Below are 106,336 nucleotides of genomic sequence, written 5' to 3'. Positions count from 1 at the left end.
CCCCCTCCTCCCCTTGGCCAGACTCAGACTCAGATCACACATCATCAATACATAGCCCCTTTCACACTGCCGAATAACCCGCGTTTAATTCGCGAATTTAGCGTGTCCGCTGTTGCGTTCACACTGCCGACCCGGGCTGCCGCATCAACTCGACTCACCTTTCGACCCGCGTCGGACCCTAGTCTTTTTGCCGAGCCGAGTTTGATGTGAACGCAATCGACGCGGGTCGGACGTGGGCGTGACGTGAGGAGTTTAAAAGACAGAATGGACAGCTGATTCATAACAACAGCGACAGGTGAGGACAAGTTTTACTCTGTTTTAGCCTACATCAAGTTCGAGACATTTTTTAATATGGCCAACTGGGAAGACAAGGAAGTCCGCAAGCTCCTCAGCCCCCGAGCAGAGGACGTTATTTACCGCCACATGTCGGGGACGGTGAAAGATGGACCTCTGCTGGAAGGGCTGGCGAGAAAGATGGGAGAGCGCGGTTTCCCACGCAGCAAGACGCACTGTAAAGTAACATCTCCATGAACTGCATATACAATTGCAAAAACGAGTTCTCAAGGTGTCCCGCCATCGTTTGTTTGAAAAATTTGATGCAGACAGGTGTATTTAACCCTACCTCCGACGCATGGCTTGTGCCTACGTCAGTACACGCCCAGCATTTTATGTGTTTCGTGTGACGCTCTGCCACTAGGCAACGCCCCCTGAACTCGGCTTCAGGCGACACGGGTCACCCTGACACGCCAAGCGTTCACATTGCTCGACGCGGGTCGAAGGTGCAATTTGGACCCACTAAGGTAGCGGGTCGCAGTGTGAAAGGGGCTCATAGCCCCTTTCACACTGCCGAATAACCCGCGTTTAATTCGCGAATTTAGCGTGTCCGCTGTTGTGTTCACACTGCCGACCCGGGCTGCCGCATCAACTCGACTCGCCTTTCGACCCGCGTCGGACCCTAGTCTTTTTGCCGAGCCGAGTTTGATGTGAACGCAATCGACGCGGGTCGGACATGGGCTTGACGTGGGCGTGACGTGAGGAGTTTAAAAGACAGAATGGACAGCTGATTCAGAACAACAGCGACAGGTGAGGACAGGTTTCCCTCTGTTTTAGCCTACATCAAGTTCGAGACATTTTTTAATATGGCCAACTGGGGAGACAAGGAGGTCCGCGAGCTCCTCAGCCTCCGAGCAGAGGACGTTATTTACCGCCACATGTCGGGGACGGTGAAGGATGGACCTCTGCTGGAAGGGCTGGCGAGAAAGATGGGAGAGCGCGGTTTCCCACGCAGCAAGATGCACCGTAAAGTAACATCTCCATGAACTGCATATACAATTGCAAAAACAAGTTCTCAAGGTGTCCCGCCATCGTTTGTTTGAAAATTTTGATGCAGACAGGTGTATTTAACTGTACCTCCGACGCAGGGCTTGTGCCTTCGTCATTGTACACGCCCAGCATTTTATGTGTTTCGTGTGACGCTCTGCCACTAGGCAACTCCCCCTGAACTCGGCTTCAGGCGACACGGGTCACCAACACGCCAAGCGTTCACATTGCTCGACGCGGGTCGAAGGTGCAATTTGGACCCGCTAAGGTAGCGGGTCGCAGTGTGAAAGGGGCTTGTTTCGGCCACAGTTGTTTTTCGGCGCTCCCATCTTCCCCTCCTGAGACTCTCACCTCTCGTGTGGTGAGCAACGCAGCACAGTGCAGAGTTTGTGCAGGGGGGAGGGGGGATGATTCAATATTTAATTTTTTTTTTTTATTAATGAATAGTTTTGAATGAGAGTGCATTATTATTATTATTACTATTATTACTGTTATTATTATTATGTGTTTTTTTTCCCTTTTGTTGATTGTATTTTTCCCCTTGGTCGGTCATTTGTGATTTCAAGCCTTTCATTCACTCACAGGGTGATAACAAAAAAAGTGTCAAGTGTAATCATTATCATTATGACACAATAAAGTATTAAAAAATATATATATGATTTGTTCTTGAATGTTTGTACTTTACCGTAGCACCTGATTGTATTTTAACTGCCTTAACCCCTTAGCATTCCTGGTGATTTGCCTGAAGGAACGCCTGCAAACTGCACTTTTTCTTAAACGATCACTGTAGATTATTCTACAGGAAAAACTACATATGAGCCTTTTCCTCATGGCTTGAAGTAAGTCTCTCTTTGAGCTGGGCTCCGTTGACCAATAGGAAAGAAATGCGATGGAGCGAGGGGAAGCGCTTTACGCAGGGTCTGGCCATCATTGGCTGAAGCTGTTGTGGAAATCACCCAGCAACCTGACTGCTGAAACGGGACATGTGAGGGGGATGAACGCGCGCGGCTTTCATATAAACACAGAAAACAGGATGTTTGATGGCATTTCGTGTCGTGTGGATGGAAAAAATTAATTATGCAAAGAAACGTCGTGTTATTTCGATGCAGCAACATTTACGCTGCATATTCATGCCTTTGGTGGACCTAAAGTGAGGATTTTGACCAAAACATTTGTACTGGGCTCGTTCTCCTGATGGATACGGACAGAAAGATATTGGAGGTGCACCAGCACCGGGTTTCGCCTGGGGCGTAAATCAGTTTCGGGCCGCCACTGTTTGCAGGAACAAGAGAATCACTACAGAAGAGAATGCAGCACATTGATTGTTTTAGTTCTGTCCGATGGGTTGATAATTATTGTTCGTGGAGAGATCTTTGAATGTGGCGTCAACAGCAAAATGATAAATGTTGCTGTTTTTCTGTGAGGCCACACGGTCCTGAGTAAAGAATGTGTCCAACATGGGGCTAACCACATAACCTGGGGGGTGTCAGCATTTATATTTAACAACCTGGAAGTGATGTCTTCCTTCCAGATTCACTGGGATCAGCAAATGACCTTAACCTGATTTCCTCCAGAGGCTTTGCCTTTCATCAGGCTGCCTCTGGAGAAAAATAACATGTTTTTCATGACTTGCCTGGTTAAATAGAGGTTAAATATAAAGGAGAAAATCCAAGATTGTGTCATCAATCTCTGGGTTCAGTCCAGGGCTGGATAATCTGAGGCTGCATTCACTGAATGTTGAATTGTTTTCATCAAGCATTAGATGCATATACTCATGTAGATGTGTCTATATTGTGGCTGCTAAGCCAGCTGAGTGGGATTCAGTGAAGACAGAATAGCTGCCACGATGTGTAGCATAGTATCACCCTCTCACCAACATGCTGGTGTCAAAACAAATGAGTGTTACAAGACTGCTGTCTTAAATACAGAATGCCATTTCATTACAAAGACGTTGCTGGTTGTGACTTTCTGGTGAAATCATTTGCAAGACAGTAAAATTGAAATGAAGACATAGTGGTAGAAACTTCTCCCATGTGACTGTAATCATAGTCTCACAACTGGATTATATGCAGACGTTAAGTTTGGCCGACACAGGCTACGAGGCTACAGGGTCTCTTTGCTTCGTTTTATTCACATTTCTAGTCAGTGTTCCCTTGGTTACTTAATTTGTTTAATTTGTTTAGCAAAATATGCACAGGGAACTCTCAGAATCATAACAACAGCAAAGTTATTAACTCATCCTTTTCCAAAATGGTGTCCTTTCCTGAACCCAGAGGTTGGGCCATGATAAATCCATCAGCTGGCAGGATGTTTGACTCCGTGTTTTGCTTTACTTTAGAGCAACAATGTGTTTTCCTTTCTCTTCCCGGACAGTCACACGACTGAGTGTCTATTCCTCTCTGACAGGGAGTTCAAGAGGGGGTCTCTCGCAGCTCATTGCTGCCCCTCCCAGTAAACCTCTCCACTTTGGCTCTTCCAGATTTAGTAGCAGTGACCCCCTCTGTGGCCCTTCAAGTGGTTTACACACTGCTGCGGGGGTGTAATTATGTTATCCTCCTCTGTGGGGTGTGGCCGGGTACAGAAATACAGCTGCTTATTTGCGCTACCACACTTCTTTTTCTCCAGCCTCACATCGCCTCTCCTCCTTGAGATGTGGGTCTTCTTGGGTGAGCACTGCCTTCCATGGTTTCCAAGACTAATGGTAAAATGTTCTTTAATAACAAGGCATAGAGGACCACCCCTTAATGTTACTTTACCTTTTTTTTCTCCTTTCTTTCTTCTTTTTTTCTCTTTTTGACAGGCAAAGGAAATTCATTGGAGATAGAGATGCAGTCAACCTTTAGGTTGAACCATTTGAATTAAAGCATGTAAATTAATTAATTAATTAATAAAATATGATTGCTTTAAAGCTGTGCAAATACACATGCACACGCAGACTGAAGTATTTAAACACTGTTGGATTTACACATTAAATAGCTTTTGAGCAGCATTGTTGGTGGAGTAACGTGTAACAGCTTTTCATATGACAAGATAATGGGTCAAATTTAACTAGACTACATATTGGTTGAAATGGAAATTCTCAAGTACAAGTTCAAATAGCAGCTGGAGCAATATGGGGCATGGGTGAAAGTAATTCATTACTCCACTAAATACACTCACATCTTTTAAATGATTGTTGAGAAGGTGTACTCACTTGTTGAAGTTTTGTTTTCTTTGTTTTTTTTAACATGAATCATAGCCTACTTTACAATTTTACACTTTTTCTCAGGAATGAAGATGATTTTGCAGAAGTAAAACTGCTGAGGCAGACAAATGAAAATAATAACGGTTCAACATTTCATTTCTTCCGCTATCATTACGACAAGCCTGACACGGTAAGCTCATTTTCAACATACAATTAACCAGTGCACAGCCTGATATCTCAGTTCTTTTGGGTCTTAATGTTGACTTCATTTTGTTTATTTTCATATTGACTCTCCCCTGATTTGACAGCCTTTGTAAAGCTAATATCTGCTTAGCCTTTCAATAAACACATTAAGATACTTTCAGATCTTGATTTCCTAAAGTAGAAGTATGTCAGTACATGTACTCGGGTACTGTACTTACGTGCAGTTTTGAGGTATGTTAGACCGATTCTTTCATTGGAAGCCCAAGAACAAGCTGGAGAAATCTTAAGTTAAACAAAGTATTTATTCGTGGTCACATGTGAAGTATGGCAGTGCCGGACTCAGAGTGACAGAGCCCTCGCAGGGCCTCCGTCAGACAAGCCCCGATATCCGGAAACATTTCATATTTATATTAACCTTTTATCTCACAGAGGTTGTACTTACACTCGACAAAGTATAATTGGACATTTGCAAGTGACATGAGCAGGCCATCCACCGTCTTCGTCATGTTTTGGATGTGATAAACAACGTGTGTGTGTGAGTGTGGTTTCAGGCGTGCATCTACTGTACCAGACCTATCTGTCCGAATAGAGACGCTTTATCTGACCCAGTTATTTTATCCCACTGCGTCATCTTAAAGTCTTGAACATACATTGTGTTTGTATGAGCAGAGTGTAAAAGTACAAACTAGGAACATAGATTATTTAGTAAACTACAGAATATGAATACATACAGTCTAAGAATAAAGCCAATTTATAACATGTACTTGTACTTTATTTCGGTGTTTCAGTACATGAACTCATGTACGTATGAAGTACACAAGTACTAAATCAGAACCCTTAAGTCTTTTCTTTGCATGTTCAAAATGGAAGATGGGGAAGAGGAGCCAAATAAAGACTTGTGGACAAAATCAGTGTGTAAGCAACACACTTACACGCTGATACTTCAGCGTAAATAATCTAACGATGGCACATATTATATAAAACCAGTACCTGAGCATGGACACTGTGTTTTGATTTGAATGCTTTACTTCATTAAATGTAATTAATCTAATTAGTTCATTCACAACTGATAATTTCTTTTTCCTTAACAAATGTCACAGTGCTGCTGAGTGTAGGATGACTCAGTCCTGGCCAAGTCAGTGGAGTCAGTATGTTTGCTGCCATCTAGCGGCGGATATAGGTTACTTTCTATCCCGGAGGAGGAGGTAACATGAAAATATGCCATTCCATCGCACCTGACATATAAAATCCATTGTCTCTTTTCGTCTATAACAATACCACACAGTGGACGCTGGTTTCCTAGCATTGAGTGCACTGTTGGACTGACTGAGAGGAGAACAAGGAGGTGGCTGTAACAAAAGCTGTGACACCAGCAACAGGTAGAGTCGCTTTTACATACCTTCGCCTGTGAAACAACAATTTTTTTTCAACTGGAAATCCGGAAGTTGCCTACTATATCTTGAGGAGCACTCATTTCATTTTATAGTTGGAGAAATCACAGCTGACTGAGGCCGAGGGATCACTGAATGGTGACTGAGGATTATCCGCAAACCGGGAGGTCGCAGCTGGATTCCTCATCATGCCCGGCCACAGGAGGCAGGTGGGTGATCCTACTAATAATCATGTCGATACATAATGTAGCTGCTCTGAGGCCAGCTCATGTTTTGTCATCGAAGGCCCGCTGTTTGACATGACAGCTAATAATGCACTTATCAGACCACATCGCTTCAACAACGCTGTACAAGCCCCAGAGATGACATAGACCCTCTCCAGATTTACACAAACCAAAGCCTGGCCACGCATGTATGCTTTAGTCTGAGCTAGATTTGAATGGGATATATGTCATGTCCTCTGGCTTTATAGTGTTCACAACGTGTTTCTATTCTGGCCACGCGTTTTTAGTTCTGAAGCTCATGTAACCGAAACGCTGTGAAAAGAATGCATGGGCATGACAATGAGAGCAACTTCAGATGCTATGTTGTTCAGCCAGGTGAGAATCACCCCGTGCAATGACAAGCTTTGCTGGTGAGTCAAGTTCATCACAAGTTTCTGTCAACATTGTGGCATTCCTGGACACACCTCTGTGTTATAGTTAGACAGGATTCTTTTGTAGGTGAAGTCCTTTCTACTGATTTTCATCAGATTGTTTCTGCAGGCACAAACAACAAAGCCATTTTAAAAACTGTATCATTATTTTGTGGTGCCTATGTTGTTTACAGTGTTGTTGACAGCGTGACTTCTCCTTGTAATGTTTCTTTTATCATTTTGGGGTGAAGCCCAGTATTGAACTGCTGGAATTGATGGGAGTGGTTAAAGAGAATGGCAGTGAGCAGCAATCACCTCCTCCTGTGGTGAGATAATTTAATCTAACCCCTTTGAGAACATCCTGAATGCTCCCAATATTCTAAATTGTCAGATTAACCTTGGCCTCTTAAATGTCAGAGAGTCTGATTCTAGTTTAATCTTTTTGGTCACACAGCTCACTCCACTGTCCTATGACTACGTCCTGGTTGCCAAAACAGTGAATGACCAGGAGAGAGAAGCTTTCAAGAAACAAACTGAATACATTGACGAGCTGAAGAAGAAGAACTTCAAAGTGACAGTGGGTCTTTAACAAAGAACAAAACATCTACTCTTGTTGGTTTATGAGTTGCAAATGTGAGAAATTTCAATACATCTCATCTTTCTTTCTTCTTGTCAGAAAATTATTGATGATGATCTCGTCTTCTATGGGATTCAAGCGCCTAAAGAAATATTTCAGAAGTACAGGTATCTGCTCAAAGTGTCTGATGCCTGTAACTGGAGCTCAGATCAGAATGCTGTGTCTCTCAGTACAAGGTAAGCCAAATAACTCTGTCTATTTTTAGTATTTCAAACCTCTGATGCTATTTAGAACATCCATCCTGCTTATGTGCACCACCTAACGTCATTACTAATGACTTGTTCTTACTTGGGTTATCTCTAAAGAATTGTCTATGAGATGATACCATTTTTTTTTTTTACTAAACTTGTGATCTATCTTGTCTTGTGTGGATGTGATTCTCTAAATGATCTCTAAGCTCATCTGTCACTGTTAATAGGCAACCCTTATTTGCTGTAAAACTGTTTTTTACAAAAGATATTTGTCCTTGTTTCAGGATAAGGATTGTCCACTTCATCTTAAATCATACCCAGATCTATTCAGGAGGTGAGATAGAACTAAAAATCTAGATCCTTTTCTTTTAACCAGACACTTCATTTTATTTTATCATCTGTCTTTCCTGTTAACTTCACAGAAGTCCTACGGGATCTCATGAAGTCAAAGGTTTTTGAGGCAAGGTTCTGTTTGCACGAGGTAAATTCTTGCACACATAGACCTAATTTTTAATGCTGACTTTAAAGCCTTCTTGTCAAGTGTCATCACAAATGATACAGTTGGGATAATGGCACTATGGTTAGCACTGTCTCACGGTAAAAAAAAAAACCCTGGTTCAAATCTTGGCTGTGTGAATTTTGCATGCTCTCCCTGTTCATGCATGAGTTGTCTCTGGGTACTTTAGTCACATTAATGCTGTGAGTAATCCAGTGGTTGGAGTAGATGGGCATATGTGTGAGCACATTGATACATATGTGACCATGAAAACATCAACATATCCAATTTTTCTGTTTTTTACTACAAACACATGCAGGTTAAATTAAGTGTAGCAGAAATGTGAATGTGTACACGGGCTTAGAAAGGTTATGATTAAGATATGAGGTAGTATTAATTTAGTTTTTAATCAACAGGCCATATCTGTTTAAAAAGCCCCACTAGTTAATGTAGTCACACTGTAAGCTTACGTTCTCCGTGGAACAGCCTGTTGAATTAAGCAGTTTGCACAAAGCTCTTGTGCATGTTGATGATTTTCCTTTCATTTTGTGTGCCTCTGCTTTCAGAAAAAGAAACAGAAAGAGCTGAAGGAGAGCTGGGCACGGTGGACAGCCTGTTTCCAAGGGCAACCCATAACTGCTGTCAGGTTTGCAAAACAACAGCCTATTCATAATTCTGATTTCCATACAGTTGCAGCAATGGCAGCATTATTGTTTTGGAAACAAGACAACAGCAAACACGTCACCAGCATGATGCAGGCATTATTTGGAACCAGGGTTTAAAATGTGTGGAGTACCCATTTGTAATGTAGGTTAAAGGTGACTCTAACTTCCATTAGAGTCTGGAAGCTTTTCTTTCTAGAAAAGGGGCGGCTGTAGCTCAGGAAGAAGAGCCGTTGTCTGCTAAGTGGAAGGTTGGTGGTTTGATTCCCGGACCACGTGTCAAAATATTCAAGAGCAAGACACTGAACCCCATGTGGCCTCCGATGTGTGTGAATGTATGGATACGTGCAGAAAGTTTCAATCGTGAGCACAAAGCACTGAATCAGAGAGGGAAAATGGTAAACTTAATTCTCAAAACACCAACACCTCGGTGCACTTCTTTAGATGGGCGCCACATCGCTGACTGGTGGGGAAACAGCTGAAGTGCACTTCCTCTTTACTGCTGTAGCTTCAGTACCCTGTCTATGTACTGCAGCTCGGGCCCAGCCCTCATTTGATCATCTGCGAATCAACAAACTGACTTTCTAAAACCATTAGTGTGATGCAGTCATTTGGTTCCTTGAAAAAAAAGTCAACTTGGACACTAGATGGTTTGTAGCTTAAGTAAGGTTCAACACCATGTTGTGCCTTAAAGATAAACACCAACATTAGTATTTTGATATACTGACACCGTTCACATCCTATTAATTCTGAGGGTTCAAGGTAGAACAGGGTTACCATAATCTGTCAGTGTGTTAGCGCGCTAACATTTGCTATTTAGCACTAAACATAAGAATAGCAAGAGCTATGATGGGATCAACAAAGTCAGCAACATTTATCCTCTTGGGAACATGAACATGACTATTAACATAAATATTTCACTCTGAACTAAGTATACAGTTGAAGTGAAATAAATCAGGTTATCATAAAGTGTATAAAATCTACATCCAATATTTGCTTACATGCAAAGTTTAGAAATACATGTTCATATACATATGTGCACATCCCTTACATGTTTACGGAAGCGACAGTTTCTGCACGGGACAAACACAACACTTTTTTCCTTTGACTTACCATATATATGTGGGTTCTTTGTGTCAGGAACTACTTTGGGGAGAAGGTGGCCTTGTACTTCCTGTGGTTGGGCTGGTACACATACCTCCTCATCCCTCCTGCTTTCATAGGGATCTTAGTCTTATTCTACGGCCTCAGCTTCTTCAACACCTCCCCTCTCATGTAAGTTTTCCACGACTTTCTGTCAGCATTTGTGTCACGATAGAGCCTTTTCTCTGCAATTACTCCTCCATTATAACTGACCTTTCTGCCTTCCAGAAAAGAAGTATGCGAGTCTGACACAGTCATGTGCCCACTTTGTGACGATTCCTGCAAAGTGTGGAAGCTCTCAGACACATGCACGTATGCCAAGGCAAGTCATTATGTTACTATTAAGTAGCTGAGTGGTAATAATTGCCTGTTGGCGCTGACTGTTGGTACTTTCTGTCCACAGGTGACCCTGCTGTTCGACAATAATGGCACGGTGTTCTTTGCGATGTTCATGGCAATATGGAGTGAGTTTGTCAATATTCACATCCAACCTTTAGTGTGTTATTTTCAAAAGTCACGCTCCAGAGCTGTTTAGATCCAGATGAAAGATGCATTTAAATACTGTAAATCAGGGTGCAGAACCGTTCTGCAATACAATTGCTGAAATATTTTTAGCTGTACAGGACACCATGTACTATCAAGTCTTTTATCAGCCTCAGATTTATTTAATCTAACTGCCAGCTTTTGCGACCTCGGAGATGTGCACTGCCAAAGAGATGCCACAATCACTGAGAGAACCTACTCCTCTTGGCTACTCACATTTGAATCACTCTGGGCAATCTGGCCGTGGGGGTGGTCAAGCAGTAACCTATAAGAATACAACCCTGTTTCCAAAAACAGTTTGTAATGACACTATTTTTTTGAAAATGTAAATTAAACATACTGACAACGCCCCTTGGAAATTAAAAGGGAAAAAAAGATGTCCCACAATATTTCACAGTTACACATTTGTTACGTGCACAGACATGTGAACCGGCTCCTGGATTTTCTGCTGCCTCTCTAATAATTGTTCTAGATGTTGAATATGTCAACATATTCAAACTTTCAGTGAATGCTTAACGTGAAAAAAGGCATCTAAAAATCCTTATAAGTAGAAAGCCCAGTGCAAAACTGACAACCAATTTTCTTGCCAATATGGTTACAGAAAAAGCTTTTTGGTCTCATATAGGATGTGCTTCTTATTTTCATAGCAACGCTGTTTCTGGAGTTTTGGAAGAGACATCGGGCTTCCTATGTGTGCCAATGGAAAGTGTCTGATTGGAGTGAGGAGGAGGTATGATCGCTTTATTACATCCCACTTCAGAAATTTTATGACGGGGTTTCAGTGCTTTGTTTATTGCTTTGTCTTCTTTTTAAATTCACTGACAGGAGGAGCTGATCTTGGAAATAGTGAACGATGTCAAATGTGAACCAAAAAAATTCAAGCACTCCTATCTGCACAGCACTCTGGTTTTGATCTGTGTCACTGTTATGGTGAGAAACTATGCATTTTCTCCACTCCAAATGTATTTAAAGCAAATCTTGTAAATATTCATGGCTTTGGATAAAGTAAGAGAGTTGAAGATGGATTAGGGTTAGGCATATGGAAGAAGTAATGAAAGCTTGCATTAATTGTTGCAGAAAGATGTATTTAATGGCAGTAGTGGCACAATGTGTTTGTTTTTTGTGTCCACAGATACTGGTGATCATTGGCCTGACACATGCCTTGGTGGTGTTCAGGGTGATCGTTGCTGGGCATCTTGCTAGGGATTCGTGGGAGTTTCTGAGAAACCACTCCAACATGGGAGCAATGATGCTGGGAGCTGTCTTCCATTACATCATCATCACTGTCATGACACAGGTACAAAGATCGCTAAAAGTGGACTTCTGTGTGATTTTAAACGGCATATCCTCTATGACCCTGAACTTATCTGCGTCTTCACAGGTCAACAAGATTGTTGCCATGAAGCTCTGCAGAATAGGTATGTTGACTGTATTTATCTCTATTGCCTCCAGTGTCAGACCTGAAGCAAGAAGTAAATGAAATTTTCAACAGTTTCATGCAGGACAAAAAGTGCCACACCTGCCTGGGACAGGATGCTGTCATCTATAAGGCTACCCAAAACCAATGTTACAGAGACAGATTTGTAGGATACGGAACAGTCTGTTTTCAAGATTGGTAACTGCTTGACAAATTCAAGTCTTGACAAGTCTATAGCTTCTCAGGGCAACATCCCTCAAAGACAAAACCAAAAATAACACCCCAAAAAAAGATTTGCCACAGACAAATTGAAATACCCTGACACATAACTGTACATGAACTGAAAAGTAGTGGAAGGAAAAGACGATCCTGGGAAACTGGGAGTGTTTTGTTAGGACATCGTTTGAAATGTAAATAAGAGAGAATGCGGTCATTTGCAAATCTCACAAAACAATACTCTAACCAATGCCAATATTTTATTCTCAATAGAACATAAGAAATGTAAAACACGTTGAGAGTGAGACATTTTACTATTGCGTGAAAAAATATGAGCTAATCTTGACTTTGATCACACATCTCCAAAGTTTTGATGGGGTCATGTTTACCAATGATGAGTATTCCTCCTTTTCTTTTCTTTTCTTTTCTTTTCTCGAGCTAAGCCGTGCTATTGTAATACATGCAGTATGGGGTTTAGCACTGTCTTGCTGAAATATGCAAGGCCTTTCCTGAATATTACGTAATCTGGAGCATACGTTGCTCTAAAACCTGTATATACCTTTCAGCACCTAGGGTGCCTTTCCAGATGTGCAAGTTGCCAATGCACCCCCATACCATCAGAGATGCAGGCTTTTTAACTGAGAGATGAGAACTAGCCAGATGGTCCCTCTCCTATTTAGTTTGCAGCATCCATCATTTTAAAAAAGACTCTGAAATTCTGATTTATTTGACCAAAAAGCTACCTTGCCTAAAACCATTTAACTGAGTTTGGTCCAGAAAAAATGGCAGTGTTTCTGGATCATTTTTAGCCTTGTTCACGGTGGTGATCACCAAATTCTAGGAATCTTTTGATATCATGTACTATAGGTGTTAGTAAGTCATCACAATTTCATGTTGAACAACATTATTTTGAAATTATTACACAATTTGTATGCACACTTTTTTGCAGATTGCTGAACCTCTGCCCTGCTTTACTTCAGAGAGACTCTATGCTCTTTTTATACCCAATCCTGTTACTGACCTGTCACCAATTAATCTGATTAGTAGCAACATGTGCCTCCAGCTGGTTCCTTTTAGCACCACTTAGTTTTCCAGCCCCTGTCCCAACTATTTTGAGACATTTTGTTGCCATCAAATTCAAGATAAACTAAATTTTTAATGCAACAGTACAGTGTCTCACTTTCAACATTTGCCTCCTCTTCTTCTTCTGTTGTTTGTTTCCAGGGCAGACTAGACATTAGAGTGACTCGGGTTCCATCTAGTGGTATAAAGTGGAGCTACAGTCAAATCTGATCTGCATAGTCCTTAGGCTTTTATTTATTTATTTATTTTTTAATAGATATTGTTTTTTTGGCCCCTCATTATTTTTGATATCTAAGTTGAATTAAACATAGACCTGATGTCAGATCTCTGGAACTTGTACATGTGATCAAAATGTAATCATTAAGATTATCCATCCATGATTAGATTTCTATTACACTTCAGTTTTTTGTAAGGCAAAGGTGAATTTAGCTATGATGCCTAGTATGTGTCAAGTTGGAGTTTGTAAAAACTGACTTACTTAACGCTAGATTTCAACACCTATTTATATCTTAACATCTTAATTATGTTTTTGCCAAACATACCTTTACAAGATACATTTAATTCAACTCAGACAAATAAATAATCGAGATACATTTTGCCAGGTTTTAGGATTTTGCTATCTATTGACCAAACAGTTAAATGCATACATACTAACATGCAGTCTTTCATTGTCAGAGAAAACAAAGTCATTTGAGAAGAGTTTCACTGTCAAGATGTTCACCTTCCAGTTCTTCACCTATTTCTCTTCACTCTTCTATGTGGCATTTTTTCTTGGCAGGTAAGAACCTGTTGTGGCTCATTTCTTTAACTTATCAAACCTGCTCTCTTGCCCTGATTGACTTGGACACATCAGACTAATAATGGCTTGTTTTTCTTACATTGATGACAGAATAAATGGCCATCCAGGTGATTATGTACGAATTGCAGGAGAATGGAGACTTGAGGAAGTGAGCAAACACAAATTTGTTTCCTACTAAGAAGAACATACACACATTTTCACGTAATTATTTTTGACAATATCATAAATGTATAACACTTTTGTGTGCAGTGTCACCCCAGTGGATGTCTCACAGACCTGTTCATCCAAATGACCATTATAATGGTACTAAAGCAAACCATCAGCAATGTGTTAGAGTTCTCTGGCCCGTAAGTATAAATTTATTTTATAATCACAAGCAGCATGCGTAGTGTTGGACTGGGCTGGTTAAAGCTGTGCTGTTGTTTGCTTCAGCTGGTTTCGCAAGTTCCTGAAAAGCAAGAGAACACAGAAGCTACAGAGAAAATGTGCTCACTGCTACCTAAAAGATGATATAGAGGTCAAAGATGGAGCTGAACTGTGCGACATCTGCAAGCTTCGAAACTGGCACAACAACTACCAACTCAAAGACGTTGACTCTTTCAGCCTGTTTGCCGAGTTTTTAGAGATGGGTATGAGCCTTGTGGTTTGTTCAAACATAGCTGTCCCAAATACTGGACTAATTTTGATTGATATTTTTTTTCTGTGCTCATACTTTAGTGATCCAGTTCAGCTTTACAACCATATTTGTGGCAGCCTTTCCTCTTGCTCCACTTCTGGCCCTCATTAATAATGTGATTGAAATTCGCTTGGATGCCATCAAGATGGTGACACTGGAGCGTAGGATGGTTCCCAAGAAAACCAACGATATTGGTGAGGGTCTCTTATTGACGAAAACGAGTTTGTTCACTTCTTGCTATGCAAGTATGCATTCTGAACCCTCATTTGCTTTTCTTCAGGTGTTTGGATAGACATTTTGGAGGCTATTGGTGTCTTAGCTGTCATTGCAAATGGGCTGGTGATTGGAGTATCCTCGGACTTCATACCTCGACTGGTGTATCAGTACCGCTATGGTCCCTGTGCCAACGGCACAGTAACAGATATTAAGTGAGAATGCATTCTTCTGGAAATTGCTTACAATTTACAATGGTCTGTGAAACACTCACTTCATATAGATTCTTCTCCCACTTCAGCTGCATGGTCGGCTATATCAACAACACACTCTCCATTGCGTCAATGGATGATGACAAGGTTAGGTTTAAACCTAACCAGATGGTCACTTTGAGTGGCCTAAATGTAACTTCATGCAGGTTTGTACTTTTGTTTTTTCTTCCTTCATGCTATTCTTTTACAACTAAAGTCCCAATTGTGGCACTGAGGCTACAACGAAACCAAGTTAAGACATACAATGTACAGCACTTCAGTGCTCAGTGTCTGCAGTACACTCTGATGTTTTTCTATTTTAGTGGTATTACTTGGTACTATACAGGCTAAACCTTACAATCTTTTTGTAAATGGTTGGATATCACTGCAGCCTTTACCTGTAGTCATCCACTGTGCATTGACATTTAAAAAAAGACTGATACAGGTCTGCGCTGTTCCTCTTTGCAGCTATAAAGACTACAGGAGCAGTGACTACAGTTTTACCCCGCAGTTCTGGCTAATCTTAGCTGTGCGCTTTGCATTTGTTATCCTCTTTGAGGTAAGTCTCAACTAAAAGACCTTGTTCCTATGCTGGAAGAGTTCTGCAGTCTTTATAACATCCACCAAAAGTGTGAAAGGGTTTGTTTTGCTTATTTAGAAAGTCGGCATCTCAGAGGTGAATTCCACGTTGCATTGATGAAACCATTTGGTGTTTTCACAATTGAAAAAGAGATCAGATTCCTAACATTGCCCTCTCCGCTTGCAGCATGTTGTCGTCATATGCAAATTCATTGCAGCCTGGTTTGTACCAAGTGCTCCCATGCAGGTGAAGAATGATCAACTCTATGATAAACTCAGCAGGCTAAAAGAGGAACTTGGGTGAGTCTCAAAGACATTGCAATTGGTGGCCAAACATGCTGGTTGCTTCTAGGTTTTCAGACTTTTATAACGAAATGTAACAAAATGTGTTGTGTGCCCCTCGATACTGGTGAAATACTATAAAACTAGAACACAATGACGAGCCCTTTCAGTTCCGAGCAATGGGATTTAGTGTGTCTTAATGATGACTAAATAAATGCTAATGTTATTATTTCCTGCAGGTCTTTTAAAGCATGACAGCATTCTGACAACTCAATGGGAATCATTTTACCCTGAAAACAAACCCAGTGCTGCCTTGTGTGTTGATGTGTACACACTTTCCCACTTTTGAGACAGCCTTAAGGCTGTTCATCATCACCCTGAAGAGTGAAGGAGGAGCATTGGCTCATTTTTTTTTGTTTGCTGTCAGATGTTAAGCGCTGGCTATCTGGATTTACATCCATAAAATGGACTTTAAAGACAAACTCGTATGCAGTAACTGAGGTTGCTGAACAGCCCATAATTATCCTGTTCTTTTTCTATACTACGAATGCACTGAGAGCTTATTGTTGAATCCCTGTATTTGTGGGTCACGTGTGAGTGTTTTATTGAGAGCCAAATATAATTTATACTGCTACTGCATATGAACTGCTGATTGTGTTATAATATTGCCTTGCACTGTAAAACAGAAAAAGAGTTGTGATGCTTGTTGCTCTGTAACAGACAGGATCTGACAGTGTGTTTTGTAAATGAAAATGTTTTGCATTATAGTATTTTATATCAATGAATTAAAGAAGAAAAAAAAGTTGTCCTTCTGAGATGTCTTTTAAATTTAAAACGCACGTCTTTGTGTGTCATTATCATTTATTTAATTGACATGTTTATGTATTCATTCATTCATTCATTTATTCATTCATTGGAGTTTAGTGATGGAGGAACTATTTGGTTTTCAGCATCCAAAATATGTGCAAGGATTACCAGTAGTGAAGAAGTATTCAGATCCTCTACTCAAGTAAAAGTAACAATTCATAAATGTAAAAGCTCTACATTACAGGTAACCAGTGGTTACATTTTCCACACTGTGTATTATCTTTTGAAGTGTAATTTACCATGCATTCTTTGATTTTTTTTTTATTGTTAACCAGTAACTATAGCTGTTGTTGAGGAGAAGAAAATATAATATATTTCCTAAAAAACCAAGTAGACTTATAAAGCATTATATATATTAAAAAAAATGCTCATATGCTTCAGTAAAGCTTATGTTTCACCCATGATTCTATTTTTATATAGTTCATAGACAACCTGAGACTACAAAATCAATAAAAAAAACAGTTTGGTTATTTTTTACTACTTATTCACTTAAATCGGGGGTCTAATGTATCAGCAGAAGCATTTCATATAAATCCTTAATTAGAAAGTTATAATAGCTTTGTAAGTAAGTAAATTTAGCATTCTTACTCTTTTTCTTAGTTATAACTCGAGTGTTCTTGGTATTTCCTCAAAAAATCTCCAGAGCTTTTTCAGAGCACTTTTTTTCCCATCAGTGACAGCTGGAAAAGCACAATGGAAACAGTGCAACATTGATGGTGGCAGTTGAATCCCGTGTGTGTATCAGTAAAACATGTTAGAATAGAATAGAAAAATACTTTATTCATCCCCCAAAGGGGGGAATTCATTGTTGTGAAGCAGTAGAATGAAGAATCTTTATTGTCACTATGCAGGAATAATGAAATTTAGTTCAGGAGCTCTTGGCTTTGGATACACAAAAAGATATAAGGCACACATTATAAAGATATCTAAATAATATAAAAAAGAACAAAAATAGTAATAAAGTTAAAGTAAAACGTAAAACGTTACAGTGCATTCCGATTGTTGTATGCAGTACTGCAAATAACTAGGATGAAGACGTCTGTGATACAACACAATGTCAAAGTGTCGGCACTCGAGAATCGTTAAAATAATTGGACATTAATGTATCAAGTTTTCCGGCGGTGTCAAGTCTTGGATCAGAACACAGGTAAAAAGCAGTCTGACTGTCACGTGACCACTGGGAGCCAATCGTCAGAAGAGCTTCAGGTTCTTCCAGGTGCAGTTGATGAAGCGGACAGCTGACATCCGCATAGTCACCTCTACGTATTAGTGAGAAAAACAAAGTGATACATCTACACGTCGTCATATTAGTTGCGAACATAGACAGACAAAAGTCTTCGGCGGCTTATCTTCCCACTTACCGAACTAGGAAGAGGAAAACTTCGGTTCATGGCTGTGTTTTTGGTCGCTTTCATATTCTTGTACTCCGGGTTATGGAACAAAACTTTCCTCGTAGTCGGTATGTAAAAAAAAAAGAAAGAAAAGATTTTGTATATCTATATATCTATATATATATATAATATATATATAAGTTTTGTTATATATTGGTTTGCTCAGATAGATGTAAACTTTGTCAATGACTTTTGAACACACCGGAGCTGTTTGGAGCTTGAGCAGTAATTTCAAACATGAGCGGTGTTGACATATTTCTAATTTCTGAGTGGTTAAATACCAGGTCAGTGCGCGTATGGTCAAGATTGTGAAGGGTCACGCACAATCTGTCACCAAGTCACATGCCTGGCAACATATCCCGGTCTGGACTTCGGACCAGGATGTTCCTGTGTTTGAACGGTTAAAGAGAAAAAAGTATTTTCATTGGAATAAGTTGTCTATTTCATTTGCGCTCGTAATGATCGCATGTGTTGAATAACATGTTGTCTTAATGAGAAACTTACCGTTTGTTTGTTAAATGTGCAGTGAAAATTGTTTTGATTGTTCCATTTCTTAAATTATTTGCACTAATAACCGAGGTCAGAAAAACAGCCATTTGCTCAGAGATTTGCAAGAGTAAACAACTTGACCTTCATGCATCAATAATCTAATAATTGTGGGTTTGTCCGCAGTGGCCTCAGCTGTGTTTGCCCATATGGGTTTCAAAGTGCAACTTGAGGGTTTGGGGTTATTGGGGTAAATTATTCCAAAGGCAATGCAGATAAACACACCACACAAAGTAAAATAATGTTCGCATTCAAATAAAAAAAAAAACTAAATGCAAAGTCCAACTAAAGCCACAGCAACTTGAAACCCATATGGGCAAACACAGGTGAGGCCACCGTGGAAACTGCGGACAAACCCACTTGGGACCCTTATCTGCAGCCCAAATTTAAACCTTCGGGCCCCACGTGGACATGCTGGCTGCTTTGTTGAAACTGTATGTAGTCAAAAGCCATTGCTCAAGAGAATGGATTTACAGTGTTTTCTTTAAAGAAAGAAAAACGTATTCCTGCAATTTATCACTTTGACCACATTGCATAAAAATGTATTTCCAGTGATTGATCGAGGCACACAGAGTTTAAATGAGGGCAATGACATCTCTTGTACTGTCGACAGATATCCTCAGCTGAGCTACCAGAATCCAAATAGGGAGAGAAAATATCGGTTTGCTTCATCCTTACCACAAAGTAATAACGTCTCTGTTTGTAGGCCAGGCCTGTGTGGATGAGAGCAGCTCTATGGAGCAGGTGCTTTATGTGGGGCAGCAGGGGCCTCCATATCGACTGCAGTGTCCTTTGGAGACTGTTCAGCCCCAGAGCTCCACCCAAATCCAACTGACCTGGCAAAAGGACTGTATGCAACTCCCAAATCAGGATGGGAAGACTTTCTTGCAATTTGCCAGCGCCAGCTTGGAAGACCAGGGAAATTACACTTGTACCCAAAAGGGTAACAGCACAGCATCATTCACTGTTCGCCTCATAGTTAAGGGTGAGTGTTATCTACATTGTAATGACATCCTCTCAGACTTCATACTGAAATGGCCTGATTCTTGCAGCGCACTGATACGTGTCCCCACGGCACATTTCTTTGTGTATATTGGGGTTAAACGGGTTAGATGAACCGAAACATCTGCACGGATGCCTTTTGCTTCGGAATGCCTCCTGGTAGCAGTCGCAGGCTCTACATTAAAACCTCTATTGTCTGTCGCTCTCACAGTTAACAGTGGCATGTCTTTACACAGAGTCTCAGTGCTCCAAAGCTCCTGAATTTAAACCCAATGGGGACTTGACCAAACTCTGGAGGAATGTTGGAGCCACTGTGAAACTGAACTGCACTGCTCTCCTTCTCTTGGACCCATCAGAGGAGCAATGTGACACCACCCTGCAGTGGAATAAAAATGACCAGCCCCTCAGCAACCACACACTCTACGTCCAAAACGCATCGTCATGGTTATTTAAAGCTTTTAAAATATTAGTTTTTCATTAGTGTACCTTCATCTGTTGGTTTTGTGAGAGATGGAACGATCAAGTTTTCTGTCCTACTTATCAGGTCTCCTGGTGCTGGCCAGCTGATGGTGACTACTCTGCTTGAGATCACCATCAGAGACGCGGAAGATTTTGGACTCTACAGCTGCACAGCAAGGAACAATTCCTCTGACTTCAGCGTACAGAATTTAAGTAAGACTAGTCAGGACAAATGGTGGGTTTTGTCCTTCATCTTGTGCTTTAAGTTGCTTTCACACATGAACATCAGAGAAAGTCTGGAGACTGTGCAGAGAATTGGATCCAGACTTTCTGCACAGCTGTCTTTTCACACATGTGCTCCACAGCTTGAGATGCTTTCCTTGAGATGTGTTCTTGTAACTTAAAAACTCAGAAGAGCATGCAGGAGGAAGGGTGTGATGCAAAACCTGTGCTCTATGTGTTTTCCTCACATAGAGGTATGGCTCACCCCCTCTTTGAAATAATGTTTTTGGTTGTAAGTGCACACACAATTGTGTGTCCCTGATTTATTAATACTTTGAAACTAAGTCTTTTCTTTTTTTAGTTACATGACTGTATCTCCATAGGGTTGATTTAAAAAGTATTGATATTTTTCACGCATATTTATGTTATTGATTGTGGTATATGTGTTCAGACAGTCCAAGCCACACAGCTGCTGTTGTTGCAGCCATCGTTCTCCTCCTCCTCTTGGCTATAGCTGCTGTCCTGTACACCAGGTGCCACCTTAACATCAGACTCTGGTACAGGAACTCATACGGAGACTATGAACTCAATGGTGAGACTTCTGCTGAATTGACATGAGGTTGCTATACTCTTGCCTCAGAGTGTATCATTAATACCTGTGGAATGTTTTTATCTCTGCGTCCTCAGATGGGAAATTATATGATGCCTACATCTCATATGTGAACAATGACTATGACAGGAAGTTTGTCAACTTTATTCTCAAACCTCACCTGGAAAATAAAAATGGGTACAAGGTACACCTAAATGACAACGATTTCCTACCTGGTGGAGGTAACATCACTTGCTATAGAAGAACACATTTCCAAGAATAAAGGTTTTAAATTGCATATGTATGTTGTAGCTCTCTGTCTGCTGTTTATTAGTTTTCTTTTTAGATATTTTCCTCGATTGTCCACTGGAGTGCATTAAATGCATTGTGTTTTTCAATGTTTGTAGCAAAGTCTTTACAATCCTTTTTTTATTTTTTATTTTTAATTTGGCTTCCACAATAATTACTTGTTATTTTTGGAGGCCCTGAAATTTAAATCTGTGCCCTTTGTACAATTCAGAGCCTTCTGCGGATCTCCTAATGAACGTGAGCCGCTCCCGCCGTCTCATCGTGCTACTCTCACATGCCTACCTTGAGCAGGACTGGTGCTCCAATAACTTCAGGTCAGACTCGCATACATTTATACTAATTGGAAATAAACATTTAAACATCTCTGTTCAAGCGTTACTTTGTATGTGGAATAGAATAGTGAAATTATTGCTGCATGAAAATATACCACCTGAGGTCAGTGTTGCTGCTGTACAGTTCGCTGCAGTGTCTCTGATGTGCTGTGGCGGTTTGTGTGGTTGCAGACAGGGCCTTCTCCACTTGTTGGAGTTATGTCAGCAACCCATTCTCATCATGTTGGAGGGTCAGTCTAAACGGTTGAGTCCTGAGATCAAGCAGCAGCTCAGTGAGAACCAGCACCACCTCACCTTACTCATCTGGAGGCCCAACTCTGTGGTAAGATCCCCAATTAGGTTTGTAAAATCTAAGTCTTTAATTCCCAGTCCGTTTCTGTTTTCACAGATTCAGATTCAGTTTTATATGTGTCCCCGTAGGGCAATTAGTGTTGCAGCAAGTAAAAAGGACATAAAACATAAAAGACATATAATTAAAAGTCTAAGAGGGAGGGATAATACATTGTGCTGAAACATCAGTAGCAGCCACTACAAAGTAGCGAAAGTGCGAACAGTGCGTATTATAATTTTTGCCAACATCAATAACACCACATGGAGACAAGAAACAGAAACAATATCAACCGATCAGGTACGACTCCTCCTACCCTGTCCTGAATTCAAAAGAGAAATAGCTGTAGGGACGAAGGAATGCTTGTACCTGATGCTCTTCATACGAGGAAGTTTGAGCCGGGGGCCAGAAGGCTGAAACTGGAACTCAGAATCTAAAGGGTGGGAGCTGTCAGACAGAATGGCATTAGCCTTCCTAATTATCTGTCTCTTGAAAAGATCCGTAAGTGTCCACTGTTCAACTCCCAGAATCTTGTTGCTTGTCTTTATCACTCTGTTCAGTTTTTCATTTCATTTTTGGACCTTGTGTCTCACAAGGTTAATTTCATTTTTAGTGAACACTCATTAAAAAATCCATCACCCTCAGCAGTCAATTGAACCTTTACAAGCACAAAGTTCAGTTTGACTAACACTGTCAGAGAGATATGTTGAAAAGTAGTTTTAAAAACCAAAGCATCGTTGACAACTGGCTCCTAACACCTGAGGGTTTTTAAGATGCTTGACAGATTTGCTTTCACATAAATCTTCCTTTCTAAGCCTCTCAAGGAGATCACTTTTTTGAGATCTGTGACATTTTCTTATAAATTATTACCACACAAACACTGCACCCTGTCTGAAATGACTAATATAACAACACCCTTATTGAACAGGATTGCATTAAAGCGTTGGTGTCGTTTTCTTCAGATCTGAAGAAATTGAAATGTTGTTGAATTCTTATTGGCGCCTGAAAGTTTGTGACCTTCCCTTTTTTTTTTTTTTTTTTTCTTATCAAACTAAACACTGCTTACCTAAGCACCTATGCAATGACCTCGGGCAGTAACGATGAATGGCAGAAAATGATCAAAGCGGTTCCAAGCTCCAGGCAGTTTTTATTTTCCTTTTTGAAATTATATCCTAAATTATATCCCTACATGTTATTTCAAATAATCCTGCCCCCCCCCTGCCTGAAAGGTACTACCTCCAACAGGGGTCCTTTGGATAAAAACGTTTGCCAAATGCATTCAAATATTTTTGATGCAAAATAAATGTAACTATTGAGCCCCTAACCTGGCAATTTTATTGATTTGATATAAAAATGTATCGTACAGTGTGTGTGAAAAAGTGAACACTCTTTTAATATGATACATACTGTACAAGTAAAGCTTCTCCATTTTAAAAGGTGAGGTCACTCTGACTCTTATTTTCAACACCATGATCTCATTTGTTGAATTTGCTTTGTTCTTGTTTTGTGTCCAGACTCCTTCCTCAGTCTTCTGGAAGGAGCTAACTTTAGCGATGCCTCGCAGAGTTGTCTTCCACAATGTGTCTGCAGGTGACCCTCAGACTGTGCTAGAGGATGACAAAGACCCCATGCTGACCCTTGACCCAGACTACCTTGACTGCCGCTCTGACACTGACCCTGCAGGAGACCTCGGTAAGGGCTGCAGTCCTTGTGTGCTCATTTTATGAGATTAATTCCTTCACATTAATGTATAAAGTTTGCATTCAAAAAATTACATTAATTTTTTAACGCTTGCAAATAAAAGGAATAGAAATATGCTATACCTTGCACAAAGATGTAAGTGCTTGTGTTTAACTGTTTGACATTTAATACTCAAATCCTCTAGTAAGTTCAATCTGTTTTACTGGCCCTGATCCACAGACAAAAGTCTGCCAACTTTTTTGCCATTTTTAGTACTTTGTAACAAATGAGAATTGGAACGTAACACATTCAGCTTCTGTGCAAGTTTCCTCCCTCAGCTCAATTTGATACTACATTGCATTTACTGGCTGGTGACGTTTTGAATGAACAAACACTGATTAAACCAGAATTAATCTCTGACTTTGTTACTAAGACATAACAACGAGCTTTCACATATTTACTTTGTCTGTAAAACTCTTGGGAGAGACAGTAGTGTAATCTCCAATGTCCTTTAGGGTCCAAACATGGTTGATAATGTATGCCTCAAGCATGTCGGAAATGGGCATTGATCCATTGAGACACTAGCATAAATACAATTTGGAAATCAATTCTCTGAGTATCAGATAGCCAGTGTAATGATTGCAGAGCTTTAGTAATGTGGTCATATTGCCTAATGTTCATCAGAACTCCCGTGGCAGCATTCTGAATACACTAAATTTGTCCAACAGCAAATTTTGATAGGCCTGTAAAGAGACCATTTCAGTAGTCTAGTCAGCTGGAAATAAAGGCATGATGACAGCCTTTAAATGTTTTTCCTTGACATATCCCTCTGTCTCTAGCACTGTTTTAAGTGGTAAAAAAAAAAAGCCAAGGAAAGTGTTGATTTAATGTTGTAATACAAATTCCATTCTTAATCTTGCATGGCTTTCAGGTATTAGAGCTAGGAATTTTGGTGACCGCTGACATTGGGCTCTCTTTTTTTTTTTTGTGGCCCAAAGACAATTACGCTGATAGTATCCCTGTTGGAGAAAACTTTTGTGTCGAGTCATTGATTTGTTAAATACAGTGACACAAGAAATTCACCTGGTCCATGATCTCCTGCTCCAACTGATATGTATATTTGCATGTCATTGTCGTAGATATGGTAGGCTACATTATTATTTCGAAATGATGATAGTAAATTGAATTTGTTTGATTACAGTATGTAGAGCTTAACCAGTGGGGGTTCCAAAATGAGTATGTGGAACCATACATTTCAAACAATTACCAATAGAAACTTTGAACTGTCTAAGAACATCTAGGAAATCTTATCTAGTTCTTTGATCTATATGACAAGTTTGTGTGGTCCATTGTATCAAAAGCAGCACTTAAAGGGATAGTTCGCCTCTTTTGACATGAAGCTGTATGACATCCCATATTAGCAATATCATTTATGAACATTGACTTACCCCCTTCTGCGTCCTGTGAGCCGAGTTCCAGCCTCGTTTTGGCGTTGATGAAGGTAGTCCGGCTAGTTGGCTAGGGTCCCGAAAATAAACCCTTTTGCTTCTCAAAACAATATGCGTTCAAAAGAGTAATACATTCGCATCACAAAATCGTTAGCCAGAAAAAGTCAGACCTCACAATCGCTTGGCGCTATTTTTGCCTCCCTTCATATCAATACGTTCAGCCACCTGCCGATAGTTGCACCTGTTACAGTGTTTACTGCTCGGAAGCAGGGGACTGCTCGTTCTGCACTTCGGTCTGCACGGTTTACACAGCCCGTAGTGATACGAAGGTAGAGAGAAATAGCGCCAAGCGATTGTGAGGTCTGACTTTTTCTGGCTAACGATTTTGTGATGCGAATGGAACGAGGCTCGCAGGACGCAGCGGGGGGTAAGTCAATGTTCATAAATGATATTGCTAATATGGGATGTCATACAGCTTCATGTCAAAAGAGGCGAACTATCCCTTTAAGTCCAATAGTACTAGAACAAAGGCTCTGAGTCATTGTTTAGACTGTTGTAATCGGGCCTGCCTACCTCCATAGACTACTCATTAACAAAGTCCTTTTACAATTTTTTTTTTTTTTTAAATTTAATATAAGTTATGTACAAACTACAGTCTCAGGCTTCTTCATAGAGATTTGTGAGAAGTCACCACACTTTGGACATAAATAGTCCAGAACAGAGACCCACATAAACCCCCAACCTTTCATCTTGTGTAATGCATGATGTAATGAGCTTTGAGGAAGTTTTTGTTATCTTTGGAATGTGCCTGGATTGCGTTTTCCACATTTTCTGTCTTCGTTAAGCTAAGTTTTACAGCAGGCTAAACGAGTGAAATTGATCCTCTTGTTCTCATCTAGCTGCAAGAAAGTAAGAAGAAAAAAAAAAAAAAATATATATATATATATATACATATATATCTCCAAATATGGACAGAGCAGTGTGTAGTCACTGTATAGTGAAAGTGATTTACTCTTGCATTAAGCCTCTGTTGATCTCTTGTAAAGGGAAACTTTGAAACAGAATTCAATTTGAAATTCTCAAAATGGGACTCACTTGTATACAGCTCTAAAGTATCTGCGCAACACTAAGAAGAGAAACATGAGTTTGATTTGTAACTTTTTGGGGGATGGTGGTGGTACATTTTCTCTGTTGCAGGAGTTCGCCTGCCTGTGTGTAAAGCTCTGGCCTGTAAGGCTCCGGTGCTCCCTCCTGTAGCCATGACAGCAGCTGAGCCAAAACCCTCCGACATCGACGTGTCAGATCTGGGATCACGCAACTACGAAACTCGCTCAGACTTCTACTGCCTGGTCACTGAGCAGGACATTTGATCCACACAGATCTCCAAAAATGATCACCTTTGCCACTACGATTTATTTATTTGCCATGCAGCTAAGGTGTTTTTGTTTCTTTTCTTACAGTTTGCTACTAAAATCAAAGTGTGCCATTTTCTATTTACTGTTGTGTAAAATGTTTAGTTATTTTGAAATTATCTGAAAAATTGAAGGAAGAAGTAATATGTTGTGTTGATGTTTTTGTTGATTGTCACTTTCTTTTAGTCCCCCAATAGAGGGTAGAGTAAACATATAATGAAATGAGGCATTTCCTTTTTACGCAGTTTGTCTTCATTTGGCACTTCATAACACACACAGCTGGTAAAGATACAAAGTAATCAACAACAAGGTTGTCCCACTATTATCCCCTTCTGACAGGACGGACGATGTGTCGTCATGAAGTTATGCTCACCAGCAGTGAAATAAGAGCCAAAATAAGGGTGCAGCTGGGAACATCTGGTATTGTTCTTCTCTGAGCAGGAGCAAGTATGTAAACAGGGTGTGGCTGACATTTCTGCATATTGGTGTCAGTCTGTCAGAGCAACACACGCACAGGAAAGACACTCAAAATTACATTTAATTTCCAAGTACTTTTTATTAGAAGTTAAATCAGATGATGCAACACCAAAAGCAACTAACAAAACAGCCAGTCTTGCAAAACCCACACAGTGATAACGGTTACAACTCCAACATTTTATATATGTGTGTATTTTCAAAGGAAAAAAAAAAGGCTTAAACAAATAGATTTTTAAGTATTTCAGTGTACTGAAATCAAACTCTGGAAGTTGTGTAAGTATGCAACATTCTTATTCAAAAAAGATCTCATGCAAAGCTATCCAAAAAAAAATAGTGTTCAAATAAAATTTGTTTTGCAACGTCAGGAACATATACCTTTACTTGCACCCTCCCAATCGATTACCCGCAGTAATACTTTGACAAGACAGAAGACTTTGCACACAAGTAACAAAATCAAATATGGAAAAATGATCCCTTAAAGTAAATGTATTTACATTCAAATTTGAATAAATCTCTGGTTTACATTCAAATAAAGCAAAGTCATATGTATGACTCACATATACTTATCTATATTAAAAGTATCAATTACTACAATATATAAAATATTCAACTCATTTTTGTGTAAAATAAAAAGCAATATTTACAAAAATCCCGTTGGCAGATTTGTTAAATTCAAGCTGTAAATGAGATGCAATAGTAGGGAGGCACAAGTGTCCACCTTGTGATCCATTTGCAGTTTTAAAACCGCTGTTTTATCTAAATTCATGCTGTTCTGACAGAGAGATTAGACTCTAAGCACACACAGTGTTCAAACTGAGAAAAAGGCTAAGGTGCACACATATGCATCAAAGTCCATAAATAGTCCTTTTGCAGCCACGGTTCTTGCACTGCACCGATGTCCACTGTGTTGTAAAACACACAAGAAAGCCCTTTATCCCCACTAGGGATCTTGCATCACCAGTGCATTTCTTTTTTTATCTTTACACCGACTCACCGACGAAGACTGAGCCTTGTGCTACATTACCTTCCCTTCACAGTGAAACGTTTATCATGTTCCGCTTTGTGAACCCTTTCTGTAACACAAAGGCACAAAAAAAATCTGAGTTAATGACTTTGTAGGGAGGTGGAAAACACGGGAAAAAAAAAGAGTTTCTCATATAATTAAGTAGTGAAAAAAATACTTTTAGAATTCAAAGAATTAGAATTAGATTAGAATTGATGTTGACATTGGACTTGGAAGAACCTTGGACCTCAAAATAAAAAGCAAGCCATTCATGAGTCACACAGGTGACAAGATTCACTGTTTAAGCAGTTTGAGTTCCAGACAGTGTTTCAGCTGTATGTATGACAAATATCAGTGCATTTTAATGCTCCGTTTGGACTTGTTCATTCGATAACAGGCTGAACACCACGCCTTTGGGAGAGGCAAACTAATCTGTATGCAAAACAACCCCTTTCAGCCCAGGACAAAGACCTGTGTGTGTGTGTGTGTGTTGGAGGAAGTGCACTGTGAGCAGGCAAAAGATGTTTTTTTAAAATGTGTCACCCAACTAAAAAAAGAAAAAAGATTGAAGATTGAATTATTTCTTTGTAACAGATGAGGGGTGGAGCACCATCATGAGAAAACTTTGACTTCACGCGCCATTTGCCCCGTGTTGGAGGCATGTCGGATTCAGAAACATGTTTTGAAAAAGTTTTTTGTACTGAAATCATTAAAGTATCAAATTGTTTATTAAAAGCCACAAAAAAAAAAAAAAAAAAAAAATCACATTTGTGTCATTTTATGTTTAGCTAAAGGAAATTGCATGCATTTGTAAACCTGAGCCTTGCTTCTCCATATTTTTAAGCTGAAAGAATTAACAGGGATGGATGTGCTTGGACTTGTCCAACATTGATTGAGAAAATCATCATCGGCAACTGCAAAATGGCTGCTGTGCGATTCAACAGGCGACTGGCTATGTTGAAGTGAAAGTACTTGCTTTTCCCACTGACAAGCTCTGACTGTGCATTTGTTTTCTTATGTACAAAAATAAAATAAACAACTGTTTAAGTTTCCGTATCGTGGCAAAACATTAAGCCACAAATTGTAAAGCTTTGTCAGACTATCTTTGGGGAACTAGGAACCTTTGAAGCCATCTGTCCGTGTGTTTTTCAGACCATTGTGTTTGGAGTCAATGTTTTGACCGATCACTTCTGCCAACCATACAGGAGAAAAAAAAAAACATCACAAAAAGATGTTTTTTCTAAAGAAAAATGATGCTCCACATGCAAACAGACCTTACCTAACAGAGGTTAGATCATTAGAGTTAACTAAACATGTCTAGATCTAGGTCTGTTTTTAGGGCAAACAAAATGATCCCAAATCTGATCTATAATTTGTTAGCTATGTTCATGTTAATGCATTTGGCAGATGCTTTTATCCAAAGCAACTTACACTGCTAGGCGGGTAGGGTAAGGGGGTCTTGCCTAAGGACCCCTACTGGAGGTACCTTTCATGCAGGGGATTTGAACCCAGGTCACCCACATGAAAGGTGGCAAATACATTATCCAGTCCAGTCCCTAGCTACTGCATACTATCATCAATCATCCAGAGCTGAGAGCTGTTTAGTGATTTGTATGGTCTCTTACCGATTTGTACAGTCTATGCAGTTTCCCATAATGGAACATGTTGGCGAGGACTGTGGATGCTGCTTGGGCTGCTTTAATCATCCCGGCGCTGGAAAAACATTCAATTCAAAGTTAAAACACTTCTATTCTGTGCAAACATCAGGACTCACACAAGTACACATTTAACTTGCGCAGCATGTTTGATCACTTGCCGCATTACAGACCTGCTGTCATGTTCGTCCCTGATGCCCGACAGTTTCATTAAGCCTCCATGTGAGGCAATTTCTTTGGCGGCCACAGAGCTGCCGGTCACCATGCTGTTGAGAGCCCCACAGATGTTGATCACCACCTCGCTGGATGGCTGCTTCTGTCTTCCGTTTTCTGGCAACTTATCCAACAGGTGGGATATGGTCCTTGTAGCTAAAAACAAAAACACAAAAAGAGTGTGAAAACATATTTAAAGGCTGTCCGACTCGGTTTGGTAAAACCGATTGTTTAACCATGTGACTTTGGGCTTCTTGCGCGATTTCTCCGTGCATGCTTAATACGTTAGATCGGTCCCTTAGAGAATACATCGCAGATCTCTGAGCATAACTCTAAGTCTTAATGAGAATTTTTTTCTCTTATGTTTACATTGCTAGACTTGTTAGATTTATGAACGTCCATACAAATGATTTTTATTTTTTTCCAGATTGACTTGAAACTTTTTTGCATTTCATAATAACTTTCTGAGGTCTAAATCGAACCAATGGCGATCTGGCATCCTGATCTAGTTGGAATGAATTGTTCATGTCACGTAACGACAAACAACATTTTGAAAACACACACAAACCTACAAAATACTGACCAAAGTCATCCACATCGCTTCCATGACGGGACAGATTTCTGATGAGGCCAGTGACAGAACGCAGCTCAATGTCCCTCTCGGTGTCCAGGTTATCAACCAGTGTTGGCAAAATTTGTTCCTTCTCCAGAGCCCAGCTGGCCAACACTGAAGCCCACTGCAGGTTAAAGAGACAGAATTCAAATATGTCATGAACAGACCGTTTCACTTTTGCCTGACGAGGCCTGATCAATACATTGCTCACCCTATTGTCTCCAGCTGTGATGTTCTGCATAGCTCCAAGGGCCGCCTCGCGGGTGGTGCCGGTGATGTCATTCGACTTCAGCACAGAGTGGTACAGCCTCATGATCTGAGGGTGCCAAAGCCACTCCATATCACTTGGAATCTTTGAAACCTCATTGAATATGAAGTTGGGCTTTTTCTGTCAGTCAGTCAGAGGAGGAGACAAGAAGTTAGTGCTAAAACGGATGGTCTGGTTCATACACATAATGTATTTGTTAACTGGTGCGTACATTTTTGGCTTTTCTGCTCTGAGGTGTAAAACAGCCAACGGTGCCGCCATCCTCATTGCTCTGATCTCTGGTTGGCCCCTTCAGGCGATTAGAAACAGATGGAGGAAGTTCATTGTAGATCTGGTATGAAAGATTCCTCAGGATGCACATTGCATTCTCAGCCCCCTAGGAGTCAAACACAGACAAATGAGACCACAAACAGAACAGACTTTGTTTTGAACGGAAAGAATAAAGCAAACTCTCACCTTAGTATCTTCCTTATGATTTTCAAGAGAGTAATTCATGTATTCCACCAAGGACTGCACCAATCCTCTGGTTTCTCGCATCTTCTCACGGGTTTTCTCATTTCCAGAGCTCAGATTCCTGAGCACACAGAGAGCAAGTGAGAGGTCAGAAAGCTTTCAGGCTAAACTCAACCCTGGCATACGCTAGACGATGATTGTTTAACTTCCGGCTCCGTTCCGCTCCTCACAGTGAACGATGGCGACCGAGAGAGAAAGACTGTTGTTGGAGTTGGAGCTTATTGATTTTGAAATGCAAATAATTTTGACCAAATGTTGACTGGCACACAGTAAACTCTTTCAAAAATGGCGGTGTTGTTGTTCTGAGAGGAAGGAGCTAAACCGGAAAAGTGATTCCGAAAATTACGTTGTTAGCCGACCAATCACAACCCTTGGGGTCTCCGCGAGTCTCCATCGCCTCGACGGATAGATAGGAATTTTGTCAGACGCACGCAAGCGACGGAGAGTGTCTCCGGGAGGGTCTCCGTGGCTCTCAGTAGCCTTTCCAGGACGACCATAAATCAGGCTTTACTCTGAGCAGACAGGGCTCATAGAGATCGCTGCAGTTTAGCTTATTGTGCACCAGCAAAACAAACGCACACAAAAACAACATTAGAAAAATAAATAAATCACGACAAATATTCTCCCAATTGGAATGATATCAAAGTAACTGAAGATTAAAGAGATACTGTTTTTTTTTTGCAAACAACGGGTAAGGAATGTGGTAAAATTGCCAGTAGTCATCAGGTGACTTGAGGGTTTGTGCCAACTACAGGAACAGGCTCAACACATGCAAATGCAGTCATGGGAGAGTGAAAAAAAAATGCCACCACTGAACTAGAAGGAAAACACGAATTAATCAAGTAGCCAGATTGAAAAATGAAGATCTGGATTGGGAGAATTTTCAGCCTAATCCATCTCAAACATGTGAAATATTGGCCCATCAGCTGATTTACTGAAAAACCATCCACAGAGCACATGCAATTGCTTATAAAATTTTTTAAATGAATCGAGTTACCAGTTACCTGCCAAGCACTTCCTGCTACTTTTATTCGTTCATATGATCTAGGAATGCCCTAAAGTTACTGAGCTGAATTAAACTAAACTAAACTAAACCTCTTGAGCAATGAGTTTTCTACTTTTCAGGCTCCACGTGTGATGTTTAATTCACCGTTGTTTGGGTTAATTATTCCAGTGTTGTGTGTATCTTTGCATGACTTCGATATACTTCACACCTAAAAGGGAGAATGACTTAATTTATTTTACTTAATACTTTAACAAATGATTTGCACCTGAGGCATCCTGTGGTGTTGCAGAAGATTTCCTCTTGAGAGGGAGACTCTGAGCTGCCGCTGGAGCAGTCCTTGATCCTCTCTGCATCATCCTTCTCTCTGGCTGCCAGAGGAACAAGGATCGTCTCAGTAAGTGTGGAAAGTGTCTCCTTGGCCAGTTTCTCCTTCAGGTTTTCTTTGGATGAAAGATTCCACAGGATACCTGCACGCACGAAAGGAAAATACTGAACTCGTACGTGCCCATGCAGTACCAGGTTACAGTAAGCTAGTTAGCTCAGCCTTAACTTCCAACAACTTGTAAACTTTAGACAGCATCAAGCTAGCTCTTTCCACTCCCATCTGCTCACTTAACATGCTGCAGCTAACTTTCAAAAATTTAAAGTAAATTTCATTAAATAAATAATATTAAAACTGGACTATTAATTTAAGGTTAAAATATCCAGTATAAGCTGGAAAACTTCAAATGTTTTTCGCATATCAAATCTAAAAAATCCTGAGACCTCTGTCACTATTCAGATTAAGTTGAATACACACAGTTGCTTTGTTAATCCATCACTTTCCCTAAACTTCTTACTGAAACTATGAAACAGACATTAGTCTCTTAGCCCTCTGACAGATACAAATCCAGGCGTAACTGACAAAAAGAGAAAGTGACAGTGGCCTTCTCCAGTAAAGGGGAGGAGCAGATATACTCCTTTCCCACATGCCTAGACAACTCATGCACACTCCCTATATTCATGTCCACACACGATGACAGCAGCCCCACCAAACTTGAAAATCTGCAGCACTGTCTTAGTGATATCATTTTCAAGGCTATCGTTTGTTCAAAGAATTTCAAGAACACTAGGAGAATGATGTGCGCAGATAACCAATTTGCCATGCCAAAACAAGAATTTCGTGCCACGACTCTTTATTAAAAAAAAGGATTCATTGACATTCATGTACCTTAGTAGAAACAGGTCTGTTAGATTTTGTTGTGGATCCATATGGCTCTCCATAAAATGGTAAAATGTGACATACACTATTTGGCCTCAGTAAAGGACTCTCTAAATGTCCTGCCAGCTTTATAAGCCAGATGGTGATTTCCCTACCTGTGATGTTTTTGCGGAGCTCGTCATCGTTGTCGCTGAGTGCTTTGACCAGCTCTGGTATGCCGCCCTCTTTGATCAGGGTCATTTTGTTATTTATGTTCTCATAGATGAGGTTGCGTGTGGCACCGGTGGCATAACGTCGCACGTCCTGAGACTCGCTGTTGAACAACTTCACCAGATCACCGATGCCATTCAGGGCACGCACCTTGGGGAAAAAAGATTAATGCAATTACCTTTCATTCAAAGCTGTTGTGACGGTTTATGGCCTTTGTAGAAATAAATCAGACGTTGATCATAGGGTGGCTTGTTTATCAGGCATATTTGTACTTTAACTCCCTGTGATTCAAACTTGGAGCTCAGCAGGCCCTTTACATGAATCTAAGCTGCATAACAGAGTGAAAGAAAGGCAACTCCTCAAAAAGCATTATGGTCAATGGTCTCTTCAATGTCAACACAAATTGAGAAACATCAATAAATCATAGTCTTGTAGGAGAACGATTTTATTTCTGGCTGCGCTTCTCTAAAGGAACGCAGAGAGCAAAGAGCTCAAGGAATTCGAACCGCAAGTTTAATCTGTGCAAAATACCTCGTCTTTAGCGTCGCTTTCATTGAAACACTGATGCTGAATGTACGCTGCACCAAGGACCTGAAGCTCGGGGTCAGGTCCTCTCAGGTATTGCACGGCTGAGGCCATGTCCATGGCACTGAAGCTGCCAAAAGAGGAAAAGAACAAATTCACCCAAAGAAATCTAAAACAATTAAGTATGTCATTACTTCCGCTGTTAAATTAGGCAGCACAAAATATAATTTTGGATAGCATCAGCAACAGCAAACATTTATGTATGAGTTGTCGCTTGTGTACAAAATACAGCTCGTTGAATTGTTTCCAAATCACACACTGCTCTGCAAACCCACACGCCTAATCACCCACTGTGGGATATGGGATGTGGGATGTGTGAAATGTGAGGCCTGAAACTGAGCAGACACACCCTAAACCAGTCTTGCCACTTTGGAGCCTGCTCCCAACCCACGGCAGCTCTTTGCAAACGCACACACCCCCTGATTAAAAACTCATGACGCATGAAAGTTGCAACACCACCAATATGGTGGTGTTGCAACTTTCATTTTGGCTTTCAGGAACACTATATAGAACTGATGTCACCAGAATGACTAAAGTGCACTACTGCTGTTACTGAAAACCATGACCTTAACGATAAAAAAAAAAAACACGTAACACCATGATATTACCACTACAGAAAAAAATGCATTAGTCTGTCACTGTCAATTTTAGGACGTATTTGCTGTGGAACTATTTTCTGATGTGGATTAATATACATTTAATGTGCTGGTGAGGATTAGCAACAGTGACTGAAGTGGCTATTGTTATACATGAACACTCATTCATCTGCTTGTAGTAGTTATAACAAACGACAGACACACAGAGGATTAAGCTACTGTGCTGTATATTGCCTATACAGACAATGCTTGTGAACAAAAATGATCAGTATTTGTATTTTTCCTCAAAATTGTTTGCATTTAAAAAATGAGCAGAAATGAGAAGAAGTCAACTGCTCAAAATCTCAGTTGGTTGCTGTCACTTGACATTATTCGTTTGCAATGTGAAATAATGGTTCAGATACATTTAAAAGCTCCTCACCCACTTAGACTCATGTTGCTCCCCATCTGCCCATTGAAGATGTCCATGCCCTTGCCCACACTGTGCATGCTTTTGATTGACATGGCACGGGACAGGGTGCCGGGGCGGTGAATTAGGAGGTTCCCCTGGGAACCAGAGGACATTGTGGGCACAATAAACCCACTGTCAACTCTGTCTCCTCCTACACCAAAGCTGCTAGCACTTGAGGACATGACGTTCGCAGACCCGGAGCCCATACTCATCCGGTTTCTGTTTGTGATCCTGTTGATGGTACGGTAGGACGGGCCTTTGTAGGACTGCTGCTGCTCGATTATCTCAGGTCCTCCTCCCATCATTCCTCCACCACGGTTAAGAGTGCCACTTAGAGATCTGCGCATGGGCATCTCACAGGTTGTGGTACCCCCCCCTTGCCATTTCTGGCTGCTGTAGCCGTTGACTGCGCTCTGAGCGTACTGGCGGGTAGTTGCGGCCTCCTGTCCGGCAATAAAGCTACTATCGTCTGCGTCATCATACACCCAGTTATTCCCCACAGGCATGGTGTGAAATGACCGCACAGACATGGCATCATGGTCCATTTGGTTCTGCTGCCTCATGGTTCCTTGGTGGCCACCCACATGGAAGCTTTCTTGGTACATACCTCCACTGCCGCCACCACCGACACTCATCCTGTTATACAGGGCCGTGTCTGGGCCAGCTGACCGGCTGCTGAAGTTTGCCTTCTGGGTTACATGTGGACCCTGAGGATACAGAGTAGCTGTTACAATTTAAAGTTCACGCAAAATCAACAAATATGTTTTAGTGAATTGCGTGTTTGGGTGAACTGGTTTCAAGTCACTGCATTTACACACACTAAAACAAACAAACAAAAATGTTTTCATTAATTAAGATATATATATATATATAAATAAATATATAAAAAGTAAATATCTAGCCCTCAGTGTTTTGTCATATTAATTTCCTGACTGGTCTAAAATGCAATTACACAGCTCAAACATCGGTGACACATAGTGTGTCTGTCCGCTGAACCTCTAAACCAAAAGGAATCTCGAGGGTAGACTTGAAAACTCTGAGCTGATCTAATCACAGTCTGCTGTGAAATACCACACATGCTGTGTCCTTCTTAACCCTGGTTAGTTACAGTGTTATTAATATATATATTTTTTTCAACTATCCAGTTAAATTAAATACTAACCATTAGCTTAATCATTTCCACAATGTGTCAAATACATGATGAAACTTTTAGAAAGATCTGCTGCGCTCACCATTGTTCTGGAGCCTGAGTACATATAGGATGATTTAGAGCTGAAACTCGGGGTGTAGGCACTGTGTTTCATTGTGGCTGAACCACCATAGTCTGAAAAAAAAGCAACAAAACCACATTTGATCTATCAGATGTCAATAAACAACACAGGCACGCTTCGTTGAATATTATATTTAAGTGTGATAAACCTGTAAAAAGCTTTATTGAAAGAGTCATTTTTGACATCTTTGTAAATGAATAGTGAAACGAAACATATTCAAGCTATTTCATACAAAGTAATCAGAAAAATTCCAGTCTTCACACATTTTAAACACAATTTACATTAAGCAGATCACAGTCCATGTAGGTGGTGCCCTGTTGCACTGGCGGTTGAATGCAGCAGCAGGAGCTGATCAAGTCACTCGGCCTGATGTCTCCAGTTACTTTGACACACAAAGACATTGGCCTGTTTCTCTCAGCACACAGAGTGACTGAATGTGTCGCTCGCATTCCAGATGAGAGTGACCTGATAGGGTACCGGTCAGTGTTGGCAGTCATGCTTCTGTATGTGAGCAGGGTTGAGCGACCGACTGTTGACCCAAACAGTCAGAGACAATGACAGAAGAATTTTAATTACGCCTGTGTAATGTCTGTATAATTAAGTTTTATCTCATTTCAGAGCTCTGCCAGGGAATTAGGCAATTTCACATCCTGTTATTTACTTGTGTGTTTGGAGGCTAAAAAAAAGTACACATGGTCAAGGTCAGTGCAATTCATCCCGAAAGGGACAGTAAACATCTGTATCACAAATAATGAAAATCTGTAACACAACTAACAAAGCATACCACAAAAAAAATAAAAAAAAATACATGAAGGTTACACAAGAGGAAGAAATGATCAATGCTACTAGGATCCATCCTCTGGGGAACATTAATGTCTATTCAGAATGTTGTGGCAGTTCAAATGCATTTTCAAGTCCCACTCCAGCAGTGATCCATCTTCTATAACCTCATCTGTCAGCCTAAAATGAAACAGTTTTAGATTTTTGCAATTAAAAAGAAAGAAAAAAAAATCTCTCATGGCCTATTAAAAAAAAAGGCTTGGTGCACAACTCTATGAATATGCTAAACCTGGGCCTGTCCATATTTCCACCCACCGGGACATGACACCACCTGCCCTGTTTACTCCAACTTTTGAGGCAATCCAGCTCAAAATGCTTTAACCAGAGAGAGATTTTCAAGAAGAGGAAGCTAGATTATAAAATGGTAATGTGCTCACTTTCTATCGCTTTCCGCGGTATGAGAACTGCCGTGGATTTTAAAGTCTTCTCCACTGAGCTTGCAGTAGCTTCTGATTTCATTGGTGTCTCAAAGCGCATGCAAAACGCTCCACCCAACAAGGTGTCGGGACTATTGTTTATTTTTTTTTTCAACACAAGGTCTGACCTTGCCTCTCCGAGACTGTGCTGTCACATAATTACCGAAGCGGTTAATAATGTAAGTTAAAGCTTGTCCCTGATCATCAGCTCTTACAAGTTTCACCACAAACGTGGGGAGGATTGTTCCAACAGGATTTGTTATGTTACAAAAAGCTGGATGTTATGGTGAAGTTTCAAGGTGGAAATGCTCAGCCATGGTGCTGAGCCGACTGCTTAATGCACTAAACTGTTAACAAAAAAAAAAGACATTGACTAGGTTAAAAAAAAATATGCAGCTATCGGAGGAAATGCCTTATGCTCGGTGCTCGAGGGAGTTCAAAGACGTACTTGTATGATACATCGACTAGACATGAAATTGTTTGAGAAAACACTTCTGAAACAACACAGACTGGTTTCCGAGCATGCTTGAAGCCATGCCTCAGTGTGAGTGTACTGTGCATGTGTGTACATGTTATGCCTGAGGACCTTGACTTTTTTTTTTTTTTTCTTCCCCCACTTCCCATGTGAGCGAAGGGGAGGGTTGAACTATTTCAACAGTGGAGAGAACACAACATCATATTCGCAAGGAAAACGATGACATGCACTCAGGTGTGACCCACACCCAACCCCGGCAACGCCCAACACACCCTGCGTAGCAGCCTATACAGCACACACACACCCTGAAAACACCCCTCAGTGAGGAAACATTTTTTTCCTCCTCTGCTGGCTTTAGAAACATTAGCTTTGATTATACTGTCCTCATACATATTCTCTTTTCTAATTGTTGTTCTGCTGAGACTTGTCCACTTTTCCAAACTCAGTAACTGTCATAAATAAGAAGGAAACAGTCCTTGCAGAATGCTCTGGGTGTTTTGTTTTTCTCATGCGCAAACATTTTTGCATTTCTAATGAGTCCTCACAATAAAGCCACAAACCACTTAAACGGCAGCATTCCCTGCTGTGAAAGGCTACTTTAGCACAGGTTTTAGAGGTTTATGTTTTCCTTCAAGCAAAGCTCCGGGCAAAAAGAGAAAGACACAAGGTGAGAGTGATTGACAAGTACATTGAGATAAAAAAAATTTTTTAAAACTCAAAACAAACAGGACCGTGACCTATTTAACAGACAGATTGTATTTCTCTGTGCAAGCAGCCTTAAAAAAAACACCAAAAAAACCCAGCTTGAACAGCATATTTGCCTGTTGGAGCAGGCATACTGGATGCCTCTGGGAAATGCTAAAACTAGAAGTGTGAGTAAAAGGCTTGTGTTCTGCTGACACTCAACCCAGAATTTAGAGGTCACATACACAGAGGCCCAAAGTTGAGGCGTCCTACTTGTTCTATGCAGTTTGGTCAAGCACTCCGACTCATGGGACACGAAGCTATGTCTTCAGGCAGCAAGCAGCAACAACCAAGTGCAAAATCCTCAGTCACCTGCAGACTTCAACCGCATTCAACCTCTTAACTGCTTCAGACCATCACATGTCATTTAACTTAAATCAGGACTAATTCCATTATGTTCAGGAAAGCCGCCATTCCCCCTCTGGGAGTGGTGCCACTGCAAGTGTGTGCTCTGGGATGGCTTCGAGGGGCAAGTTGTGATAGTGTGAAGTATCTTAACAACAGACTCAACAGCTAGCTGTTACAGCACTGTCGAGCCACAAGTATCCCTTGAACCTTCATCTCTGTAAGTCACTTTATTCATACAGAACATTCAAAAACAGCTGCCTGTTGACCAAAGGGCTGTACATTAAAGAACAAGTAAGGCTTCACAAAAACTGACATCAAAGACAAATACATTAACAATGCAGTGAAAAGCAATGCTATAAATTGAAATAAAAACAAAAGAACTGAGCTCTGATAAGGAATTAGAACATTAGGACATGATAAAAGCACAAATAAGCCTTTCAAAATCATTACATGATAATAAAGGTTTGATGTTAGATAACAGTCACAGTTTAAAAAAAATAATAATAAATTTTGACCACTGAGCTTATCCTTTTCATGTGGTTTCACATCAGATTTAAGGCCCTGCAGAGCCAAATTAGAGGCACAACAGGCACCACTGGGTCATAATGTCATTATTTCAGTTTTATCATTGTTCAAATACAAACAGCTCAGTGCCATCAAAGCTTTTATTTCCCACACTCTAATAGTTGTTTTAGTGAAACAGGGCTGTCATGATTCAGAGCAGGTAAATCTGAGTGTCATCAGCATAACTATGGAATAGGATACCATATTTCCTAAGGAGGGAACCAAGGGAGGGAAAATAACAATATCCCCACTATGGAATTGTGAGGGACTCCACAAAAAAAGAGGAGCAGATAAAGATACAGAATCAACCCTGTTCAATGCAACGCGTCTGCCAGACAAATAAGACCTAAACCTTTCTGATACAGAGCCTTTAATATGGACAGTATTCCAGACAAGACAAAAGGAGGGTGTGGACAACTGTGTCAAAAGCTGCTGTGAGGTCTCAGCACATACGAATGGCAAAATCCCCCACCATCATTTTAATGGCCGGTAGGAGATCATTCAAAATTCAAAAGTGCCGTTTCAGTGCTATCAAGGACTTTAAACCATGGCTGGAACAAGCCGAGCAATACCTGAAACCCAAACCCTCAGAGGGAGGCCCTCACCTCAGTTCTGCTATCAGAGAGTTCATGAATGCAGCACTTGTTGAGGCCTGTTACACATTAACAGATTCTCGTGTGAAAAGACAAGACACACTGTCATATCACTATTGCTACAGAGCAAATTAAAAACTCCCAGATAAGCTGACGAGATACATAACCTCCAGCTCGAGTGAAGCCAAATGTTCACAACTCCCCCACACACACAGCAGGCACATTCCTTTTGGTTTTGCTCCGAGTCTTGGAAGTAAAACTATCTACTGATCCAATTAACTGTTTTGGGTGACAAATGAAATAAGTATTTAAAATAATATTGTTGATCAAACAAACCACTTACTGTTTTGTGTTCATGTTGTTAGCTATTCACTTAATTTGTTGGCCTAGATTAAATGTCTTAGACTTGGTCTCTTTAAACAATGGAAAACAGCCTCAGCCACTGCAACTGGAGTGTTGACAGGCTTTTTTTTTTTTTTTTTTTTTTGTCAACTCAATTTGCTTGCGAGGTTTGACCCAAGATGGGAAAACAAACTTTGGAGCGTTTGTTTTGGAAATATGAGTCTGCTTTCACACCCAATATAAAAAGCATTCCTTGGTTTCATTGTCCCAAAGCACTTCAGCTTTATTTCATTTATTTGGTCTGATAGAAGCCCTGAGTCCTGTCCACGACACGGATAAGTAAAGGGCTCTTGGCTATAAACTCGGCCCTGTGGTCAGATAATGATATCAGCCTCATTCCACCACTTTTGTAAGCCCTGAGCTCGCTTCAGCTCACACAGCTTTGTCTATCCTGTGAACACAAAACAGAGCCCAATCAAGAAGCTTGTTTATTCTTACCTGACATGGCGTATTGCGAGGCCGATCCATTTTGACGCGGAAGTGTGGACTTCTGCGCCATTCTCATCTGGACCTGCTGCTGGACACGACGCGCCTTTGAGTCCAAACCGGAGCCCCCATTCCCGAGCTGGATGTCAGAGGGGATACCATATGTAGTTACCGAGTTGTTGGGCTGTAAAGCAGTCAGAAACACGTTTTCTGAGGAAGCTGCAGTCATCGTGGAAAGTTAAGAGAGACCCGCGCAAGTCGTGAGTTCGTAAGTGGTCGACCTATCCGTTCTCTGCGTCGTGGCAACAACAATTGTGAGTCTGGAGAGAAAAGGACACACCTAGAGGGGAGCTGCACATCCGCGGGAGGTGGAGCCTCACAGACACAGACCCGCCACCTGACTCACAGGTGAGCTAGCCCCGGTTTACATCCGAGAAGAGATGGGTCAGAGTCCGATCTGTGGGCCAGATGTCCAGATTCTAATCTATTCTACTGAAAAAGACCGGAAATTAAAAGAAAAAGCAACCTATATAGGAAAAAGGAAGTATCCCTGCGATCAATTTAATTATGTAACTTTTCAGTATATTCCTCAGTTTTTGGTACAAATATCATTGCACTAGTTGTAAACCCATAAGTGCAGGTTACCTGATTACGTCGTGGGACCTGAATGACTCACTTTAGATTGTTGAATGGTTCATTTAAGAGGAGAAAGAGTTTGAGCTCACACTTAACCGTTAAGTTTAGTCTTTTTTTCAACTGCAACTGCACTGAAAAGCAGAGTAAAAATGAACGTCTGATGATAGTTTACTTTTTTCTTGGAGTCTATTTTCATGTCTACGATTTTGATATCATCTTTGTCTATTAGAAAAATATTCTACCAGGCAGGGGCGATTTTAGGATCTGGTCTTTAGGGGTGCCCAGCACCCATTATATCTCACTAATTGAGGCGAACTAGAACATTTATAAATTTTGGAGCCGTATTAGTTTTGCTTTGAATAGTGTTTTCCCCTACAACATTCAATTTCGACCTCTTCATTTAAAAAGACTGACAAATATTGAAGATAACTCAACATTTATTTTGGGAGTAAAGAGTTAAAACAAAAACAAATACTAGAAAATAAACAAAATGGTCACTATAATAATGCATCCTTGAGTAAAAAAAATGTGTTTTTGCATAATATGATATTTTAAAAATGTGCTGAGCCAGGGGGTGCCGAGCTATCTCACGGTGGTGCCTTAGCACCACTAAAAATACCCCAGCCTCGCCCCTGCTACCAGGTGAGCAAAAGTACACGCATCAGGGCTCTGCACTGTGCCTGTTCAAAGATCAGTGGGTATTAGATGAAGGGAAAATAAAAATATGCACACTTGCACAAAGAGCCACGAAGTGAAGTTAAGTGTACTTCGTACTTGATATTTACTCTGAGCTCTTTCCATACAAAACGGATTTGTTAATCATTAATCGTGCATGTTTACATAATGTAGCACAAAATTATTTTGGTACTATTCGAAAGAAGCCATGATGTGTATGTGTGTGTGTGTGTGTGTGTGTGTGTGTGTGTGTGTGCGTGTGTGTGTGAGTGTGTGGGGGGGTGTCATTAAATACTGTAGGCTGCTCTATTTAAAAGTATCATCTATACAAGTCAAGTTTAGCCTATTTTCTGTTTTAATTCCACTGTGTTGTGTAAATAAGACAATGTATGTAGACTATATATATGTACATATATTGTATGCACACACACAAATGTATTTCACCAAAATTAGTTGCATAAATTGATTGGGAATTTACACACACACAGAGATTTGACAACATCTATGAATACCTGAGTGATGATTCAGTGACCTGAGGGTTATTTTCATTTTGCATGATTGCGCCTATGATTCAAGAAAGGCTCTGAATTATGTGTTTGTCAACAAAAAAAATGAATAAAAAAATGCTATCATAAAAAACTCCTTTTGTGCGTCACTTTCGATGTGTACCACGACTGTCATGGCCGCATCTTACAATGACTCCCCCCATAGAGGAGCAATGTGAAAAGCGTCACACGCACAAATGGCAAACAAATCAACAGGAAAACCAACATGGAGAGTAAGGAGTGGGGGCCATAGACATACAATATATTATGTCTATGGGGGAGGGCTACCAGAAAACATCCAGTGAGTGAGACGTCTGCGATGTGAGATGTGTTTTTGAATGAGACGAAGAACACCTTCTAACACGGCAGTCCAAAATCTTCGCTCAGCGTTGACCTTGTTTAAGCTGTAGTGGCTGCAGCGGTACTTCCCACCATTTTCACTCTAATCAAATCATTTAGTGAGCCCTTGGCACCATTGTCCACCAAGAAGACGCAGCTCCCAACAGGAGTGAAACTTTCATCGTGCTGTAGGATAAAGGTAAAGTTCGTGGTGATTTGCAGCGACCCTCCACTCCGGACAGCTGGACCTGAGCCACAAAATGTGATGAAAACTTTTCTGGGCATGTAACAAAAATAAGGGCATGCAGTGTCGGTGCCTGCAGATTTTTCCGACTATCCTCTCGTGAGGATGAAGCATCGGGAATGATCTTTGAGCTATAAGTAGAGCTTTGTGTAAGATGTTTTCACAAACTGGCATGATATTGAGTTCAGTCGGCAAAAGATGTTAACAACGAGGGTGTTACAAGGTGCGGCACAGACGCACTCTGTCATTAGTTTGGAGCCGCACCTTAGTTTTAGCTTTGTTTGATTTGAGCCTAGCAACAAACACTTGTGTGCAGGATCTATAGGCTATTTGTGTACTTAAAAAGCTAGAAAGTAAAATTGAAGAGAGTTGAGAGAGAGGGGAGAGTTGATGATTTCTTTTTTTTTTTTCAAAAGCTGATCAAAGTCCACAGTTGTATCACCTTCTCCTCACACTCCTTTGAAAACTACCCAATCAGTGACTGTCATACCATTTTTGAAAGCAGAAAAGACAAACAGCTTCACACATGCATGCATTCACACAGAGCGAAAGCATGAATGATGCAAATTGAATTTTACCTGATAAACTAAACTAGATTTGCTTTTAAAAGATAGTCAACATCTTAAGAATATTCACAATCCAGTTTGTACTCACCATTTCCAGAGTCTGAGTGTGGACGTTCTTCTCTGAAGACTTCTACCTGCTCTACTGGGAGTTACAAGGTATCAACATATTTTAATACAGTCACCACCCTGAAAATGATAATTCACTTTCTTTTGTTTGCACGTCACAAAGCACAAAATAAAGAGATGAGTCAAAGACTGAGATGACACAAAAGGGTGTGTTTGGAAAAAGAGGGTGGCAGATAATCAAGGGCAACGAGGTTGAGGTTAAAACAAAAAGGAAGATTTAGTTAGTGAGATAGAGATTTTTCTTCTGATTTCCTCCTGAGGAGCGTTTTTAAAACAGAATTTTTTTTAAAAAAAATGTTCTATCTTTGTTACATTTCTTTTTAAAGGAATCACTGTTTTCATTTCTTCTTTTTTTCAGGGTTGCAACATTTCACTGACTCAGTCAGTATCAACCCTTCTTCTGAATTACTGAGTGAAAGCAGGCTGAAGAGGAATGACTCAGTGTGTGTGCGTGTATTTGACCATGCAGGTGTGTGTGTGTGCGCGCGCGTGTGTGTGTCAGAGAAACCTGCTATGACATGTGTCAGCCGTTAACACCTGGTATGTCTGTGACTGTCATTTAAACATCTCTATAAAAGTCTGTGAACATGCAGAGATTATGGAAAATACAAACACGAAAAGCAGAAGTCTGACTAAAGAAACATTTCTCAAGCGTTAATGACACGTCAGTGATGTTTGGACACTGAACCAAAACCTGTTCTTGTTCTAAATCTTCACTTTATATTCGAAGATGTTCCCTTGAGACTTCAAAGCTGTTTGCACTGTTCTCTGATGTTTACACGCTACACATTTGATTAAGAGAGTAATAAAGTGTGTAATAAGTATGAATGTATATCATGAAAATAGTCATTAGTTGCCGCCCAAGCAGGATGGTTTCAAACGGCCTACGCCTGAGGCATTTAGAAAGCTTCAGCATGTTAAGTATGAAATGGAACAATGTCTTCGCTGTTATTTGAGTGAATATTCAAAGAATGACCAAATCATTATAAAAAAGTAAACGGATACGCTGCTGGACGTTTTTGTGAAGCCGAGTGTCATTTCAGATGTTAGTTCTCACAAAAGTATAACAGAAAAAGAAGAGTTTCAGATTTGTTCAGAGATCTACTGATATGAGTAGTAAAGAGGTGGATGAGTCCATCCGCTGATGTCCACCTGACTGAGCAGTCGACTGGCCGGGGACGGAGAGAACATCGCCAGCAAAGATGCAAGGCAGAATTTCCGCTTGTGTTCTGTGCATTAAATCTCATAGATTTAATCTGCTCCTTGTTTGAGTCCCACAGCTCACTCAGCTGTGCGTGACAGCTTAATTACCTGCAAAAAGGATTTCCCATTTCACCTTTGTTGTAAAAATAAGAGATGTTGAAAGGAATGGAGGGTTAGCCTCCATCTTTGCAATAATCTAGAATTGTACATTTGATGATTTTTTTCATCATGTTTTGTTTTCCAAAAGGAAAAAATTATAAAAATGTATCTTCCAACAGGCTCCATCTGTGTTCTTTCTGTATGTGCAGCGAGTCGGAGTTGGAACTGAGTTGAGACTGACTTCATGTTTGGTTTATGATTCGCATTACAGAAATGATTGCTTCATTATTTTTGCAGCTAACCTCTGAAGCATTAAATAGCAAATATGCTTGCAAATCATTCTCATTTATTTTGGAAAAGTGAGTGTCAACCCAGTGAAGCACTGTTTTTCTTTTTTTGATTCACTCGAAAATATTGTGTCAGATATTTCTACAGAATTTTACATGACACCAGCCTGCACTTTATGTGATAAGTAATGATTTGCTACACTCTCACGAGGTTACTGAACTGCTCACAGTCTTGTACAATAAGAGTGTGGAACCTTGGTACAGGAAATTGCTCCCATTTAGGCACAACATCCGTTAGCCAAACTCAGATTACTGCGGATGAGACCTGCTTTACTGTTGGCCTTCCACTTTAAAAAGCTGTGCACAGAAGCATTGTTCTCCCTAAACAGGAAAGGTGGTTTCCACAAACTGTTACCGCCACACTGAGAGTAAAACACATGTGTCTGCACATCATTGTCTACTGCAGCTTTAAGACATGTCTAATCTGGGGCCAAGGTCACAAAGTTCAAATTCCAGCAGCAGACCAGAAGGAGGCATGTTGGCCAGGATATGTGGTATATGCAGCTGCATTGGGAACAGAACACACAACATAAAACCGAATGCTATTAAAGAATAAAGCCAGATTCAAGAGATTCATTCTGAAGTTATCACAATAAAGCAAACAGGTGGACACGTTTGAGCTCAAACCCATCCAGAAATGTAAACTTTGCCTCACTGGGGATCACTGCATAAGTGCTGTGTCTTCTGGTGAGAAAGTGAACCTGTTTGAATAACAACCTTGTGCTCTGGGTGTGTCTGCTTTAACAGTGCTAGAAATACAAGTCAGTTGAGTTTTTAATGTATTTAGGTGCAGTAAAGTGGGAGAGGCCTTGATGAGTGAGCAAAAGGCTCCCATAACAGTGCCCCCTTGTGGTGACTCACAGTTATTACAGCATGTCTGTGTAAAGGCCTGAAACATGTGAGGCTCAAATGATGAGAAGATAGTCAGGTGATGCTGTAAAAATGAGGGCTGATGTGATCCTTCCCGAGTCTCTTTAGAATTGTAAAATGTTTTATAGAAAAAAAGTGAGAGAGGGAGATAAAATGCTCACTATGTTCCATGTTGTCACATGGAAAAAAAGTCACAAACAAAACAGGATGGAAACCACTGGTACAAGAGAAGTGACATAATTTATTATCATTCTTAAAATGGGTTTAGAGTGGAGACATAAAAGTTTTGCCCTTATTCAATGAGGGATGACTCACAAGGTGAGGAAGCATGAGATGGAGCATCAGGTTCAAAGAAGAGACACACGGTCGGCAGAAAACTGCCCTATTACAGAAACTTAAAAACCTGCTTAAATATCACTCTCACACTGCAGCGAGATGCAACATAAACAATCAACCAGAACAACACACACACTCTCCTCAGTGTTATTAAAATATGACAAGTATATGTACAATTTATACAACCATAAAAAAAGAGTCGGTTTCTTTCAGAGAAATATTTTCCAACAAACTCTATGTATAAAAGAATTACATGGCTTGTGTTGTATGATGACTAAATATCGTCTGGCCTCTGAAAGGGGAATTATTGTCTGAAGAACAGTGTGATGGATTAACAATGTTATTAACATGTTCTAATCTAAAATGAAAGGAGAAAAATCCATCTCATGCTAAAAGGAAAAGAGTCGATGCACAGAAACACTTTAGTATCGGCTTATGTGGCATTGCGGCTGCTCGCTGGACACCTAGTATACTCCTGGGCTGTTACGGATCCCACAACAGAGCACCATGGTGAAGATCATCTCAAATATCTAGACGTGGAAAAAGGACATACCAGATTAATTCAATATGTCTGTGTTCCATTGCCTACTGTCATTGCAACTGATTGAAGCAAGAAATTCAGTGAAATGTTGGAAATGTGAGAGATGACTGCGTTTTTTCAATCAGGGACTCACCATGATGACGCCGACCACCAAGGCGGCAAGACCAATGAGGTAGAGCTTCTCGGAAAACAGTAAGATCAGTTTATCGTGACAGCTCTGAGAAGAGACAGAGGTGGGATGAAAAGGCCGTGATCAGTGAGCGGGTTCACACCCATGCACGCATGCACACACACTCTGCCATGGATTACAAATAACTGAGGGCAGGTCTGCTGTCAAAACAAGGTGCTCATTATTTGCTTGTTCTGACGGCACATTTATAAAGAACTGGTGAAATATTATCTTATTTCAATGTAATTACTAACTACAAGTCTAATGACTCATAGTGTTCAAGACCGGTAAGTAATTTTGGACAATATTATATAATGCTTCACCCAAAGCCATGTGTACAAAAACAGCCTTTCCACTGATTAGGCTTGCATGTTTGTTTGATTTTGAACAGTTCAGTTCAAAATAAGCACATTTTAGTTTAAGTAAGTATGGCAAACTAAAATGGACTTAAATCTGTATTACATAACCAGCAGAATCTTTTTTTCATCATTCTTTGGTGTGTTTAGATGCTTAAAGAATATATCTTAAAAACAGTTGCTAATCTCAGGCTAAAACTTCATCAAACCTGATATGTACATCTCTAATGTTTGCTAAAGATGCATTAACAGTCTACTTCCTGTCTAAAAGCAGCCACTGAAACAAACAATAAGTTCAGTCAGACAAACTTTTTTTTTTTTGCCATGATTTGTGGCCAAATATTAACCAGCCAAAATAAGTATTGTTCATTAATTGGAGCATTTGTGTATACCTGGGATCTCTGAAAATCTAAAATTTTTCCAGGACACAAGGTGGTAACAACTTGTAAGAAGAGAGCGGTGTCGTCTCCTTTTCCACAGCAGTCGAGCTGAAGAGGAAACCAGGAGCAGAGAACACACATCAAACACAATGCACAACAAAGATTTTTCTCTATTCTCCATTGTCACAAAAATATAATAATACTGCAACTTTTCCATCGTGACATACCGTAGAGTGGTAAACCCCCACCACCTTGATGGCTGCGTCTTTACTGGGAGACCCCGAGACGTCCACAGCCTTGATGTACGCAGCGTCGTAGAAATTGATGAGTTCTTTGGAGATCTGTGGACAATCAGAGATCAAGCACCATCACAGCAAGCAGATATGTTTAACTGGAGCAGAGGTGGAAACATCAAGCACGCAGTGAGCTGTGCGTGTCTTACTGCACGTACAGTGTCTCTGTTCATGAAACCCCAGATGGCTGCAGCCACTTCGCAGGCAAAGAGGATCACCAAAAAGAAGAAGAACTGCAGAAAAAGAATTGAGGTGTTTATCAAAAGGCTTAGAAAGTTTTAAAAAATGGAACAGAATAAGTGGAGAAAGTGTTACTTCTGCCCACATAGAGGATCGCAAAATTAACACGTGAGATACTCACTGTCCCCAACAGGCACTGAGATTCCTGGATGGCACCATAACATCCAAGGAAGCCCACAAGCATCATCAGAGCTCCAACAGCTATCAGTATGTACACACCTGTGAGCACAGAGATAGTCCATCAAACACAATGAAGTTCATCATGACAACACTTTGTCCACTAGGGGGCAGCAGTGTCAGGGCTGGAGGTCCCTGCTCCACATCCAGTGAGCAACACACTATTTGTTAATGGACTTCCTGGATGTTTTTCCTGCTTCCTCTGTGGGATGACATGACATTACTGATATCCTGAAGATAAACAGCTCCCAGATCTGGAGTGAAAGATTCCACACAGCTGCCAGCCAGTTCAAGGAAATGCCTTCCGAGCACCCCCGACATCCCCACAAAACCGTCTCTGACCTCTGACCCCGAGCATTCCCCAGGAAACAGGGTGAAAATGTGAATGCGAATGCACAGACAACCATCCAAACACACGTATGTTTGTGCAATTAGACTAACGTAAACAAGGGTCTGAAAGTATTTATTCAGCGTCAAATTACTTTAAAATAAAAGTGTGAAAAATTTCAACAAATGGTGATGAAGCTGCAGTGACAGCAGAGGACTGGGTTATGTTTTCTGCAGCTTAAAAGAAAATGCACCGAGGAGATGCAAACAAAAAGGGTCCTTGAAAGTACACTGTATTGTACGCTAGGAAATGTAATTTTCACCACTTTTTGAGAAATCTCCGGTTAAATGGCAGCTAATGAAAAAACAGCCGGAAAGAGTTATTTGAATGTGTGGGATGGGCATGGGCCAGAAGTCTTTTCGTCCATGGAAGGGGTCCATGTTGTTTTTTCATCAGGAGGATTACGGGAAACCATTTCTGTGTCACAGATTGTACGTGACCCTGCTCGAGCAGGAAATTATGAATAAAATGCTTGAAGAAAACAAAGTCCACGGTAAGCTCCTGTTTCTGAGACAGTAATCTGATGACTCATCTCCTCTCTTTACGCCATGACCTTAATGTAAGAACTTCACTTTTGTTTTAGAGCAGATGCTGACACAATAAAACACACAATGAGCAAATTGTCAAATACCAGACATGAATATGTTTTATTTTCAGTGAGACTCTTTGAGAAATGTCCGTTTCCAGGTTTTTTGTTCTTTCTCACTCATACTCGCGCAAAACACTCCAGGGACTCTAGCGCAGGCTGACAGAGCACTCTGAAAGAAACAGTAAGAGCCTCTGAGTTTTCTGCAGGCCTCCAACACCTCAGACTGTACCTCATTTATCACACACAACTGGTCCCCGTTCTTACAGCTACACTCTGTCTGTATCAACCCACCACCGCCCCTTCTCTTTCAGGACTTTTGTTGTACTGAGAAACGGCTACCAGGGCCAACAACTCTGCAATGCAGCAAAGGAGCCATTATTTCCACTGCCTTCCATTACTATGACAACACCCTTTGAGGTTGGAAGGCTATTGAGTCTTTAAAGGAGACATGCGATTTTAGACCCTCTGAGAAGTTAATTTATTTCTTGTCTCTCAGTGTAATCAGGGGGGGAGTAGCTCAAATCCTGAATCCTTGCACTGCTCATCTAGTATTTAAAAGATCTATCAGGCCATGTCCACACTGTTGGAGCAGAACACTGATAAACCAAAATGAACTCAGTCATATTGCATATGATTAGATCAACTATGAGAAGAGGATTTAAAAACCACACATTAACCTATCCTTGCCTCATCTGTGTCACAGACTTTGAAACAAAATGGGGCGGAAGGAATGTGCACTGGTGGTGCCTCCGTGGTGAATACCCAAGTTACACAGCATGTGTTTGACCCAGCTTACTGTAACCTAAAAATTGTTCACTGTTTAGAGGATGTACCACCAGTTTAAAGGGACAGCTCAACTTTTCTGGTTGCTGCATTTTTTTGGCTAAGGATTTCAGGATTTATGTCACTCACGTCTGCCTGATAAGTTTAGCTTGGCTGAAAAACTTGAAACAGACAGCCCAGTTTCACATGAAAACCTGTAATAGGTGCGTTAATCCACATATCCAAAGCACAGTCTTGTCTCCATAAAAAAACATGTTTACGTAATGAATACCTGTAACAACATATTTCCTAATATTCAACCCAAATCATGTGCTCATCGCAAACATTAAACACATTATTTTGTATTGAAATATAAAATGAACCCCTTTATTTTTCATGCCTAACACTAGTCAACAGGGATTGACTGCAAAATAGAAACGCAAAAAGCTGCTGGACAACATCAGGACTCGTACTTCTCTGACGGGAATGTCCATGATGTTTATTAAAAATGTTTCAAGAAAGTCTCACAAAGTCTGGCTCCATATGCATCCCAATACACCGATCTACACTTACCTTGAAATTCAGCCAAGATCAGTACAGATCTCGAGGAAGGCCCCAAGGCCAAAGCATCAATAAAATTGGGTGCGTATGGAGTGTGCGACACTTTCTTGAAAGTTATTTAATTTGAATTTTTAATGATTTGTTTACAGGCATCATCACTGCATTATCTTTCTACAATAGGTCATGATTTATTAAGACAATTAACCCCCTCCTACCTCCTTAAAAGCATTTGATCTCATTTGCAACATGGAATGCTAAATTCCAGCGTGTTACAATTTATTTTGGAGCCTTGAAAATCTACTTATTTACCAATTTTGGAATATGAGTGAAAGTTTCATGTAGTGTAAAATGAGGGCACAGTATGATTTTGAAAAGCAGATGTAGGCATATCACAATTTTGTAGTCCAGTAAGAGGGGTAGTTTTACTTTGCTGAAGATATTTCATGTGCTATAAACCAGCCCATTCACTCCTCTAAACCTCAAAGGAAACTTGTGATGTGATGTGTTTTTTTTTTGTTTTTTTTAACTGTGAAAAAAACCAAGAAGAAAATAATTTGAAGGAAAATATCTTCAGTGAATGAATGTGAACAAAAAGGTTCTTGCTAATCTTTGTGATTAATAACTGGAAAAGAATGAACAGTGCGGCCTCTTCATTTTATTCAGATTGAGCGATGTGAGAAGAATAACAGCAACCTGCACTTTGGTGATAACACCTTTTTATTTTGAAGGGCTACAAACAAAAAGGGTGGATGTCACTATTTCAGTATATACTGTAACAATGTCTATTTTCTCACTTGATTTCTGTTTTAATGTCATTGAATATGGAGTGTAACTTTTAACAATGGATACCAAATCAAAGTAGTGAAACATGCATTAAAGCTTAAGTAAATCAACTCTCTGCCACTGTAAATAGATATGTGTCTGTTGGCTCTACTCTCCTCCTAAGTTCATCTTCATATCTGTCCATTAAATATGAAACTAGAGCCAGCTCCCTGTCAGCTAGCTATTATACACCAAGCCACTTTAGCACTTTAAAGATGTTGGTCAGTTCTTGTTAACACTAGACATATCCCGGCCAGCTGTTGCCCCCTGTTCTCAGTATTTATGCTAAGCTAACCATACCATCCCTTGGCTCGGATTACATATTTACCATACGGACATGAGAGTGGTTTAGTTTTATTCTCATCTACCTCTCAGCAAGCCAAGTTGAAAAGTTAAATTACAACAGTTTGAAGGGCTATAGCGTGAACCAGACCGGAAAACTGCCACCAATAATGACTTTGAGCGCTGGTGCAGAGGTAGGAGCATGTGTATTTTCAGTCTTACATAAATACCACTTTAGTGAGCCAGAATGCTAAAAACACCCACTTCAAACTCTAATTTGTGGGATAATGTGCACATGTACAAGGTTACTTAAATTATGTAAGGGCGTGTGTTCAACGGAGGGTTAAAAAAAAGAAACATTCCCTTGATCTTGCTTGGGTGGGCCCCTCCTGCCGCCCTGACTTTAAAATCACGAGTGAGCCTCTCTTCTATAAAAAGCATGGGTTTGCCTTTGCTCTGTATACTTATGAGGGGTAAGTATGGCAGAGCAGCAGGAGCCCAAATGTAAATTAATGGGCTTACTGGAGTTCACCACCACAGCAAACCAAGATGATGGACCTTTGAAATGTTTACACCCTGCCATGTACTGCAGCCTTCAGGGCTGCTCTGTGGACGGTTGAAGGCAGAGTATGACGATGACACGGGTCTTAAGTTTGTGTAGCGGAAGCAATCTGAAACAGAGTTTTGCTCTTTCAAAGATCCTGCTACCCAGATCAAATCATAACAAAATGCGAGCAATAGAATGCACAGCTTAGTGTTTTCATTCGTGCACCATCCTTAAAGACTGTTTCTCCAGAGTCCGCATCTGTCTAAACATCTGCCTGAAGCGTCTGGCTGCTTTTCTTGAAAGCACCTCAAGGAGACTTCAGACTGGGGCATTTTGCCATAAATATTTACCTTATTTAGAGATCATCGTCTACAGTGTGGTCATGTAGATACTGGCTGGGCCGCTCTTAAGTCAAGCTGCGGATATACGCAGGTCCTGTTTCCTGGTCTTTTCTTAAATGTTGGGCCAACCCTACTGATCACTGTCAGCTGAGTACTAGACTGCTATTTTTGAGAATTAGGTCACTTTCACTGCTCTTTCGTTGCCCTGACAGAGGGGCATCTTCAGGACACTTTTTAAGAATCTATATCTACGTTGTAGCCTTTTCATGAATACTTTTTTTTTATGTAACATCTTTAATCTATTTGTTGTTTGTGTACTTGTGTACAGAGTGGACACTGATCACGGAAGCATGAAACATAATGCCCGTGACATTTGTCTGGGACTTTCAGTTTCTTATAACTTTACACATTAAAATGCCAGTACTCAAATCATATGAGGATCATATGTAATAGAGTGCTACATATAATACTATAAACCAAATTACCCTACAGTTCATACAAATACAGCAGAAATTAATAGAAATAAGTGTTTCTAACGATTTGAATTGATAACTAGTTTGCTCATTAGAAGCCTTATTTTCTCCACATATAAACATTTTGTGGCTCAACAGATGTCAATATTTGTTGCTTTCCTTTTTAATTCTATCAACAATTTTCTTCTAACGTGACTTATATTGATGTTTGGACCGCACAAACACTTCATGGTGTCCTTTCAGGATCTCTGTTTGTCCAATAATTGTACATATCAAACAATTAGTTACTTTATTAAGACAATAAAGCTGATTAATACCTACTGAAAATAATCATAAGGAAGTCCAAAGCCATAAAGTTCAATATTACCTCCAGCTGAACCAGAAACAACAGTAAAGTCTAATGATGTAATAGCCTATATGATAGTATATGACCCGTAGGTCTCCCGTGATTCATACTCACTGATGTAAAAGGTGCCCGGTGCCTGGTGGCCTTCAAACTGAAGTATGAGGAGGTTGCTGGTTTGGCTGTCATGGCGTAACCACAGGGCCACTCCTAAGATCACACCTCCAGCCAGCTGTCCATAGGAGAAATATAGTTTTATTTATTTGTTCTGGCATTTTTTTCCCTTTGAAACCTTTGAGGAGAGAAATTTTAAAGAGAATATCAAAACAAGGATAGACCCGTTAATGTTTAAGACTTTTTAAAACGGCCAATTAAGGTGTTTGATTTTTTTTTTTTTAATGAAACTCACAGATCACCATGATGTCAGGGACAGCGTAAAGTGGAAATTTCCTTGATCAAATCAACATCCAAACTTTTCCGCTAATCTGCGTGTCCAACTCCACTTTCAGCCCCTGTCCCAGTTATTGTCCCTCAAGAAAAGAAAGGACATCCTGAAACCTCCATGACCTGTGGCACAGATCTTGCCCTCACAACATCTTTTAAAGCCGAATCAACAACTACAGTCTTCAACTTCCTCGACTGACTATTCTGAGTTTGTAAAGTGTCCATTTCTTTATAAGTGTTAGACTATAAGATGATTGCATGGGTGATTGGGTGATGATTATGGAATTCAGATACTGTGTCGTTTATTGTTCACATGCCAATGTCTATATCAAGATATCTGTTTTTTTTGTCCTGACTGTTCTCTATTGTTCTCAGAGAAACAGGAAACTGAATTCTCAACGTGAAAAATAGCAGAATGAGGAAGAGAGGGCTCAAGAGTTTTTACAAAGACAGCCACAGCAGCGAAACCAACAGAGGAAACAGTCAATCAAGGGTGGCATGTCCAGGATATGGTGAATCTGCGCCCATCTAAAAAAAAAAAAGGACAACTGTCGACTGTTCAGTACCAAAGAAAAATAATGAAAAAAAGAAAGAAAATGAGTAAGAAATAAAAGGAAAGAAAAAAGAACAATTTCTTCAAAGCCGCAAATGTCCATGATGTCCTATGTGAAATGATCATTTAGAATAGGCACACAGCTGTGTTAATCTACCTAACTATTGTTTTATCTCCTTTGTTACCAAAAACAAGAGACTTAAAGAGAGTTAAGATTACAGGGTGAATGGGAAATAAAGTAAACTTGATAAAATACACCACCAACCGAAAAAACATTGGTTTGAGGGCAGAGAGAAGAGGAAAATAACCTCCACGCTACAATGGGTGCAGTTTCCATCTATGTGTTTTTAAAGTACTAAAGAAGTTGTTGGTTTTTTTTCATTTCCCAAGAAAAGTAGCAACAAACATCTAACATTTTCTGTCCTATGTTCAAATCTAATGTGAGGATGACTCAAATAAATGGCCGATCTTAAGCAGAGCTGATGAGACAAACAGATGGAAAAAAAAAAAAACGCAATCCCAGTGAGAGGACTCAGGAAGCCATCTCAGGGGCTCTTGTCTTTGACTCTTTTGACCACCTTGCAATAGTATCCTGCCATGTAAAAACCAAGCATAATGTGTTATGCTCAAAATGTTTACCCTGCTGCGCCTTCCAGGCTTCTTCGTTCAGACAAGGAATCTTTCAGATTTAAAGATCTCAGTTGCATATGTATCATATCATATATCAAATATGCAGCAAATTAAGTTACTTGAACAAATAAGATAAGATCATTTTTTAAAGAAAAGCAGAACTTTTGGTAACTTAAAAAAACAGAGGCGCTAAAAAGTCAAATAAGTTCGACTCACCCAGAAAATAAAATTAAAGAAGAATAACATGTATTTTATGCATTTCGTGCAGCCCGCGACAGCCATGATGTCACCGTGTCGTTCGATCAAATCAAAGACTTTGTGGGACCAGTCAACTTCCAGGGATCGCAGTCTCTGCCAGAGGACTTGGTTTATGTTGACCAGTTAGTAAGCATCTATACAGCAAACTCCTCCTTCGAGATGAGGAGTGAAAACCGAGACGGGGGGACTGCCCACCGGCTGGAGCCCTTCATCTGCGCAAGAGGAAGCCACATTTCCATCTGAAAGTTTAACAATTTTGATGAAATGTGACCAATGAAAAAAATAAAGACAGAAAGAGAGAGAGAGAGAGAGAGAGAGAGAGAGAGAGAGAGAGAGAGAGAGAGAGAGAGAAAGAAAGAATGAAAGCGTAAAACAATGTAAAAATAAAACAAACAAACCCCAAAAACATGTCAAACACCGCCCTTAACTTAGATTTGGAATTATTTCTCAAAATCATTCACAACAATTATTAACATCTATTAACATAGAACATAAATTGAGGTACACTTCTCTTTTGTAATGACTAATTACGCCATCTGCTGGCAAGTGACGAACTTGCAGAGGCCTCAATTATATCAAGAATCAAGTAGCCTACAGGACATGAGAGTTGCGCAAATATTGCATCGTCTCTTCGCATGGAAGCGCATGTGTGGTCTCAGTGGAGGCTATACCTGTGGATCAACAACAACAAAGTAACTCAATTCTTACTTCCGTAAGCCACGTCGCCATGAAATAGTAAATGATCACTGTGGTTTTCTTTACTCGTTATAGGCGCATCTGCGCGTTCATGGCTCCAGGGTCACACCTTATCCAGCCAGCTGTGCGTCAGGATGCTGAGTCCCTGCTGGCCGGTACAGCTGCTCGCCGACAACAACTCTCCGAGCAACGGCGTTAAGTGAGACGGCATTTTTAAAAAAGATAAATAAGGAAATAAAGTGGGCAGCTATCACAATTTCTACAACCTTAATTGGGGAACTTGACTGCGTGTTTTCACAGGCTAAGTGCAAGATCCCCCACTGGGCATGCTCACACTGATTTGAGAGCGGGGCTCGGTGTGAATAACAGGCAGTTTGGGCGTTTTTAAGGAGATCTGTCGCCCTCTCATCTTTTATCTTCTTTATTCGATCACTGATCAGCAGCGAGGACCGGATTCCCCTCAAACACATTGGGGGATATTACTTGTTAAGGAAAGCATGACTGACAGGGAAAGGTCTGTGAGCAGGGTAGCATCCATCTGCTGAGACAAAGACCTGCTGCGTGGTGGCGGCGCGTCCTCAAATGCAGAGAGGGAGCGGGCTGAGCTGAGTGTGAAGGAGGTGAGTCTGTAGGCAACAGCAGAGGAACACAGCAGCGCCGAGTTTCCTTCAGGAGCTGCCGGGCAGACGCTTTCCGCTCAGCACCACCGCAGTCACCTTGCTGTCAAAGTCACAAACCTGCTCATCTGATCAATTGCAGCAAGCTGGTGAATCCGGTAAAGTGGATTTAATCCGCTGGCACGGGGAAGTTTGCCTGCGTTTGTGCTTTTATCTCGACATCTTGGATTAACAAGCGATGTGACGTCCATTCTTAGTGTGATCCTATTGGCTGCGAGCATTTTGGATTTCGATTCTATACCATTCAGAGCGTGACAGCCGAGACTGTTCAAGATCCTCCAGTTGCATGGCAGGTGTTTGTGAAAAATACAGGGTATAATGGGAATGTAGCCCAACGCGTGTCAACCAGCACTAATTTATTTTCCATTTGGTGAGAAACGACAGGTTGTTTTGTGCGTAATTGTTTCCGTCAGTGTCTCAGTCCGCCTGTCTGGTCACTTCTGTGCATGGTTCAAAGGGGTGCTTAGTCTCACCTTTGCGATGAGGGGAACTTATTGGAGAAATGCCTAAGGGACGCAATGGGCCTGAGCGACGACAAGGATCGCATTGTGATAAACGTGGGAGGGATCAGACATCAGACATACTGCAGCACCCTGCGCACCCTACCTGGCACCCGATTGTCCTGGTTGACCGAGCCTGATGCACCCAATCACTTTGACTATGATGCCAAGAGCGATGAATTTTTCTTCGACCGCCACCCTGGCGTTTTTTCACATATCCTTAATTACTACAGGACAGGTAAACTCCACTGCCCGGCTGATGTCTGCGGACCACTCTATGAGGAGGAACTGGCCTTCTGGGGCATTGATGAGACAGACGTGGAGCCTTGCTGCTGGATGACTTATCGCCAGCACCGGGAGGCAGAGGAGGCCCTTGATAGTTTCGGCGGGGGAGGTCTGTTAGACCTGGGGAGCGAAGATCCGGAGCCAGATGCGGAGCATGGTGAGGATGATGTAGATGAAATGACAAAGAGGCTGGCACAGGGGGACTCACCTGATGTCAGGAGTGGTAACCAGTGGAGCCGGTGGCAGAGGCGTGTGTGGGCTCTGTTTGAAGACCCTTATTCTTCTAAATATGCAAGGGTGAGTTTTTTTTTTTTAAAGAAATATACCTATTAATGCAAAGCTGTATTCTATTTTTGTTTTAGTTGTTGTAATTTGATCAGATTTAGGGAACTCGTAGTGAATGATCTCTGGTAAAAACTAAGACAAAAGCATTCTGAGATTTTTTTTTTATTATTGATTTGAAACAAAGCTGCATCAACAGGCATACACTTGTGAATTCGTTTGCCTTTGCTCCTTGATGGTGAAACAAAGACTGATGGGCTTTTTACGACCTTGTATTGTACTCCCAGGGGTCTCTGTAGGGTCGATGTGAGAGCACAAAGATGGAGGAGGAAAGAAAGAAAAACAACCTCATGTGTAAAAACCATTTAGATGCAAATCATGACCTGCCCTCTCTTCTGTCTTGCAGAGGAAGACACAGAAACTTTTCCCTACCCTCACAGGTTTTTGAAGTGTTATTTCCAGGGCACAGGGATCCCCGTGTAGACTGGCTCTGTGGCTAAATAGGTCAGCATCAAACCAGCTCTTTGGCACCACCAGAACATTGATGGCAGACTTCCAGACCAAAAATGAGGTTGCTGTTAGTGGTGACATTTCTAGTCTTCGTGATGGGCAATGTTCCATCTGGGCGTACTGCCTCTCATTGGTGACAATTAAATTACTTTACACCTTCTGATTAATTTATATATACATATATATATATATATATATATATATATATATATATATATATATATATATATATTTTTTTTTAATCACTGCTTTGCTGCATGCTGCTTTGATCACTGCTGCAGCCTGATAGCTGTAATTAGTTATCAGCCACTTTCCAGCAACTTTATTCTTTTTTTTACATGTTCTTACTTTTAAGCATAGGAAAAAAAAAGGTAACCCCGCCATGGACACACTTATTTATAAATTTCACCCTCTTCATGCAGGCAAAAATCCCCCAAGCCGAAAACTCAGACATGTCCCACATTCAACAATAAGCACGACAAGAGCAGACTGACAGAGCTCCACCAAGACTGGCAAGAAGATTAATTAGATGTGAGCTTCAGATTTAATTACAGACTCTATTCACAGTGGATACATCAGAGGAAAGGCCTTGTCATTGCATACAACTATAGGCCAGTAGTTTGCCAGCTACAGTGAGAATGAGCCAAGAAGGAGCAAACTATTTTTTGTTCCTCACAGTCCCTCCAGATCACTCTGTTTCTAATTTTCACAAAGACGCATAATTTAGCAGGCAGGCTGATAAGATGCAGCATTTGTTTAACAGTTTGAAGGTTGGAATGTTCAGCAGGCTGGCGAGTCAGTGTGTTTGGAGGCATCGGCAGTTAAAATGAAAATATCTTACCAGAAAGAAGGTTTATCACACTGGATCTTGTATGGTTGGTGATTTACACCCCCCTGTCTCTCCAGCTAGTTTGGGCTGTAAATAAGGATTACTTTCACCGTGTCATTGATAATTCTGTATTGTTCGGTGTGACTTACAATAACAAAAAAATTTGAAAACAAATAAATTCAGTTAGAAAACAAAGAAAAACAGCATGCAATGGTTTGCAGTGCGGTTAAAGGTGATTGTATTGAAGTGTAGGGAGTACGTGTTAATTTGTGCAGAAAATACCATGGAGGGGGTGGACAAAACAAGACTATTATGCAATCTGACAAAACACCAGCACTTTTTAATGCTTCCAAAACTGCCAGAAAATCTATCTAGCCTCACATCGACAAAAGCTGAGCATTATGAGCATATTTTTAAAATGGTTTTGCATTCTATTTCTTCCATAACTTGTATGTAATGTCTGCAGTAATTCTTTAAAAAGAATGCTGGCAGATGTCAGTGTTTGGGAGTCAACACACTTTGTTCCTTCTGGACCATTATGCTAACATGCAAAGGAAGTAGACATTCATAAGCAGCAGTGATTTCCTCAGCACAATGCTCTGAATCACAAGCGATGAGATGTTATAATGAGTGCCTGTTTTCCATCTTGTGCGGCATATCTGCCTCACTCTGAATGGATGTGACCTCCAAGGAGGCAGTGTTTCCTCCACTCAGTGGAATACGCTGAAGACTTCATGCCCAGACCTGCCCATTTCCAAATCACATCTTCCCTGTTGTCATTCATTATTTCTTCCTGCTTCTTAACACTGCTGTGCATTAGTTTAAAGCTGCAGTCTGCAACTCTTTTTCAAGCATAATGCCTGGAACTGTCCGGGGATTCTGAAAGTAGTACATTAAATACCCCAATACAAAAAAAAAAAAGAGTTCTCTAGGTCCCCTATATGTCCCGCTAGGTCCCTCCAAAGCCAGCAGGTTTGTTTACAAAATTGCAGACCGCCGGTAAAAGGTAACCAATCAGGTTACGAGCTGGGCTCTGCTGCCTGTCAATCACCGATTGTGCACGCACGATACAAGGTAGGCTCGTCCCCACGCTTATTTATCTAGACTATTGAACTTCATTACGGGCTAGTCTACTTACTGTGTCTTCCATGATCGCAAATGACAGGTGAGTTGATGAATGAGGAGTCGTGTATGCGCATCTGGCGTGCACGTAGACGTGCACGAGTTCTCATGTGTTTTGATGGGGCGGGACAGGAAGTTGAATAACTTTTTATTTTTCGGTTAAAAAACAAGCATTTCTTGCATTTTGCGACTACGGAGGTCACCGTTTTCAACTTCAAGCGTTCTGATAGATCATGTAAACTCTTAAAATGCCAAAAATTAGGACTTTACGTATGACAACAACAAATCCTGCAGACTGCAGCTTTAAGAGGCACCAGGTCGGCCCATTTTCATGCAAGAACAGAATGCTATTGATCTGACTTTTGCAATTCATATGATGGTTTTCCCTTCTTCCTGTTGATTTCCTGGCCATCTCTGATCTACTCATGTTAGATCTTCAATCTGACATGAGTAGATCAGTAGTAGATGAGTAGATGAGTAGTATCATCTTCAATGAAGATCACATTGAAGATATACAGTCATTTGAAAAATAAATTACACCCTTTGTTAATTCTAAGGTTGTATCAGGCTATAATAAAATATCAACTGGTCCTTTAGGTTTTAAAATAGGCAAATACAACCTCAGAATAACAACATGACATTTATGATTGTGATTACTATCTTCTTTTAAAAAATGTATTTCATTTAATTATATATACATATATATACATGTATCTTTTTTCTTTTTTTTAATAAAAAATAAACCAAAATGCAAAAGCAGTGCATTTAAAACTATCTACACCCTCACTGCTTCTATAGTAATTAAGAGGGTCAATTTCAGCCATGTGCTGAGAATTAAAAATCCCTTAATTAATTGAACACGTGTTATCACCTCTATAAAATTGCAGTTTGCTGGTATGGACCATTCAGGGGTGTGTTAACACAGTGTCAAGGAGGAGAGACATAAGCATCTTAGTGAAGCAATTATGGCTCCCCATCAATCTGGGCAGGGTTATAAGGGCATTTCCAAACTATTTAGAGTCCATCATTATACAATGAGACAGATTGTTCCCAAGTGGGAAACAGCTTCCACTCTACCCGGTACAGGATGTCCCAGGAAGTTCCCTTCAAGTGAGACCGTGCAATACTCAGAGAAACTGCAAAAAACCTTAGGAGCTACATCTCAGACTCCACACGATCTGGGCACCCTTCAGTCATTGAGTCAACCATGAAATTCTCTGCAAACTTAAGTATTTCAGAGGTAAATGCGAGGCCACCTGTCCAACACCTAAAGCCTAGCTGAAATTAGGTCACATGACAGGACAAACGCAGCAATAAATCTACAACAGAATGCCTGTAAAAGAAAAGAATCAAGGTGTCACAGTGGGCCAATCAAAGTTCAGACCTCAACCTGATAGAAATTCTGTGGTGGGACCTTAAGAGAGCTGTGCATAAACAACTGCTACAAACCTCAATGAACTGAAGCAACATTGCAAAAAAAAAAGAGTGGACCAGAATTCCTCCACAATGTGAGAGACATTTTGTCTTAGTGTTTGTTTAACAAATAAAACATGTTGTAATACACCATCTGTTGTTGTTAATCTGAGATTAAATATGATTTGTTTTAAGACCTGATAATTCTTCTTCTTTTTTTTTTAAATGTCCTGACACATAAAACCTTAAAACTGAAAGAGGGTGCACTTCCTTTTCACAGCTGTAACTACTTTTTCTTCTCCGAAATTACAGTAAAAACATTGACTTGTAAGACATAGTATAAACCAGCACAGCATCATGAGAGGAAGATATCACAGGGAATACCCAGGGGAGGGTGTATCTGTTACACTCATGTAGTATGCATCAGAAATGAGAAACAACCTAAATGGGATGAAATCTGATCACATGATCAATACACGAGGAAGACTTTTTGCCATTAAGGGAAATATGGGTTTCTCTAAATTCACATCAATTCCCAGTAGTTGATCATTTGGACAGTATGACCTTGTATAGGGAAGACCTACTGTGGCGAGGGTGCTGAAGGGAAGAACCCAAGTTAAATTTAGTCAGGAGGGTTGACACTAATGCCCTATTTGCTGCTACTTCTGCTACTGCTGTTGGCTCTTTACAATTCTGCATGTGGCACACCCATGGAAATGTTGTGACCTTGAGATACAGAAAAGACGAGAGAGGGAAGAGCAAGCTCGCACTGATTGCTCCTTCTACAATGACATTTCAGCGTAAAGACACACATGGGGATAAGCGTGTCAGTGTCGCTGTCAAACTACACTAGATGCCATTGTCTGAGATAATAGATTAAATTGCATTTTGTCCTGCTAAGAATGGCTGCTGGTCTGTCAAGCTTCATTACACTGCATGTGTTACTGTGCTCATTCTCCTCTTTGTCCCCCCCCCCCTCTTCTAATTTTTTTATCTGCACCCTCTATATTTCCCTGCTCAGTGGATAGCTCTGGCCTCACTGTTCTTCATTCTGGTGTCCATCACCACTTTCTGTCTGGAGACCCATGAGGCCTTCAACCCAATCATGAACCGCACTGAGGAGGAGCAGGTGGGCAACACGACAGTGATTAACACCTACCAGGAGACTGAGACTGCGGCCTACCTCACCTACATCGAAGGCGTATGTGTGGTGTGGTTCACCTTTGAATTTCTAATGCGAATAACTTTCTGCCCAAATAAATTTGATTTCATTCGGAATGCGCTCAACATCATCGACTTTGTGGCCATCCTGCCCTTCTACCTGGAGGTGGGCCTGAGCGGACTCTCCTCCAAGGCAGCTAAGGACGTGCTGGGTTTCCTGAGAGTTGTCCGCTTTGTGCGGATCCTGCGTATCTTCAAGCTGACCCGTCACTTTGTGGGGCTGCGCGTGTTGGGCCACACTCTGAGGGCCAGCACCAATGAGTTCCTTCTCCTAATCATCTTCCTTGCTCTTGGTGTCCTCATTTTTGCCACTATGATCTACTACGCTGAACGGATTGGAGCCAACCCTAATGACCCACGAGCTAGCGAACACACACAATTCAAGAACATCCCAATTGGATTCTGGTGGGCTGTGGTGACCATGACTACCCTTGGCTATGGAGACATGTACCCTCAGACGACCTTTGGCATGCTGGTTGGAGCACTTTGCGCCCTGGCAGGAGTGCTGACCATTGCCATGCCCGTCCCTGTGATTGTCAACAACTTTGGAATGTATTACTCACTGGCCATGGCAAAACAGAAACTACCAAAGAAAAAAACCAGGCATATCCCTCGGGCGCCCCAACCAGGATCCCCTAACTACTGTAAGTCAAGCATCAGCTCCCAGCATCCGAGCCCCATTCCCCATGACGATGTTTTCGAGATAAAATTTCAAGGTAAGAACTAAATGTGTGTCTTAATGCTTCTCTGTTCTCTTAAGGCAGCCGTATCTTTATTCAGAGGTTTCACTGTGTTTTCACACTTCAGTCAGCTGGTGACTCAGGCACGAGATCGCACAAATAAATTTCCTTCTGACAACAATCAATGAAAATATGAAATGAAAAGCAGACTTGACTCTCAACAGGACAATAAAGAGACTGTGGCAGACCCTGAGTAATCTTGTTATTGATTTTGCCCTTCTTAATGCAGTGACTCACTCTTCCTCTCTCTTAAGACATACTGAGGGTCTGCATTAGTGATATTAAGAACAACATTAGTAGATCGTGGCATAACTTAATGCCCCTCTGGTTATGTTAGTATAAAGTTATATTGGCTGTGGTACAGTTTATGCTAAAGGAAATAAAAAAAAAAACTCAGCTTCAAACAGAACATCCTCAAAGGAGTGCGAAGTAAACATCAGACAGTAGCTATGCAGCCAACATTATCATACAGGTTAATCCCTGTGTGCAACAAGGTGTAAAGGATATGTTGTTTTAACAGATCAAAAGCTTTAAAAGGGAAAATGACAGTATGTGAAACAAGGTTTTTTGTTTGTTTGTTTTTGTTTTTTTGTTTTCCTTATTATTTCAAGACTCCAAGCTGAATGGTGAGGCAGCTAATGCAGCTCTGGCCAATGAAGACTGCCCACATATAGACCAGGCCATATCTCCAGAGGAAATCTTCAGCCCCAGTGAGAGAGAGCGGCCCTGCTTCCTGGTCACCACTGCCGAACGCCCAAACCACACAGGGGGCAGAGTGAGGAGGGGTACGTACAGTAACAGCCAATCACAGGCCCCCCAGAGGCACTGACTCACTAAATGTTACACCTCAGGTTTTTTTCACACACACAAACACACAACAACAAGCCTCTTACTACAACCTTCACACACTTTCACAGCAGCTGCTTTTCTTAAATCATCCTGCTTTGGATTGTACATATTCCACCAAAAAAAAGCATATGTTAAGGCCAAGCACACACACCACAAATGTAAAAAATGATTGTTCACATCGACACAATATATTTTTTGATACCATGCATAATGTAGAACCCCTATTTATTTACCAGTAAGAAAGCTATTTTCGAGATTTACACAAAGTAAAATGTTTTGTCTTATTTGCCTAAGAAAGTATTTGTGTGCTACACGTGTATCATGTATGTATATGTCTTTAAATGAAAAAACACCATTTGGGATCTTGACTCACGAGTGCATTCCTCTTGACCATAACGGTGCATGAAATGTCTTGCTGATGGGTGCTATCAGTATGGTGATGGAGAACAACACAAAAGGAGAACCGCTTAAGTTAGATATCACAAATTTTACTAATATAACGTGCCAAAATTCAGTTATTTTTTTCAAAATTTTAAAAAAGGTAATAGATTCTATTTTGATATTAATGTTCAAAACCGTTCCTGTAAGAAAAGCTGTATGCAGTATACAGCACACAGTATGAAATTCTATCTGTAGCATTATACATATACAGTATACATTCCCTGCCTGAGGTGCCTACCTTTTGTGAGTTTTTTTCACAGTGTACGACTCCAAACCATTCCAGTACCACCCGGCGCATGCTGTTGTACTCCTGATGCACTCAACGCATGGAGAATAATATTCTGTCTCATGCCTGTGTTGACCTGTTTCTTTGGAGACAAAAACAAGAAAGCAACAGGTGTAGTGTTAGCAGTGAGGAACATCAAAACATTTTGTGACGGATTCAGTGCTGCGGTGTACTCAGAACGTTCTCTGTTTTTCAACTGAAGGTTATGAAAAGCCTTGGAGCCTTAACAGCATGTCTGGCATGAGCGGGGATGCCTCTGGAGTGTCCTCAGTGTCCGCCCTGCCCTGCAGTCCACCCTGTCTAATGCAGCACTCACATTCTCCCATCCCATCCATTATGTAGCATGGTTGAGTAGCAGACACAATACCATTGGAAGGCCAGTCCACACTCCTTCTTCTTATCTTTGTTGTCAAATTTTGCTTTGACACTTGCCTTCGCGCCTGCTTTTTTTTTTCTTTTCCATTTTTTCTTTATTTTCATGGAAAATTGTATCTCAACTGTGCTTATTCTTAAGCTTCCCAAGTGTTCTCCTTGGGTGTGTCATCATATCCTAGTGTAGACAACATTGGCTCATGTCTCTCTGCATGGGTCACCTCAGTTGCAGACAAAGCACTGTTCTACTGCAGGCTAACTCCACTCTTTCCTGTGTTTACATCATTGCCTGTTGCTCTGTTGCTTTTGATCTCACATACTCAACTATGAAGAAGTTCTATCTCATTTGCTTTTTACAATTTTTGGAAATATATTTTCATGAGATGTAACCCCCTGCTAACAGTATGCTGGACATTGATAATACATGGCTTTTAAACATATCTGAAAGCTGTTAAGGCAACTCTTAAGTGCTTTGTACGTTGCAAAATAGAGACGTTGGCTTTCTGAAAGAGCAATCCAGAAAGGACTCGATGTTAGCTGAGTGACCATTACAACATTTTTTGAACAGGATGATCATGATGTCCAATGCAATATGGAGATGATGAAAATTCCTATGATGCCATTGATGAATACATTTAATGTCAACAGAACTAGAACTGTTCATTTGCATGAATTGCATGAGAAATTTTGATAATCAAGAAGCTAACTGTAATGCAGTACCCGTTAGAAAAAACAAAAACAAAAAAAATTTTCTTTGAAAAGCTTCAAAAGCTTTGTCATTGTTATGCATTCTGAGACAGCTTTACAAGAGACTCAGATTTTCATGTAGCTGCCATTCTTTGCCTTTCCCCAAATTAATGCATTCATTTTCTTGCATTTATTTGATGGGGGCATCCACCTAAAATAGTGTTATTTAACTTGACAAATCTGTCACAAAGCCAATCAATGCTGGTGTGAGCATATACAGATTTTATGCCACTGTATTTAAAGGCTGTTATGGGTTTTTAAACAGTATTAACAATCTGCAGCACATTCTGTAGCTGTTGTGCTGCTAAATTGATGTTACCGTAACAAAAAACATGGTGCCTTCATTCCTGGTGAGGCACAGTAAAAGTGAGGAATAAATTGACATGATATCACATTAGTGCTCTCAGTGTAGCACCTTATACAATGCTCATGACAGTACAACAAAAGCTTCACTTTATAAAGGGGCACCATGAACTTTTTGCACCACCCTCATACTCTTTATTACAGTAAAACTGCCCTCTTGGTCAACGTCGTCGCACCAGTGAACACATGCTTGGATTGAACCTTGAGAGGGATACATAGCGCCACGCAAAAAAGAAAAAAGAAAGAAAATAAAGAACAACAACAAAGCACAACATATTCTAAAAGGGGACCAGGCATCTCTACAGAGCCAAAATAGATTGTGTTATGATCAACCAGATGTTACAGTGACTACTGCTGTATGTACATCTGTTGATTCAAACACTTCAATACTGTTACATGTATTGATACTATCCCAATAATTATGCACAAGCTTTTCAGGGCACTTTATCAAATGTTTATGTCAACCAATCAGACTTGTTCATTTCTAGAAGAAGATTTAGTAATTATAGCAACTCATCTTAAGGTTTGTTTTTATTCTCAGTGAACAGAGTTTTACATTTCAGGTCATGTCTCTTGTGGTAATTAATGGACATTATATATTTAAAAAAAAAAACTTTGTGAAGATTTCAATGTGAAGAGATGCAGGTGAATTATATGGTCATGCAATTTAAATGGGGTTTAAAAAAAAAAAGTACAATACAACTTAGTATCTGATGTGGGTCTACTTGGGGAAAGGTAAATGCATGTATTTTACATTTATGCAAAAGAAAAGTATTCAAGTAAAATAAAATAAGAAATGTAAATACAAGTCCTTGCATGAAATAAATTTTATACACAACAAGCGTTTAGACTCCGTTTTTATTCAACAGCACACCCATACATACATCTTTCCTTTCCCACTGGCTTACTGCTGGTGTTTCCACCTGCTGTTTGACCCTCTGTGTCGGCTCAGAAAGAGCTTTCCCAAAACGAGGCAACTGCGAGAGCATGATGCAAAGTATACAAACGCATGAAAATGACTGAACTACTATTACATCAACCTGTACAACGCAGCATGATTTGGGCATGTTTATTAACCCGACCCAGACTCCAACCTCTGCACTCAGACAGTTCTTTGGTGTCTGACGCCTTGGCTGAGCATGGGAACTACATGGTAAACCCACCATTTACCATGAGGAACTAACAGCACATTTTCTTTACCCTCCATCATCGCCATCATTGCCACCGCTCAACATAATTTGTGTAATAATTTATTTTTGTTACTGTTTTGTTTTTTATATGTTTATAGAGACCCAACGACAGCACCGGAGCAGACAACCAACAGAGTCAGTTTGTGTTATGAACCATGGTGTGCCAACCACTATGTGTATGACCCATAATGGCCCATCACCCACCTGATAGTGCTGTAGCATTGTTGTGTGTATTACTTAGTATTTTTAAATGGGTGTGACAGTGACAAGCTGTACATCACAAACTCAGCATAGATGTAGCACTGAGGACGTTTTGTTGTCAAGCCTTATGTAGCCAAGTATCTGTGACTGGTTACTGTGTTGTAATTTATGTGCATTTTTTGGTGTGTGCCAGTGCTGTAAATACGCTTTTTGTGTGCTGAAGTTGTGTGTACCAATGTCTTTGAGTGATCATCAAATGTTTGTGTGCTTCTTCTGTTGAAGCGAAAAAAAAAAAAAAAAAAAAATGTTGCTCCTAACCTAGTCGCACACCCTTCAGCAAAAACCTGTCACTCCTCATGTCAGCCAGACTTAACAGCTGAAAACCAATTGTTACCTTTGCACTGTCATGGTCATATCTTTGTAGCCTTTTTGCACTGTTTTGCACCAGTGAACATTCCTTAGACATGTTTTCAGTCATCAAAGAGACAACATTCACCAAAAGCAACAACAACAAAAAAATTGGGGTCAGGTAAAAAACAAAAAAAGCTCCACTCTTACCTCGTCATAGGGAGGCATTAAAATTGCAAGCTGTGGTGCCAGGAAATGTAAATAATTCAGCTGGTAAATATTACAGCTGTACTCAAAAGACAGCTTATATGTAAAGTATGTATTACCACAGCTCAAACATTGAGAATTATTATGTAGTACAATAATGACTGAATTGACAATCATCTATTATTTGATTTCATCTTTCTTAACATTTGCAGTTTGGTAAATTAGTAAGTAATAGCAACTAATGCCAAATCATCATCATCATACTGGACAAGTGCCTCTGTTATGCAATTTATTACCAAAATTACATTTTATTTAAGTCATCAGTCACTAGCCAATGAAAACGTGCATCAGTTCAGCACTCAAAAGCACACAGATACCATAAGGACCCCCGATTGGATCAGCCTCTGAAGTCAAGCACTGAGCATGCCTATTTAAAAGCTCAAAGAACAACCATTGAGTGCAAAGTACAGACTGATTGTTTGTGTGGAAAAGTTAGTAAGAAGGGACCAACTTTTTACCAAACAACTGCAAACACACTGCCAACAACTTGTTTAGACCTGCGTGTAGTCAGGTACAGCAGATTTCATTCTGCCAACAGAGCTGAGCACAAATGGGGGGGGGGGTGGGGTGAGGTGGACAGTGCGCCGGTCATTGTTCAACACAAAACCTTAAGAAAACAACAACACAGCAGCTGTTAAGGCGAGGTGTGTTTCGAACACCGTGCATTTTGTGGTTAGTTATCTCAATGAGGTGTTCAGTGATCGTTTTGACTGGTTTGCTGTTTAGGGATTTTTTTTTTTGTGTGTCATTTTTGAACAACACAGTTCAGACTTGTACAATAAATAGTAATAAATAAAAAAAAAACATAGAAATAATCAGTTTTCAGCGAGTGTTGATTTATTCTATATTTCCGACCTAATCCTGGTAAAGGCTCTTTAATTTCCCCTAAATGAATACCTTTTAGTGATGGAGATGTTTCCCACATTTGATTTACATAAACCACAATAGATTAAAAAAATAAACCACATGAGCCTTTTTCCGCCCTGTCATTGCCTTTGACCAAGGCACTGGCTTAACAGATGCCGTCAGTCCACAGGTGCTGCACTGCGGCTGTTTCCCGCTTATAAATATGTAGGCAGGGTCAAAGGCGGTCGATAAGTTTCTTCCAGTATAAATTAAGACGGTATGGAAGTGGTAGAAATAAGTTAAACAGCAGATTAAAGAATATGACGCAGACGGACAAAAGGACTAAATAAGTCATAGATCTTTGGGAAAGGAATAAAGCTACTTTCCTGTATTTCTAACTAGTAAATCATAGATTGACAGAGATTTTTTTGGCATTAAGTACAAGGATTGACTGCCTCTTGACACTCAAGATTAAAGCAATAAAATCACTGACATGGGAAGATGGAGCTTAAGCATCAGTCCAGTCCATCCCTCACATGATCCACAGCATCTTCAAACTGCAAAGCTAACACGCCAGGTGGACTGACCGCCAAAGGCACGGCCATCTCCCCTTTCATGTCCATCAAAGTGACAGGCTAGTTGGAGAAATGATGGCCTCTGCCACAGGAAGCATAACTCAAACAGGGTCTACTCACACCAGAATATTTATGACAACAGCAGTTTGAAGTGTGACCTGTTAAAGTAGCTCAGGCGACCTTTTAAAAGGTGAAAGTTATTGCACAGTCAAGGGCACTTAAATTGATTGTATGTGGGCTTTTACAAAGCACCAATCAGTTACTAAAAACAGTGATGTGGTGTTCTGTTTTTATAGCTTCTAATTGTCATGTTGAACAATCTTCCTGCTCCAATGTTCCTCAAGTGGAGTCAGATTTCTGAATTGAATCAGCTGTCGCAGCAGAAAGTGCTATAGAGTGTCCGGCTCCACAGCCAATGAGAACAGGTCTCAGATCAGAAACATGCCGAGGATGAGAGACATTGGTCTGTGAACCGTCTCCACACATTCCATGTTCATTCCAGCCCCATGAGAGAAGACATCCCCCTGAAAAAGAGAGGGGTCATGGGTCAGTGAGGCAGACAGGGCGTAGAGAAGACAGCACAAGTGTCCAATGTAGTCTAAAATTGTTAATCTGGGGAAAAAAGGCTGGGTGGGGGGAAAAAAACCAAACAACCCACAATGAAGACAAAAAAACAAAACAAGAAGACACAAATCCGCACAAAGAGCTTCTCTGATCAAAATACTGACACTTGGCCAGTTATGAAGCCTCCCTGCTCTTCACAGCTGGTGAGCTTGTTGGTGGGTGTGGTCAGGTCTGCATCACCGAGGAGACACGTGCCATGGCAACACAGTTACCTAATAGGCTCCATTGCCATGGAAACAGAAGAGAGCTTGCTTTCTCAAGGGTAACACATCTTCAAGCTTTCCCCATTCAGTGGTCGTGTGTCTTTCGTGCTATGTTTCTCATTTATTTCATCAAGTGGTTTCTTTGTCTTTCTGTGGTCTCAGCCTGTCTCTGCAAATCAGAAGCATCAAAGATTCGGAGTCGCCAATAGATTCATATGTTTTCATCAGTTGACAGACCAAGACATCATGCCAGCAGCTTATGTCAGTGTGACAGTCTGCCAGATACAGCTAACGCATGACAAACACACACACACAAAGCCCTGTTTCTAAGGTGCTGCGTGGTTCCATAAGTGGGCCGCAGTTTTTAGTTCAGTGTGTTTAGTAAACATTCTTTTTTTGGTGTACTGGACATGTTGAAGCTTCTTGCTCATTGGGGAAAAAGCCTCATTTTGGTGCTATGCTAAATTCGTGGTGCCACTGACTGGAGTGCAGCACATCAGTGTTTCCATGGCAACAAAGTGCCTGCACAAAATTCTGCTCAAAAAAGAATTTTATTTTTAAGAAAAAAAAAAAGAAGAAAAAAAAAACACAAACCAAAAGCCGTTTCCTGGTAAACAAATCCGGTCACTGGTTTTCATATTCAACAGCATACAATTTCACACCTTATTAACAGCACCACAGTGGCACAATCTGCTGGAGTTGCCTCTTTTTTTTAGCCTTACTTGCATGATTCTGCAGGTAGAAGTATTAAATAAGACCTAATCTAAGGTGATAGTACTTCTTTAGTCCCATTAAGTTGAAGTATTCACATAAGAATTTTTCCCCAGATTGGATGAGCTCATCCCACAGAGTGTTTGGACACTTACCACCTCTGACCACCGATGATGAATTTCATACGCGGGGAGCACTTGCTCAGGTACGAATGGGCATGGGCTGAGCAGGCAACAGATATCATAAGCAGCATGCGATGCTCTCCGTTCCTTTCCACCTGACCTACTTCAGCACCAGAAATAGCAGCACTCAGGTCTCTGCCTCCGATCCTTCTTTGCTATTTCACCGTTCCTGCCACCATGCTCGTGTCAGGAGGAGAAAGAGACGAGAGCATGGCAGAGGCGTGAGGTGCTGGAGGTTCACAGGAGTCCTACCTCTCATGGTCCTGCCTTCACATCTTCTAACTGAACCTCACAAAGTACAGAGCGGTACTTTCAAAAACTGTTTTTAATGATGGACACTCATTACAGATCCCTGTGTATTATGGCATGTGCTTTATCCTTATTTTGACAGCTGGCCAGAACATTGAAAGTGGGTGGCATGGATGCTTGTAATGTAGCAACACCAGCAATGTTCAATGCTCTCTCTCTAATGGAACCTTAAGCTTGTATTTCAGTGTTCATCTTAGATATTTTTATTCATGCCGATGTAAAAAATTGGGTCAGTGTTTAAACTTTAATGTGAAAGACTTGTTTCACATTAAATGTTTCATATTGTTAGCTGAAACTACGGAAATGCAGGAGAGATTGACCAAGCCTGGAAAGAATAAAAGCACATTTGGAGGTCAGATAAGAAATTACGAGACAGACGTTTTCTTTTAGTAGTCAGGGGGTTGCGTTTGACTGCAGTCTTCATGTTCACTTCTTATGTGGACAGAGGGAAATGCTCTTGAAAGAACTGACAGGAGCAGCACGCCTGTAACTGTGTGTGTGGTTAATTCAGCTCTTTTGCAAGCCTGTTCGGGTAATCGCCTCTGTCATTGATACCCATCTATTCAAGCTGTAATTACTTCCTGATGCAAAAGCAATGAGCTGACCTCAGAAATTCATCTTAAGCTTTACTAGGATTATTCTTTCACACTGCGGTTTGATTGAAATATATCAGACAGTTCCTCTACTAATTATTCTGTGCCAAGAGACAGGCTAGTTTCCCTTAGGTATATTCCTTTTCATGTGGTCAGAGGGTCATGCCACACAATGTGAAACATCTCACGTTTCAGTCACTAGCTCTCACACTAATTTTTCCATTAATGTTCCTCACATCGTCATCCAAACAGTGATAGAAAGAGCTGCTGCTCACGCAATGTTTGCAATTCAAGCAGACTGGCCAGAACATGAAGTGAATTATAGCACAAAAGTCCAAATGTAGTCAAAAGATTTCATGTAATACTGCGTAAGAATTAATCATTAGCCTGCTAAGTGCCCTGAGGTGGTGTAAAGCATATCTGTTGTGAATTTAAGCAGCACAGAAAATTCCCATATGATATTTATATGTTTAAGCTCATTCAACAATCAGTGTGATAATTCTTACTTGTGAGGGTTTAAGTGAACCACTTCAGAGTAACAAAAGCACAGTTCTCGACTCAATAAAAACACAATTCTCTTATTTTACCCGACGTCTCCTCTGTCTCAGCCCTTTTAGAGTAACTGTTCTCTCACAAAATTTCTTTGTGCCAGAAAATCAGCCTAACAAGCACTCTGCATTGTGCTGAACCAAACAGAAGTAAATGGGGGCGGTGGATGAAGTTGCTGTTCACTCGGAACAGAAGCAGCAGCTGAAACTCTTTTAAACAGTTTGGCTCCGATACTGTAAAATAATGCTTAGGGGCTGCAGCTAACTATTGTACAGAAAATATTAGAATAGGAGAGTTTAGATAGTGTTGCTAATTATTTTCTTTAATTACTTAATTCATCACATTCCTCTGAACAGCTGAAGATAAATAAACCCAAACTAACCCACCGTTATATCCATTAAGACAACCGTGGTGGTTCAGAGCAGTGCAGTGTTAAAAATGATATGTAAGTGTTACTAGGTCCAACCCAGTACCATTGCCATAGCAAAATATGTTACGAGAAAGCCACAAGGTTGCTCATTCAGACTCCACACCGACATGTTCGGCTGTTGTACGATTATTATTAAGCAGTGCATGTCTGATGGGGCTTAATTTACCGATTTCTTCCCATTTTTTAATCCTCTCCTTGATTTGTCTTTCTAGTGCAGTTGTGAATTGTGTATTATGTGACCAAAAAATGAGGAGAAGCGCCGAGAAAATGTTAGCGTTTCATTGAGAGTGTACACTTACCTACAATGGCAAGGTTATGTTCTGATCCACAGGTGATCTACAGAGAAAAGAATTGAAAAATTGATCTGAAACACGTGTTGAAAGCAGACCTTTTCAAGATGGCATTATCCAGGGATTGTTATGCCGGCAGGGATATGTGGATGAGTGGATCTCTGTGAAATGACCTCCTCTACAAATTCAATAAAATTAACTGTGCCAAGACATCATGATTCAAATTTCCTTCAGAAGTGCAACCGCTGTTGAAATGAGGGATCATGTCTTCTTTAAACATATCAGACACTTCATTGTACGACTGCTCACTCGACAACACAAAGCAGAAATTGCACCAGAGACGCAGAGCGTATTGATTCTATTTATATCTAAATAAATAAATACTGCTGTCTTGCACAAAGAGTCTTTTTTCTAACTGAACTGCTTTGATGAGGCAAGTTTTGGAATAAAGCACACACCTGTGGCAATGCAGAAAAACACCTACCAACTGTTGAACTACTGACATTGTACTTAGCTCTGACAAATATGTGTACGCCTCATAAAGTGACGACAGCTTTTTAAATGTTTTCATTGTGGTTGCAGAGTTGGAAAGTAGGGTAAGCTTTATAGCCCTCTCAGCTTATTCATCTCACTTTTGGCTTCAACCACTGATGTAATTTTCCTCTTTTAATCTTCCTCTGATGCATTCAGGTTAGCTGCAGCAATCCATGCTCACAAATTATTGAAGAGACTTCTGCCTTCGCTAAATGCATGTGGCACTCTTCACGCTGGATGAGCACTGATGTGCTCTGCATGCAGGATATGTTGAAGCATTTCATAAAGGCACTTCTTTTCAAGGGGCATCAAGTTTATCCACATTCTAAACAATCTTCAGTCACCGTTTTCATCTTTGGCTGTCTGCTGCCCCCTGCTGGACTGCTACACACATGTCAGATTCAACACAAAGCTGACATCCATAGAAAATAAAACAAGATTTAAGAGGTACAGACTAATTCTGGGAATCAAAATACTTTGGTTGATTTCACCTCCAGAGGTATCAAACCATGAGATATCTTACCTGCGTTGCTCCATGGAGGACTTTCACCTCTGCAGGGAGACATGCCTCCCTGGTCTGGCCGCTGCCTTCCACTACAGAGCCAGCTGACTGCAGCTCTGTGTTCCGACTGGCTGAGGCTTGTTGGCCAAGCTGTCCGTAATCTCCTCTGCCCCATGTGAACACTCTGCCACTCTCTGAAACGGTTTCACAACAGATTGATCTGATACAGCGACTGTCCAGTATCTGGTGAGCCTCTCGGACACAATTTGTGCAACTACTTTTGTGCACCTGTTTGAGCAACAATGTGTGTCCAGCCGCTCCATACATTCACAACTTTCTCTCCACTCAACAGAGATCGTCTCAGGAGAGTGGGAGAGGGCAGGAAGGGTTCTGAGGTGGTCAGCTGGCCGTGCTTGTTGCTTCCCCACAGAAATAAATCACCTTCTCCTGCACGCATGACATAGGCAACATTACTCTTCATCCAGCAGAAGCAGCAGCAAAGAGTAACTGAGAGGAACTGGTCAACAAATTACAGGACAGAAAGGAGGCAAGAGATGACATATGAGCATGAAGACAACACACTTAAAGAAAGCGCAGTGCAAAATGCATTATGTAGTACTTATAACTGTTATTACTTTATGGTTGAAGCCTCTTTTATGTGCATGTCCCACTTGTTCCAAAAAGCAATCCAGTTGGTTCAAAAGGTTCAAAACAATAATTCTTGTGAATGTAAGTCAGCTTCCTGAATAGTTTGGAAGCCATTTCTTCTTGGCGTACCTGTTAGGCACACACAGTGTGCTGAGCCTGCTGTTACCAGATGTGATTTCTGCTGATCGAGACCTGCAGCACAGACATATGCAATCTGTCATATCTTTAAATCAACAGTGACAACAGGAATAAATCAAGACCTAAAATACTTTGATATCTGTTATTGTTTCTGCCAAATGTATGTTACCTGGAACCTGCCCGGGAACCTTTGAGCAGAGGTGAGATGGAACTGGGTGTGGACTGAGAGCTCTCTTGGCATGACTATATAGACCAGTTCCCCACTGATAGACACAACCTGAGTCTGAAAGTCAAACATAACAACAAGATTCATGGCTTGACAGCTAAATGGGAGACAAAACAAACACCTTGGTGACACCTTACCACCAACAGCAAGGGAGTGCCTGAGTCCTGCTGCGACACTCACTATTGGTTCCTTCAGACTCTTAAAAACAAAGAGCACAATAGCATCTGCTTAGACAAGACCGACCAGTAGGAGAAGTGTGGTTTGTAGACGTCTCAAGTAAGATTTACAACATAAACATGATGAACTATAAAGACTGCAGCTTCATGAGAGATAAGTTACACTCTTATCGTGTGCTCACCTCAACAGATAGTAGAGCTGCAGTGTGTGTGACTGCCTGTCCAACACCCAACTGTCCAAATGCATTGGAGCCACATGCCAGCAGTTTACCATTATCTGTTATTGTGCCAAAAAAAAAAAAAGAAAGAAAGAAAATGTCTGTAAACAAAACACACTGAAATGTTCAACCTTTGTTTTTGTAAAGTTTCTGAGCTATGTTCTACTTCAGAGATTGTGGAAAAAACAAGCCATAAATAACCTGCCCTCAAGCGTTTTAATGGTTTTGAAACAGTCTTAATCTCTTGGAATGCGAGTCTGTTGAGAAAGATTCTCTTTTTTACGACAGGAAAGAATTCCCTTGAGAATAAATCAAATGTCATCATGTCCTATGAGTCACCTCTGCACAGGAGAAAGACGTGAAGAAAATATTCCAACTGACACACAACTCTGTACAAAGTATGGAAGCAAAGCCAGTTTTCACTTTCAAACGGGAAATCACAGAGAGTATTTATCTATAAAACCTTGCAGATCTTATCTCAAAGCAAAGTTTTCTCTACAACCGTTCTGATCGAATCACGATGACTTTGCTGTCAAATAAATGAAAACCGTAGAGCAGCTTACGTCAATTTAAACTACTCTAAAGTTTATAAATACAAGTGTGTAAGTTGCAAATGCAGTTCTTGGAGCCTGCTTAACCCATTGAGGCCGGGAAAGCATTGCCGCATTTCTACCTTTAAAGCCGGGGGCGCTGTTGCGTTATTCTACCTTTAAGGCCTGGAAAGCGTGCACGTCTTTTTTCATGTATAAGGTTGTTTTGCACCAATTATTGACCTCTTCACCAATTAAATGCATTATAATAGACACGTGAGAGTGTCGTCATGTTCCTCGTGTCATTGTTTTGAAGTTAAGTTATATCGAACAAGCATGGAGGACTTTCAGTGGGAAGACATTTCAGACGGTAGGGATTGTGAGGAGTTTCTTGGCTTTGATGATGCTGATGAACGTGCTGGCCCAATTGATCGAGATTTATGGCTAGCACATATGTTTGAGGATGATTTTGAAGGGTTTGAATTATGAGTGGAAGACTGACAATTACCACCGTAATCGACGGAGAGATTTCAACCGCACACCAGGGGTGAAAGTCGATTTACCTGCAGATGCCACATCGTTGCAGGCATTTAATCATATTTTTACTGAGGAGCTTTGGGCGCATCTCGTTTCCGAGACGAATAGATACAGTGGCCAGGTACTTCAGACTCCAGCTCAAGCAAAGATGGCAAGGTGGTCACACGTAACTGTGCCGGAGATGAAAACGTTTATTGGAATGTGTATGGGCTCCTTGTGCTGCCAGTATGAAGAGATTACTGGCGATAAAATAAATAGATAAATAGATAAATAAATAATTTAAATATAAAATTAAATTTTATTTTATTTTATTACTGTTTTCTAATTGAAAATAGCGCTGTTCCTGCACTTTACTTTTTACATTTTCTATTATCGTGAAGGTGTATGTAAATAAAGTCAATTTCCAAAGAAAGCCACAGGTGTAAGCTCTCAAATACTTTTTGAATTTTGTTTCTATCTCATACAGAGGCTGAGAAATCAATCATTTAGTAGGCGTTGACACAATTGCTGAATTTCCAGAAAAACTTCAGGTTTTAGGGGGTCTTTCTGAAATCGCCCATAGGTTTTACAGGCATTCTTTTCCAGGCGTTTTAGGCCTAAATGGGTTAAGCAAGATAAGATAATTAATCAGCCATCAAAACCCACGACACCCCAGGGTTGAAGCCAGGATGCAGAGCTGCGGTCTTACTTCTCTGCAACTTCCCAAAACCCCATAATGGCTGTGTCTGCAAGAGGTGCAAATCGTGTATCAACAGTCTCTGTTAGTAAATGATGTGATTGGTGATTATCATATTGATTGATTTAGTCTGACAGAAACTTGGCTGCAGCAGGAGGATCATGTTAGTATCAATGAATCAACTTCCCCTAACTGTTTAAACGTTTTTATATTCCACAAACTGCAAGCCGAGGAGGAAGAGTGGTTAGCTATCTTCTAATCAGGGTTACTGATCAGTTTGAGACCCAAGATTAGTTTGAGGTCTTTTTACTGCCCGACTCAGATTATCTCACTTCAAGTGGAAATCACAACAACCACTGCTGTTTGTTCTTGTGTATCATCCAACTAGCTCTTAATCTGAGTTTCTGAACTCTCAGGGTTTATTTATTTATTTATTTATTATTAAATTTGAGTTTATGTTTATGTATATGTTAAAAACGACAGCCAAAATATCAGTTTTAATTCTATATTTGACTCAACTGGCTTTACTCAAAATGTACACAGACCTACTGACTGCATCATACCCTTGATCTTGAGCTAACGTGTGTTAAAATCCAGAGTGCATCAGAGCACAAAAGCAGCTCTGCAGAAAGTTACCAATGACCTCCCCCTGGCCTCTGATGATGACATAACATGATCAATCATAACATTCTTTTACAGAGGCTTGAACATGTTATTGGAATTTAAAGAAGAGCATTCGGCTGGTTTAAGTCATATTTATCTGATAGATTCCACTTTGTTTACGTAAACAATAAGTCTTCCTTACACAACCAAGATAGTTGTGGAGTATCAGTGCTATTTACTTTTGACTTCATACATGCTTCCATTAGGTAATATTATGAGACAGCAAGGCATACATTTTCATTGCTATGCTGATGATACTCAGCTGTACTTATCTATGAAACAAGATTCAACCCGGCCAGTTGATTAGACCAGCTGGATGACTCTGAATTTTATGCCTCTAAATTCAGACAAAACTGAAGTTGTACTCTTTGGATCCGAGTGCCTCAGAAAGACACTGTCAAGCTATATATGTACTATAGATGACATTACCTTGGTTTTCAGTACTACAGCAAGGAACCTTTGAGTTATTTTTGACCAGCCTCTGTCCCAAAACTCACATATAAAACAGGTTTCTAGGACTGCCTTCTTTCACCTCATCCTGTCTCAGAGTGACGCAGAAAAACTGTTATTTGTTACTTCAAGATTGGACGGCTTTAATTCTTTATTACTGGGCTTTCCAACAAAATCCTCTAAAAAGCTTGCAGCTGATCCCAAATGCTGCAGCCAGAGTTCCGAATAGAACAAATGGTTCCCAGAGTATCTAAAAGCAGAATGGGAGGCAGAGCCTTCAGTTATCAGGCCCCTCTCTGTGGAACCAGCAGCCAGTTTGGGTTGATCAAGAAGACATCATCTCTACCTTTAACATTAGTCTTAGTTTTGTTTCTTTATGGTAAAGAGTATAATAATGGATGGCTACTTTTTTTTAGCAAGCCTGGTGTTATGGGGCTTGCTGACCCCTTTTTGCTCTCGACTCCGGTCGAGGCAGATGGCCGCCCTTCCCGTGCCAGGTTATGCTGGAGGTTTCTTCCTGTTAAAAGGGGGTTTCCTCTCCACTGTCACATTGTGAGTGCTCAGGACGGGGGACTGATTTGAAGAGAAGATCTGATGTGATCTGTTGGTTTCCTTAGTTACGCAACTTTTTTATAAATTTACATTTTATGAATTGGACTCCAATTGGATTGGGTTTTAACAAATTTGACTGAAGAATTAGACTAACTTTAAAATGCCTTGAGACGACCTTTATTGTGAATTGGCACTATATAAATGAGACTGAAAAGAACTGAGTTTAATCTTTAACATTGAGAATACTGTGTAAAATCAGACATCAACATAAAGTCTGAAATGATCTTTCGTATGAGTGCAGACTTTGAGTGTAAATCAAAGGACGTTCTTATATACGAGGCCTCTGGTGTGAAATTGTGCTCAATGCTCACCAGTGAGAAGAAGAGTAAAATCCCAACCACAGGCTACGTTTGTGACTCTCTGATTCGAGATGGGGCAAATCTGAAGAGTTAAGATGTCTGCATTGTGGCCAAGTCCCAGCTGGCCTCTGTGATTCTGTCCGCACACAAACACATCCCCATTCTCTGTCCAACACAATACATACCACAGACATGATGAAAATACATAACACTGAGTAATGATCTATCAACAGAAAAATCTTATTTTTCTATGCTACCCATTCACTCATCATTATGCCTCGGTCATTAACAAAAAGAGTAACCTTCACTCTTACCTCTAACCACAAATTTAATTGAACAGACATGAAAACATGTTATTTTTTATTTGATCAGAATAAAAATCACAAGTGGTTTCCTTTTTTTCCCCCCTTCTACTATAAGCTGCTCAATTAAACTGGAAATTTGCATAAATTTAGATATCAAAATTCGCATGATGTTAAGATGATTTCACAAATATTTTGTGGCCTGGGTCGCATATTTGACATAATAACACAATAAGAACTTAATAACTAAGGTAATAAAAAATGTTTTTAAAAACTAAAAACTGGCTTATTTGGCCAGGAGGAGGCGCTACATAACCTCACAAAAAGTTCATTTATTTATTTATTTTCAATTTGCTAAAAAAGATCGTGTTTCCTGAAGTCTAAATGACTTCCGTGAAGTTTGAATTTTTTACAGAGACCCACCAGTGACAACCACGGAGTGTCCCCCGCCGCCACTGACAGTCCGGACTGCTTTGTTATGTTGTAGTGCAGCGCTGTCACACAGCCGGGGCACAGACTGGTCCTCCACATGTCCCTGTCCCAGCTGCCCGTAGCTGTTGGCTCCCTGACAAAAAGGACAACACGAAACAATCACTGCATAGGACTAACCACCAACTATGTGCTAAAGTAATCGGCAAACAGATATTAGCGGCTGTTGTTGGGTGTCTGCACTTGTTTATGGGAGCTAGTCAGTTGGTTCGCTTGCTAAGCTAACGTTAGCAAAAGTGCTACGTTAACGTTAAGCGTTGACATGTAACTTGGTGCGTATTTGAGAACATTTACCTGCACGACCAGAGATACACAAGTTAGACCATTTAACGGCGAGGTTAACAAACTTACCCAAGAGTGTAACCAAAACTGTTGCTGTGAGTGTGTTTCCATGGAGCAACCGGTAAAAAAAAAAAAAAAATTCCAGCACGATTTGCGACACTGTCGTAATGGTTGTGTCACTGGCTCTGTGAGATGGCTGTTTCGTACAGTAATCTAAGACAGTGTAGTTTAAAAACTTTTCAGAAATGTATTGCCACCGCTGGTTTGCTTAAACGAGTGGGCAAATGATATAAAACACGTGCATATCTTAAAATAGTAGCACAGCTGAACAACATCCTTCAAAACGACGATGCAGTTGAACACCTTTTTAGAAATATTTGAGACTAAACGCTAAAGCATTAAGATGCATTTATTTATTTATTCTTAGACGCTTACGTTTAGATAGTAAGCTTAAATGTGTACAGTATACTATTAGCTAAAGTCACACAGTTGAAAAAAAAAAAACAGGTATATCCCATTGGAATCTTTATATGTTTTCCAGATATTTGAACATGCAAATATTCTGAAACTCCATATAGGGAAAGGTGATACACTCAAATTACCCATAAAACTGAGATTATGAAGAATGAATATGACAAAATAAACACATGCCTCACTTCTATCAGAGCTTTTAATCCATAAAATTAGATTTAGGGTTTAAAATTAGGTGTCAGTGATTGGAAAATTGTCCGAGACTGGCCATCTCTTCATCCCAAGAGTTAATCATTTGATGCAAAGTCTACAAAAACACAGAAAACTTGACCTTAGTATCTGCAGGTAACTCTTAGAAGTTGGTGTCAAAGTGCATAGACATGCTTTGTCCAGACTAAAGGTATCTTTTCAGGAGAAGTTCATAATGCATGAATTGTTAAGTTTCACCATAGAAATGTTATCAAGTAATTTCATTAAAGGCTGCAATACAAATTTCACTTTTCCAACAGACATATATTGCATATGTAAATGTTCCTTGTGATGGCATCAGCAAGATGATTTAATGTTTCCTTGTTCAAGTACATTACTGTCCAAAAGTCTTGAGTTTTCCCTCATTTCTTTATTGCCAATACACTGCATAAGCCAAAAGCAGAGTTTGTAAAATTGTAATGAGCGTGAAACTTAATATTCGGTATGACCACATTCATTCTTCATCACAGAGTCCTCTTGGACGAGCTTTCTTGTCTTTTCTTTAAGTGGTCTTCTGAAATAATTCTCCAGGCCTCTCGGAGGACATTTCAAAGCTCTTATTTTGATGCTGGCTGCCAAACAGCTTGTTCCATTCTCCGTCAAGGTGATACCACACTACTCAGTCCACTTCTTGAGTCATTTGGCATACCTCAGCCTTTTCTCCCTGTTTCCCTTCCTTAAGAATGGCTTCTTTACAGCCACCCTTCATGGAGACCATTTCTGATGAGGCTTCCGTGAACAGTAGATAGATGAAACTGATAGTCCAGTTGCATCTTTCGGGGTCCTGTGTCAGGTCTTTGCTGGATGTTTTCCTATTTCTTAATGACATCACTTTCAGATATCGCTCATCTGCTGTAGATCCTTTTTAGGCCTGGCACTTATCTTTTGTTCTCCACGTATCCAGTTTCCTCAAATCTTTTAGGGACACTGCACACCATGCTTGAATATGACAAGTTTTTGAACAAACAGTTCTTTGAGAATAATCTTGTCGGTAAAAAAATATTATTTGATGCCTGTCAAGTTGTGTTGTTTGCATTCTAAATAGTTGTTGTGGCCTATAACCATCTTTAAAGATTACAAGAAAGTTTGACTGGGTGGAAGCAACATATGAAGAACACAGCATTGGTTCAGACACAAGCAGCATGCTTACTTTTTCACATGACTGAAAGTGACTTTAGTAATTACCTGGTCCAAAGTAGTTTATTTAATTAGGGGTTTCCTTAGGCAGGACAGAAAGACTTACATAGCCAGTCACTAATTCAAGTGCCCTGAACTGATATTAAGTGTCCCTCACAGAGTCTGTCAATTCTAACCTTAATTAAGTGGATAATTATTCTCATTGGAACTGATTGAAATAAAAAAAAATCATTTGAAGTCACAATGAATATATTTAATATATATGATTTTTTTCAGTTTGATACATAGCCTACAACTCATTTCTGTGTATTTTTACAGTAGAAAAATAATGTTTTGATTTCCAGAGTACTAGAATTATAATCACTTCGATAGGAGGTATTCAAAATCATCATTGTAAAATAAACTGCGTACATGGGCCAAATCTGTCATAATCAATCATGAAAGCATTCTCATAAAACTACTTTCACGATTTCCTTCAACAGCAGATAAGAGAGAACATGATACATAAACCAAAAGAATACAAACAAGGTACATTTCATAAATATCACTGACGTGAAGAATAGTATATGTAAAGAAGAATTAAATAAGTTTTTAAAAAAGTCACATGAGCATACACAACAGTAGAGTTGACACTAGAAGGAAGAAACCACATAAGTTTTTGTAACAGCTGGGGATATTTATAAAAGTGTACTTAAGTGTCATGAAAGCACTTTGATTGTTTGCAATACAGAATCCAGTACAATCCGGGTACAATGGAAGCAAAATAGTGCCTCAGGTTAAGCAGCTCTTTGGGTTTGTGAAACATACTGACATTAAAGGCTAAACATACCTATTGCACCTGAAAATATTGTCAGCCATATACCGCACACTGGAGACAACACAACATTTTGCCAAAAAGAAATGCACATTCATTATACCGACAAAGGGCAACACACAAGCAATATCTCTACAGCGGTGCTGGGGGTGACACAGCAAGCGGGAATGGGCTGTAGGTGTCTGATTCCAGCTGAATTGTGGGCAGTCAGACGCCCAGCTGCTTGTTCAGCCGACTGAGAGCGTCACCCACGATGTCGAGCTCATGACGAAGCTCCTCCACCACACTGTTGATGCTGGGAGTGTCCTTTAGCACATCCACACTCTGGGTGTAGGGGTTGTATCGAACTGTGAAGGGACGCTTGATGGTCTTGGCAAACTCCCTGAAAGAAATGAATCAGACATATCTAATTATTTGTAAAAAAAAAAACAAAGAAAAACGTTGTAGGCTATAGATAACGTTTTTTTTTTATTATACCCATGCTATGTTTAACATTATCACAAAGTTAAATGACAAAGCAATTAAGTGCACCTCATCTTGACTTTGGCCTCTTCAAAGCTGTCGGACACAAAGTAGACATCCTGAAAGGTTGTGATGATGCATTCCTGCTTTGATGTAACTTTTGGGTCAAAAGGCATTATCCTTGCATTACCAGAGAGTGCATGCTGTAAGAGAGAAATATGGTGCAAATGTTTATTTTTCAAAATTCCAAACTCAGTTAGATTTAAGAGCAACAGTTAAGTCTGCTCAATTATGTAATTCTAATTTTGCAGGCTTTTGTACGACGTATTTCTCATTTCAGGATAAGAAAATGTCAAAAATAAAGTTGCCTGTTCTAATGTCTTTACCTTAAGCTCACTGATAGATGACAGCAGTCCAGCTCCATACGCTCGCAGCTGCCCTTCTTGTTTGCATAGGCCAAACTCCACGGTGAAGAAATAGCACTGCAACACAGGATTAGATAGAACACACCCCATTATGACAACGTGGAGGGATTTCTAATCTGAAATATCTTTGTAGGATTTGTTTCAGTTTGCCTGTAGCTGTGGAACTCACTGTGGCCAGTTTCTGAACTGAGTCATCCGAGGCCCCGAGTGAAGCAAGACCAATCTCCTGAGAAAACTGAGCGAAGCTGGGCTCTGCTAGCAGTGGGACATGACCCAACAGCTCATGGCATGTGTCCCTTAGAAATTAAATGGAAAAGTTAGACCAGCAGTTATGTATTGAAATGAATGCCACATATTCAATTCACACGGTGAATGATACTCACGGCTCTGGGGTGTATAAGGGGTCGGAGCTGTGCCGCACATACTGGGTACAGTGGAAAACGCGGAAGGCTAAACCAGCAAGGAAGTCACGTGGGGACAGGTAACCTGCCACAGGTCTGATGGTAAATCCAGTACGTTCTGAAAAGATGATTAAAACAGAGGTAAATGAGTCTATCTACAAAAGGAATTTTTTCAAATTTTTTTAAGCATATGAGACAAAAGAGGAAAGCTATATGTTAGGGAAATCAAAACCCACCTTTGAGGAAGCGTGAGACATCTTCCAGCTGAGGGATGTTGTCCTCCCGACATTCACAGTATTTGGACAACAGTGGCAGGTTCTTCAAGTATTCCCGGCAGGCGTGGGTGGGGTACAACTTATTGAGCTCCCTGTATACAACACCCCAAGTTTTCACTTCCTCCTCTGTGAACTCGATACGAGGGACGGGATCCCCACTACAACCAGACCGAGAAATTTTTTAAGTATATGAAACAAGAAAAGGGCCGTTTAAAAAAAAAAAAAATAACAGTTTAATTATGCAGAAAATAAAAACTTACTGTTTGAAGGACATAGCAAGATCAGCAAAGTACTTTCGCCTTTTTCGGTAGACATTGTCCTTGAAACCCTGATGAAGAAACACATACAAATATAAGAACCTTATATATTATCAGAGTTTACTTCTTTTTTTTTCATTAAAGAAAATATGCAGTCTGTACCGGATGGTCAGCATCCAACTCAGAGCCATACATCAGGACTCGGTTAGCACATTTGTCCAAGTCTGAAATTTTCTTGGGGAACCAGGGTACATCATACATATCTGAAAAGAGAGGGAAATTACTTTTTTTTTTTTTTTTTTTCACTGTACAGCTTATCAGTTCTAATGTGGTATTTGTAATATATAATCAGGAGATTTTCTGTCATGGCTGGCTCACCTTCCTCTTGTAGACAGGAGTTATCTGGAGGGTCCATGTTCACCACATTCACATGCTTCCGTAGCAAATGGATGATTTCGTTCAGTTGTTCGTGGTTACTGTCGCAGTCCACAAAAATTTCAAACTCAGAGTTGCGTCTTTTGGATTTTCTGGACTCAATGTGTACAAGGTTGACATGGTTTTCCTGCAAAAACAAATTTTGCTTAGACATCCATTTAATAGATGAACAAGATTAGGACATTTACTGATAGAAGAATAATAATTTCTTATAATGCAGAGATTACATTCTCAATGAATCCATCTAACTGGAGGATCTGGCTTAAGAATTTGATCATACTTGGAAGAGTTTGAGAGCCTTTACGAGTCCTCCCACTTCATTCTTGAGGGAAAAGATAATTGTTGCTCTCTCTTTCTCTGAAGTATTCTTCTTTTCGGAGTTCTCTTCAATTTTTGTGAATGTTGATTTGTTTATCTGAAAAAGGAAATGAAAGCTTGTTAGATCTTAATCTGTCCAGTGGTGAGATATTATGACCAATTTAGAAGCTAATAGTGGAGCTATTAAACTTGTGAGCCGTTCTAATTTTGATTTATGCTTGTCAAGTTAACATAATAAATTTATTCCGATAGAGCCAAAGCTTAGCGTATGTAATGACGTGAATGCACAACATCTAATCAGATAAGATCATGTAGTGATCCAAAAATCCTTTGAACATTTTGTCTTATGTAGCCTACGTGCATCACTCGCAGTAAACACTAAGGGTAAGAGACAAAAACATTATTTCTTATTATTTCTTTCTTTTTTAAATAAACCTGGTGGTTTATCTACACTCATACTAAGAAAATGAGCGATGAAAATGCAGAAGGTCCCACACACGCAAAATAAAACAAAAACCCCCAAAAAGGACTGAGATTAGTGACGGCGGGGAGCGCAATAGCGCGCTTGTCCATTTCAGCACCTTGGACAGCGCTCTCACGTGACACACGGCTGCACACGTCAGGGGAAAATTCACATAATCCTGCGTCAGACTGTAGGAGTGAGACTGCATATGGAACCGAAAACTCATCTGTTTTGAACGACTTCAGCCTTTTCTTGACCATTTTAGCCGTGGCTTAGCCTACAGTTCAGACATGGTGCACAAACACAGGATGTTGAAACTAACAAATGATCTCACAGTCAAATCTACAAAATGCCCTTCCATAGATATGGTATAGGACATTAACAAATAATAATTAAAGTCACCTCTATTACTTCCTACCATATTTCGTCCTTCAAACATTGTGAAGACAGCGCGGCAGACGAGTTTTCGGTGAACCCTTGTTGGCAATATCCCTGAAAGCATTAGTGCATGGAGTCTGGATCAGGACGTGTCCCGGGGTCAACTCTTTGCGTCTCGGTTTAATGAAGATGAACTTGTCTCTGTCTCAAAGAATCGCCTTACAGCAATCTCATTTAGAGAGCGGGGAAGCCTATTATTAGCTCCCTGCAGGTTGAAATCTTTTCAGACATTAGGCAGCGATTAATCACCGAAGCAAACGTGTTTTGCAGTGTGAAGTGGGATGAAATAGATCTGAAACGTTTTTGATCGGCCCATGACTTTGTAAATGTGCTCAATGTTAAATAAACACGTTTTCATTTTTAAGAAAATTGTGTTGTTTTATAATGCACAGATTTTTCATTTCTAAATTCATCTTTTTTTTTAAACATTGAATGCCTTTTCTTTGTCAAGTATGTATCATCATGTTTTTTTCCCCCTGTATGTGGTCTCAATGACAATTAAAAAGCAAAACAAATATAGAGCTGTTGTGTGTTCTAATGGTTAGAATACAGTGTTGAACATTGTTTAACCTTGGCATTTTAAGGGGCTGCATGTGTTTTCATGCAGTCACATCAGAACTACTATCAACTAACTATTATAAATTTGTTTATCAGAATTTCTAGCCTTTAAGCTTTCTGAATCACTTCATCATCCTCGGTGAAGCTGTCAGCCTCTTCTTTACGTGTCTAATAGAGACATCAGAGACTGCAGGTTTATCAGTTTATCTTTTATCTCGTCTGCCACTCCCTATAGAAAGCGGAGGGATACAAGCGAAACCACTGTATAATGAGTTTTATTAAATGAAACTCGGAGGTATCCTCACTCAACCCTCTCAAACCTTCGACGTAAACACTATAACACTATAACACAACGGCTTAAATTAATCTGCAGACGACAAAGTGGAAGCGCAGCACGACCCCAACTGGTTGATCCACCACAGTTGAAAAAGTTATCTTAAAATTCTACAAACTATAAAACCTCTTCACTCTTTTACGCAGAAGTTCTGATCTCCTAACAAGTGAAAAAGCAGCACTTCTCTTCGAGTTTAAAATTAATTAAAATCACGTTCTTTTTTTTTTTAAATAAAAATTTTATTGGCACAGTTCTTACCTCATTGTTCAGCAGTTTTTCCTCAAAGCCGATGTTCATGGAGTCAAAGGATCTTCCTCTACGCGGTCCTTCAGTTTTGTTTGAGTACATGTTAAAGTGCACCAGTTTGTATAGCCTTTTTATCTAGTTCTTACACAGCTGGTTTAGCTAAATAGCGTCTTCTCTGTAAAACGGGGATGTCTACCTCGAGAAGCGGCGAGCTTTCCTATTTAACCACGCTGAGAACAGGAGGGGGCAATAATCTCACCCACAGCAGCAAATGGAAAAAGAGCAGCACCGCCCACGTCATTTGGAAAAAAAAAGGTGTCTTTTTTTTCCAACGAAAGGCCTAAAAGCGCTTCAATGAGATCAATCAAAATTCCAGGTTTTATTAAGAGAATAAAAATGGCCTGTTAAACTGGACTTGTCGATAACGTCTGTGTGTTATTAATTAATAAAGGCAGTCATAAAGAAACAAAAAAATACATTTTTGAAAGTATTTAACAAATGATCTGAAATATGGACAATGTCTCTTGGCATTAACACTTAAAACATTCACTTTGAATGCAGATCTAATAAATAAATAACTCTAGCTAATGTTTTGTACAAGCAGTTTCTTTTTTCTCATTTGTTTCCACCTTTAGACACAGAAAAGGTCAACGTTTAAGAGGATTCAAGGGGAGACCACCTGCTGTCAGTCTGGTAATACAAACATGCCCCCCTTTCAAATCCATTCCTCTGCTTTGTAAGCACATCTGGCACCCTGTGCACATAATACACATAATCTACATGTTTTCTTCACTTTAACACCCTGCACCTTTTAATGAGATCAAGACAATCAGTGGAAAGGGCTTTCAGTGGCTTCAGCAAGCAGAGGCAGGACGGGGGAACCGGAGAGGTATCACTGAGATGTCTCATTACTTTAAACAGATAACACCACTGTTCTCTAAGCTTTAGTCACCTTACGAGTAGGACACGAGAGATGTCTGTCTGTCAGCTCATGCAGTAATACATGTGGCTGATTCCTACGTTTGTCTCAGGTGGTCCTTGTCTTTGTCACTCGTGACATGAGCTGAGGCTTTACACAACCCAGCAGGCAATGAAGGGAACTTCCTTTTCTCTGGAACTGAACCCAGATCTGCTCTCAGATGTGTTAGACAGTTGCATTGTCCAGGCATGGTGCAAAATGAACAGTAAAAAGAGATTAGTGTTCAGCACAGTTCATCAACATACATCTGGCTGTCTCCACTAAGGGAGGAAACAGCACTGCTGCACAGAGCAACTTCAGCGCTCGCTCCATGTTTCAGAATGTTTTGGGTTTGCAGGAAATAGGCTCTATTATAGATCAGGTAAGCATGAATGAACATGTTTACCCGACTGTTAGCTCAAGCTTTATATCACATCCACCTACAAAAGACAAGCGATTCTGTTTCACTCTGCAAACACAGCATACACTGCCTGAGAAACAAAGCACAACGAATGAACTATTAATATTTTAACAGTTGAAAAGGTAGCTAAAAATAGATGCAAATTGTCTTCCTATGTTTGCAAGCTGATTATGATTGAAGAGTCATTGGGTTTTGAATGTTTTGCCAGATAAATCAAGCAATGAAGATGTCACCACTCGGGGAAAAGACATCTATTGAAGAACTATTTTAATCTCTTGATCAAAATAGTTCACTGACCAAGTCTGTCATATCTGGTCTATATCTATTGTAGTTCTCGTGAAAATAGTGAGATGCGAGATGCTTGGGATTACTGCTAGCTGTCCATCAATATGTGCATTAAGAGTAGTAAAGATATTGATGATTCTTGGTGGACTTTTGATAAAACAACTCTCATTTGCTTCTTTCAACGTGACATAGGTTATTAACTGATTAATTCATAAGACCAGCAAACTTGGGTCAAATGCAGACTTTTAAGAAATTCCCCCAATAATACCACGGCTGTCCATTTTCATCTGTCACGCCATGGGACTCACGTTTTTAGTTTCATGTTTTTGTATTCAGTTTAGGTCCAGGTTTTAATTTTCAGTCCATGTTTAGTTTTTCTTTAGCCATGCCTCAGTTTCCCTGCACTCTGTTTATTAGTTCACTCACTTCACCTGTGTTTTTTCCCTCAGCTGCACTCACTCTCCAATCACTCTCACTCCCTATTTAGTCTCCAGTCTCCCCTCTCTGTTTGCTGGATCTTTATTTGCTTTCCATGCCAAGAAACCTTGTTTGTGCCATGTTCCTCGTCCCTGACCAAGATAAGTATTTATTTATTGCTATGCCAAGAGTTTTTGTTTGCTTTTTCCACAGTCAAGTTTTTGAATCCGGCTCTGCCGCGCCTTTTGTTTGTACTTTGTTTTTGTGAATAAACCTCGTTTTCTATTTTGAAGTCCGCATCCGTGTCCTTCCCTTCACACCACCCTGACATCATCAGAGTACATCCAGATTACTTTAGAAGTTATCTGGCTCCAGCCAAAAAAAAATACAAAGACAACTGGAAAGACCTGTAGAATTTAAAGACATGTTTATATATTGACAAATATATCGTCCATATTTTCCAGTAATGAGTATTGTGACTTGCTTCTTTGTCAAAAGAAGAGAAAAACATTAAATGACAAGCATAATGAATGCTGTCGTAGTGGTATTGTTTAGGACTCACTACTGATCTGCACCTGTCATGACTCCCGGTCACTGTTGAGGGCTTGTTCACAGTAGAATAAAGCACATCCAAATTAATTTACAACTTCTTTTCACAGATGTCACTGTTATGCTGCAGATGCTCTGGCCATGTCTTTGATCTTTCCATTTCTTGACAGCTCCTGGATCAGATCTCCTTCATTTAAACTTAGAGTCAGTAGCTTAAGTTTCATCTTATTTTCAATATAGACGTCATGCACGTTTTCTACAATAATACTACAAGTCTAATATCTTTTTAAAAGTTTGTCGTACTGGGTATCAATTAACACCATCAGCTGTCTCTGTTGCACCACTCAGATGGCAGGTGTTACATGACCTTTAAAATATTTCGAGCCAGTTTTGACAAGGGTGCCCCATGAACAACAAGACTCTTTGTGGTTCACTTGCCTTTTGCTCCACCTATTTTGTTTGGATAGTGGTCTGGTCTGGATAAACAGCTATAAGGATTAAAAAAACAAACATTCCAACTATTGATGAACGTTTTCCAAGAGAAATATTCATATAATTCTTTACCCGAGCTGTCCATTTAAACCAAAGTTTCACTGACATTACAAAGCTTTAAAAAGTTGAAAGGTAATTATCTTGAAATAGATGTACATGGCACGGTAACCTCTATACTAATTTTTTCTTCATCATAGTTGAACTCAAAAACCCACTTAGACCAGATACTGATTCCTTGCTCTTGACAGAGCTCATCATGCAGTCAGATTATGTGAGTACTCAACATTCACTCACATCACTACTATAACATAACGTACTTCTGAGGAAAATGGGAATGCTCTCGATTACCGTCAGGCTTACCAGGCCACCAGATGGTCTGAAATGCCCAACTCAAACAAAATAAACATTGAACACCCAAATAATTGAATACATAAACACCACCAGACATGCTCCTATGTTTGAGGTTTGTGGTAGACATGTCTGCATTATGTGACCTGTCTGCCCCAGTTCTGTTCACTCCAATCAGAGGGATTTACTCAAAGTGTCTGAGCGTCAAGCTGATAGAGATCTCTCTGGCTAATCTAAGCCTTGGTCTTAAGAAACCGCACGAGAGAAGTATTAAATGCACTATAATTTAGAAGTGTGTTGTACCTAATTGAGAATTTGGATGATAATAGTAAAAATACACAAAAAAACACTGTGTACTCATGAAGCATTCTGCAGTCAGAGGTTACAATGTCAGTGTTTGGTATGTTGCTAAAGGTTGCTTCAGTGGGCTAACACCACCTGTTACTGCACCATCTGAATATGAATATTACTCAAATGTGTTGAGTACAACACAGTTACACATGCACAGAATAGTAAAGAGGACTCACCACAGCGTTTCTGTCATTTTTCACAATACAAATATTTTTCTCTATAACTCAGACAGCTACTCATAAATAACCTGATTGCATATTTTGCTACAGATCTGTATTCTTGTTGTTCTAAATATGATTCTAGAAGAGGAGGACATTAAGATGGTGTGCCTTGTGACCCCAGTCAACACTTGAATAAATAACAACGAAACCAATAAAACTCAATTCTATATCATTTGTAATATTAACAGATACTGAGATGTGAATTTAATACCTCCTTATCATATATTTTGCAGTTATTTTTGATATGCTGTCTATTTACTAACTTAATCATATGGTTTAAATGATTTGCAAATCATTGCACTGTGCTTTTATTATAAGGTTTTACACAACATTTTGAAACACAGTCGTTTTTCTATAGATAATAAGATGTCTGGCCTCCTTTTCCACCTTTGATATTGACACCTGTGTTTGAATTTCCAGAAATCCAAGGTCTTCTGATCGCACCTCATCAATAGAAATTCCAGTCTTTCACCTGATCCTGAGGCTTGTTTGAACAACTAACTCAGAGCAGTGAATGGTCTGCTTACGCACACTTCCTGTGGCAGGACTGCATCTCTTTAATTAGCTCCAACTCTTTTGTGTCAGAGCAAACAGCAGCATATGCTGCTTGGTGATGGGTGTCAGTTTACACAGGACAGAGCTGCACCCATAAACACCTGTCACATTCAGGATACCTGCGTTACACATAAAAACATCAATGGAAGTAACACACATTTAATCTGGGAGCCTTTTCTAAATATGTTCTGGTTATTCATTAGCTTACTTGAGCATGTTAGGTTGCTTTGCATATTATGTGATGGGAATATTATTTTAGTATTCTATTTCCTCAGATAGGATTAGTGCATATTTTTCAATGCAAGTGGTAAAAAACACAAATAAAAAAAGTAAAGGCGGCTATAAAGTCATTCTTATTAAAATATGTATCCATTTATCTGTTGGTGTTGCCCTCCTTATGTTTTATATTTTCTTCACATTGATAAGAGAAAAGACTAAATATATTTTTGTACAGATGAAAATACAGAATTTGTTTAATCATAATTTCATTAACTTTGTTAGTCTCTTTCAGACGTGATGATGATTCTCTGTGATTCATAACCTTTCTATTTCTACACAAGTGTGTTGGTAACAGTGCAGACAAATACTGTTTATCATAATCGCTGTCTACTTTATCATTACAACATCCCAACCGATAAGCCTGTTGAAGAAGCAGAACAGGCTGTTAAGGCAAATGTAAACACACTTTTTTTTGCGAGCTGGAAAGGTCAGTGTCTGGGATATTCGGGGATCACGTAAGGGGAACATTTCATTGTTAGTCTGTTGACAAGAGATAGAAAGCCAGGGATCTCAGGAAATGAGCTGAACGGGGCTTTGATTGCACCAACCAGCATCGTGTGTCTGTATTAACACGCCTTGACCAGGTGGTGGTGAATAGGCCAGACCTTGGAATCAAAGGAGAGGCAATGTAGGACTGCACACGTATTCCTCATCCATTCATTATCACTCCTGCTCGCAGAGCAACGACTACTTTAGCCATTTTCAGAATGGCTAATTATGATAATTATGATAATAAAGGTTTGAGAAAATTCTGCATTCAACCATTTTATTATTTTTTTGTGTGTGTGTGTGTGTGTGTGTGTGATTTTACATACAAAATCTTTGGGCTGGATGCAAGAACACTTGAGAAAAATGTGTTTTTGTTAAAGGTTTCTTCAGATATTACACCTTGACCACAGCTAAGCGCTAATGCTGTTCAAAATTCTAACGGGTCTCTAATGTCAAATGTACTCTTTTATTGTTCCCAGGTCATGGGGATTCTGGTAGGATGTGAATTTTCACAAAAATAATAGACAATAACAAGATATATTTCACTGTGGGGCAAAATGTCAAGTCAGTTAAAAGAGCTTATAAAGATGCACAGTTGTAAAGAAGCTAAATAAGTGATAATTCAGCATCAGCATCAGCTAGACCTGAAAGGCCTCAGTGCCAATGATGTGTGCATCACACACACAAGGGGCAGCCAATTATGTCATGTTCATGAAGTCAGATCATATTAAGGTGGTGTGTCGACTGGCAGGCTGAAAATGAAGTTTGGCAGGACAGAAGAGATCATCTTGGCTTCATTCTGATCTCTGTGACATGACTCGCCTTGCAGCAGGACCTGCAGGCCCTCACAGCGGGCAGAGTGCAAGTCACTGCCCACAAGCAGTCTTGAAAGGCCAAGCATGATTACATTGTAGCCACGTAGAACACAAACGTGGCATGGCTCTCACATGAAGGCATCAGTAAACCCATGTGCATCATGTCTAGACGAGGGGCAACTCGTGTTTGGAGAGAACACACTTTAAAAAAAAAAAACAGGGGTTCTTTCCCCCCCATAGGATGATCTCTACCTCACGTACACTCTGACCACCTTGGGATTTCCATTAGAAAGAGTGTTCTACATATCAATCCGAGCTTTAATTAAAAAGCTGCTATATTCACAGAGCCTTCGCAAGCTAGCTGGAAGTGCGCAGGCTGTCCTGCTCTTCTCCATGAGTGGGCGAAATGGCACATTTGGAAACCAAATGAGTTTATTGTTGCCAGCCTCGAGCCTTTCATCTAATTTTATTGTCCTTACAGAGTGACTGTCACCCTCTGGTAAACACTTGATGTTGTCATCAGAATTAGCACCATTACTCATATGCTTAAGAAGATAACTCAGTGCAATTTTGTCTTATATGAAAATTTATATCTTTTAAAATACGCTCAAAAGGGTGTTTAATGTAAGAAATAAAAATGCAAACAGATCTGTTGTTTGATTGGAAATGGTTCCTTTCAACCCACAAGATTTATCCGACATATAAAAACTAACAAAAAAGAAAAAGTATAAAAATGATCCTCAAGATCTGTATTTATAGTGCAGTACATTTTTTTATGCTTGCAACAGATTGCTCCTCTGTTTGCTTTAAATCTGTGTCACACCATAATATCAACGATTCAATAAAAGCTCATTAGCACTTATCATTTTTATTAAAAGACTGTCGATCACATGGTACAAAAATATCATTCTGTGGACAATTCAAAAAATTTACACGTAGACAACTCCAATTGGGCAAACACATTATCAAACCTATGATAGTCTATCATTTGTGATGGTGTCTTTCCAATGGAAAGGAAAATATTCTGAAACAAAGCGGGATCTTTGGAGAGGAAATTCTGGCTTCTATAAAAAGCAGTGGTGGGAGTCTGAACACTGATCTGCACGGAGCCTCAGACAGGAAACTGCATCCTCATCACGTCTGCCAACTGGGGATCTGCCTCTGACAACACGGCCTGTAGGTGCTGAAACTGCACGAGAGGAGGAAAGGCAGGGTGGAAACAGGGTGTTTATTTTCCACAAAAGCTGGTGGTGTGTGGCAGCAGTCCGTCACACGTTCTAATGCAACACGAGCTCAAAATAAATCATAAACAATTTGCTGTAATAATAGCATCACTGGCAATGGCTTCCTTATACGGCAGTGCTGGGAAGGATGGTTTAACAAGCCGCTTCTGTGTTTAGGTTTATTTTTTGCTAAACAAATAACGCCACAGAATAGTACGTCACGTGTTGTTCTTTTGAGGTTGTATTTCCCTGATTTTAAAACTTTGTAACCCAATGAAAAGACCAGAAGATGTTCTTTATGTCCCAAAACGTACAAGTTTAGAAATGAAAGAGGACGGACTTTCTTTTTTAACATGAGTGAATTTGTCATTTTGAAAAGCCAATGAAAAATACGAAGCTTCAATCTTGTACTTTTTGTACGTAATAAACTCAATCAACTGTAGTTGCATCATTTGCTGTAAATTAAGCTTTTTCTAATAAATCTTTTCAAAACTCATAATAACAAAATAACAGAATAACAAAATTTCATTTCTTATCAGATAACTTTGAGGGGAAAATTGTTCAAGGACTCACACTGTAGTTGTACCAGTTTGGCACAAATATAACTTTTTTAAAACAAATCTTCAATCTAAAACAAAAATTCACATGCATGCAGTCTCCATTATCGAGTGATGCAGTCATACTTGACACTCTGCATTTATCTGCCGAGTTATTTTCTGCAGAGCATGCAGATACAGCAGTAACAAGAAATGTCTTCGATAGGTTACACTTAGCTTCTTAAACAACAACTTGTTGAGATCTGAGTATTTGTTTGTATATGGCTTGTTACTTGGAGGCCGTTACAGTGCAGATCAATGCATTAAATTGTTGTTCATATAAAGAAAAGGAGATCTTCCATTCTGTTTCCTGCATAACACAATGTAGTGTTTGAATAGACAACATTTTGGAAAAAGCACTTACCGAAGTCTTAAACTTGGGAAGTAAACTGACGGCAGCTGTGACGCAAGTCTTCTGTGTCAGGTAACCTTCATTTATCAGATCTGTGACTGTGTCCTGCAATGAACAAATCACAGAATCATCACGTTAGTAGCTGCATTAAAGTAGCTCATGAGGTGATCTGACCGAACTGTGAAAAAGTGAGCAGAGCCATTCTTAGAAAATATTACCTTCGAAATGTGAATGCAGATGTCAGCTAGAAACTCAGCTGTGATCTCAGCAAGAGTCTGCAGGTGGTCATCTTTTGTGTCGTCTTTGTTTGTGGCTTCATCTTTGCACTCGCTCTGGTACTGGCACACTCGCAAGACGGTCCCAATAAGGCGCAGACCTGAACAAATGATTAATTACAGAAATCTGACTGTACACGGTCACTTTTTGTTTTTCATTTGACATTGAGAATGCAACTGCACAGTAAACACACCTCCGTCATTTTACGCATGGCTGTTATGACGGCTGATATTCGGACACGACATCTGTCTCTGCAGTAAAATATGCAACAGCAGAACAGCGGAGCTGTTGGAAAACTTACTTGTGTCTGTTCTGCTACACCACTGATCCTGACATCTATAAAGAGCCTGCAGCACAGCAAATGCCTGAACCAAAATGCTCTTTTGCTCATGCAAGACAACCGGAAGATTGTTTGGCTGGCAGAGGTCCTCACACACGACGTCACAGACGAGGTTCCACACGGACTTGCCCGGTCCATCAGGGGCAGCTAGAGGGAACAATTACATAGTGTCTACTTCACTAAAAAGCTCACTTCTTTCTCTTGTCATGTTGTATTAACTGTGGCATACATCTTTAACCACTGCAACGATGGGCCGACAACAGACATTTTAATGACTGGTCTTACCTAAAACCTGAATGCCTTCCTCAACAGTGGTGAGGAGCTGGAGGATGTGAAGATAAACCTCTATGCCATTTGGACTCTCTGACCTGTGAAAATGTTCAAAACATCGTCACTGACAACACAAGCAGCAACAGTTTGAATGTTGCTGTAAGAACAATGATTATCAGCAGTGTAATAATAATCCAAACAAAAACAAAAGCACATTCTGTAACAGCACGTCTCATTCAGGCCCCACCTCAGCTGCTTGGCTGCCTCCATGAGACAAGAAGTCAGATCTATATGGTTTTCATTATCCTCCTCCTTTTCCTCACTTCGCTGAGCTGTGATCCAGCTCTTCATCAGCTCTTCATCCAGGTCAAACAATTTGTCAATCAGCTCTCCCACCTTCTCCAGCAGATCCGCTGCAAAACACATGAAATATTTTCCTAAATTAAGAATTTTATAACAACATGCTATCAAAGGTAAATATAAACAGCATCAAGACTTTGAAGTCATCACTGAATATCAAACAGACTCTTTTTTCATATACGTAATCAGCTTTTTACTGGAATGATAAAGAGATAAAGCAGAGTACTGTTGGTAGAACTGCACATGATGAAACAAAGATTGGAGCAAACGGATGTCTGCTGTCGTATCCGCTGCAGCCAAACAGAACAGACGTCTTTCTGAGACAAACAGGTCAGCAGCAGTCTGCAAACATTCACAGAGACGATGAGTATTTCTCTCTCAGTTCCTCAGTGTGAAAGGTCAACAGAAATTTCCAACATTACCTGCTGGTTTCCAGAAGGGTCGGGGGATCTGCATCTCCGAGGAGAAGCAGCAGCACAGCCCTGTGGAAGCACAGGGTGTTGCATTGATTAGAATTTACTCCACCAGAGAAGAGCATATGCTTGATAATAACTGAAGATTGTTGTTTTTACTCACCCCAAGTCTTCGTTTTGACTGAGAGTCATGCACGTGTCAGGAAAACAAGCAATGTTCCCAAGGATTCCAACACTTATTTCCTAGTTAAGCGGACAAACATGAAGTGATCAAAACTCGAAAATTTTACATCAGACATTCAACACAACACACAGGATCACATACGGTAAAGAACATATTAACTAAGAGATTTTACTTACTGTAAGACGTGGGGAACGAGATTTGGCTATCACTCCGAGAAGGATATCAGCAGCTTTGAATTCCTGCAGAAAACCCGCCACGTCCTGCGTAGTTGGAGCATCAATAGTCAGTGAATAAGTACGCCATTAATGAGTCACTTTTAATTCTATTAAATAGACCAATCAAGCATAAAAGCTAAATCCGAAGTGGGTGCTACTTCTGCTTGATCATATTTTCACTGATACGGGTTTCCCATCAAATAAAAAAATGAAAAATACGGTCTTATTATCAACAGCAATGCATTTTGTGGTTATATTTTCAGTTTTAGCTCTAGTTAAAAACAACACTTTATCCTAGTCACCTTTATTAAACTCAAACAACAAGTGGAAGCCATTAATTAATGCAAGATGCTTCAGAACGTGGCCTACAGAACCATGCTTGGACTGTCCGACAAACTGTACCTTATCCATTGCCATATCCCAGACTCTACACAGATCTTCCTCATCATCATCAGAGAGCTGCATCTGACCTTCAGAGTTGTCTTCTGAATGCTCTGTAACCATCTGCAAGACAAGTCGATTTTACTGCCATTAATATACAGATAACAGTAACCGTATGCAGCAGAAAGAACCACGTGTGCTACAGCAGGGAAGCTTATGTCAAATAAACACCAACTGTATTAAAACTGTTGTAGATTTTTCAAAATGAATAAATGGCATCACTCCTTAATCACCCACCACACCTGTTTGAAACAGCTTTGGCAACACCACGGACTCCGTTCAGCATCTGAACACTCCAAGTTTTTTCCCCCCTATCAGCTTGAATTTTACAGTTCTTAGGTGCCATTTAATTCAAATTAAGAATCCAAACAACTTCATTATTAAAGAGCTTATTACGTGCTCCAAATTTGAAATTGAATTAGAATTTCTGCCTACATGAATAAGGCGGGTCAGGGTGCTGAAAAGCCAGTGTTTGCTGTAAACGGTGTCACCAATGGCATCCAGGTCCTCATCCTCCTCTCCATCAGCTGTGTCCGGGGGGGGCGATGGGTTACGGTCCATAACAGGAGACTGTACTCCGGCTGGAGATGAGGATCTCTCATTTTCCTCTTGCTCACCATCAACACTGCTGTCTGAATAAAAAGAGGCACACTTTAGAGGTGGGCCATATGACTGTGCCCTGAAATGATAAAAGACAGTTAGCAAGAGTAGATTTACGTGTAAACTTAATAATGAATTCAAATCAATTCAAGAAACCCAGTGATTTTAAGTCACACAAACCAAACAATCCATAAAGTTTGACCGTGTACTTGGCACCGTGCATTTTAGAGCATTTGTGGCAGATTAGCTCAAACATAAACCTAAGGAGTTAAGCTAGTTGCTTGTAAATCGCTTTTACCGGTTGCAATCTGGCGTTAGCTGTCAGACATAAACTTAAACCAAGTAAACTCACCCATAATGACCGCGCTTGCAAAGAAGTGGCACGCTGGTTTCGAGATAAGTTTTCAACGTTGTATGATGTCCTCACCACAGTGCAGCTCAAATTCAAACAGCCTCCATGTAAAATGGTAACCTAACAGCGCATGCGCGAATGGTTTTGTTGTGGTCGTCCACATGACTGCGAAACGATTACCGCCACCTGCAGGATGCAGACTAAACTACAGAGAAATGTAAATGTAAATGTAAATGTACTTTATTTATACAGCCCCTTTACAGACAATCCTTATGGTGTACCAAAGTGCTTAACAGCAGGTAATAAATAAAGAGAAGAATAAGTAAAAACAAATAAAAACAATAAAAGAACAGCAAAAGCAATAAAATATAACAAAATCGATTAAGATAAAATAAGATAAAAGTGCCATCATACTACTGGGTATAAAAAGCAATCCTAAATAAGTAGGTTTTTAGCCCAGGTCAGAAATAAGACGCAGCTCGACGGGGAGCTTATTCCAGAGCCTGGGGGCAGCAATGGAAAAGGCTCGGTCACTCCAGTGTTTGTATTCTGACCTGGGCACTTCCAGCAAAAATTGATTTGTTGACCTCAGAGCTCTACCAGGATTGCGGACTGTCAAAAGCTCAGATAATTATGATGGGGCGAGGCCATCAAGAGCTTTAAAAACAAACATTAAAAGTTTTAAATCAATTCTATAAAGGACAGGAAGCCAATGGAGGGAGTTAAGAACAGGTGTGATGTGCACACGTTTGTTAGTGTTGGTTAAAAGATGGGTAGCAGCGTTTTGCGCAAGTTGAAGGCGACTGAGAGAAGACTGGGAGACGCCAACATAAAGTGCATTGCAATAGTCTAAACTTATTAGGGCATGGATGACTTTCTCGAGGTCATGACGACTTACAAACATTTTAACTTTGGCCAGGAGACACAATTGGAAAAAACTAGTCCTGACAACATTGTTAATTTGTTTGTCCAAAAAATGTCATGAAATGTCATGGATTTTATTCGGGCGAAAGTACCACATTATTTTATATAAAAGATATTTCTGTATTGAACATCATTCTATTTATTTACTTAAAAAAACTGCTCTCTAAACATCATTTTAGTCATGGAAGTTAATTTCTGCAATTCTTATTTGAGCCTCACCAGTTGCTCCTTGGTCGCTTAACTGAGCTGATTTTCTTTTTTATTGAACATCCGTATTTAATCAAATGAATTACTAAAAACCAAAAGAGCTCGCTAAATATGTTATTATATATATCGTACAATAAATATCTAGAATCAGACATAAAAAGGTCAAATAGAATGTGGATATGACTGTTGATCAACACAACTTATGTTAATTAGGAAGATGTCAATAATAGATACAAGGGACTTTATCTTTTAAATCTAAACATGAACTCAATTTTAAGCCATTGTTTAAGGTGAAAAGCTAAAAGAAAAAAAATCACTGGTTACACTGCTAATTTGGACTGCTCATAGGACAAAAAAGGTTTTTAAGACTTCATTATGAGGTTCGGGAACTTGTACAATATCATTTTGTGGCCTTTTAAATACCATACTGGTAACTGCGTAATTTAGAAAATAATCCTCGATTCAATCTAAATAACTGTCTGCTACAGCCATTTATTTTACCCCAACCAACTCTTTCGACGCCTCACATCAGAGAAAACGTTTGTTTTATATTTTCTGACAGCAAATCCAGTGTTATCTACATATCTATAGCATTTTTTTTTCAAGGATAAGTGATCGTAGTTAAACTGACCAGGGTCAGGGTAACTTTTCTAGTAAACCAAACAAACTCTGTGTGTTTTTATCATGATTACTGAATGGAGGTAGCCTGGGAATTCCCATGCTGCTTTGCATGCGATTTCATTCTCACTGCAAAGTCTCATCTCATCCATCTCATCGAGATTGTGGACACGTCAGCCAGGCTAGAATGGAGGCACAAACGCTAAGGTATTGTAGATATTGAATTTGTATTTCTATTGTTCTACAGAATGACTGCAGAATGAACCAAGCCAGGATCCTATTATGATACAAGAGTAATTTTTTTCAAAGGAATAGTTTCTTATTAAAAAAAAAAAAAAATGGTACAGGTACTAATACTAATAATAAATAATTCTTCTTCTGAAGGTATACTATGAACTTCAAATGTGAGTTTTTCAGCTCGGAAATTATGTCTAAGTTCTGTGACAGTCAGGTTTTTTAATGCATCCTCAAATGATGAGATAGTAGTTTATCAAATTATACTCAAAGTTTGTTTGCAAAAGCAAAAATAAAACAGAAATAGATATCTAAATAAAAAGATAATAAAGAAAAAAAGTAACCACACATAATTTCTTGGACATTCATTATTTTAGCATTTTTTCTATTATTAAATTTACGAGTGCTAAACTTTAAAAGTCATCCTTGGAAATTGTTTGTCAGGAAGCCGTGATATTTTGCAAGGTTCTTTGGACATTTTCACATTGTTAAAAATGTAAGTTCACATAGAGTGACCCTCGAGGTTTGACTTATGATTGAATGATCTCTGAGAATATCCATTGTAGACTGATTGTTCACAGGAGACCTGTCGTACCTTCTGAACCCTGCAGGTGGAGGTATACATTTTAACTTCAGGTGCTTGATCATAACTACAGTATTCAAACATGCAGCCAGGTACTTTGACTTGTTGGATAGTATTCATAAAATAACCTTGTTCTGATTAAAAAATTGAAAACATCCCAGGATAATGTACTTTTTTTTTTTTTAAAGTTGGTTAAGTTTGGGTGGCTGCACGGTAAGAAGGTTCCAGGTTCAACTCCCAGCTGGGGCCTTTCTGTGTGGAGTTTGCATGTTCTCCCCGTGTGTGGGTTCTCTCCGGGTACTCCGGCTTCCTCTCCCACTGTCCTAAAACATGCATGTTAGGTTAATTGGTGTCTCTAAAATTGTCCCTAGGAGTGAGTGTGAGCGTGTCTGTGCTTGTTTGTCTCGTTTGTCTAGTTTGTCTGTGTGTGGCCCTGTGATGGACAGGCGGCCTGTCCAGGGTGTACCCCGCCTCTCGCCCATTGACTGCTGGGATAGGCTCCAGCCCCCTGCGACCCAGCCGACGGATTCAGCGGTATAGAAAATGGATGGATGGATGGATGAATGGATGGTTATGTTTGAATCTAGTTGAGCATATACACGCAGGGGAAAATTGGGTCGCAAGTGCATTGTCTGGATATGTTAATCTAGTTTAAGGAAATTTGATTTTGGAAGCTTTTGATCAGATAAATGCATCAACATGTATTTTAGATGGAACCCCAACTATTATGATTTGTATGCTTTATTCATTTAACGTTGGCTTTGGTTGTAAATATGATTTTAATAGACCATAGATGTCTTTTTTTTTATTGTATTGTAAAAAAAAAACACCTTTCACAAATGTTGTTTACATTGCAGTGCATTGTGGGTAGTAGTGGCTTAAGGTTCAGGACCTGCCACAAACAATTCCAGTGTCGGCACGTCACACCGGAATAAATACGACTTCTGTTAGTTTTACAAGAATCAAGAAATTACTGGAAATGTTCACAACGATGAAGAAGATCAGAGCTCTAAAGAAAAAGTGGAGCAGAATCTGCATTCAACAGTTCTACATTAATGCTGATAGAGAAGCTCCACCTTTTGGGATCTTTTGATCAAGGTCAACGTCTAACATGCTGAGCGACAGAGGCTTTGAATAAGGATTCTCTGGTCAGAACAAAGGTTCATGAAACTGTTTAAATTAAAGGTTCATTTGGAATAAATAGCTAATTTGTGATGCAGCTGTTGTTCAGTTTTGTTGGTTGGAACAATGACTGATCTGGTTTCAAGGTTTGATTGTTAACAGTTTTTAATGGAACAAACAATAAACAACTGCAACTAAGAGTTTTGTGGCGATCAATCAGTTTCAGTCATTGTTGGACCTGAGGTCATAACATACTGTAGTACATGCTGCCAGTAGATCGTGTAAGTGATGCAAAAATTGCCTGAATCTTAGTAGAGAGCTCATGCATGTCCTCAAAGTCTATCAATTTAAGGAGCTCTCGTTCTAAAGCAGTGTTTCAAAATGTGAAATACTTTGAAACACAAAGGCCAAATGACTCTTTTTAACATCAGTATCTGTATCAGCCCACAATTTCACATTCAATGCATCCCTAGCAAGAACACAACTGTGGAACTTTAGGAAGCTGTCTTTGTTCCAGCTCATATCTATAAAAAGCTGTCAAGACTCGCTTTATTTCCCTTGTTGCCTTTCCCCTGGAAACTAAGACTAAAGGCAGCACCCTGTGGCACTGAATCAATTGTTTTCCCATAGGCTGGTGAAAGTTGTAACATTATCAAAACATTAGCTGTCGAGCTTTATGGAAGCCCATAAATTAGAAATACTATCTCATAATTATTAGATACTAAGTCGCAATTATGAGATACTAAGTCAAAATTATGAGATCACATAATTCACATTATCACCTAATATTATATGATAGTATTTCTAAATTTATTTTTATTAAGTGGCGGAAACGGGCTTCCATACAAGCTTTGTCATTTTCTGTCACCACTGAACTAGAATATATTTTATAGATAAAGTAATGGTGGGAACTGTAGTTGAAAATATGTGATCAACTTGGAGAGTTTTGAAAAAAATGAAAATATATCGTGTTCTTAAAAACGCATCTTCATTTTAGATGGTAATTAGAACACACGGAGGCCTATAAGTCTCGTTTGTCCAGATTACTTTTAAAAGTCTAGTATGGTCTGATTAACACAATAATTCCTTCTTTTTTTTCTTGTGCCAGAGTTGGAGTTG

General features: G+C 40.1%; 8 protein-coding genes and 1 long non-coding RNA gene across 14 annotated transcripts; 4 read left to right on the top strand and 5 right to left on the bottom strand.

The window, feature by feature from the left end:
* Positions 1-5,474: 5,474 nt before the first annotated feature.
* LOC142384087 (anoctamin-9) lies at positions 5,475-16,726 on the top strand. Its single transcript, XM_075470035.1, has 25 exons — positions 5,475-6,087; positions 6,195-6,308; positions 6,985-7,059; positions 7,188-7,310; positions 7,410-7,546; positions 7,846-7,895; positions 7,984-8,042; positions 8,624-8,703; positions 9,860-9,994; positions 10,091-10,184; positions 10,266-10,326; positions 11,053-11,135; positions 11,231-11,335; positions 11,538-11,702; positions 11,787-11,823; positions 13,797-13,899; positions 14,011-14,068; positions 14,170-14,267; positions 14,353-14,549; positions 14,638-14,790; positions 14,877-15,024; positions 15,111-15,227; positions 15,529-15,619; positions 15,827-15,939; positions 16,161-16,726. Exons 2-25 carry the CDS (start codon positions 6,288-6,290, stop codon positions 16,174-16,176), a joined length of 2,319 nt encoding a protein of 772 aa, XP_075326150.1. The 5' UTR covers positions 5,475-6,087; positions 6,195-6,287; the 3' UTR covers positions 16,177-16,726.
* Positions 16,727-17,989: 1,263 nt separating this feature from the next.
* Positions 17,990-26,733, top strand: sigirr (single immunoglobulin and toll-interleukin 1 receptor (TIR) domain). Its single transcript, XM_075470034.1, has 10 exons — positions 17,990-18,247; positions 19,432-19,710; positions 19,964-20,171; positions 20,272-20,399; positions 20,860-21,000; positions 21,096-21,239; positions 21,518-21,620; positions 21,810-21,960; positions 23,481-23,658; positions 26,292-26,733. Exons 1-10 carry the CDS (start codon positions 18,178-18,180, stop codon positions 26,462-26,464), a joined length of 1,575 nt encoding a protein of 524 aa, XP_075326149.1. The 5' UTR covers positions 17,990-18,177; the 3' UTR covers positions 26,465-26,733.
* A 309-nt stretch (positions 26,734-27,042) lies between these two features.
* Positions 27,043-41,703, bottom strand: LOC142384084 (plakophilin-3-like). The gene is made up of 13 exons (XM_075470033.1): positions 41,389-41,703; positions 36,530-36,621; positions 35,268-36,004; positions 34,197-34,320; positions 33,611-33,815; positions 32,520-32,721; positions 31,192-31,309; positions 30,947-31,111; positions 30,679-30,855; positions 30,438-30,591; positions 29,815-30,010; positions 29,612-29,699; positions 27,043-28,056 (listed from the first exon to the last, which is right to left on the bottom strand). The coding sequence occupies exons 1-13, from the start codon at positions 41,603-41,605 to the stop codon at positions 28,015-28,017; spliced, it is 2,517 nt and encodes an 838-aa protein (XP_075326148.1). The 5' UTR covers positions 41,606-41,703; the 3' UTR covers positions 27,043-28,014.
* Positions 41,296-45,985, top strand: LOC142384086 (uncharacterized). Its single transcript, XR_012770016.1, has 3 exons — positions 41,296-41,784; positions 44,479-44,537; positions 44,866-45,985. It is a non-coding gene; the product is annotated as an uncharacterized LOC142384086 (long non-coding RNA).
* Positions 45,986-47,247: 1,262 nt separating this feature from the next.
* Positions 47,248-56,799, bottom strand: LOC142384082 (CD81 antigen-like). The gene is made up of 8 exons (XM_075470032.1): positions 56,470-56,799; positions 54,744-54,858; positions 49,463-49,560; positions 49,260-49,334; positions 49,036-49,149; positions 48,821-48,916; positions 48,037-48,120; positions 47,248-47,892 (listed from the first exon to the last, which is right to left on the bottom strand). Exons 1-8 carry the CDS (start codon positions 56,533-56,535, stop codon positions 47,827-47,829), a joined length of 714 nt encoding a protein of 237 aa, XP_075326147.1. The 5' UTR covers positions 56,536-56,799; the 3' UTR covers positions 47,248-47,826.
* Positions 56,800-57,192: 393 nt separating this feature from the next.
* Positions 57,193-73,665, top strand: kcnc1b (potassium voltage-gated channel, Shaw-related subfamily, member 1b). Of its 6 annotated transcripts, XM_075470029.1 has the most exons (5): positions 57,196-58,966; positions 63,847-64,762; positions 65,398-65,571; positions 69,133-69,169; positions 72,926-73,665. In XM_075470029.1, exons 1-5 carry the CDS (start codon positions 58,403-58,405, stop codon positions 72,981-72,983), a joined length of 1,749 nt encoding a protein of 582 aa, XP_075326144.1. In that variant the 5' UTR covers positions 57,196-58,402; the 3' UTR covers positions 72,984-73,665. The 6 variants fall into 6 exon arrangements, 5 of the variants coding, with proteins under 5 accessions (XP_075326145.1, XP_075326143.1, XP_075326142.1 ...); XM_075470028.1 differs by lacking the exon at positions 69,133-69,169 and having other exon boundaries at positions 57,195-58,966; XM_075470027.1 differs by lacking the exon at positions 72,926-73,665 and having other exon boundaries at positions 57,195-58,966; positions 69,133-72,919.
* Positions 68,481-82,568, bottom strand: sergef (secretion regulating guanine nucleotide exchange factor). Its single transcript, XM_075470031.1, has 11 exons — positions 82,514-82,568; positions 82,097-82,238; positions 81,384-81,536; positions 77,569-77,663; positions 77,348-77,408; positions 77,154-77,267; positions 76,976-77,038; positions 76,487-76,645; positions 76,220-76,392; positions 75,172-75,208; positions 68,481-71,795 (listed from the first exon to the last, which is right to left on the bottom strand). The coding sequence occupies exons 1-11, from the start codon at positions 82,553-82,555 to the stop codon at positions 71,611-71,613; spliced, it is 1,224 nt and encodes a 407-aa protein (XP_075326146.1). The 5' UTR covers positions 82,556-82,568; the 3' UTR covers positions 68,481-71,610.
* A 1,964-nt stretch (positions 82,569-84,532) lies between these two features.
* On the bottom strand, positions 84,533-89,946 carry tph1a (tryptophan hydroxylase 1 (tryptophan 5-monooxygenase) a). Its single transcript, XM_075470025.1, has 11 exons — positions 89,740-89,946; positions 87,651-87,785; positions 87,314-87,497; positions 87,098-87,198; positions 86,939-87,006; positions 86,640-86,836; positions 86,386-86,521; positions 86,172-86,298; positions 85,964-86,059; positions 85,647-85,780; positions 84,533-85,497 (listed from the first exon to the last, which is right to left on the bottom strand). Exons 1-11 carry the CDS (start codon positions 89,827-89,829, stop codon positions 85,323-85,325), a joined length of 1,443 nt encoding a protein of 480 aa, XP_075326140.1. The 5' UTR covers positions 89,830-89,946; the 3' UTR covers positions 84,533-85,322.
* Positions 89,947-96,755: 6,809 nt separating this feature from the next.
* Positions 96,756-101,651, bottom strand: saal1 (serum amyloid A-like 1). The gene is made up of 13 exons (XM_075471004.1): positions 101,530-101,651; positions 101,013-101,209; positions 100,539-100,640; positions 100,098-100,181; positions 99,901-99,980; positions 99,747-99,806; positions 99,551-99,666; positions 99,212-99,377; positions 98,980-99,062; positions 98,656-98,841; positions 98,297-98,454; positions 98,091-98,183; positions 96,756-97,096 (listed from the first exon to the last, which is right to left on the bottom strand). Exons 1-13 carry the CDS (start codon positions 101,531-101,533, stop codon positions 97,019-97,021), a joined length of 1,407 nt encoding a protein of 468 aa, XP_075327119.1. The 5' UTR covers positions 101,534-101,651; the 3' UTR covers positions 96,756-97,018.
* Positions 101,652-106,336: the final 4,685 nt, after the last annotated feature.

The sequence above is a fragment of the Odontesthes bonariensis genome, chromosome 7 (genome assembly GCF_027942865.1).
Source record: "Odontesthes bonariensis isolate fOdoBon6 chromosome 7, fOdoBon6.hap1, whole genome shotgun sequence".
Lineage (NCBI taxonomy): Eukaryota > Metazoa > Chordata > Actinopteri > Atheriniformes > Atherinopsidae > Odontesthes > Odontesthes bonariensis.
This window is presented reverse-complemented; position numbering and strand designations above follow the sequence as displayed.

Excerpts from the sequence above, each read along its gene's own strand:
- LOC142384087 (XM_075470035.1), top strand. The coding sequence starts at position 6,288 with ATGCCCGGCCACAGGAGGCAG. Across the intron at positions 11,703-11,786 it reads TCATCACTGTCATGACACAG|GTCAACAAGATTGTTGCCAT; the intron begins GTACAAAGATCG and ends GCGTCTTCACAG. Across the intron at positions 15,228-15,528 it reads CTAAATGTAACTTCATGCAG|CTATAAAGACTACAGGAGCA; the intron begins GTTTGTACTTTT and ends TCCTCTTTGCAG.
- sigirr (XM_075470034.1), top strand. The coding sequence starts at position 18,178 with ATGGCTGTGTTTTTGGTCGCTTTCATATTCTTGTACTCCGGGTTATGG. Across the intron at positions 20,400-20,859 it reads CTTCAGCGTACAGAATTTAA|ACAGTCCAAGCCACACAGCT; the intron begins GTAAGACTAGTC and ends ATATGTGTTCAG. Across the intron at positions 23,659-26,291 it reads TGACCCTGCAGGAGACCTCG|GAGTTCGCCTGCCTGTGTGT; the intron begins GTAAGGGCTGCA and ends TCTCTGTTGCAG.
- LOC142384084 (XM_075470033.1), bottom strand. The coding sequence starts at position 41,605 with ATGACTGCAGCTTCCTCAGAAAACGTGTTTCTGACTGCTTTACAGCCC. Across the intron at positions 31,310-32,519 it reads AACACCACAGGATGCCTCAG|GAATCTGAGCTCTGGAAATG; the intron begins GTGCAAATCATT and ends CTGTGTGCTCAG. Across the intron at positions 30,856-30,946 it reads AGAGCAGAAAAGCCAAAAAT|AAAAAGCCCAACTTCATATT; the intron begins GTACGCACCAGT and ends ACTGACTGACAG.
- LOC142384082 (XM_075470032.1), bottom strand. The coding sequence starts at position 56,535 with ATGGCTGTCGCGGGCTGCACGAAATGCATAAAATACATGTTATTCTTC. Across the intron at positions 49,335-49,462 it reads CTCAGTGCCTGTTGGGGACA|TTCTTCTTCTTTTTGGTGAT; the intron begins GTGAGTATCTCA and ends CTTTTTCTGCAG. Across the intron at positions 49,150-49,259 it reads GTTTCATGAACAGAGACACT|ATCTCCAAAGAACTCATCAA; the intron begins GTACGTGCAGTA and ends GATTGTCCACAG.
- kcnc1b (XM_075470026.1), top strand. The coding sequence starts at position 58,403 with ATGGGCCTGAGCGACGACAAGGATCGCATTGTGATAAACGTGGGAGGG. Across the intron at positions 58,967-63,846 it reads ATTCTTCTAAATATGCAAGG|TGGATAGCTCTGGCCTCACT; the intron begins GTGAGTTTTTTT and ends TTCCCTGCTCAG. Across the intron at positions 65,572-66,564 it reads AGGGGGCAGAGTGAGGAGGG|GTTATGAAAAGCCTTGGAGC; the intron begins GTACGTACAGTA and ends TTTCAACTGAAG.
- sergef (XM_075470031.1), bottom strand. The coding sequence starts at position 82,555 with ATGGAAACACACTCACAGCAACAGTTTTGGTTACACTCTTGG. Across the intron at positions 82,239-82,513 it reads AGTTTTGGTTACACTCTTGG|GGAGCCAACAGCTACGGGCA; the intron begins GTAAGTTTGTTA and ends CCTTTTTGTCAG. Across the intron at positions 77,409-77,568 it reads CAGCTCTACTATCTGTTGAG|AGTCTGAAGGAACCAATAGT; the intron begins GTGAGCACACGA and ends TTTGTTTTTAAG.
- tph1a (XM_075470025.1), bottom strand. The coding sequence starts at position 89,829 with ATGTACTCAAACAAAACTGAAGGACCGCGTAGAGGAAGATCCTTTGAC. Across the intron at positions 86,060-86,171 it reads CAGTTCAGAAACTGGCCACA|TGCTATTTCTTCACCGTGGA; the intron begins GTGAGTTCCACA and ends CCTGTGTTGCAG. Across the intron at positions 85,498-85,646 it reads GAGGCCAAAGTCAAGATGAG|GGAGTTTGCCAAGACCATCA; the intron begins GTGCACTTAATT and ends CATTTCTTTCAG.
- saal1 (XM_075471004.1), bottom strand. Across the intron at positions 100,641-101,012 it reads CCCTGACCCGCCTTATTCAT|ATGGTTACAGAGCATTCAGA; the intron begins GTAGGCAGAAAT and ends CTTGTCTTGCAG. Across the intron at positions 99,807-99,900 it reads AGTCAAAACGAAGACTTGGG|GGCTGTGCTGCTGCTTCTCC; the intron begins GTGAGTAAAAAC and ends GTGCTTCCACAG.